Raw genomic sequence first — 144,179 nt, 5'->3', positions numbered from 1 at the left:
ACTAATTCCAATAAGTATATGACCAAATCAATTTCATCTCCATCCATCTTCTGATCTAATAGAAAATCCCTGACCCATTCACATCCTATGTCCTGTGGTATATGTAAAGGTCACATACATCGATGGTAAGAAAGTTTAAATCACCATCAAAAGAAAAACCACTTAAAGAATCCAAAAAAGCCCAAGAATCCTTGCAAATTTGTTTCTGATTTTTTAATAAATCTTTTAGTTTACAATCAATGAATCTGGCACAACCATAAGTGATGGACTGCCTACCATCAATAATGGGACATATAACCTCGAACCAACAAGAACCTCACCAAGCGTTTAGTTTCCCTAAGGAACTAAATGCTTGGTGAGGTTCTTGTTGGTTCGAGGTTATATTTCATTGGTTTGTCGTCCTCACACTTGGTATCAATAATGGGACGAAAAGGGGGTTTGTTCAAGTTTTTATGCACTTTGGGCAGCCCAGATAGTGTAGGAATAATTGGATGTGTCATATTAAGAAAATTAAATAAATCAATGTCTATACGGCCTTCAATAAATAAGTCATTAATAAAACCCTTTACTTTACGATAGGCCCCATTGATTTCATTGAGGGAAACCCTCAAATAGGCTGCACTATTCAATAAAGCTAACATATCAGTAATATAATCAGCTTTGTTCATAAAAAACAATCCACCCCCTTTTATCTGGTTTACAGATTCGGATGTTAGCAAACTTTAAAGCATTTAAAGCATCTTTCTCACTGATAGTAAGATTCTCATCCATAGAATTAGATGGATGCCGTGTATTTAACAGACTTCATAAGTCATTCTCACATATTCTTTCAAATAGTGAAATAGAGGGATGTAAAGGTGGATTAAAAATACTAGCCACTTTAAAATCCCTCATAAGGCTGGAAGTATTGCCAAGCATCACATTCAAGTTCAGTTTTCTAGTAAAGAACTTTAAATCAATCAAAGATCTAGCAATATCGCTCCTAAAGGCAGGAACAAAAGAGAGTCCTTTTGCAAGGATATCAACAAGTAGTGGGTCAGGTTCAAAAGAAGAATAATTAAAGATTTTAAAGTCCTTAGTGGTATTTGTTATAATAGTCACACAATCTACTACGTTAGCAGTTCCAATGAAAGGGTCGGAACCAACAACCAGAGGGGTTATCTCTTTCTCCTGTTCTGAAATTTCTTTTTCTTTTGATTCTGAAAACGAGGGGCACGTTGTTGCCCTGTGTTGTTCACATTCCTCTGGTTCTGAAAACCCTGCTGTTGATTTGAATTAGAGCTAGAATTACTGTTGCCATTCCTATTAGCAAGCCTTTCACTTCTTCTGACCGGAGAAACAACATTTCTATTAATAGTGGCAACACCATTATGATCAACACAGTTATTGTCCGGTTCAGGATGAAAATCATCCCCAGAGGCATCAATAATCACACTCAAGTTGTTATTCTCATTTACTACAGGGTTAGAAGGAGGTAAGGGATAAGCCAGCCCCTTGTCATGCGCTAGTGAATCCCTGTTCAATTTCTTTATTTTATTCTCTCTAATTTTATTTAATGCACTATCGATGCTAGAGAAAATACGTAGAAAATCAAATTTATATCTTTGAAAGTCTCTATCAGACCTGATTGCATTGTCCAAAAATGTCAATTCATTTTGTAGGCAGTCTATCTGCTTAGAATAGTTCTTAATCAAGCATTCAATGAATTCAAGACCCTGCTGGTCAAAAAGGTTCAAAAGTTCTTTGTGAAAAGTAGAATTCAAAATAATACCAGTGGGAAAACGCCACTGCCGAAGTCCTTTCGGAACTTGCTTCCTTTTCGTACATTCAGTCAGGTACTGGATAGGATTCTTTATGATATAAGCATCCTGGCATGAACAATGGAGAGGATATTTACAAGGGCAGTATATACAATAGGGTTTAGGTGCATGCTGTGAAGATGTGCAAAATGAATTGCCTGAATATGAATGTAATGTCAGCATAGGTCTCAACCAAGTGAGATATACATGGCAACAGGCTCGTGGACAACAGTAAACAGAAGCACACACAATCATGGAAAATGTCAGCAAACTAACATCATTAATCCATGTCAGTGATATAACATTTGTGATTGTGAGTGACTATAGATGGATCTGCAAGAGCACACTTTTACAACTATCATGTTTTGTCAGCGATCTATGACAGGAATCAAGCACACCTTCCTCAAAAATTAATATCTTTTAGAGGGATCTGGAGGGACACTTTTACACCTGTATTTCAAACTATGAGCATTCCTAGCTAGTTGACAGGTGGGCATGCCACATATATGCACAATCCACACTGTCACAAATTTAACCCATGCCATCAATGTTGTCAATCAGCTATGTATTTACTTTGTGCCTCATAGGAACACATATCACACATGTTCTTATATAACACTTAGAAGGGGGTTCTGCAACATCAACTCCTAATGGTTATGCACCAAAAATAATACTTAGGTATAGCCAATAAGATGTGTGGGAGCTCACTGTGGCAAATGTTGTACACTTGAGTAAGTCATCCCTGGATGATGTGTTGGGAGGTACATGAAAAAGGCTGCATTGCATTAAATTATTGGTGTCATGAGGGCTGAGAACTATGGAAGTATAATGCCCTTTGATGTGGATGTCCCTCACATACTCAGGAATTGTGCTACATACAAGGAGGTAGTCCCCACCATGGGCACATGCTGGTGGATGTCCTGCATACCATCTACCTGAGTACACAGGTCACATACCACTTGGTCCACACATAGGAATGTGCTGTCGATATTATTATTACTTTGTGTAGTTTTTTTTATAACAGAACTAATCCCATCATGAATTTTGCTCATCTATTGTGTCTCCATGGCTGTGACAGTAATCCTCTGTGTGTTGATACTGTCTGCATTATACTAATAGCACACATTGATACAATGATTATCCACACTTTGCAATCATCCACAAAGTTGGTTGGACAGAGGATGTGTAAGGGAGTCTTGATTTCTGGAACTTACAATATGAATAGGAAAGGGCATCGCACAGAGTCCTGTGGTACAGACCTGCTCACCAGATTCTACATATAGTTCACTTCAAACACTTCATCATGTTTTTCTCTCACATATGTGATCCAGTAATTTACCCACTTGGTGAAGTAGGTATTTATGACTACTTGAGACAGTTTCTCAGCAATACCTGAGCGTGGATTTGTGTCAAATAGCTTGGCCTGATCAAGTTATGCAGGATGATAGTGTTGTCATCGGGTTCTATATTGCATAGTCAAACAAGCAGAATGTCGACTAACCTTTAATTGAGAGATATGTGTCGCAGCTGCATGTCATCGAATGGCCAAATCATCGATTTCCAAGGGGAAGAAATTGATAGGCCAACCAAACACACCACATAAAAACAAACACTATAAAGTGGGAGGCTTCACCCCCCAACCCCAATGTGGGGGGGCTGTGCCCCCAACACCCCCTAACTAAATATACTAACTCCGAGATCACACTACATTCAGGAAAAGGGCAGATTTAAAAGAATGGCCAACTGATTTCTTTCCCTTGGAAAGAAGTCAATGATTTGGCCGTTCACTGAAATGCAGCTTCGACACATATGTGTGGATTAAAGGTTATGTAATATAGACCCTTGTCATCAAGCATGCCCTTGTTGACCATTTTCAGGACATTGGACAGATGTTACCGACATGATGTAGTTTGAACAAATCACACATGAGTTTTGCAGTCAGTTGGGATGTTACCTGTGTCCTTTTAGAGACGGTCCATGATGACTCATTGGTCTACTTCACAGATGAGAAGAGGCAGGATGGGTATATACCTTCATGCATCAGGTGATTGTCACCCCCAGTCATAAGGATACATGTTGATGTACACCATTCTACAAGAACAAAGACTGTCTGGAGGCTGTATCAAAGTACGGATTCACCTCTGTGTGGTAGGTCATGTTTTGAGTCACGCTATAGACAACCTGTGATGTTGTCAGGGCCCACTGATTCTGCATTATTATCTGTAGAGACTGTATATATAAGCTGCCCTCCTTAGAATAAAAATGAGTAATGTTTGCATCTATAGTTTGGCTGATGGCCACTGGTGACATGTGAGACAAACTGTCATCTAGTGGATTGTCTATTTCCTCCAGGTGGATATGTCTGTTGGCATCCACATACATATATGTGCTTAGCTGTGTATTCTCTTTAACATTTCACATTTATTGGAAAAAATGATTTGTGAAAATACCTGTAAATACAACCTTGGTCATTCATCACATTCCACACACTGGTACCATGCACACAGTCATACAAATATATCAATGTCATGTACTTACATCAGTTGCACAACATATGCCTATATGTGTTTCATGGGCAAGCTGTGTGTTTGATCAGGCTGTTGCCATACCAGAACACATTAGAGATCAGCTGTTTGTGGTTCATGCATAACATTTCCTGGTACAAATGATAACAGTCACACAATAGTGCTGCTGACCACCTCAATAATCTTTAGGTATAGCAACACAACTGCACATACAACAAATTCCTCACTGTTACAATTGAATCCAAACATGTGATAAATTGCTTGAGTATATCACAGCATAACAATATGTATATGAAACAAGACTTATGTGACCATGTAATCAATATATGAATTTATATTGGTGTGTATCACAGAACATTCAGTGATGGTATGTAGACACATATACACCTGTGCCATACACTGTGGTGGCAGAATGTGAACTGGGTAGAAGGTTGAATTGCTCCACTTGTAGATGTCCTAATAAGCCAACAATATACATAAAAGTGTATTTTGGTGCTGGCTGAAATCTGAGTACTTCCAAGGTTTGAATTTTAAATAAAAAGTAAATAAAGTTTTTAAAAGGAGATTTTAAGAACGTTTCCATCGCATCTGTCCCAGGTCATATATTTTCTTAGTTTCTGGTTGCTTTTCTCGCTGATACATAAAAGAGCATCATACCATGTCAATAGTTTTCAGGAGGCATAGTTCCATAGATGTTATAGAAGGAGCATGTACTGCAATGGCAGCAATAGCCATCAATACATTAGCTCACATTACAGATTCTAATACCGTCTTGTATCCATACTGCACATCTACACCTCAATAAAGCATATGTCAATGACAGCAACATTGACATGTCAACTGTTCATAGGGTCATAGAACATTACTAGGCTGACTGCCAACATCACATGAAATCCTTGCCATTCTTAGACCATTTAAAAAAATGTTCATATATCTATATTATCCGGTTACGAGGCAAAACTCAAAAAAATGTCACCAAAATGTTCCCTTGTTCACAGAGGTACTAAGATCTAGCTAAAAGAACTACTGTCACAAAGATTGGTTTCACTAGTCAAAAATGAATTATCAAAACCAGGGAGAAAAGTTGTAGTCCAAATGAAAGGACAAAAAACAAGCAATCTTTGCTAGGTTTGATACGAAAACAAGCTTAGCATTCTCCCAGTATAGTTAGTATTTCTCCAAATGAACTTCTCCAAATGAATCAGACTGCGATTGTATATAATACTAGGCTTTTATTGGGCAGATGACCAGTGCTCAGTGCTCATCTGCCTAATAGAAGCATGGTATTATATACAATCGCAGTCTGATTCATTTGGAGAAGTTATTTTAGAGGAATACTAACTATACTGGGTGAATGCTAAGCTAGTTTTTGTATGAAACCTAGCAAGGATTGCTTGTTTTTGTCCTTTCATTTGGGCTACAAATTTCCTCCCTGGTTTTGATAATATTATCTATATTATGGAAGATAGCAAGACTATTCTGCATATGTGTATATTTGTTGGATTGCATTACATCCTGACACCTTCTATATGGGCCATGTGTACCACACCATGACATGACATGACAGAATTAGCAATCACACATGCAGTGGTCTGAAGATGGCTTGCAGAGGCTCATGGAAGGACTCTGCTTCATGATGTGTGTATACTTATTTGACATGAGGACATCCACCACTCCTCTGCAATAATGATATCATAGGGCCAGAGAAAAAAGGAGGATGGTAGATGCATGGGCCTATGTGAAAGGTTCCTCAAGAGGTAGTGAAATGAAGAGCGATTCCAAAGATCATACAATGACAATAATGTACCACCAACCAAGCACACAGCAGCAGATTGGGCCTGATTTGAACATTACACTTGTGCAGATATAGAATATGAATGGTATGCAATTTGACAGCAGCAATACCACATATGCCTGACTGTAACACTGCTACATTGCACTTTATGGAGTAAGGTAGCATCATTGCATGCTAAGGAGAACATGTCAGGAGGAGTATAGGGAATGGATGTGGAGTCACATCCCTGTGGAAATTCATCTCAAAAGTGATATTTGTATGTATAGACACTCAAGTTGCCTGCTGTCAGATTGAAACCCCTATGTGTGTAGGTAAGGTAGCTTGCAAACACATTAGGTAATGGTACTGCCACAGCACATGTTTGTCTAGGATACTGTCACAGTGCATGTTATACAGGTTGACATCAGAGTGTAAGCTACAATAATGTTTGGTGGAAGGTCTGACATTGCAAACTCCCATATTGTTCTAAAATTGTTACTCTAGTGATTGCTGAATGCACACACAGTTAACTGCAGTGAGAATAAAACCCCTACTTATTAACAAAACACAGCCCTTATTGCAAGCACCACAGCACAAGTTTGAATTTCATTATGTCCAGCAACATTTTATAGCTGATGACATCAGCAGTCTGGAGAGAAGATGGTAATACTCTTATTCACATGCTGATGTAAAATGCTCTCTCAAATGTCAACCATGTGAACACACACACACACACACACACACACACACACACACACACACACACACATACACACACACACACACACACACACACACACACACACACACACACACACACACCAATTGCCCACAGCGAGAAAAAAAACTCTACCTATTTACAAAGTGCAGTACTTAAAACAAGCACCACAACACAAATCTGCCTTTTACAGTGTCTGACAACACTTTATACCTGATGACATCAGCACTGCCTGGTGAAAACAAGCTGGTAATAGCATTGTCTCACATGCTTGTGTAAAATGCTCTCTTGAATGTCAACCAAGTCAACTCACATACATACCAACTGACTGTAGTGAGAAAAGAACTCCCACCTACCTATTTCCAAAGCACAGTACTTAACACACACACCACGCCACAAGTCTGTCTTTTACAGCAATTTATAGCTGATGACATCAGCAGTGTCTGGTGAGAAGATGGTAGTAGCAGCATCTGACTTCCTGTTGTAACATGTTCTCTCAAATGTCAACCAAGCAAAAAGACACACAATGTACCAATTAACAGCACTCAGAACAGAACCTCTACTTAACTATTTCCACAGCACAGTACTTAACGCAAGCACCACAGCACAAGTCTGGCTTTTATAGTATCTGCCAACAGTTTATAGCGGATGACAGCAGTGTCTGGTGAGAAGATGGTAATAGCAGTGTCTCACATGCTGGTGCAAAATGCTCTCTTGAATGTCAGCCAAGTGAACACACACACACACACACACACACACACACACACACACACACACACACACACACACTAATTGACCTCACTGAGAGGAGAACTCCTACTTAACTATTTCTAAAGCACAATACTGGCTTTTATAGTGTCCAACACTTTATAGCTGATGACATCAGCAGTGTCCAGAGAGAAAAAGATGATAATAGCACTGTCTCACATGCTGGTGTAAAATGCTCTCTTGAATGTCTACCAAGTCAAGACAGACAGACAGACACACACACACCAATTGAGCACAGTGAGAATAGAAACCCAATTTATTTCCAAACCACAGCACTTAATGCATGTGCCATAGCACAAATCTGGCTTTTAGAGTGTCCAACAACACTTTATGGCTGATAGTATCAGCAGTGTCTGGTGAGAAGAAGATGATACTCTCAAATATCAATTAAGTGAACAAACACACCAATTGTCCACAGTGAGAATAGTATTCCAACCTAATTTCAAAGCACAGTATTAAAAACATGAGCCATGGCACAAGTCTGACTTTTACAATGTTGCTGGGCAATTTATAGTGAATGGCACCATCACTGGCCGTTGGAGAGAAGATGCTGGGAGGTCTGAATGAATGGATGTGTAGGCATGTACAACTGTCAAAATATTTGTACTCCATGGGACAGTAATGCTGACTGTAGGAAATAGTTATGCTCTTCAGAGTACACACACACACATGAACACACATGCACACACATGCACACACACACACACACACACACACACACACACACACACACACACACACACACACACACACACACAAGCAGACACACACACAAGTTAAAAACAGTTAGATTAGAAAGTTTACATAACTAAGCACACCAGCTAAAAAAATCAGCCTTTAATGTAAGGACTGCAGCACAAGTTTGACTTTTACACTGCCACTGGACAATTTATAGTGGATGGCATTATTAATGGATGTTGGAGAGAAGATGCTGGGAGGCCTGTAGGAAATGGATGTGTAGGCATGTACAGCTTTCAAAATATTTGTACACCATGGGACTGCAACACAGTTATATTCTTCTGAATACACGCACAAGTTGACTGCAGTGAGATTAGACTCCCTACATAACTAAATATGTGAACTGGTGAATTCAGTATTTAATGCAAGCACCATGCCACAAGACTAAGTTTTGTTTGCTGCGGGATAATTTATAGTGGATGACATCATCATTGGAAGTCTGGGAGAAGATGTTAGGAGGCCTGTATGAAATGGATGGGTAGTCATATATGACTGTCAAGATATTAAAGTTCTGCATGGTACCAGATTGATGATAGCAGGATACAGACTGATTTTCCTCTGACTATGCACACACACTTACACATACACAGAGACACACACATAATGTGGATACTGTAGTAATCTATCACACATGTAATTATTTTGTTCACATCTGCAAAACACAGCATGTGATGATTGTAACACCAGTGAAGTATGTATTTGCTTTGTCAGAGTTGTCTTTATAGATGATGCTATTATCATTATATGATCTGGTCAATATATCTTGTTACGAGAGTGGTGTGCAAAGTTTGGATGTAGTATCTCTTGTTGTGTTTCTAATGTGCACGTTCACTTTAACAGACAGCTTTACAAGCTATATGCAAACATCTGTCAAGAATGCATGTAGCAGTAATGAGACATTTTTTTTTACTTTTTTTCCCAGTATGTTGTGTACATTACACATTTAAATTGTCACATACAGATACACACATTTTTGTAATCATATTTGTGAATAATTGCTGTCCACATTAGTACAAGTATTAGATGATCGAAATGTGTATTGTCAGTATAAAAATATACATGGTATACTTGAGAACAAGTACTGAGATATCAGGTTTCAAGTGTATGGGTGCAGGTAACACATGACTATAGTGTAAATATGTATTTAATCATTAAAAAGTGCCTTCCTTTGGTTCTGTCTTTACATGGACTCTAATGGGATGAAGACTAATTATGCAGTAAATATTAGTAATATATAATAATGAGCATGTTCCATAGCTCATCCCAGAGCAGCTGGTTTGTGTGACTGGTGGCAAAATGTTACGCATATGAGCTACACATTTAAGGACTCCTATTTGAACTTCAGAAGTACTTATCCATATTGGCTGTGGTAGACACAACTAACAGATACTATGGTGCTCATAACTAGTTCAATATTGGAAATGTGTCATAAATTGTATAACCTGTTAATTTATGAATGGGTAAACTGTATGAAATGAAGAGTGAAAAATAGTGGTTGTACTCTTGTAGATTGGTCTATTTAACTCGGTATTTCCTGGATCGGCAACTGCATAGGACTGAGTTATTTTAATAATACAAGGACTCAGCTTGCTGGAAGCTGTTATCACAGATTGTAGTGTAAGCCATCCTGCTTTACTTAATCTAGAGCATAAGGTTATTATGCTATTGCTATAAGACACTGCACTGCATACATTTGCAAGTATATTCCAACTGTTATATTGCTAGAAAATAAGGAGCACTGATGAGCAATGTATTAGTAGAACTGCTGCATTACTTGCTACTGCATAAGAACTGATTGTGCATGAAACAGCTGCAGTTGGTCCCACTTTATAATTATACACTTCATAGAGCTTATATTAGTTCTCTATTGTAATTCTATTTAACTCTAAAGCTGTTTGATAGTCTCTAATATTAATCTGTGTTGTGCAAGTTATTGAATACTTTCATATTTTTGTCTTATCCTAACAACCTCTTCAGTCCTCAAGTCATTGTATATTCCTCCTGTATTACTCCCTTTAGACCATAATCTTTCTCTGTCTTTTTTTCTACAGTCCCCTAACTAGTAGCCACACGATCCAACATGCCCTGCAATAGCCCTGAACTAAATACTCAAACCTGTTAACAGAACAGAGAACCGCACCAGTACTAGAACCCTGTCCAGATTAAGCTGTAAAGTTCAAATAAAAAGGAACTGCAACAAGTGTAGGTTTCCGATTTTTGAAGCACATTCACAGTTACAATTTACCTTTTGTGATTAAATATTAAGGTGTGCACACTACCGGATGTGTTTTTCCTCCCACTCCCTTTAGGTGCTAGATTAAAGATATTCTAAAAGGGCAGCTGTACATATCTCAACCCTTTCCCTTGGGCTTACTTTGAGAAAAAACAGTGTTTGTAGACCCAATTCTAAGTGTGGGTAGTGGAAACCTCTGATTGTGGCAGTAATATGGCTTGCAATTACTGACCTGGCTTAGTTTCTTCTTCACTGATTGCTTTTCCAAAGCTCATTGGCTGGCCTGTGTCATGACTTAACCCTCTCCATTCCCCCTTGCTGTACTCGGGCTCATTCTGCTCCACTACCCAACCCCATTCCTACCCACCCCCACACTCATTTAATTTATACACTATCATTTACTATTCTCCACCCCTTTCACTTCCAACTTCCAATTAGATTATACCACTTCATTACATACCACACCCACCTCAGTACCACAAACTTTTATTTACTCTCCAGCTAGCTTTTAATCATAGTTCCCCTCCCATCGCACTCCTAACATCATGTCTCACTTTTACCAAAGTATCCAAATTTTTATCTTACTTACTCAGCTCACTATATACCACTACACATTACACTATTTAAACCCATCCCCTACTCTTTCCTAGTCCCTTAACCACTGTAATACTACCTACTCCTTTTACAGCTTCCCATCACTCTTTACCACCTCCCATTTCCATCTGTACAAGATCAAAACTCTCACCTGTATCTCCCCCACTAACAAACTTAAACTAGTATTCTACTGCCTCAACCCATTTTGTCCACATCCTACATTACTTAAAATGACTCTTCTCCTAGCTGGTGACAAATACCCCAACCCCAGTCTTACATCCCCTTCACTCAACCCCATCCTGCACCCATCCCCATCCTTACCTCCACCTAACAAATCCCTGCCTCCTCCCTACTGCTCCACCCCTAAAAACCTAGACCTTTTCTCAATTAACTTGCATAGCCTTCTCAATAAAACCACAGAACTACACTCTTGGATAGCCCAACATACTCCTCATATCTTAACCATAACTGAAACCTAGTTAAAACCCCACATAGCAAGTAACAAAATCCTAACCCCCGGTTACAACATATGTTGGTTATATAGAGAGACAAAAAAGGGGGTGGTGTTGCAGTTCTCTGCTCTGATATACCCCCCTACAAACACCATTACCACATTTTCAACCTACTGAACTAATTGTGCTAAACTGTCACTTGAACTCCCACAAAAAGTTTGCTGTAGCCTCAATTTATATCCCACCAGGAAAAAAACATTCCAATACTAGAAAATATACTTTCATGGCTGTCTGATAACATAGCCTATGAAATTACTATTCTGGGAGATGTAAACATAAACTGGTCAAAGCTTATGACTGACTCTCCAAATATGAGTATAAACCTGCATGGCTTTAAACAACTCATCAAGTCCCCCACTCATATTAATAAAAACTCTGGCTCCACTTCTATCCTTGATTGGATACTCACTACAGACCCTAATCTTTATCACAACCCCCACACCCTAACCAACTCCCTTAGTAACCACCTACCTATTCACATCCAAAGACTCTCTATCCAATTACCAAGAACCCACATATACAGAGACTGCCATAAATTATCCTGCTTTGGTACAGAATCATTTAACTCTAAGCTAGCATCCATCAACTAGTCTTCCCTCTACCACCCTCCGCGTAATGAACCCACATATACAGAGACTGCCATAAATTATCCTGCTTTGATATAGAATCATTTAACTCTAAACTGGCATCCATCAACTAGTCCTTCCTCTACCACCATCCCCTTAATGAAGCTGTTGAAAAATTTGATTTTCCTCAACATCTTAGACTCACTAGCTCCCCAGAGAAAAATTAGGATACAATCTACCTATGCACCTTGGCTATCAAAAAAAACCCCGCTTCCTCATGCACAAAAGGGATAGTATCTGGAAAACCTGGCAGAAAACCAAATCCCCTACCCTACTACAAAATTACAAGGAAATCAGAAATCTTACAGAAAACACATTTACCAGGATAAGAAAAACTGTTATAGTACTGAACAAAACAACCACCTCTCCAACCCTAAAAAAATCTGGTCCAATATCAATGATATCCTTCACCCTGGTAATCCCTCAACCCCAAATCCCTTTCCTAATAACTCACTACTTGAGACAGCTAATCTGCTTAATAACTACTTCATCGATGAAAATGTACTCACTCAGACCATAACTCCAATCCCCCAAACTCTTACACTTCTCCTTCTCATAATAACAAAAACCCTTTCTCTCTTAAACCTGTCCCCACCTCCTATATTAAATCCCTTCTTCAGAAACGTAAACCTGCTCACCATTTACTGATAAACTGCCCCCCACTTTCTGAACTTGCTGCAGAATCCATAGCCTTCCCTATCTCTATACTAATAAATATACCTATTCAAGAAAGCACAATTCCAAACATCTGGAAATCTTTCTACACAATACCACTGCACAAAGGATATAACTCCACAGATCCCTCTAACTTTAGACCTGTTGCCATCCTATCACCAATTTCTAAAATCCTTGAAAAGTGCATCCACTCTTTACTGCTTAAATTCCTAATCCATGAAAACTTCTTAACTCCTACCCATCAAGCTTTTGGCCACACCTTAGTACTGCCACTGCCCTCTTGTCTTTTGCTCATACAGTTGCAGAGGCCAGAGGTAGTAATCAACTTGTGTCTTGTCTCTTCCTTCACCTATATAAAGTGTTTGATACTGTGTCTCACTCTAAACTACTAACAAAACTAACTGACCTTAACTTCTATCCTCCCACTGTACAGTGGTTCTCCAGCTACCTTACTAATAGACTACAATCTGTCCAATGGGTCACTTCCTGCTCTCCCTTCTTGCCTGTAAAAACAGGAGTCCACCATGGTTCTATCCTAGGTCCCCTTCTATTCAATATCTTTACCAACCACCTCCACTCTATTTGCAGTCATTCAACTCTTATCCAATACGCAGATGGCTCGACACTCATAACCACATCTGACAATATGGCATATCTCCATTCAGATACAAAGAATACATTCATCACTGTAGAAAAATGGCTCAGTGAAAACCAGCTTATCCTAAACCCTAAAAAAACTAAACTCTTACTCCTCCTACCAAGATGACTCTTACACCACAAATCCACCTTTTCCATTTCTTCTCTAAACAACACAATTATCAAAATTGATCTGCATACTAAACTCCTGGGCACATTTATCACTGTATCAAAAAAATCACACCAAAAAACTTGATTTACTGTATCATAAAAAAATTCCTTACACCAGATTCCAAACTATCTCTAGCTAGGGCTTTCCTCCTGCATGCCTCTTAATGCCTCTCCCATACTCACAAACTTACAATCAACATTAATCTCACAATTTGAACAAACATATAATAAAATTGCCAGATTTGCAACAAACCAACCTTATAAATCACACCATTGCATTGAATTAAAAAAAATAAAATGGCCAGAATTCCCCCATCAACTTCTTATCTCACAGGTATAAATCACACACTCCATCTTGCACAAACCTACTAACCTCCTTCTCCTCCCTCGTTTCCTTCTACACCCCTCTCTAGATCTCTTAGAAGCTCTGACCAACAACTCCTTGACATACGTAAACCCAACAAAAACATTGGTAAGCTTCTTTACATTTACAATGTGGTTTTAGCCTGGAACAAACTTCCTAACACTATTAGAGACATCTGAAATACAAATCAATTTAAAAAGCAGTTAAAACATTGCCTTTTAAGCACATGGACCTGTCATTGCCAGGAGCCCACATGAACCCTCCCATCTCTCCAACCTTTTCTCTCATCCTTTACTCACTTCTCTTCCACTCTAATAACCTTATGGCTACTTCTCTTGGAATCCCCTCTCTCTCTCACAATCTTAAGAATCTATACAAGTAATAATGTAAATATGTATGTTGCCCATCTTTTTGTAGTTATTGATACTCATAGTATCAACTGACTTCATTCTGCCTTTTATTATCATTTCATCCATTCCATGCCTCATCTGTAAATACATATTGTGCATATTTGCAGTTGCCAGTTTCTGATAAATTAATCTCTATTTTGTTTATTGTAACTGAATTTTTGCTTAACTATTTGTGTATTTTCCATGTTTTACTTTTTATCTTTTGCTATACTGTATAACTTAAAATATATTTTATATGCATATTGTATGTAATTTCCAGGAGCTTTTCTCCTCAGGTCTCCATTGGACTAACCCGATTAATACAAGCCAAATAAATAAATAAAACCTTAAAAAAATTTATAATACTTTTCTCATTTGTGCATAGTTAAGAGAATAGCAAACACGGGCCTCTGATTCATTGAGAAACTTATGAGAGTTCATAGATTAGTACTAGGCTACTTGCAAGCCATTTTAAGCCTAGCCAATTATCCCTTATGAGACTCAAACCATGCACTTTGTCTTTGTAAGGCAAACGCCTTAACCATTAGACCACCATCCCAATGTTACATCCAGTTCCATGGATCACTTTCCTCCACTCAAACACACTAAATGGAGAGACATGGCATTCAGCACTTTGGACAGTACTGTATGGAAGAAACACACCTTTGACCTAGATGACTCTGTGGCAGCAGGTATAAGAACACTGAGTTCTTGCTTTGAGCCCATATGATATATGGTGCAAATCCAGCTCTAATTAATATTTTTAAATATGTATTCATGATATAATTAAATAATTACATGTGATAATTACTTGAAATGTGAGAGCGAATGGTTGCAGTGAAGTACTGTATAAAAACAAACAGTACTCAAGTGATTTATGTAGACAGTACACACATGGAATTACCTATTAATACAGTCATCAGACTAATTAACTGAGCAGGTCTGACAAACAAGGTCTCAGTTGCAATGAGCACTTTGCACAGTAATGATTGTAAAAATACTTATGTAGCCCAACCTTCCCTCTGACAACCGGTATAGATTAATGCTTACAATACAGGTGATCCAGGATTCTAATCTAGCACATTACCAATTTTATTAATGCTTATCCACTCAATTTTAAATTTTTTAGACTAATTATTTTCTTTTTTTGTCTCTTACCCCACCCTCATCTCTCTTTTTTATTGTTATCGTGTAGTCACAATGTTACTGGGTTTTCTAGATTAGTGTGTATTACCACAAAACTGCACTGGGTTTTAAAATGTTACTTAACACATTTAGTGTTACGTCTCCAATTTGATAAGCACAGCAGTGTTTAATATTGTTTAATGGAATTGTTTCAAATTCAAACACAAGCAGGTTAACACACACAGTAACAACTGCTTTCTTGTTGATAAGCTCTCAAATATGCATACTCAGAGTGTTATCTAGCTATTTCAAGCACTACAATATGTGACATTTTTTCATTAGAAATAAACAAGGATTAGACTACTCTTTTTTTAAAGAAAGAGGCTAACATCTTTCAAATTGATAGGACTGTACAATAAAAAAACTTCTGAGACTTTCAGAGATTGTTGACCAAGTACATTAATGCTGTCCAAGGTACATATTATAAGGAAATAATGGATCTTCTTGGAGTGGGGAACTCCCTTTATCTTTTGTGAGGAACCTGACAACATCCTTGTGCAGTCTGTTATGTCCCTATAATTCTTTCAAGCATTATTGTTAATATTTGTGAGTAAGGTCGGTACTGTGGCACAGTTCTTAATATATTGGAATTACCTGTAGGAAGATATGTGCCCAGCCAGCCCACATCCCAAAGCTCTGTAGACACAAACACAGATTCCTCTTCATGTGAATATGCATACCTAAATCCTTGATAAGAAGGCAGTCAGCCCTCATCATCTTTTTTCTTTTTTATCAGTGAAGATGAAAGCTGTGTTCTGTGGATGGAGACCGTACATCATAATTAAACATTTTTCAAGCATTCATACTCTGGTGCTCTGCCTTAGAAGCTGTGGATTGAGGCAGATACAGATGAGGATAAGGGCACTCTCTATTCCTGATTTATGCTCCTTCTTCCTCCTAAAATGTCACAGGACTAAAACTACTAAAGGTGTGGAAGCTTAAACTACAAAAGTGATCATACTCAAACAGCTACAGCTTTAGTGAATTGCTCACATATCTGTAATATCTGTATCATGTGATACTGATCACTGCTGATGTAAAATTATTGACACTAGTTAGACTGCCAAATTTATATCACGAAAGAGAGGAGGAAAAAGCAGTATTTCATCCTTTTGGGTTTTAAGCAAGACTGGGTGAACATAGAGAGGATTTGTTATAAAATTGTGGTTACATATAGCTACTTGACAGGGAATGAACAATACTGTAGTAGGCAGTACTTTAACCAAAGGGAAGTGATTGGGGAGACAACAGAGACCAAACTGTGAAGCATGTATCTGAGATTACCTAAAACTATGAATGCCTGAAGTTAGATGTGAGGTAGACTGTTTTTTTGGAGGGAAGAGTAAACTGGGAAGAAAGGTGAGAAGGGGCCATATGTCCGTTTTACAGAATTGTAAAGCAGCACTTAAGTTTGTGATTTAGGCTACCTGATAAAAAAGACCAGCTGATTGAAAGAGCACCCAACATCACAGCTCTCACATAAAAACTCAAACCACACAGCCACCTTCGCGGAGGTTCTCAATAGAAATCTACCCAAGCAGCAGAGACCTTCAAGGCAGAAATACACTCGACCACCACAACACAAACCACAAGATACATAGCTCACCTACACAGTGTGCCCCTCAACCTAAGGCAAAGTAGCTTGCCCAATACACTAATCATAGCTCACCTACACAGTCTGCCCCTCAACCTAAGCCCCTAAGGCAAAACAGCTTGCCCAATACATTAATCGTAGGTGACTCGTGAGGCATACTGATGCCTGACTCACTAGGTTGAATAAGGAGAAGGTAGCAGTCAGCTGTCTATCAGGTGCCAGAATCTGACGCATAACACATGCTCTCAGGTCACTCCATAACAAGTATAAGTATGACTCTGTCACTGTTCATGTGGGTGTGAATGACCTGGGATGCACCTCCCTTGACTACATGAAAAGAGACATGGAGGAGCTCTCGGATTATGTGGCCCAGGTAGGTATGACCCTAGCTCTGAGCAGCATACTACCATCACCCAGAATTATACCACAGAACAAGCAGAAAATGATTGACTTCAACAATTGGCTAAGTTTCTGGTGTCATTCTAAGGGGATCCAGTATCTGTCTGCTTGGGATGACATGATTGACAGACCTCAATGCTTTGCCAGAGATAGCCTGCCTCTGTCACCTCTGGGTTTCTGGATACTGGTTAAAGCTCTTGCCATCCCTATAGTGCCTTTTTTAGGCGATGTTTCAAAGACCAAATTACCACTGTAACAGCTATAAATAAATGTAATCTGAAGGTCATGCTGCTTAACGCTAGAAGTCTAAATCTCAAGATGCACTTGCTCAAAGCACTTTTCAAAATGGAGAACATCAACATTTGTGCTGTAACAGAGACCTGGTTTAAAGCAGCAGAAAGCACCCCTGCGCTACCTGGTTACAATTCATTCCACAACTTTTGGCCCCAGAACATGGAACGAAGCTCCAAAGGTGGTGGTGTCTCCATATTCATAAAGGATATGCACACCTCTGGACTAGTAGCCCAGAGTAACGCATCTGAGATACTTCAGGTACAACTAACACTGGATAAGACGGCAATTCAGGTCATAGCCTGCTATAGGTCCCCAACCATGTCCCAAGACTCTTACTCCACATTCCTAAGCACCCTGGAAGCTATTAGGGTCCAACCCAGCACTCTCAAACTAGGTGACTTCAACTACCCCTCCATCAGCTGGGAAAACTACTCATGCACCAATACACCGGCCCAATGCTTCTTGGAATTCACCAGTTCCAATGCCTTGGACCAGCTCATTCTTACCCCCACTAGAGGAAGCAACATTCTTGACCTGGTTATTACAAACATGGGCAACTGCTGCTCTACACCAATAGTCAATTCCTCCCTGGTTAGATCTGATCACAAACTAATCACCATGGAAATCCACATCTCACCCACACTGTCCACAAAGGTAACCGCCATGAAAAGCTTCTCCAAACCTGACTTTGGGCTCTTAAAAACAGAGGTGGCTAACTTCACAGCACCCAAGTCAATGGAAAATAGATGCATGACTGCCGAATCATACACCAATGCACTGTACGAACACATACATAAATGCATGGAACTAGCCATACCCAACAGAACCAAGATGCTTTCCTCCAAAAAAGGAAGCCAATCTGGTGGTCCCCTGCCATTAATAAACTCTACATCAGAAGGAAGAAACTGTTGCAGAAAAAGGTGAAGTCCCAAGACTGGAAAAACTTCCTTGTTAGCCTCAACAAAAAGTTGAGATACCTCATCAAAACCTCTAAATTCAGCTATGAAGGCAGAATTGTGGCAGACACTAAAAAAAACCCCACAAAGCCTTCTATAGTTATATCAAGAATCTCCATGGCAATACCAAGGTTTGCTCTGAGTTATTGCACAATGGTACCCCCTATACTGAGCCAGTAGATATTGCCAACATATTGGCTGACAGATTCAGTGCCAACTTTACACCCCCCCCCAAAGGACCAATCACAATACCGGAGGAATGCCAGGCACCCAGCATTACTGCAGCACAGGTTAAAGCTGCGTTGTCCAAGGCCAAGAATACAGCTTCCATGGAACCTGACAATATCCCTGGATGTGTCCTACATGAACTACTAAGTGAACTGGCACCACATCTGTGTGTCGTGTTCAATCACAGCCTCACCTCAGACTTTGCCCCTACTGAATGGTGCACTTCTACAGTAATCCTCTCCATAAAGGAGGAGTGACTACAGACCCTGGGAATTATTGCCCCATTAGCCTGACGAGTCTGATATGTAAGGCTATGGAGCGCATCATCATGGACCTAATTAACAAGGATATAGGGAATCTCCAAACTCTAGATCCCATGCAGTTTGGTTTTGTGAAATGTAGATCATGCCTGCCCAACCTGGTTGACTTCTCTGAGTCAGTCACAAGAGCTGTGGATGAGGGCAAGACAGTTCATACAGCCTACCTGAATTTGCCCAAGGCCTTTGATACCATTCCCCACTCAGGAATTATTGATAAACTCACCAAACTAGGCATGAACCCCTATATCACTAGGTGGGTTCCAAATTGGCTCACAGATAGAACCCACAGTGTGAAAGTAGCAGACTCCAAGTCAGACTACTGACCAGTCACAAGTGGAGTCCCACAGGGATCATTTCTGGGTCCTCTCCTGTTTGGCATCTACTTATCAGAAGTCCAGGACAACATGGAGGGACTCTGGCTGACCAAGTTCACAGACTGCAAGCTGGGAGCCATTAACTCCCCAAGTGATACAGACATCCTGCAGAAAGGCTTCACTGAGACCAATGACTGGTGTTGAAACCATGGCCTTAAGCTTAATGCCAAAAAATGCATAGTCATCCCCCTTTGGGAAAAACTCAGTTCTCGCTAATTACCACATTGATGGGAGCCCACTGAGCACTGAAGGCTTTATAAAAGATCTGGGGACACAGGTTGACAGCAACCTCTCCTTCGACCATCACACTGCCACTGTGGTCAAAGTCCTTCTGTGTGGCATGTCTCATTGCCAAGGGTTTTGCATTCAGGAAGAAAGAGGTCATCATCTCTCTCTACTCTTCCCTCATTAGGCCAGTCATCGAGTATAATTCCCCATTTGGCATGTACCTCACTAGACACATGAAACAGCTGGAAAGGCCACAAAAGTACCTCACAAAGAGGATCCTAGGCCTTAAACACATGTCCTACATGGACAGACTCAAAACTCCAGCTCTTCTGTCGCATATCATTTACTAAGAGGCAATCTCTGCTTGACTTGCAAAGCCATGTTAGACCCAGCTCAGTTAGAAATGCTACATCAAAAAAATCCCAATCCCTCCACACCACATGCTCCAGAGACCTCAACCTCATTATCACAATCAAGAGAACATGCTGGAGGGACAGGTTCATAACCCAGAGACTGCCCATGCTCTGGAATAGACTTCCCATACATGTCAAGCAAGGGCTTCATAGCACTGCCATGGAGCTGGGGGTTAGACCAAAAATAATGCCCTCCCTGGACATGGATCATTTTTTGCCACTACCTATGAAGACGCAAGCGAGGTCACCGGCGAGGTCGAACAGTCAGGGCCGTCGGAAGAGGATGCACTCTGGAGAAGGCAGTAATGTGGGCCGACATGCCAGGCATTGAATGAGCTTGTTTTTAACTTATCTAACCATACTCTCACCCTGGTGGAATCCTCACTATTGAATAAAGGTCTTTCCTTTATTACTTCTACAGGTACTGATTTAACTGCTCTGCTTATTGACCTTAGATTGTTTGGGCGCAACATTGCCTTGAAGTTGCTATACAGGAGCAATGATTCTAGAGATCTTGAACATTGTTATGTGTTAAAAAGGAATAGCTTGTTTACTCCTGTTTTACCGGCTCATGTTGACTGTTTTGTAAAATCCTGTGAACATGATTTTTACAGTTTGTTTTTTGATAAGGGCGCAAGAAAATGTTCTTACTTTAATCTGGATACCAGTCACCGTGAGGCTTTACGTTCCTTACGGAATAATAAGGAATTGGTTATCCGACCCACGGATAAGGGTGGGGGTATTGTTCTTTTGAATCATGCAGAGTATGTGAATGCTATGTCTGACATGTTGCAAGATGCCGATACTTATAGAGTGGTTGATACGAGAACCATTAGAAGTGTCTGAGACAACCTGTATGATCTTTTAATTTGTAAACAGATTGATCATGATTTGTATTGCTACCTGTGTGTTGAACACCCTTTTGTCCCATCCATAAAAGGCTTACCTAAAGTGCACAAGTCTATACATTCACCTCCAATGAGGCCTGTTGTGTCTGGAGGGGGATGGGTAACTGAAACCATATCTACGTTTATTGAACGTAAGCTAGGTCCAATAGTGAAAGGTATACCTACAGTACTGAAGGATACTATTCAATTGTTGAATGATATTGATGCTTATATTACAGGATCCTTACCCCCTGGCTGCATTTTAGTGACGCTTGATGTGAAAAATTTTTCACCTCAATACCGAATGAATTTGGGCTAGAAGCCATCAGGGAGATCCCAAATGAGTTAAAGGTATTGGTGAAAGACGATGTCATGCTGGTTACTATACTTCTAGATATAGTGCTTAATAACAACATCTTTATGTTTGATGGCCATTTCTATTTACAGCAATGGGGTGTCGCCATGGGCACCCCATGCGCAAATTCATATGCTAACCTTGTCATGTATTATTGGGAGAGAAAGCATCTATTTAATTGCACAAATAATCAGCAAATGAAAGATGAAACTCAGTAAATAGCGTAACCAGTAGTTTAATACCCGCTTTCGTAAAAACTTCTTCAGAATACAAAAAAGACCATGATTCAATGCATTTAAATACCCAAACAGTTAACAACCAATTACTTAATTAAAATAAATCAAACTGATTATTTAAAAAAACACATTCTATTTTTTAAAAAAACCAAAAGGAATCCATTCCCTTATTCACTTGTAATTTCCTATGTTTTAAAAAACATTTGATGTTAATATAATCGTTGAGACCAGGGAACTTGTCCGATTTGAGTTTTATCTGCCACACAGTTTCACGCTGTTCTAAAAAATTCTTATAATCTCCTGCCCTAAGATCAGCATGCACAACTTCCAAAACTGAAAATAAAAATTTCTTGTATCCATTACAAGTTTTGGTGTGTTTATACAAGGCATTGTTTTCATCACACGTTTTAATACTATAAATGTGCTCTCTAATTCTAACATTTAAACTACGAGTGGTCATACCTATGTAGTATGCAGAGCAACCAGAACATTGACCAATGTAAACCACCCCCTTTGTTTTACAATCAACATAACAGGGTACTTTAAAGGTCCTATCGAATGTGTCTATTTTGATGTAAGGTCCCTCTGAAATAAATCGACACATGTTGCAACTATGGCAAACATGCATACCAGTCTTATTGGTATTAATAGTAGATGGCACTAAGGTGCTGTTTTCCAAAATTCCCTTTAAGTTGTGACTATTCCTAAAGACAAATTTAGGACCTTCCCCTAAAATCCTTTTGATGTCCTCATTACCATTAATGATCTTCCAGTTGTCAACAACAATCTGGCTGATCAAGAATCCATCGGAACTGGTATCAAAGGAACACAAGGCATCGATGTTATAGCGATTCCCTTGTCCATTCTGATGCTGACTGTTGTTGATGGAACTAGGAAAATCAATGATAGGTTTAAAAATACTGTCACGTTTACTAAAAATCTCCTCACTAACTAGTGTTAACTCCTGAAAATCATACCCTCGGTGTATAAATAAAGACAAAACTGTATGAAATTCTTCTATCAAGTCACCCAGTTTAGATGTCATCCTGCTCACTCGTATAAACTGCCCTCGAGGAATGTTCCTGATGGTATGTTTGGGGTGGTTACTGGAGTGGTGCAAATACCCATTGGTGAATGTCTCCTTACGGTGAATCCTACTATGCATACGCTTTTCATCTATATCCCAATATAAACATACATCTAAAAAATTCACTCTAATACCAACATTTCCCAAGGAGAACTTCACATAGTCTGAGATAGAATTCATGACATTAAAAAACTCATCAACTACAGTGGAATCACCTTCAATGATGAAAAATAAATCGTCAATGTAACGACAAAAAAACTGGATGTTAAATTCATGTTTCAAAATGGGTAACGCCTCACACTCCCAAAAGGCCATTACTATGTTCGCAAAAGCGGGGGCTGCTGGGGACCCCATCGCTACCCCCTTCTTCTGTCTATAATAGCTGTTACCAAAAAGAAAAATGTTATTTTCTAAAATTAACTCTAAAAATAACCTAATGGTTGAAATAGCTCCAGCGGTAAATCTACCACCTTTTCTTGCTAGAAATTCACAAACTGCATCAATTCCTTCCAGGTGGGGAATACAAGTATATAAAGAAATAACATCAACTGTAAAAATGACATACTTAGAAGGATCAAAAACATGGTCCTGTAAAAAAACACCAACTTTGCTCAAAAAGTGCCAAGAATCTTTCACATAAGATGGTTCACTCACTAAAATGGGACCCAAAATCAAGTCAATCACTAAGGAAATACCTTCAGTGATAGAATGTGGGCATGAAACTATCGGCCTAAGGGGTGGATTATTTACATCTTTATGTGTTTTTGGAATTCCAAAAATCACCCCTATACGTGGCTCTGCCACAACACAAAAATCATACACCTCACTTGTTATGTCTCCTGTCATAAACAAACTATACAACTCAGAGTGTATTAAACGCACTCTACGTTTATAGTCAAAAAGAGTGATACTTTCATATTCCTCTGAATTGTTGATAATTTCTAACATTTTTGTCTGGTAAATGCTCTGATCCATAATCACAATGTTGCCACCTTTATCGCTTTTCATGAATCTGAAGCGATGACATAAAGACTTCAGATTCGCGAGGGCAACCCTTTCATTCGTAGTTAAATTATCTGTGACATGCCTTTTTGCACTCAAAACTTTGTTAACATCTGCAATACATTGTTCCTCAAATACTCTAATTGTGTTGTGCAAATGAGGGGTAAATGTAGAAGGTTTCACCAAAGACTTTTGAGGTTGTCCCTTCTTAGTTAAAAAATGCAAAGTGTATTGTACATTCAATTTCCTAGAAAACTTTTTGATGTCAATAATAGTGTTAGTTAAGTTAGCCCTAAAAGTGGGGATAAAATTCAAACCATGCTTCAAAACATTAAGCTCGCTTTCAGAAAAACAATGCTTTGTCAAATTAATAATGTTAAACTGGTCAAAGTCCTTTCTAGGTTTCGTCCGCTGAAGAACTGGACCCCAAGAAGGTCCGGCTGCGAGTCAGAACAGTGTTCCTTTGATGTTGACCTCCCCTTTTGTTTAAAAAAGTGGAGTGAGAATTAGAACCAGAGTTGGTGTTACCCACTACGTTATTACTAGCTTTGACTTTAGGTCGAACTGACCCTTCAACATTGACATCTTGTCCGTTAGCTTCAATGTCCGTTACTTCAGTGTCAATAACTGCATCGTCAGTTGAAAAATTCTTGACGTTAAAAGAGTCAACGCCTGACTCTTTGGTCAGTCGTCTGTCAGAATCATTTCTGATTAGATTGCTCTCAAAATGCATTGCACTATGTCCCACACCATCACTGTTAACCCCAACTGAATCAGATGCTCTAGAAGTAAACGTAGAACGCCCAAAGGCATACGAGGTCTGCTGCTTTGAGGTGAAACGATTGTTTGTTTCACCTCTTGAAGCTTTTAGGTAGTCTTTATTGGCAAAGTTGTCATATGCTGTACCACTATCATAAGCGATAGTGTCATGGGTTATTTTAACCCGTTTGCGGTTGATGACCTCCGCTGTATGTTGTTCCAATTCTTTATATAATACAGCTAAAAGTTCTCCAGCCTTAATGTCACCCACCAATTCCTTAAGTTCATTTTCTAATTGGATAATTTCAATTTTTAGATCAGCCATTTTAGTAACATTATTATCAACTAGCAAATTTAAAAAATTCATGCCAGCAGTGTTGAAAAAACAAGTCAAAGTCTTAAAGAAAGGCGAAGCTTTAGTGACTCCGTTAGGGCATTTGAAAAATCTGAGGCCCTTGGGAACCATCCCCAAATCAATGCAGTGTTTAAAATAACTATTTTCTATGTCCAAAGAACGATGTCTTTTTAACAAACTCATAAGCAAGTTTCGTTTGTTACTAATGTCAATATGATTAAAACCACGTTTATCTTTACCTGGGTTGCCGAACGGATTCTGAATTCCGTTAAGAAAACCTTCTATTGTTTTGTGACCGGCATAATTATCCAAAGAAGACTTCTCTCGTGGATGAGACGCCACAGCCTGGCAATAATCCCTCTCACGCTTGTCTTCGGTCTCCACTACGGTGTTCAATTCAAAAAAAGAAGCGTTCGGACTCGGTTGTTCTTCAGTACGTAGTTTAGTCATAGGAGAACGTTCGTTCTCATTGGACCTCTGCATTAAAATCTTCAAGGAACTTTTAATATCCAATAAAGTGGCCATGAATAACTCACTTAAAGTGTTGGTAGCGGAGTTTGGCGTACCATGCACTGTCAAATCCAAAAGTTCATCATCTCTCACGTCAGCCATGGCGAAAAAAACCAAGAAAAAAGAACGCCAAAAATTAACTAACACAAATAATCAGCAAATGAAAGATGAAACTCAGTAAATAGGGTAACCAGTAGTTTAATACCCGCTTTCGTAAAAACTTCTTCAGAATACAAAAAAGACCATGATTCAATGCATTTAAATACCCAAACAGTTAACAACCAATTACTTAATTAAAATCAATCAAACTGATTATTTAAAAAAACACATTCTATTTTTTAAAAAAAACAAAAGGAATCCATTCCCTTATTCACTTGTAATTTCCTATGTTTTAAAAAACATTTGATGTTAATATAATCGTTGAGACCAGGGAACTTGTCCGATTTGAGTTTTATCTGCCACACAGTTTCACGCTGTTCTAAAAAATTCTTATAATCTCCTGCCCTAAGATCAGCATGCACAACTTCCAAAACTGTAAATAAAAATTTCTTGTATCCATTACAAGTTTTGGTGTGTTTATACAAGGCATTGTTTTCATCACACAATTGCGTTGATTTTCCACATGTTCACCTTTATAGGCGTTTTGTGGACAACATTCTATTTATATTGACTGGCACCCTTCCTGACTTGCAAGATTTTATTACCTACCTAAATTCCACTACAAGTTTTTTGGAGTTTACTATGACTTTGTCTAACTTTAGTGTTGATTTTCTAGATATTACGATTCACCAGGATCCTTCTGGTGCTTTAATGCTTTAATCACGGGCTTATATCGTAAACCTTGTTTGAAAAATGCCCTATTGGATTTTGGCAGCATGCATCCTAGAGCTATTTTTCCTAATATAGTGAAAGGACAATACTGTAGGTTAAGAAGGATTGGTAAGTGACCTAAGTTATCAAACTGTGCCAACAAATCACTTGATCACCTGTTCCTGGATGGGGGTATAATGAATCCATACTAGCTGAGGTTAGAAATGAGGTGTTGGGCTTAGATACAGCCATGAGGAAAGGAAAAGGATCTTATAATAAGGGTGATAAGGTTTGTTTTATGACAGCTTATGCAAATGATTTTGCTTGCATAAGGGAAATCATGAAACGAAATTGGCACATACTCACGATAGATCCTGCCACTGTTGAGTTGGTTGGGAAGATACTCCTTTTTGTTTTTAGGAACAGCTTGAACCTGAAACGGCTTCTATGTAAAGATACAGTTTGAGGTGTTAGTAATAATCTAAATACTACGCTTAGAGGTTTGAATTTTGGGACCTTTCCATGTGGCCACTGTAGTATGTGTCCAGCTAATACAACTATCCAGTCTTTTCAACATCCCCGTTTAGACTACAAGTTTATTCCTAGGTTTACTGCCACTTGTAACAGTGAGCCTGGTGGTCCTGCCTTATTCTTTGTTTTGATTATTTTTTGCTTTCTGGGCTTGGACCTTTGGGCAGCAGCATACACCTGCTCATTTATATATGTCAAGCAGAGCAGCTCACTGGCCCTCTTCAAGAGAAATCTTGATGAGTAGATAGGAAATAGAAAGTTCACCCCAGGCATCACTCCAGCTGGCTGTACTTGATAGAGGCACTGGGAACTAATGTCTGGTGGCATGATGCCAGGGAACTTTTATGGGCTAGGCTTGTAAAGGCTCCAGGGCCATTAGCCTAGTACACATCTATGAACATATGAACCTATGTCATCTATTTTTGGCAACTCAAAAAATGACTTACAACACATGGAGGATGGCCAACCAGTGTGGCTCAGCCTGCCACCCCACTCAATGGCTGCTGAACCAAAGGCCAGCACATCTGGGGCAAATGCTGACAGTGCTGCCTCTGCACTACCAGGGCCCCTCACATCAGGTAGCATTACACTGGCAGCTGCAGTGGTACCCTCTGGGAGTATTGGCAGAGTTGGTGATTTTGTCACTGACCAGGAGATGCCAGGCATGGTGTGTGAGGTCATGGAAAGTACCACTGGTGCATGCCTCAGCTAGAGGGAGAAGATGTTTGCCGGAATGCTAGGCAAAAGAAAACATCAAGCACTCCAACAGCAAGTTGAGGAGGGGAACCATGCTGACAGTTCTGAGGGTGAGGACTAGATTCTCACTGTCCCCATATTTGACAGGCATGGGCAAGTGATGTCATCTCCCTATCCACAATCATGGTGTCCCTCAACCTGTTGTATCCCTCACCATCCCTGTCTCTTGCCTTGTTTGTCCTTTTTGTCTACAGCTGCTTCCTCACGTACTCTACTTACTTGACCCTGACATACCTACATCCCTTATTCAACGTTCCTCTTGTACTGAAATAAAAACTCAGAAATGGGCACCTGACCCCCCCCCAAAAAAAAAAAATAAATAAATAAATAATATATATATATATATACTTTGCACATGTCTTCTTGACACATGTGATTTGCTCCAATTGGCTAAACAACATGATTGTGTTTTGTCACCCATATTTGTTGAGGTAAGAGTCCAAATTCATCCAATATTCTATCCATGTTTATTTTACACCACTGAAAAAGTGAATAGCTATGGTTCTTTCCTAATTCCCTGCTTCATATTGATATGTTGCTTTCCCTTTGTTCTTCCTCTTGCTTGCCCACCATTTCACCACTTTATCTACCCCATTTTCATACCTTTAATCTGGTTAAAAAATATAATCACCCACCACACACACAACGAATCCCCAATGAAGCCTTTTACGTTTTGTCTTCTGTGTTTGCATGGAGTCTGGCATCGCACACTGATACTGGTGAATGGCTCTTCACATCTTATGGCATGGTGCTGTTACCTCTGCGCAATGTTGCTTAAACCTGTGGCACTAAGGAAACACACAGTTAAAGTAGAATAAAGGCACTCATATTAAAAATTTCATATAAAATATTGATTTAGACAGGTGTCAGTATAAATATGTGACTCCATATGTGTATTATTGGCATAAATCATTTGAATGCTGTTTGTTTTTATACAATGCTTCACTAAAATAATTCCACCTCACATTTCCAATAGTCATCACATATAATTATTTAATTACACCATGAATACATATGCAAAAAAATTGACAGAGCTAGATTCAAACCCTGTATAATCTGTGCTTAAAATAAGAGCTCACTGCTGTTGCACCTGCTGTCACAGGGACAGCTAGGCATCAGGTGGTTTGCTTCCACTTAGTACTGTCCAAAGTGCTGACTGCCATACCTCTCTGCTTAGCGTGTTTGTGTGGAAGAAAACAAACCAATAGAACTCTTACTATAAATGTTTGCTCATTGCTTAACTACGTGCAAATGGGGAAAAGCAGTATAAATACTTTTTTAAAGTTATACAATGTATGATGCAATATTTCCAATGTGAACTAGTTATGAACACTATATTATCTGTTAGCTGTGTTTACCATAGACAGTATGGAGAAGTATTTCTCAAGTACAAGTAGAAATCTTTAAATGTGTATCTTGCATGTGCAAACACTGTGCCATCGATTCTAAAAACCAGCTGCTTGGAGGTGAGCTGTGGAAAGTATTTATTAGCATGTATTACTTATGTTTACTGCCCAGTCTTCATCCCATTGAAATCCAGGTAAAAAACAACCAAAGGGAAGGCACTTTTAATGACTGAACATATTACTTACACTCATTTATGTCTTACCTTCACCTATGCACTTGAAATTTGGTATGTCAGTACTTGTTCCCAAATGTCAACTACACTATAGAAATAAATAGCAAATCTGCATTGTAACATACCATATACACCTTTATAATGACAATAGGCATTCAGATTGCCTTATACATGTGTTAATGTGGACAGTAATTCTTCACAAGTATAAGCACGCAGGTCTTCTTCTTTCGGCTGCTCCCATTAGAAGTTGCCACAGCGGATCAGCTGTTTCCATTTCTTCCTGTCCTCTGCATCGTGGTCTGTCACACCAACCACCTGCATGTCTTCTCTCACCACATCCATAAACCTTATCTTAGGCTTTTCTCTTTTCCTGCTACCTGGCAGCTTCATCCTTAGCATCTTTTTCCCAATATACTCTGCATCCCAACTCAGCACATTTCCAAACCAACGTAATCTTGCCTCTCTGGCTTTGCCTCCAAACCTTGCAACCTGGGCTGACCCTCTAATATACTTATTCCTAATCCTGTCCATCCTCGTCACACCCACTGCAAATCTTAGCATCTTTAACTCTGCCACGTCCAGCTCTGACTCCTGCCTTTTTGTCAATGCAACTGTCTCCAACCCATATAACATAGCTGGTCTCACTACCCACTTGCAGACCTTCCCTTTCATTCTTACTGGTACTCGTCTGTCTCAAATCACTCCTGACACTCTTCTCCACCCACTCCATCCTGCCTATACTCTCTTCTTCATCTCTCTTCCACACTCACCATTACTCTGAACTGTTGATCCCAAGTCCTTAAAATCATCCACCTTCGCCACCTCTACTCCATGCATCCTCACCATTCCTCTATCCTCCCTCTCATTCACACACATATATTCTGTCTTAGTCCTGCTGACCTTCATTCCTCTTCTCTCTAGAGCATATCTCCACCTCTCCAGGGTCTCCTCCACCTGTTCCCTACTCCCACTACAGATCACAACATCATCTGCAAACATCATAGTCCATGGGACTCCTGTCTGATCTCATCTGTCAACCTGTCCATCACCATTGCAAATAAGAAAAGGCTCAGAGCTGATCCTTGATGTAATTCCACCTCCACCTTAAACACATCCGTCACTCCCACCGTAGAACTCACTGCTGTCACACTATCCTCGTACATATCCTGTACCACTCTTACATACTTCTCTGACACTCCTGACTTCCTCATACAATACCACAACTCCTCTCTAGGCACCCTGTCATATGCTTTCTCTAAGTTCAAAAAGACACAATGCAACTCATTCTGACCTTCTCTGTACTTCTCCATCAACACTCTCAAAGCAAACATCGCATCTGTAATGCTCTTTCCTGGCATGAAACCATACTGCTGATCACTAATCATCACCTCCCTTCTTAACCTAGCTTCCACTACTCTTTCCCATAACTTCATGCTGTGACTGATCAATTTAATCCCTCTGTAGTTACTACAGCTCTGCACATCACCCTTATTCTTAAAAATCAGTACAAAAACACTTTTTCTCCATTCCTCAGACATCCTCTCACTTTCCAAGATTTCATTAAACAATCTAGTTAAAAACTCCACTGCCATTTCACCTAAACACCTCCTGCATATCATATAAGTATAAGCATGCAAATATGAACACAAAAAAATGTGTGTGTCTGTACGCAACATACTGGGAAACAGCTCCTTATGTCTCATTTCTGCTACATGCATTCCTTACAGCTTTTTGCATCTAGTTTGACAAGCTCTTAAACTATAACTGCACATTGGAAATACAACAGGAAATAGTACATACACACATTGCACACCACTCTCATTACAGGATATGTTGACTACATCATATAATAATGCTGTCATCATTTATAAAGACCACTATGACAAGGCAAATAATACTCAGGGGTTTTGCAATCATCAAATTCTGTGCTTTGCAGATGGGATAAAAATACTTACATCTGAGTTAAATTAGCACAGCAGCCACATTATGTATGAGTCTCTATGTCTCTGTGTGTTGAATTAGCACAGCAGTCACATTATGTCTGTGTCTCTATGTATCTGCAAGTGTGTGCATAGAGTAATATCAGTCTGTATCTTGCTATCATCAGTCCAGTCCCATGCAGAACTAATATCTTGACAGTTGTACATGGCTACCTATCCATTTTGTACAGGCCTCTCAACATTGTCACTCAAATATGCAATGATGATGTCATCCACTATAAAGTGTCCAGCAGCATTGCAAAAGTCAGACCTTGTGATGTGGTGCTTGTGCTAATTACTGAGTTCTCTAGGTGGTTTACTTAGGTAGGGGGTTCTAATCTCAATGCAGTCAATCTGTGTGCAGTAAGAAGACCATAACTGTGCATCCTACTGTCGGCAATACAGTCCCATGAAGTACAAATATTTGTACAGTTGTACATGCCTACGCATCCATTTCATACAGACCTCTCAACATCTTCTCTCAAACATCCTCTGATGATGCTATCCACTATAAACTGTCCAGAAGCAATGTAAAAGTTAGGCTTGTGCCATGGAGCTTGTATTAAGTAGTGAGTTCTCAAACTGGTGTACTTAGAGAGGGGTTCTCATCACACTGCAGCCATCTGATGGGGGGGGGGTGTATTTGTGTTCACTTAGTTGACATTCAAGATACCATTTTAGACCAGCATGTGAGACACTCCTACTACCATCTTCATGTCATCAGAAACTGCTAATGTCATCAGTTATAAAGTTTTGTCCAACACTATAAAAGTCAGACTTGGGCTGTGGCACTTGTGCTAAGTACTGTGCTCTATAAGGAATTAGGTAGGGGGTTCTACTTTTACTGCATTTAACTGTGTGTGTCTATATTTGTGTACACTTGGTTGACATTCAAGAGCTCATTTTAGACTAACATGTAAGACACTCCTACTACCATCTTCTTCTCACCAGACACTGCTGACATCGTCAGCTATAAAGTGTTGCCTGACACTATAAAAGTAAGACTTGTGCTGTGATGCTTGCATTATGTACTGTGCTTTGTATAAAATCAGGTAGTTCTGCTCTCACCATGGTCAACTGTTTTTTGTGTACATTCAACAATCAGTATGGTGACAATTTTAAAACAATATGCGAGTCCGCATCTATGTCAGACCCCTCCTCTGAACATCTTCTTGTTAAGATACACAGATGATATCCTCATGTACAACATGCCCTCCAACAGTATTCGAGAAAAAACTGTGCTGTGGCACTAACATTAACTACTAAGTTTTCAAGCTGCTTTAACTAGACTAGTATAAGTTTCCTCTCCTTTTTTCTTCTGGTGCTATGAAAAGACAGATTTCTGAAAAAGTTTTCAAGTCTGAAGGTCAAAAACTGAGTCTGATTACACAAAGTAAGCAGTTGTGTCTCACTCAAGCTGTAACATCACAAATTATATGTCTGATATCAGTTAAGCGCCTCATACATACTTTGTATGTAAATGTCTGGAGTCAGATTACAGAAGAAGCATTTTTTTCAGTTCATCATAGAACATTTTATTTGTATTACTCTGATAAAGATGCAAGTAGACATCTGTTTCTTGTCAAAACAATGAAAGAAGAAGTAAGGGGACAACTGTTTTTTTTTGTTAAAACCATGTCAGACTATAACTAATTTCTCTCATGATTCAAGTTTAAAAGCCATTCAATTCTCTGATTTTGTAAGATGACATCAAAACAATGAAGAAAAATGTTTTTTTGTAGTGCCTGGACTCATTCTTAATGGAATATACACCAGACAACAAAAACGAATCACTTCAGTTGTGTTTTTCAGCACAGTTTATTAATTCATCAGATTAAAAATATATTTGATGTATATGGGGTTTCTTTCAATGATATTTCATGTGTTTGTGCTTTAAGAAAATGTAATTGAAGGTTAATTGATTGTGTCAAACTAATTAATGTGACTATATATGGAAAGGATGTAAGATATTTGAAATTGTTCCACTGAAGGCGAATTGCCAAGGTACCAGAACATATGGATTATTAAATTAATTTTCATACATCCTGAAATTGATGTTTTCCTTCCTTTTGCTTTTCTATTTTGGATGTTTTTGGAACTCATTCTTAATGCTCAGGTCCATAACTATAGTCATAGACAATCATGCATTTGAGTATCCACTACGTGGAGCTGTGTTGTGCAAACATTTTCTTTCAGAGACACCACGATTTTCCAAGAAAAGATACTCAGCATCACTAATTTTTAATGTTTTTGTCATTCAGCCTGTCACTGTATAAATTAAATTAAAACTATATTTTACTGAGATTTTCTGTCTTTTAGTATACCCTTATGGAAAGTGTACAAACACAATTCATATATTTTGTCTCATTCCTTCATGAGAATTTCCTGTAGCTGAAGAATAAGAACTGTAAAATTGCCAAAACAGGTAGGCACTTGTACATGTACTTCCACTATATTTAATTAACTCATGTGTAGATTTGAATAATGCTTGATTTCATGGGTATAGCTCATTTTGTTGGTGCTTCATTGTACTAAAGAATTAGGCATGTTATCTTAATTTACCATATGTCTTACTTCAGTCATTATATACAGAATATTGTTAACAAGTTACAGGGGCATATAAATCTCATTAACTTTACATTCACTTGCAGCACAGATGCTTTAAAAATGTAACCTTTTGTAACAGGTAAAAAAATAGTGGATCTGTCAATACAGACATTTTTGGTAAATTGTTTTTCATGTCACTGTTTAGTTTTACTTCATTCACAGAATCATGCCATGCAGATAAATGGCTCATTTACTGATATATAATAGCTAGTATGACTTACTTTCATTATGGTGAGTCTGCCTATGTCCTATTGGGCTATTTAGATCTTGATATTACCACTGTCTCCCAAAACCTGGAACTCTCTAAATAGAGATCTAATCTACTTGTCACCTTGGTGGAAGTACTTCAGTAGTAAATATAATCCAGCCTCTCCAGATGTTATACCTATCACACATCCATGTACTGAGAATTCTCTGTCAAATAAGAAAAGTATCTAAACACTTTAGGAAGCTTCACTTTTTCTATCATAACTATGGCATTGGCTGTGTTTTGAAGTCACCACCCATTAACACCTGATTGGGGACTCTAGCATTTTCTGTAGGGGCTGTACATCTGCTCCATTACAGCTATAGAAGATACTTAACAGAATTTCTTATTCTGAGTGTTCACACTGACTATAAGCCACTTATCTTGCTTATCCGTGAAAGAGCATTGCAGCCATCAGCCAGGTTCCAGATCAATTAAATTGACGTATTCCATTATGGCAGACACTGCACAGCTTGCTGCTCCCCAGCATTCCAATTTTTCCAGAAAGGGTCACAACGTTTTTCCTCAACTTTATTCCCTGAGTATAGCTGTCTGTATTGTCTCATCTCAAGTAGCCTATAACAAAGTGCTGTAACCTAAAATTACAGAATGGCAATGCCAAAGTGATTTTTTGCTGATAAATGATTATCATTTAAGAATTATTTATGTATCGTATTTGTATATATTTGATCTTATATTTTACTGTCACTAATTACTTGATTATTATTTTCTAAGGTTTGCATTTTGTTGCAGTTTTTGACAATTTCACTCTACTCTAAAGTGTTTTTAATTGCTGCATTGGCACTTGGTCTGGACTGTTGCTGAAAATGGCCATGTACCAGTCCACCAAGACAACTAACAAATTGAGAGACTCAAACTGGTCCTATTACAAAGCAATCTGAATGCAAAGCTAGAGAAAAAAGAACATGAATGGCAGATTCAACATAAAGTTTATTGGAAGCCTGGACTTAATCAGACATGCACCATTAAGTGCATTCTCAAGTTAAAGAAACTGGACCATAGTAACTTTTACTAAAACACAACACTAGTTTGTTTTTTTGTGGTTTTTTTTTTAAATAAAGCTCTAGTATTTCATGTCTATGTGTGAGTGTAAAATGTCTTTTTTTAATTTAGTACTAGATGTTTAAATCTATTTTTTTTATTCTTACATAGTTTAGGTTAGACTTTTGATTTTTACTTTTATTTCACTGTATTTCTAACTTATATTTGGTATCTCAGGATTAATTTAATGTCAGTTTGAACTGGTCATATTTTGATGTGTCTGATCAGTAGTATAAACTACCGTGTTAGTAAATGCTATCAAGCACTTCAATTCATTAGCAGAAATGGGTGAAATACTTTAAAATTTTTTTTTTTGGTGAGCACAAGTTGAGGCATATGAATTTACTTAACTCAACTACATGTATGAATTATTTTGAAATTCAGCCCTTTTTATGTAGATATTTGTGTATGTGTATATGTTTGTGCCTGTGTGCATACATACAAATATGCATACATACATACATATATGGGTCACCTTCAGATTGTTGAATGGCTAAAACATTGAACTGTGGATCAGCAAGATGAAAACATCATTTTTTTACAACACCGAACTGTTTGCATGGAGATCACCGTAGGGAATAATTCCCATTCACTTCAATGTAAGTGCGATCTTGGAGTTGCTATATTTAGGAATCAGGGGGTTTGGAGGGTACATAGGGCATAGCCCCTCTACTGCAGACAAAAAAAAGTTTTTTTTTTAATTTAAATTTCGATGTTCCAAGGTTTCTGGCATATGGTCTCGGCTATATGCAGTTCAATGTTCCAGCAGTTCAACAATCTGAAGTAGACCCACATATTTACATATGTGTGTATGTATTATATATAGATTAGATATAGATATAGATAGAAATATGCGCGTGTTTGTGTGTGTGTGTGTGTGTGTGTGTGTGTGTGTGTGTGTGTGTGTGTGTGCATATATGTATGCATACAGATTACATATTCTTTTGGCTTGGCAAGACTCTGTCTTTATGTGTGACCCATCTCTGACCTCTTCTCTTTCCCCTCACTTATTTACACATACACACACATGAGTGCACTCACACTCACACACACACACACACACACACACACACACACACACACACACACACACACACACACACACACACACACACAAAGACACACACACACACACACACACACACACACACACTTGTTTTTCCTTTTAGCTTGTCTTACTACTAACTCTGAGTGCAATTTGTTCTCATCTCTTTTCTCAAATACTTTCTAGACTCACACTTATTTGTTAAGTCCTAGTACACCTCTGCCTTTGGTGGCAGTGTTTTTTGGGGATTCTGCTAATCACCATGCTCTTCCCTTGTCCCATCATAGCATTTCGCAATGAGTTTAGTCTCACAAGACAAATTTAGGACTAGGGAGCCTACGCTGTTATCTGACATGTTAAGTGTACTGATCAACAGCCAGATACGCAGTCATTTTGTGCTTACTTTGATAAAGAGTAAACAGCACCAATCACAACAAAAATGCAAACTATGTTTCAATCACTTCAGTCTTTGAATGTGATTTGTTTAAAAGCTCTTGGATTAATGCCTTCAGTGTAACTTGCATAGCTTTTTATATGGAAAATAGAAAGTATATATTACTTGTTAGTTATAGCTCTGACAAGGGTAAAAATGCTCATCTCTTGGTTTAAACAATATCAGCATTTTTCATTAGAATATTTTACTCTTTCACTTGCATAAATTCATTCAAGGCTGTCACTCATAAGTGCAACTGGCTTCTATGAATTACACCAAGAATGAACATAGGTGCAAACAGTCCAGATTGACATTACTCTTAAGCGTAATGGCTATGAATATCACCCAATGTCTACAAGCACTTTTTAAATAGGGAATACCATTTTCATTATAAAATTTTGCTGCACCAAACTGGAAGCTACAAACCTATGCAGCCATCTTGATGTCCCACCTTCTAGCAAATCCACATGTACAATTTCATTTTGAAAAAATATATAGTGTTTTTGTATTTAGGTATCACGGTGGACACTCTGATCTGGTCACACATTACAGTTGCTCATGGCACATGTGGATTTATATTATACAATCCTACCCCATTCTCATCCCATGCATATCCCTGCCATACTTTATGTCTACACACATTTCAGTCTCCTTTGGTTCGCCAGTTGTATGTTCACATTTATAGCTCATTCACATTATAACGAAAAAGACTTTAGGTAGATGATTTTCAAAAGTCCGGTATATGATACATGCTTCTGCTATGCACATGTATTACTTTTCCTGTGCTCTGACTTCTTAGATTGATATCTTGTACTTATAGGCATGATAGTGTTCCCTTGTGCTTTATGCAACTGGTCATACACAGTAACTCCACAATAATTCTGTTGCTGTAGCACATAAACATTCAGGTAGTGGTGTATCTTTGTACTTCTACACGCAATGCAATCCTCTTTGTGCACATGCACAAGTGTTACCTCTCTACAGAACTGGAATCACATAGCCATAGCTGCACAGAGAGGTGCTGCTTAAGTCTTATGAATCTTATGAACAGGCATGCCATAACTAATGGATTGTCTTACTTTTTAGTCAGCTACTTACCTTCTTGTGTTGAACTTATTTTAGATTATTTCCTCAAATGCCCTGAGCAGTCAATACAATTACTTAAATTTGCTTATATTACTAGCTCTAACATTGACTCACATTAGCTGCAACAGCAGCAAAATGGTTCATGTTTACAAAAGTGCAGTCAGCTCAAAGCCAAAACATCTTTCACAACAGTGACACCTTTTTCGTTTATTTTTCAGTGTTTTATTTGTGAAAATAACAGATAACAAATACAAATTAAAATGATAAAAACAAACAATGGGAAAGCACAACTTCACTGATACATAACCAACTGTTACCAGAAAGATTTCCATTAACACACTATGTGGACACTTTCTGGAAGCTCTATATTGTAAGTATTTAAGCAAAAACTGTTTTAGTTTCAAAATACCAAAATGAGTCTTTTGGTGGGAAAAATATTTTCCTCTACCTGTATACAATTAGTATGGTCTGCACCATTTAACAGATGTGGGTAAAAACATCTCACTCTGTGGCGTATGACTTGGGCTTGGACATGAGGCCTGAATTTTGACCAGCTCACCCAAGGAATTGGAGGAGTCTTAAAAGAACTCTACATGGGAGAAGACCAAAGACTGCAGCTCTCATTCTGTGGATATGGAGGAGGGGCTGAGCCTGTTAAGCACTGAATGCACTCTGTCCAAAGCATCCAACACAAAAGGCTCAGCACAGCAGAGATTTCATCATGTCTTAAAGCCAAGATAGTTAATGACATTCAGAAAAATCCCCTCAGCCCTGATGGAAGATATTCATGATCCTATCTCTTGCCTCTGTATCTCAGCGTCCTGGAGGTCAGTCAACTATGACCCATGACTGAATGTAGGGATTAATGGTCAGTGGGAGAACAGAAGTCAGAATTATATTAAAAAGAGATTTCAGTTTGAAAATAATTTACAATTTTATAATCCATGGCTTGAGCAATCAATTATTTGAGGTCACTCAAATAAGCAACGTGACCATGATGCTCTTTATCTGCAGCCATGCAATAAAGATCAGAGATTCTAACATCACTTTTTATACGAAAACAGGGTAACTATAAGCTTTGAGATAAAACAGCATCTTTTATGCTGAAATGAGAAGTTCCCAGTTGATTGGAATAAAGCTTTTTAATTTCTGCAAATAATACTCGAAGTGTGTAGACGAATGAAAATCAAACTCATTTTTTCATTTGTTCATAAAAGATAAATCAGGAAAAAAAAAACAGTAAAAGCTGAGCATAAATGTTTAACAAATATTGACAGGTTTAAAAAGGAACACTGTCTGCCCACTGTGTATGAGGTTATATGAAATAATTTGTTTTTGGAATCTAATTATATGACTATTGGCCTTAAAATATTCTCCTTAAAATAATTTGTGAGGTTCTAAGTCTTGATGCTCTAACTGTACAAATGTCATTGTCATTGAGGTTCTAAGACCTGATGATCTCAGTACAGATGTCATTGACAGAATACACATCTACAATTAACCAGTTATATTCATTAGTAGTATTAACAATGTGAAGCTGCATCATTTTCCTGAAAAACAAGTAACTTTTATTTGAAAGAGCACGGTAGCATACTTGAAATTATGTACTTCTAAAGCAGTACATTATGCTATATTCTTAAAAGGCAACCCCATACATTAGTCTTAAAATGACAATGGCTATATGTGTGTATGTATGTGTCTGATTGTGCAATTGAACTGCTGTAAATGTTGAGTGAAGGGTCTTGTAGATGATTTCTGGTTGGTTGACAAAGATGAGTGGTAAGGGTGTGAGTTTGTGTGCAAGTCTGTGTGTTTAGGGTTAGGGTAAGATTAGGCAAGGGGACAGGTTTCATATGCACACGTGGTATGTGTATATGGTGAGTGTCCAATCTGTCTTGTGTAGTGGTATTGTTGTAGAAAGGGCTTTTGCAAGGTGAGCTGCACATTAGGATTAGGGTTAGGGTTAGGGGTAGGAGCAGGGTTAGAGTTAGCAGGTATTACTGACATGAAGCAGGGTGCTGAAAAGTCTCAACACATTCACCCTTTGCTTTTACTCATTCATGAAAGCATGCTCTGTTTATGTATTATATTTCTTTATTGCACAAAATGCTCATTAAGTTTAGTAATCACAGAATCAAATGTAACATTCTGGCCATCTGCACATAAAAAAAGAGCTACATATGGTTTTCAACTTATAACCTATAGAGTAGATAATCATATTTACCAGGATTTCATTTTTTAATCTAATTTGGTTGCCACACAAAACAGTGCAAACCTCTGTCTCTAGGGAGAGACGAAAAAAGGTGTGAGAAGTCAAACAGCTCTGATAGGTTAAACTTTGCTATTGTTTATGACATTTTTGGGTCTTTTTGAGCTTGAGGTTTATATTTGGTATAAATAATAACTTTTTTGAGGGAAAATGACACTGAGTTTTGGGATTCACTCAATACAGTGTGGTATAGTTTTGTAAATGGTGAGACTTTGCTGATTTTCATTCATCAAAAAGATCCTATTACTGCCCCCCATGTCAAAATGTGTATCTATGGTTGCCCAGTTATTTTCACTTTAGTCTTAAACATTTTAGGATACACCCCATTCATCTGAACAAACAAGAAATGTTAATTTGAAAGAACATGGTAGCACAGCATAAACAATGCTAGCATCTCATACCCAATAGACTCAAGCTTGGCAATGCAGTATATTATTGTATATGTACATTTTTAAATTTGCACTATAGGGCATTCGTCTTCAAATAGCAATGGCTATATAATATATGCTACCACCTTAACAGTTTTATTTTACTTAGTCTCATAATCATTCTTTTAAAGTAATGAATATCCAGTTAACTTTGAAGGTCGCATAACAGTTTTACTTAAATTGAGTGTTGAATTATCTGTAAAATGGCCATTGTAGTATATAACACTGAGCTATATCATAGATTTTCTAAATGGCTTAAAATAATGTTGTTTAGATGTAATAACATAAGTTACTCATGCTCTTCTTGGTGTGCCAGTGGGCCACTGAATCATGGATCGGTAGCTTTACATTTCAGTACTATTGGTAAGAAGGTAGAAGTAAAACATTCACTATTACAAACAAAAACCTGGGTAACATGGACATTTATGTAATTTGTTCCTAAAGGATGAGGCATTCACTACCAATAAATATGTAAAAATAAAAACAACCAGTTCAACAAAACAGCTTAATTTATTATGAGCTCTTTCATTCTATCACAAATAAAATTTCTTCAGATAGAATAAAACTACCAAAAAGAACACAGTTATATAATAGTCTAGGAAGCATAAAAATCACCCAGTCCAGTACTACACAATAATACGTATAAATGTAAAGTAAATATATTAAAATACACGAAAAAAATATATTTAAAAACAATATCAATACACTTGTATCTCACAGCATATGTTTTTATATTGTCATTCCATTCCTCACAAAATGCATCAACTGTAGATGGAATCAGCATTTTTTCATAAAAATATATTACTAAAATATTTTTATTAAAACTTGAATATAGCCTTTCTACCTAACCTATCTGATAAGAGCCTTTAATTTTAAAAGAGGGGCAATGGATAAACTGTCATTAAGACCTGGCCAAGAAGTAGCATTTAAAAACAACCAGCAGATCATTTCTCGTTTCTCCAGTACAGTAACCCATGGTCCCCCTCCCCCGTGGGTTCCTTTCAACCTTATCTATTATAAATTTAAAATAATGTGCTGGATGTTCCTTAACATGCCTAAACAGTGCAATGTTTTTTTTTTCCTTTCTAATTTCGTATACATTTTCATATATTCGATCACGTAAGTGATGTTTCATTTTCCTCACATAAAAATCATCACATACTTGACATATTGCACTGTAGACTACCCCAGCCATGTCAAATTGCATCTATATTTAAGGAAAACTTTGTCACCATTAATAATTGTTCCAGCACAGACCAATTTGTGTTGACATAACTTGCATCTACCACATTTGCTCATCATAGGATTGGTACAAGTCATCCTGTTCTTGATCTCTAACCAATTTTTTTAATTAAAACCCTTTTTATAGACTATAATGAGTGCCTCTCCCAGTTTTTCATATACTCCATTATCATCATGTAATAATTTCCAGTTCTTATTCAGGAATACATCTAATGGTGGCATTCTCCTGACTGAAAGTTGTGACAAGGGTATTAGTATAAGCGCACTGGACATTCTTCCGTTTGATTTCTTCAGTTGTGGCTACTAGTATCACTCATGTTACCAATTTTTAAAATGGGGCTGAAATGTCCAGTCCCTCTTTTAAAGGTGACCTTACTAGTAACCTCTTCTACCATCCATTTAGTGTACCCCCTCTTACAAAAAATGTCTAAAAGTATGTAACACTCCTGTTGAAATTCTTGGTCAAGGGTGGTCATATGGGCAACCCATACCAGCTTTCCTTTGACCATAACCTTCTTTTGCAGGTAAGGATGAGCACTAGTGAAATGTAAAAACATATCTGAGTACGTTGGTTTCCTGTAAATTCAGGTAGTGTAACTTCCTAAATAGAAATCCTTATAAATCATCATGTCTAAATAGGCCATTCTTCCCATGTGACTGCTGTATGTGAAAGACAAAGAGCTAGTACTTTTATATAATCAATAAATACTTGCAGGCTCTCCTCACTATCGTTCCAGATAATAAAACTGTCATCCAGATAGTGCAAATATGCAAATATAATCTGATAGAATCAAAGAACTTTCTATTAAATACATATAGATGTTCCCACTACAGCATCACAATATTGTCGAAAAGGGACCCCATTGGGTACCTTAACGCAATGCCTTCTTTCTGAATATAAATTCTTCCTTCAAAAAATAGAAAATGATTTTTTTTAATCATTTCAAGCAAATCCTCAAATGTGCTTAATTTATCTTTTGCTATCCACCTTCTACCCAAATAATCAACAAATCAGTTTAAACCTACAGTGTAGAGGATAACCATATATAGATCTTTAACATCAATGGTTACAAATATATCAGTCGTACAAAAGTTTAAATCAAATCATTTACTTTTTGAAGAAAATGCCAGGAGTCCCTACATAAGTGGTATTCATTCTTAAGTAAATATTTAACAGACTGGTCCAAAAACTGAGCACTTGCTAAAGTTATAGAACCCCTCCCAGCCACTATAGGTCTCATGGGGGGGATTCTAACAACTTGTGAATTTTTGGGACTCCAAACATTGTAGGTATAAATGGGGAACTACCTTTCATATAAGTATATTCATCTGATGACAACCTTCCTTCAATAAACATGTCTCTTAACTGCTCATTAATTTTGTGATAAGCCATGTTTAGCTCATTTTTACTTGATATTCCATTTGCCCTTAAGTCTAAAATATCAAAGATACATTCATTATATTCATCCATATGCATGATCACCATCCCTCCCCCTTTATCAGATTTCCTGGTCCTAAGCCTCTGCCTTTAATGAACAGAATCTTGTCCACCTCACTTTCACAGACATTATATGTGAAATCCTTATTATACTTCCCCAGACATGAACAAAAATCTAATTCACAATTTTTTTTCATACATTGCTAACACTGGGTGTAGGGGTGGGGGGTGGGTTATACATGCTAGTGGTTTCAAATATGGAAACTGTACAAAAAAATGATATAAGTAACCTGGGTAACACCAATGGGAGAAGTACCCAATATTAAAAATTAATATAAAAATTGTGAATCAGATTTTTGTTCATGCTTGGGAAAGTACAGTAAGGATTTCACACATAATATCAGTGAAGTGAGGTGGACAAGATTATGTTCATTAAAAGTCAGAGGCTTAGGACCATGAAACCTGATAAAGGGGAAGGGATGGTGATCATGCATATGGATGAATATAATGAATGTATCTTTGATATTTTAGAGGGAAGGGCTTATGGAATATCAAGTAAAAATGAGCTGTACATGGCTTATCACAAAATTAATGATCAGTTAAGAGACATTATTGAAGGAAGGTTGACATTAGATGAATATAATTATATGAAAGTTAGTATCCTGTTTATATCTACAATGTTTGGAGTCCCAAAAATTCACAAGTCTTTAGAACCCCCCCCCACCCCATGAGACCTATAGTGGATGGGAGAGGTTCTATAACTTAAGCAAGTGCTCAGTTTTTGGGCCAGTCTCTTAAATATTTAATTAATGATGAAAAACATTTGTGTAGGGACTCCTGGTATTTTCTTTAAAAAGTAAATGATTTTAAACTTTTTTACTACAGATATATTTGTAACCATAAAAGTCAAAGATTTGTATATGGTTATCTTTCACACTGTAGGTATGAACTGGTTTGTTGATTATTTTGATAGAAGGAGGATAACACAATATAAATTAAAGATATTTGAGGAGTTGCTTGAAATCATTTAAAGAAATAATTTTCTATTTTTTGAAGGAAGAATTTATATTTGGAAAGAAGGCATGGCAATGAGGTCCCCAGTGGGGCCTTTTCTGACAATATTGTGATGCTGTAGTGCGAACAGCTCTATGTTTTTAATACTAGGTTCTTTGAGTCTATCAGATTATATTTGCGGTATATGGATGATATTTTTATTATCGGGAAGGATAGCGAGGAGAGTCTGCAACTATTTATTGATTATATCAAAGTACTAACTCTTTGTCTTTCACATAAAGCAGTCACATGGAAAGAATGGCATATTTTGACATGATGATTTGTAAGGACTTCTATTTGGTAAGTTATACTTCCCGAATTTAGAGGAAACCAACATACTTCAATACGTTATTACATTTTAACAGTGCTCATCCTTACCTGCAAAAGAAGGCGGTGGTCAAAGGACAGCTGGTTAGGGATGCCCATATGACCACATTTAACTATGAATTTCAACTGGAGTATTACATACCCTTAGACATGTTTTAAGAGGGGATACACTAAATGGATAGTAGAAGATCTTATTAGTGAGGTCACCTTTAAAAGAGAGACCAGACATTCCGCCCCATTTTAAAAAGTGGTAATATGAATGATACTAGTAGGGTGGACACAATTGAAGAAATTGAAAGAAAGAATGTCCATTGTGCTTATACTAATACCCTTGTCACATCTTTCAATTTGTAGAGTGCCACCAATAGATGGATCCTGAATAAGAACTGGAGATTATTACATGAGGATATTGGAGTATATGAAAAACTAGGTGTGGCGCCCATTATAGTGCATAAAAAGTGTTTTAACTTAAAAACATGGTTAGAGGTCAAGGACAGGATGACTTGTACCAATCCTATGATGAGCAACTGTGGTAAGCACATATTGGTCTGTGCTGGAACAATTATTAATGGCAACAAAGTTTTCGTTAATGATAGATACAACTGAAATATGATTGGGGTGGCCTACAGTGCAATATGTCAAGTATGTGATCATTTTTATGTGGGGAAAATGGAGCATTGGTTACATGATTGAATATATAAACGTGTATGATATTGGAGAGAAACAAAACTAGGCATGTTAAGTAATATCTGGCACATTATGTTAAATTTATAATATTAGATAAGGTTGAAAGGAATCCACGGACAGGACCATGGAATACTATACTGGAGAAAAAAGAAATAATCTGGCAGTTGTTTGAAAATGCTAATTCTTACCAGGTCTTAATGATAGTTTATCGATTGCACCCCCTTTAAAAATTACAGGCTTTTAGCAGATAGGTTAGGTAGAAAGGCTATACTCAGTTTTTAATAAAAGTATTTTAGAAGAATATTTTTATGAGAAAATACTGATTCCATCTACAGTTTATGTATGTGATAAGGAATGGAATGAAAATGTACTGATATTGTTTTAAATATATTTTTTCATGTATTTTAATATATTTACTTTACATTTATATGTATTGTTATTGCACAGTATTGGATTGGGTGATTTTCATGCTTTCTAGACACATTTTTTTTTATTTTCTGAGCTGACGTTACTGGAAAATGACTTAAGAGAAGGAGAAGGTTCTGAATTTGATTATGGGAGTCATATGACTTCTCAATTAATAGATCAAATGGCTTGCTATTGTTATATAAATGTTTTTTTTTTTTGGTGGTTTTATTGTATCTGAAAATGTTTTGTCTGTAAGAGAATGAAAGCACTCATAGTAAATTAAAGTGTTTTATCAAATTAGTTGTTGTTTTATTTTTATGTATTTATTGGTAGTGAATGCATCATCCTTTGGTAGCCTAGTGATTTGTGTGGATTGCAAGTTTGTTCTCTGTGGATATTGTGTTTGTGTTATTTGTTCCTGTTAACAAAATATACTTCATCAAATCTTGCATGGTCTCATCTAACATGACCCACACATGTAAGATTAGTATTAATCACTTCTGCATATGATACCCAAATAAAACTTTTAGTGTTGTTTATTTAAAATCAGGGCCCTTGCATAATGAATTTTTAAAGCTAAAATGTGTATTTGCTTTTCTTATTCTGATATCTTACACTACATTTCATTTCTGCAACAAGAGTAATAAAATAATGAACTCAATTGTTAATTTGAGATACTGCTACAAACTAAGTTGCAAAAAAATGTATTAGAGCCATCTGGACTTAGTACCTAAATATATGGATACTCAGTTGTAATCTCTCAAAATTGTTATAGTGCTATAATGAAAAATATAGGAATCAGTGGGTAGCCTTGACTTCTACCATTCCCTTGTTTAGACTGCACTGAAATAACACCTTTATTTACAACCATGCTCTTGTATCTCTGTATAAGAATTAGATTAGATTAACTCTGTAATCTTGAGATCTGATAGCATATAACTCAAAAAATTCTACTGAGAAAGTTGCATATCTTTCATGTCCTTACAGCCTTAACAGCTGACCGTAATGCACTCTCAATTTCTTTACAGTGTAGTCCTTAAAGCTTTAGTTAAAATAATCATAAAACTACAAGAAGCAAAGCCAAATTGTAAAGGAGAAACTATATCACAAATATATGGAACAACTGTGTGTGTTTTGACCACTTCAGCAACAATTTTGCAATTGCCTTTAAGTAATGAAATATGTCTGTAACTACTGATGCTATCCTTAGGTTTAATCTCATTTTGGAAATCTATTAACTTAGCCAAACTAAATAAATCACCAGACAATAACTTTGAGATTGCAGCAAAATATAAAAGTTTATATGGTGCAAAATGTTTTTGACTTGCTTACAAAACTAATGTCAGTGTTAGTTGTTTCTTAATATCTATGTTTCTGCAGTTGTGCTAGGGAAAAAAAAATGTGTATATATATATATATATATATATATATATATATATATATATATATATATTAATATATACTGTATATATATGGGTATAGGGCACTGCATGGAATGGACAGTGCCCCGACACCCCATAGATTGGCATCATAACATCAAAGTCACCAATATCAACACATTGTGCACATGCTCCAGGGATTACCCCAGAATGGACTAAACATTGGCAAGTGTTTTTGCAGGCAGGCGAGCCCCCAATACCCCCTGATAATTATATATACTAACTCCAGGATCACACAATCCCCAAGGAAGGAAATATTCCCCCACTCAAGGACTATCGATCTCGCACATCTATTGACCATCTATCTGTGTCGACCAAATGGCTTCACTCTATTGGGTGTCGGGACACTGTTTTGTGCATCTCTTTATGTTATATTTTATCTTTATTAAATCCAATGAGTGCTTTATTATCACTTGTTATTCATTTGCTGGTTTCAGCACTACAGTATTTCATTTTATTTACACTGCATTCTGGTTAATTTCATTCCTTTATTTACTTTAGGCCCCCTGCCATTCTGAAGTAATAAGTTGAATTAATGTGCAACAACTATATGTTTGTAGTTTTCAGACTCAGTAGAATTACATTACATCATTCCACGCTTAATACAGTATAACAATCCTTAAATGTTTCCAGTTTAACAGAATGAATAGTTGATTATTTTTGTCATTACTGCAGTCTAAAAGATTCCCTATTGAAATGTGAGTGCCGACAAGCAGAAAAAAAAGACAGAAAACACAGGAGAAGAATGAATCCTTTAACTTCTTTTTGCAGGGAGGGTAAGCATCCCACACCCCTTGAAATTACATATACCAATTCCGAGATTGTAATATCTCAAAGAAAAGGGAATATTCCTAGAAATGGCATCTTGCACTAGTTCATTGTGTCATCTATTCAGTCTTCATAATTGTTATTGTCTCAAGCTTCCCTTCCCTTCCTTCTAGTATCTTATTATTTATTTATTTATTTATTTATTTATTTTTATTTTACATTTGTTAACCTGGAAGTTCAGACTGGACCAGGTCCATTTACAGCGGAGCCCCTGGGAGAAAAGCTCCGGCATTTAGTTTAACAAAAGATATAACATATTAAGGAAACAAAATAAAAGATACAACATCTTAAGGAAACAAAATAAATCTTAAACAATAAAGAAAAAATAATAAAAAGAAACCATAAAACAGAATAATAGTAACAGTTATACAGTGCTGTACAGTCATCATGAGAAGAAATATGTCATGCATATCCAGCAGACAACAGGTGGACATTCATATTACAATTAACATGCAGGTGTATACTGTTGTGCCTAAGGAGAGGAGCAGATGCCCTGCAGGTGTAGCAGAGGAACTGGCTGAGTTTTTGACTATAGAGGATTAAGCTAAGTTGGAAAGTGAGAGGGGGAGATGAAAGCAGTGAGGGTAAGATTAGGTGATGCAAGGGTATAACCAGGTACTGAGGAGATGTGATTTGAGGGAGTTTTTGAATTGTGAGGCGGTAGGGGCAGTGGACAAAGAATGGGGAAGAGGGTTCCAGTTTCTAGCATGGTGTGAGTATAGAGTGCTTTCCCTGCAGTATTATTTGCCCTGGAGACGCAAAGGAGATATTTTTCGCTAGATCGAAGATGCCGGTTTGCAGTATAATGAGTAAGGAGATTGGATATTGAAGGTTTTTTTCAGGGTGTTTGAGAATGTTGCAGGCAGTAACTAGCTGGTGATAGTTAAGAAGTTGTGGTAACTCAAGCCATTTTAGTTCTTTTAGTGCAGTACAGTGATATGTTCTGTAAGTGGAGTTTGTAGCAAACTTGGCTATTTTATTGTAACAAGATTCTAATTTATCTAGGTCTGACTTTCTAATTTGGGTGAAAATGCGCGCTGCATACAATGGAGTGGAGAGGAGGTGACTTTGGGCAAGGGTGCCTCTTGCTTGATGTGAAAGAAAGTTTTTGTGCCTATATAGCGAGCCCATTTTTTGTGAACTAATTTTATTTTATGAGAGATGTGAATATCAAAGTGAAGATTATTATCAATTTCAATGCCAAGAAGTTTGGTGTGGTTAGAAGGGGAGATGGTAGTGCCGCCCTTAGATGTGATGGATAAGGAGAGGGGAGGTTTTGATTTATTAGGCGAGAATAGTAGTAGCTTTGTCTTCTTGTCTTATTAAGAAAACATTCATTAAAAAGAAAGTAATGACTGACTCCTTCTACAATTTAGTCCACTTTCAGTAAGTGCAAAATCCATTGTTATCAAAAGATAATATTATGAACTTTGAGGTAAAATAGAAATCTCAGATATTTTAGCCTTAAGAGAAATAGCACATAAAAAATATTAATGTAGGAAAACTTGTTTTGCTCAGGATCAAAATGTCTGTTAACTTATTAATTTTATATGTCCAAATATCCATCAAATTCAGACATTCCATAAAGTTCATCAGACGTTTCTTGCTCACTTTTAAATAGCAGGTAGGACTGTATCATATTTTGTCTATTTCTTAGTCCATTACAGTGATATGTTCACCTGCTAATTTTATTTTATTGGCTTTTAACACTCCACAATTAACACTATCCAGGAATTTAGTATATTGTATAAATGTTACACCTGTGATGTCAATTGTATAACTCAGACATAAGAATGGCATCCTTTCTAAAAAATAGTGTCCTTCAGTTTCATGAAAAAATGAGTAATCTGAACATTGTAAAAGGAAATTAAAATATCTGTTCCTAAATATTTGGTCTAGAAAGGGACAGAAATAATTGTCATTACCTCTATTTACTTTAGCAACATTTAGTGTAGTATGACTTTCCTGTAGATTATTATATGAATATTTTTGTATGAAAGGAAAAATGTTGGACCCCTTATGGTGAAAAATCAATTAAGAGATAGTAAAGACAATATAATCATACCTATTACTTGTGAAGCTAATGATGCTTACATCATAGTTAGCCCCCTGACAGAAAACACTGCAACAAAGTAACAATGTAATAATATCTTTTATTGCAACAACAAAGGTTTTGCAATACAGCTACTCAAGCCCTTATTTGCTGCTAATGATTTAGCCAATGCTGGATACACGGCTTTGATACTCACACTTAAAACACTAAGAGTGTGAGAAGAAATATGTAAGTGTGTACCTACAAATACACCAATACTCACTAACCTAATCACTCTCTATAATAATTTCAAAACCCTGCGCTCATCGAACAAACTACTGTTACAAATAGCTAAAACCAATAATTCAGCCAGTAACTCATTGTTCTCTAATACAGTGGGTAAAACCTGGAACACCCTCCCTATTTACCTAACCTCCCTATCCTCAACTAATCTATGTAAAATCAAACTAAAAACCTACCTTAAAACACACTAGTTATGCCGTGTGTTAACCCAGACTAACTGCTTAACCTGTCCCTAGTCACTAATCTTCTTACCTGTTGTTTCTTTTCTATTGACAATAATGTGTATGTTATTCTACAGTTGAATAGTGTGCTTGTATATATTTTGTATAAATATCCTCACCTGCTATAGACTAGGATTCTTGTGTGGCTTTTTGTGTGACTTTATAGTTAATAGTGTCATTGTACATATTTTGTATTAATATCTATAGCTGCTGTGCAATACATTTTTTTCTTGTTAATAAGCTAAATCCATTGATATGAAATGATTGCCAAAACTATGTAACGTACCACATTCTTTGTAAATATTCATCTCTATGTGGAACTTTTCTCCCCGGGCCTCCACTGAAAATGGACATATATCCAGTTGGACTAGCCCGGTCAACAAGTGTAAAATAAATAAATTGAATGACTAGCCCTGTGAAACAGACCACTTACAGAAGAATTCTCATGCCACAGGACCAGAACAGCATTTCCTCTCTCATTGTTCCACCAGAAGAACAAAATAAACCTATATAAAAATGCAACATTTATTACTGACATGTAAATTAATATCACTGTGTAATATAAACTGGACAGTATAATGAAAGTGACCTTTGATTTGGATGGCAAAGTTAGCATACAAAAAATACAGAGATTAATATAAACTTCAATAAGAAGAGATACAAAAATATGTACAGTGATACAGTTATTAAATTCTACTATAAAATAGTTTTCTTAAATTAAAGAAAATGCTTGTTTAATTTGACTTCCACTTTACTGTGATACTGCTGCTTCTTTACTAATTTATTTTTAATTTTGCCAAAATATAAGGAATACAGGAACTTATTTCAATTAGATAGTCTTTGTAATACCAACAGAAGCATTTTCTAGAAGAAAGATCTGCTGGGAAAATTTCAATTATTATGTTACATTTAAATTTTGCTATTTCTAACTTTGCAGATATTGTTTAGGAGTGTTGTATTTACCAGGCTAGAAATTTAGCTGTGACAACCCTCCAGTCAGTGACTGGCAAAGCATTAGACTGAACAACTCTGTGTGTGTGAAGAAATCTACATTCACCTGTGCAATTTTGTTCTTCAAAGGGATGTTACTGTTAAGCAAACTAGGTGACTGGTTGAATAAAAGGAATCTGTATTCTGAAATACCCCAAAATTGATCTTCTCTCGAATCAACCATCAGCCCTTATTCTCTCTTTTTTTTTTTTATATTTTTATTCATTTCCAAAAACAAGAAAACATGAATGCAGGTTATTTATGACAAAGAAGTATTTACAAATGATTTAAAAAGGTAGGCTAAAACCTCTAAACAGATATCAAACATTAAAACCAAAATAAAGTATTTACAAAGGTGTCTATTGTTGACATATAATTGACTTTCTATACAATTGTTTCCTGATTATAATCTGCTGCAGTCATTATTCTCCAGTATTTCAGTTACTTTTTGCCATGCTACGTATAATGATGCAGTTCTTTCAGTTCTTCCTTTAATAGTGTTCATTTCCAGTTGCAATACTGCTGACACCACATTCATGAATTGCTTAAAAGTTGGAGAAGCTTTGGATTTCCAGTTTGATGTAATGTTCTTCCTTGCAATAGCTAGGAGAGTTCATAAGATTACATATTTTGTTCTTGGCACACAGTTGGGTACAGGTGCATTAAACAAAATAATAGATTTGGAAATCTGGAATTTATCACTGAATACCATTTGCAGAAAATAATTTATTTTATCCCAATATGGTTTAATCAAATGGCATTCATAGAACATATGTTGCCAGTCTGATTTTATTGATAAATCACATCTCCAGCAGCCAATATTTTTCTTAAACATAAGTTCCATTTTATGAGGGGTTACATAAGATCTGTGTATGAATTGCCATGTAAAAAGTCTCCAATGTAATGAAAGTTATGTCTGCTTTGGAGAGAGAACAATTAGTTTTTTATCTCTGTCATTTGGCACATGTCCATTAACTGATCTATAATAATTCCATATTTTGTCATTATTACGCATTTTTATTTTTTTGTTTGTTTTATAAATAGATGATAAGTATCCTTTTCCAGTAATGGGTTGATTCGTTAGTAATATTATATGTAACTCTCTTGAAGGAGACTTGCACTTTCTATTTTCAGCTCTTCTTGCTCAAAGAGAAGTTACCTCACATCTACCCAAAAGTATCAATCTGAACAGAATACAGACAGAATATGACAACTAAATCTGCTTATATGTCTTGCATATACTGAAAACCTCTGGATATACTTGACAAACTGGAAAGCTAATTACTGAAAGTGCTCACATTGTTAAATGAGTTGGTGGCCTATGCCAGACATTGTTAAGCAGAAAGGACTCTGCTATACGATCTTCCTTTGTGTTACATTTTGGTTTTCTAATCATATTTTTCATCAGACACAGCAGCTTTACCAATAGATGTCATGTCTTCGGTTGTTGCTATGACCACCAATTTCATAAAGTTAACCAAGAAGCCATATCACTGGTCCAAAGTATGTACAACTTGTATAACAACTGAATTTTATATTTCTGCTGTACATGTTGCAGTTTCCCTCATGTTGTTTGTCATATAAGGTCTTCATATTATTATTCCATATTATAGTTTATGTCTAATTTGACATACATTGATTTCATTTCTGATTTAAGACTTTATAAATCTTTTTATGCAGCCTACAGATTAATAACTGTCATTAACCAATTAGTTGATATGATAAGAAAAACTTCTAAGTTGAATCTATCCAAATATCCAGGTCCTTAAATTAATACACAGTTTTAGAGTGCTGCATTAAATTTTCACCCTTCAATCTAACTCAACCAAATCTCATATGTTTATTTTTTGATATATGTATTAACATATTTTTCCTGTGTCTCACTTGTTAGTTTAATAACGTTATTTTGCAGACAGGCTCTCTTTAACAGATGTGATCAGTTTTCCCATATATGTTGTATAATATGAAATCCCTTTATAATTGATCGAGTTGCACCCTTTGGGTTTTAAATATTTCCAGTGCTCAGTATATATGAGGTGCCATATTAATCCCTTTTCTTGATTACTTCTTCCTTACATTTGAGTTTAAAATACTTCCAGCATATGTCCATTCTTTCCTTCTTATTAATTCCCCAGTTAGAGTAATCCCTAGTAGGATCATTTTTACTCTCTCTGCATATTATTTTGCTCTGATCCATTAAGGATATCAGTAACCCTGGACAGCTTTTAATTCATATTGGCATCACTGTTTAGAATTTAATAATTTACCAAAGATTTTGCATTGCTGATATTTTCATGACATTTGTGCAACTGTTGTGTACTTGTTTTTTTTTCTTTTTTTTTCCCCCTAGGACTTGTGCAACTGCTTGCATATTCACTGTTTTATCATTTTACATGACACAGTTTTACCTGTGGTATGCTTCAAGGCTTGAGGATTAACTCAGTTTCAGTAATTTTTGTCTTCCTTTTCACACGGATGTCATTTATCGATCAGTATCATAACCTTTAATGTGTGCCTTCTCACATTTTGAGATATTACTTTTAGTTGCAAATCTTTTATCATATTGCTACATTGATATGGCATCTATTCAATTTCTCCAGATTTTTAGGGTTTCTAATACCATGACATGGATGGACCTCATTTTCAAGTGATGCTGCAAATTATAGCTCATTAACTTAGTGTTGCTTCAGTCTTCGATGTTTGCCAAGAGTGTGTTTTTTACCTAAAGTTTTGGAAGGCTACTTTTCAATACAGAACTCTTGTAGGAAGTGTCTCACTTGTATGTTTTTCTCATTTTCACTCCCTTTTTTAATCTCACCAAATGCTTAGGACTTCTATCACCATGACAGGAGCAGACCCTTAAGTAAGGATATGATTATAGTTCATGAAACCAGTATTGCTTCAATCTCTGAAATCTGCCAAGAACACTTTTCTCAGGAACAGCAATATATAGAGAATTGCCTCCTTCTGCAGTTTATATATTTAACTGTACTGGTAGCATATCTACGTATGTCTAAATATTCTTTTAATAGCCCTGTTGCTTCTACATCTACTGAAACTGAGTATATTTATTCCACATTGTTCTAGTTTTAGCTTACATATACAAGTATTTTTATGTTTTCCCTTCCTCCGTTCATAGGATACTATATTTGCAATAATTAAGCTACTTTTGTCATTTTTTTTCTTCATCTACAACGGTTGGCCTTATTGATTTGAATTTCCTGACTGTTACTATTGAATGAACACGTGATCAGAACTTCTAATTTTCAGTAATACCTTGTAGTCCAGGTTTCCAATGCTTCTCAGCTACCTCAGCGTTGTACTGCTTGCAAAGTTCCCTATGTAACAGTCTTGCCACATTTTTGTGCCTTTCAGTCATGACAAAGTTCCAGCAGCAAGAGCGCACACAGCTGTTTCTGCTACTTTACATAGAATCTACATTTATCTGCATTTCCTATTTTTTTCTGATGAATTTTGTAAAATAGCATGAACACAGCCCACTTTCTTCAGCTCCCAATATTAATCTTTCACTGTCTGGTTTAAATTCACCCTCTCCTTAGTTATTTATGCATAAATGTTTATCAATATGTGGTTGTACCAGCAGTTCTATATGCTTGCCACTGTCATAAACATTTTTAGTTTTTCTTTCATTTTCTTTATATTCTTTCTTTTGCTTTCTGGCACTTTTTGTTGGCACTTTTTTCCATATGTGCTCCATTATGAAATGCTTCTTATAATCTACACTTATTTAGATCTGATAATGTCAGTGAATGTGTATGCATTCCCACAATTGTAGACTTATTCATCCAGTCAATTTTGGGGAAGAAATACTTCCTTCAGACCAAGAAATACATAATCATGCCATGCACTGTTTTTATATACCATTTGATAAAGCATGGCACAGTTATAGTGTTTTCCTGTCTAATCCAACACTTTTTGTGGCCAGTCATTCACACAAAAGCTGTAAATTAGAACCAGTAGATCAAGCTGATTTATAACTTCAGCTTTACTCCTACATGTCAAAGAAGTTTCAATATTATTTTAGTTTTCTAAAATACTCCTTACAAAGCTTTGTTCTCACTTGCTCACGCTGTCTAGCTGGCCCTTCATTTATTCCCGGATAGTTATACACATTGTTCATAGGTTCATAGGTTCATAGGGTGGTACTAGGCTATCGGCCCTAGGGTCTATACAAGCCTAGCCATAACAATTCCCTGGCTATTTCTTCCCACATTGTTTACTTCCCTGGACCCCTGTCTAGCAGGGCAACTGACGTGATACCCAGGGTGAATTTCCTTTCTCCCATCCAATTGTCAAGGTTCCTTTTGAAGAGGGCCAAAGAGGCACTCTGCTTGACATGTATGGGCAATCTATTCCAGAGTCTGGGGAGTCTCTGGGTCAGGAACCTATCCCTCCAGCATGTTTTGTTCATTGTGATGACAAGGTTTAGATCCCTGGAGCGTGCGGCTCTGAGGGATTGGGATTTCTTTAAGTGTAGCATGTTCAACAGCTCTGGGTTTGACATGGCTTTGTATGTTAAGCAGAGATCGCCTCTGAGTAGACGATATGCCACAGAGTATCGCTAGTGTTTTTTAAGGCGGTCAGCGTAGGGCATCTACATTAGGTCTGTGATTCTTTTAGTGAGGTAATTATATCACATTCTCCCCCCTTAATAACATTTCCCTGTTGCTTAAGTTTTCTTGCTCTGAGTATTGCTTTTCCACATTCATCAAGACCATATGTCATTCTTACATCATTTGAAATAGGTTTTGACCATTTGTAATTCTGATTTCTGTTGCTTGTCTGACAAGTTATATAGTTTGAAATCATCCAGAAAAAGCAGATGAGATATCATTGTGCAAGGCTGCTTTCTGGAAGTCAAGCTGTAACTGTAGCATGATTTGTTAAATAAACAGTGTAATGGGTTAATTGGAAGGCAAAAACAGCAGTAGTGACAAAGACTCATCCTAGAATGTCACTTTATAGATTTTTGTCCCTGGGACAGTAATTTGCCCTTAATCATGACTCAGTTGTAAAGCATTATACCACTGTTTCATAGTGGCTGTTATATTTATCAGTGTAAGTTATATTTGATGCATCCCATAAATCCATTACTGTGGAATGATGTCAAATGCTTTTTTTTGTAATCTATCTATGCCATAACTGGGGTCTGTTTCTTTTTTACACTGTCAGTTATGGTTTTGTTTAATAATAGATGATCACATGTTCTTTTACCTTTCTGTTCTATTATCATGATTCATTTTTTTCTAAGTGACTAAAAACTTCAGTTGCACAGTTCCAGTATACAGCTTACGTACTGCTGGAGAGCCCAAGTTATTGGTCAACAGTTCTTAAGTTGGTTTGCTAGATCGCTTTTAACAAGGAGTATATTGTTTCCTGTTAGCCATGTTAGTGTTAATTCAGGATGTGAATATAAGTCATTTCTGCTCAAGGCTAAATCACTGTGCAAATATGTTACTACCTTTAGTAAGGAGTTGGGTATTTCATACAGACCTGGGGTTTCTTGTTAGGAGACTTTAAGTTTGTCTCAATTTCTGTTGCAGTTACTTCATTACATTTCATATCTTCTATTTAAGCATTTATTACATTTTTTGTATGTCTTCCATCCATTCAGCCTCTGATATTTTCAGCAGGATCTCCAATTTTCTCCATAAATACTACCAAAGTATGGATTGATTTCTTCTTTTTTATGTGGTACCACTATTATTATTGTTTCTCTTTCCAGATTCAATAAATTGGTTACTTTGTGTTTTTCTTTTGTATTTTTCTATATAATTTCTCAGTTTTTCTGAGTCTGCTAATATTTTTAATTTATTACTGTAGATGGTATAAGACAAATCAGTTATATTTTTGTGTTATATGTTGCTCTAATAGCTGTTAATGACCTATTTCCTTTTCTACATTATTATAGTACTGACACTTCTCAACTCAATTCTTTCATTTTCTCTCTGATGCTTTGTTGATGGCATTCTACTTGTTTCAATTTTTCCATTTCTTATTCTGCATGTTTGCGGTACCACTTTATCTGCAACTAGTTTCGATGTATAGTGCTATATTCTGTTTACTTCTGTTACATCATTTCACAGCATCTGCATTTCTTTTTGTTTTCACAATTCTACAGATACATCTTCTTCCAGATGAGCTAACATGTTCTGCTTGTATTTCCTGGTATTTTATAACTTTCTCCATAAGCAAAACATTATAATCACCGTACAGTATAGTTATTTCAATGATCAATGTTACTTTTTTTTACTTTTTTCTTTGTCTTTTTTCTTGTTTCTGCCTTCTTTACTTTTGGTATTGGACAAATTTTCTTATCGGTGTGTATTTTGTCATGTGCTGTGAGGTTAGCCTTCCATATAAAACTCTTGCTACATGCGGTACATTTATATGGCCGCTCTCCAGAGTGCATTTTCTCATGTGTAGTGAGGATAGCCTTCAATATAAAATTCTTGTTTCATGTGGCATACTTATATAGCTTTTCACCAGTGTGCATTTTATGGGATGAAAGATATGTTTTCGTTGAAAAACTCTTGTCTCATGTGGCACATTTGTATGGGTTCTCTCCGGTGTGCATTTTTTCATGTGCTGCAAGCATATCTTTCCGTACACACTTCTTGTTACATGTACCACACTTATATGGCTTTTCTTCATTGTGTATTTTCTCATGGACTATGAGGCTAGTCTTCCACACAAAACTCTTGTTACATATGGCACATTTGTATGGCCTCTCTCCACTATGTATTTTCTCGTGTGTTGTGAGGACAGACTTCAGTATAAAACTCTTGTGACATGTGGCACATTTATACAACTTTTCCCCACTGTGAATTTTCTCATGGGATGAAAGATATGTCTTCTGTGAAAAACTTTTGTCACATGTGGAACATTTATATGACTTCACTCCAGTGTGTATTTTTTCATGTGTTGCAAGTACACCCTTCCATATAAAGCTTTTGTTACATGTTACACACATATGGCTTTATTCCGGTATGTATTTTTTCATGTTTAGTGAGGGCATCCTTCCATGTAAAACACTTGCTACATGTGGCACATTTATATGGTTTCTCTCCAACATGTACCTTTTCATGGGTTGAAAGGCTAATCTTCAACTTAAAAGTCTTGTCACACGTGGAGCACTTAAACGGTTTCTCCTCACTGCGTGACTTTGTGTGTGATAAAAGATTACTCTCACTTGTAAAACATTTATTACCAGTAGTACACATATATGCCCTCTCCATTTCTTTACTTTCTGGAAATCTCCTCTCCCCCGTGTGTATATTCTCATGTTTTATGAGGCAACTCCTCCAAGTAAAGCTCTTGCCACATGTCAAACATTTATATGGCTTCTCTCCTGTGTGTATCTTCTCGTGAAAAAAAGGGAAATCTTCTGTGTAACTCTCTTCTGACATACATCACATTTAAATGGCTTCTCTCCACTGTGTAACTTTGTGTGTACTAAAAGATTACTCCTCTGTGTAAAACACTTGTCACATGTAGTATATTTATATGTTTTCTCTCCAGTGTGTACTCTCTTGTGAGCTGCAAAACTCCTTCTTTGTGTAAAGCTCTTATCACAAACAGCACATTTATACAACTTTTTTTCTAGTGTATTCTCTTTCATCCACACTGAGGTTACTCCTCGTTACAAATTTCCTGTCACGTACGACACAATTATAAGACTTCTTTCCAGTCTGCATTTATTGCCATTTTGAAAGGGTTTTTGTCTGTGTAAAAACCTTGCTACATGCAGGATATTAAATCTGATTATCTACAATATGCATTTTCTCATTTGTTGACGTGTTACTCTTCTGTGTGTCTCTTCTTATAAGCAGAACAAGTGTAGAACTTCTCTCCACAGGGGTGTCTCTGCTGTATTTTAGGGACCGATTTAAACACAGACGTACTATCACATAGGTCACCATTATCCAGCTTCTCTTCTGTGTATATTTGTTTCTTATCTGCAGAGTCCAAATCATATATCGAAGTCAGATAAGTCTGAACTGATGATTGCTGTCCATGAGTCTCAAGGTGATTCTGCCAACTGTTGACTAAACATGCAATAGATTAGAAGATTGAAAGTAACTACACATTTTGTTTGTTTTTTTTTTGTTTTTTTTTTGAAAGGTTGCTGCAAACATTTTTGTTAGCACAGATTAAAAATAAAAAAAAAAAAAACATTTTTTTCTCTTAGTAAACAACAAATTTTACATTAGTCTGACTTAGATAAACAGCATTTTATAGAAACACAGACATCATAATAACCAACCGCCTTGTCCTCATACTGTGCCTTGCTCACACTGGCTGGAATTCATAAAAATGGAAAATGGCACAGAACAAGGTTAATGTTATATCGAAAGTTGTGCTCTACAGTCTTGTAATGCAGATACACAAAGATGAGGGTGGCAGGCAGCATCTTTAGAGCAGGCAAAGCACAAGATGAAATAATGGAGAAAAGATGGCAGGGAGTAATAACTGGAGATATTCAAAATATATGTGCACTACAGCACTGTTCTATTACCAGTATCATGCCATGCCACAATACAAGTCAGTGAATAACAAGGTGGAAAAAGTGCCAACAACCCTGAATCTGAGTCATGGGGGCTGTTAAAAGATATTGCGCTACCTTTGTAAGAGTTTACTAGTGATTCAGAGAGGTACCTCCATGGTTAAAAGAGAGTTTTTAAAGACATGTAAACACTTTTGTGGAAAACCAATGGTTTAAGAAAAAAACTATGTCCTTTATCTTTAAGGCTAAGAGCTGCTAACAAGCTTTAACCTGTAGCCCTTGGTTTGAGTCCATGTTTCTACTTGCAAACTGTTTGACTTTAAGCGAGTCAGTTGGGTCACCACTTCTGCTGAGGGGCTTATCTACTTCATAAATAAACAAAAAAATGCCACAAGACCAAGAACCATAAGTTAACACTCATCCAAAATTGAGAGAGGAGGCTTAATCGCTAGTCATGGGTCTGAGGGAGAACCACCGCCATTAGATTTAGATTCCTCACAAATTTGCCACTGACCCATGCAATGCTCCTTATTGGACTTTCAGGAGGAAAGTTATTTCCTTGCTGCAGAAAACCAATTTAAGGAACCTGCTATACAGTGACATCACCCTGAGAAGTATGGAGCACATCCACTGAACAGAAGAAAGTCTGTAACAGGAAAGTGAGCAGAGCAAGTACCTCTATTACAAGTTCAAGGACCATCAAAGATTGCCCACCACCCTCAATTACCTTGGGGGAGCTGTCTGTTCATATTGCATCATGCTTGCCCTCAAGCCATACTGGTGACACACTTTTCATTTGTGTACAGTCTCATGAAATTCACCCCCAGCCAAAGGCCTGCAGGATTGCTCTCACCCCAACTTTTTCAGAAAGGATACAACGTCTGTTGACAGTTCCAGTACTTCAAATTGGAATTTTTCACTACCACACCACTACTACTACTACTACTATACAGGCTGTAAATCTCAAACAGCAACTACTGAATGCAGTCATGTCCCCATGTGGAATTCTAGGATTGAGGTCCTCCCTCATAAGTTTAAAGGTTTGATTGCCAAGGTTGTAACCTACTGACTTTCAAGAAGCTGTAACCCAATTAAAATACATATATAATATATAAATGTAACTCTAAAAATTCGAAAAAAGTTCTTGCTAAACTTTTAACTGGGAACTCCGAACCCTGATCAAATCAACCACAGACAGATACAAGGTAAAAATAGTCACCAGGTAAAGGGCAACCATAAAGCCTTCTTTAACTATGTTAGAAACAATGTCCCGCACTGCACAAAGCTAATAGTAAATAATGTCATATACATGGACCAATAGTACATAAACAGTCTACTAGGGAATAAACTTAGCTTCAAACTCACCCCTTCTCCCTTCCTACATTCCCTGATGTCCTTCCTGCATCTACACTCTACCCTCAAATCGCCCATAAACAAGTCCTATAGGCACCATCCAAGGCCAAAAACACAGCTTCTATGTGGCCAGATAACATATCAAGGCTGCTTACTGGCCAGCATGAAACAGGACCTGTCAGAACCCCTACAGAGGTGATTCACTGTCAGCCTGCAAACACACTTTGTGCCAGACAAGTGCAGGGCAGCAAATGTAATCCCCTTACACAAAGGTGGGGTGACAACAGGCCCAGTAAATTATAAATCCATAAGACTAACCTGCTTCATCTGTAAGGCTATGGAAAGAATCATTATGGAATTAATAAATAAGGACATAGATAACCTACAAACTATTGACCCAAGCCAGCGTAAACTTGGAAAGGGCCATTTTACTTCTTCAACAAGATACTGAAACAATGGATAACAGCAAATCAGTACACACCTCACATTTAGGCTTCAAAAAGGGCTTACACATTATCCCACACTCTGGTATCATTCAAAAACAATTCCAGTTGAATGTTAATCCCCAAGTAATTAATTTGATAGCAATTTGACTTACAAAAAGAACCCAAGAAATGAGGGTAAGCTGACCTACCTCCTCCAAAAGACGTGTCACTAGTGGTGTACCTCACGGTTCAGTCCTTGGACCACTACTCTTTGGCATCCACTTCTCGGAGGTTAAAGCTACTGGTAACGATTTATGTTTGATCACATTTGCAAATGACTGCAAACATGGCACCACCATTAATTCAAAAGGGTACACCAAGATCATCCAAGAAGGCCTTTCCCAAACAAATAGCTGGTGTCAAATCCATGGACTAAAACCAAATGCCAAGAGATGTATAATAGTATCCTTTGGCAAGCAAGAACCCACTTATAACTATCAACTAATACATACCCTGAAAATGTGTCCAGTAGTTAGGGAGCTGGGAACCTATGTAGACAATGAATGGTCCTTTGATACCACATATCCACTATTGCAAGAAAGTCCTTTTTCATTGGACAACTTATTACTAAAGGTAGGCATGGCATCCAGGTCCAGGAATGGGATCATTCCATTGTATTCTGTACTCAGTCTGATTATTGAGTATAATTCTCCCTTCACTATATACTTGTCGAAACAGCTGACACAAACTGAATATCCACAATCTTCCCAACTAAGAAAATCAAGGCTTTAAATCATAAAAATTAGTGAGACTATCGCGAAGCGTTGTCCTTCTCATTGTCATTCAGTCTACTGAGAGGCAATCTCTACCTAGCATACAGATCCTATCCTGTTAGGTCTAGTGTATATTTGCAAGTCCAACAGGGGGGAATAAACATACACTCAAGAAATCTAAATCTCTTCTGTAACATAACTAGAACATGATGGATGGCTAGATATGTATCACACAGAATACCATTTCTCTGGAATCACTTTCCTTTCCACATAAGGCAAAGTACTTCTCTTACACTGTTTAAATGTGATATGGATGAATGGATGGGTAACTACAAATTTACCCCTGGTTTGACACCCTTGTACCTCATGGATAAGGGCAACATGTAAATGTTCTCCTCATCTTTATATTTTAGGGATGAATAATCCAAAGGCTAAGAGCTTCATGGGAAGGTATGGCTTGGCTTTTAAAGGTCCCCATGGATTAATAGCTTAGTAAGTACCAATAAACCTGTAAATATATATATATATATATATATATATATATATATAGAGAGAGAGAGAGAGAGAAATAGATATTCAGAAGATATTCTAATCTAAAATATACTGACATTCAAAACACTGACAAAAAAAAGGTCAGTGCAATATTGGAAAAGCAATGTGACACCTACATTCACTGCTAGTTAAATATACCAAATGTCAAGATTGCCCAATACCAGGGGAAACAGCATACTCCCCAACCTCTGTATTACATTGATCTTACTGCAAAGTTGATCAGCTTTCCGGTTGACCAAACAAAGAAAGCAGGGAAGCTGTTGACTACACTGAAAACCAAACAATATAACTTAACATGCACATATTCAAGCTGCTGTTTAAGGAACCATGGGTTGAAGAAATCCAGTTCTTCAACTCCTCACCCACAGAAGGTCAGGAACAGGTTTTAACAAGGGTCCTGCAAGGGGGCACTTTGCTGTTCACAGTCTCTCTAGATTTGGAGTTGATCAGTTAGTTTCAATAACCCTTCAGTTAGCTGAAGAGTGGCTCAGTGAAATAAAGAGTATGTACAAATCAAAACTATTTTTTGAAAGATGTTAATGGCCAATTCTTTCTAATTGTAAACATCAAAAAACAGTAATGATGATAGATTTACCAGAGGAAACTATGCTGCCTTTCTTATCATTGAAGGTAATGTTATGACTGACACATTTGTTTAGTTGGGCCCTTTCTGGAGAAGTTAAGTATCAGAATGAGATTTGATAACCACCACCAGTTTGCAGTCATCAACCGTTTGTTACCTATAGTCCATTAAAATTAGCCTTCATGCTGGAGAAGTATATACCAAGCAGTAGGGGAGACTAAAACACAGCCCTGCTGGACACCTCTGTCTGTTCCTGTACATTACTGATGCTTTTTGTCTAGATTAAATACCTCCAAACATAACAGAATAGGTTCTGTCACAGCCAATTACCTATTCAGCAAACTATGCACGAGTTACAATTCACGTGACAGAGTTTATCAATAATCCCATCATGGGAATAGTGCCGAAACCCTGACAAGGTCCAAATTGGCAGCATGGACTCTATGGCTATTATACATGGTCTCAGTAAGCAATGTCTTTTGGCTTTTTCCAGTTAGGGTTCACCACAGTGGAATACCTGTCCACAGATTGACTGGCATTGGATTTTTATGGTGCCGAGTTGCCAGCCTGATGCCCAACCTTCACAGAAGGCGCACCCATACACACACACACACACACACACACACACACACACACACACACACACACACACACACACACACACACACACACACACACACACACACCCACACATAACACACACACATAACACACACACACACACACACACGATCCTGCCTGCATGACTTTAAAGCTCACTCAGCTGTTGGGAGGACATGCAGATTCTGCACAAAAGGAACTCCAGCTGAGAATCGAAGCGAAAAACGTCTTGCTGTTAGGTGACAATGCTAACCGCTGCACTACTGTGGCCTCTATTATACATGGTCTCAGTAACCCTTTCAAAGAACTCAACCAGGTTGATCAGCCATGACTTTTACAAACCAAACTCATGTGTAAACAGGGGTACAAGGTGACTTGTATTAATAGTTTGCTAGTTCAGCTATAGTATGTTCACAGTCTTGCAAATAATACTAGAGGGATTAACAGACCTGTATTTCCACAGTCAGTAGAGAGACCATCCTCCTGCAATGGCACTACAACCACTGTTTTCCACACCCTGGGGATGTAACCAGTGGACAGAATAAAGCTGAAGAGATGATGAACAGGTTCGGCATAAATATGACTTAGTGTTTCTACAGGAATATTGTCAGGACCCACGGAACTGGCATTTTTAATTCTGGAAAGTCTTAAAAGAACTTGGTCCCAAATCAGTTTTTGACTACCATCGGGGAACTAATGCTGGCTTCAGACTGGCAGATTTTTTCTCATACATGCTTCCACATTCCTGACTTTACCACTTTAGGGTAGCCTGACGGGATTTTGGGATTTCTTTTCCATATGCCCAGACTACCATTTCCATGTCAATTTTTCACCATCCCTGTCAACCATCTTTCTGACAGGGACCATAGCAGAGAAGAGACACAAAGTAGGCACAAAATGTTATGAATGGGGACTCTCTGATGGTCCCCACAATCCCTACTTCTAAAGAGTTTATCTGGGTCATGCTCCACATAAAGGACTCCTGAAACCAACCCTCCATTTCTGGATGATCTCATGGAACTTATTTCAAATTGTGAACTAAAAGCAATCTCCTTCTGTCTTCCAGAGCTCTTATCCAAGTGTTCCTGAGCAACAATCAGAAGATGGCAAACGTTGCTGCCTTTCATGTAGTCTTTAGGACACCTAAAATTAAAGAACTGGTTCTACTACACTATATAACCTCCTGCAGATAACTAGCACTTAAAGAGTCCAATGGTGGTACCCACTGCCATGGAGAAAGACCAGCTGAAGGTTTCCACAACTTTTCATTATCTTCAGGGGGTATGCATGCATATAAGATCATGCATGGCAGACGGCCTCCTGGGGGCTAATCTCCACTTTTAGCTAATAGCATGGAAGATAATTTCACCTGAAGAATAACAAATTTGCCCTCATCTAAACCTAAGCAGGGGGAAGGTTAGTTTATGGTTAAGGATCCAAAGCACTAAAGAGGAAGCCCTATGGTTGGAACTCTCCTTCCCAGGCCTGAGTCCATACAGGCTGTTTGTGTGGCCACAGACATGCTTCCAGCTGAGCTTCCAGGAAGGAGATCATCCACAATACAGGAAGCCCAGGGAAGCATATCAAGCACTGCTTGATTCAGAAAGGAGGACCAAGAAAGTGGACCCTGCAACCTTATGTTCTCTGGGAGGCTACCTAATCATGGTGGCTCTTAAATGTGCTGAAGTCATTAAAGAATTGATGTTTCATTTTCAGTTTCATGGTGCTCTCACAGGCATGAGACCACAGGTTCACTTTCATCCTAACTTCAAGACAGAAGAATAGTGATGGTCTAGGACTATTGAGATAAAACCTCCACTGGTAGCTTCCTTCTACACAGGCTGCAACCTTCATAAGCTGACCAGTGATCTTAGCCATGCTTTTGTATGACCTTTCAGAAAGGGATCCTCTTTAATGCTGGAATGTGGGAGGAGGCAAGAAATTCCCCACAGAAATAGTTCTGAGATCAGCAGGGCACTCCCAATGGAAAGAAACATATTAGGGAGGAGAACCAGTGGCAGCAACTTCCGCTATAGGCAGAAGCTGGTAAAGGTTCTACCACTTTTCACTCTCCTGTTGGCTGTACACTCATATCTGATCACACGTGTGACTCAGCCATCCCCAGAAGTAAATCTCCACTCATAGCTTTGTGGAGCTCCCTGTAGCCCACAGACCGCATATTTGGTCTTGGTTGGAGTTCAATAAAGGGGATTTAGTCTGTGAGAGTAGGACAGGGGCCTACAAAAGGAGGCCCACAATGCCAGTCTCCTCATTCCCAGACTGAATCCACCACAATTTCAGAGGCTGCAGCCATCTCTCTGTCTGGACTTCCAATAGGTTGCTTTTTCTTATTTCTCTAGATCGAGGACAGGCACACTTATCTTCAAAGGGGCATGATCCTATCAGCCATGCAGTACTCCCACAGCAGGAAACACATCTAGAAGAGGAAGGTCTCTTCTGGTTGACTTTGTGGAACTGCCTTTGAGCCAAAATCAAGTATTTACTCTAATCAGGGTTTCCAGCCTACAGACAAGCTGTGTGTTAATTGTCTGACACATCTGAAAGACAGCTCCCACTACTTGACCCCCAACCCAGACCACACCTTTTAAGGCCCACCTCTCATCTTTGCTAAGCTCCCCTACAGTCTTCTAGGACAGCTCCCTTCTTTTTTTAGCAGACCAGGGGGCACTCCTCAAGCCCCTTTGGGGCACAGTCTTGAAACCCAGGTGCACTTACTAGATAGACTCACACCATGAACAGGGAGGACTCAGACACTTTCCATTTTCCTAGAGATTGTCTTCTAATATGTTGGTCGGCTGTGCCCTTGAGATATCCCATGGACTGATGTTCTAATTCTGCCATTGTAGTGGCACTCCTCTCTTCCCAGGAACTCCAAGTTTGAATTCACCTAGACTTCCATAGAGGGGACATCATCAATAGAACTGAGTCTTTCACCTCTGGGAGGATAGCTGTATCTCATTCCCGTCTTGCAACCAGAAACCAGAAAAAGGACAGCTCAGTGTTGTGTAACAATAACATCTTGAGACAGTTTCAAGTATTGTGGGGTATAACATTAATGAAGATAAAACAAAGGCTATAGCTGTAGCTGTAAACTGCGTACCCACACATAAATCAGCCCAGCAATACCTATATTGCTATTTTTATGGGGACACCATATAATTAAGTATTTAGGAGTATGGATTAAAAAGGAATCTATTATAGCAACTAAGAATAAGAGCAAAGAGATCAACCAAAAGATAGCACAAAAACTGAGAAACTGGAAGCTCCTGTTTATGGATATGGATTGCAAGATGCAAGCAGTGAAAATGCTTTTAGTCCATTGAGATTTACATACAGGTCAGATATATTTTTATCAACCAGTGGAGACGTTATGCACAGAAATTAATAAAAGTTGAAGGATTTCATCTGGCAGGGGAAAAGGGCAAGCAGAATAAGTTAATCCTTCCAATAAAATGAGATGGATTAGGTTTACTTGATTTGAAGGGGTATTTTAGAGCTCAAAGCTAAGGTTCATATATACAGCACAAGCAGAAAGCTATAATTCAAAGTGGAAAGGAATGATGATGAATCAGGGGGTAAATTCAAGAAATAAGGAGATTTTGGATGCAGATCCCTAAGGAGAATATCAGGAGCCACATAGAATATTATATTCATAAAGTAGCAGAAAGTATTCTAAGAACTAAGCTAACATGAGAATGTGAGAATGGAGAAAGGAGATTTTGCTGATAGAGATGTCTTTAATTAGGGGTACAGAGAATAGACAAGAGGGGTCTGGAATTTACAGGAGAAAACTAGCAAAGGAACCAAGGTACTACAAGCAAATATCTTGAGAGGAAAATGTAACAGAACAGGAAGAAGCCAAGACGACATTTGGACTGCAGGCTAGAGACTGCTTCCCTATTAGGGATTGCTATCATGATTATAAGCCAAGAGAAAGAGATAGGGAAATCCTATTGAAAGACCTGCTCTGGTAGAGTTTTTAACTGAATCTACAACAGAAGATGCTGTTAAAAAAGGGATAATTGTTAGGGCATATAAAACAATGCACGAGAACTATAGGAATCAATCAAAGGAGCTTAGAAAGGATTGGGAAGAGAGATAGGATAAGCAGCTCACAAGGATACAATGGAAGGACATAGGGCTCACAAACATGCAGATTTAGGATTTTTGCTGGGAAGTGTTTGCACAGGTATTTTTATATCCCAAGCAGACTACAATAAGTTTTTCCTCTTGTAGATGGCAAATGTTGTAGGTATGGTTGAGGAAGAAGGTAACTGGGAAAATATTTGTGGGAGTATAATGAGTTGGCAGACTTTAAAATTTCCCTAAAGAGTACTCTGTCAAAATACTGAGTGAGCAAATGGGTGCAACTAAGGAAATGATTTGTTTAAGCTGAGGCACAGTATCTGAACTGCCTAAGCATAGTAAGGCCTTGTTAAAGTTTAGTTCTGGTGGATAACACAAAAACAATTACTAGAAAATGGAAATCAAAGTCTAAACAAACTGTATTTGAAGTACTAAATATTGTAACAGAGATGAAAGAACTGGAATTGGAATCTTTAGAAAAGGGTAAAATCAAATTACATAGTCAAAAAATAGAAACTGTGGGAACAATACATGTAGGATAATGTTTGGGAGGAGGAGTGAGGTTTAAGGGAAGGCAGGAATTTATGCAATGTCGAATTGATGATAAATATACAAAAGAATATATGTGATGTATATTTGCAGCGGGAATATGTTAATATGTGTTGTTTTCTTTTATATAAATGCATGTTTACCGATGTCTTAAGTAATAATTCAATAAAGGTGTTAATGCAGAATATTTCAGAACCACTTTTTTCAGAATCATTTCTACAGACAGACTTCCAATAACCCCACTGGGGTAAGATTACCAAGATGACATCACTATACATAAATTTAAAAGTATGTTTGTAAAGCTTTTAGCTGGATTATAATTGTCACGGGTATTAAATCTATAAGCTATATCTAAAAGCACTACCATTATGTTACAAACAACTGCAGTTAATATTATGGTTGTTACAGGATTTTGGCATTTATAGGTTGGGAGTCAAATGATTAACTATACTTCATTTCACTATGTTTAATAGATGCAATAGCAGTACTCTACCAGCTTCTGGAAAGTAACTCAGTAGGTGGCGCAAAGAAATTATATCAGGTTGCAACGCAATGATGGAAGGTAAAGAAGACAGTTTGACACTCTTCGTATAGCAGCATCCTGCTCACCAGTCCACAGGGCAAAGGCACATGGAAGGAGTACTTCTAGCAGCGTCTGAATGAAAAAAAAACACAGAAGCTGTACTGCCCCAGACACAGCCCATGATGATGGAAAAAGAGGAGCCCACCCTAGAAGAAGTAAAAACTAAGGAAAATGAAGTCAGAGAAAGCAGCAGGCTCATATGAGGTCACAGCAGCTATGATAATGATGGTGGGTGAGATGGGGAAAATGATAATGCAAAACGGAAGGCAAATGGGATGAAACTAAGTACAGATAAGACGGTGGTAATGGCAGCAAACTGGGGGAAGAGGGGCTGGAGCCAATGGGAATAGAATGTCAAGTGTAGTGTATGACAGAACAATGCCAAAGAAGCTGAAAAGTAAGGTGTACAAAACAGTGGTGTGACCTGTGTAGTAAACGCAGAGCAGATGAGGAAGCTAGAGGTGATGGAAATGAAGGGCCTGAGATGGGTAGTAGGATGCACACTGTAGAACAGAAGAAGAAATGAGGACATAAGAGCAGAAGCCAAAGTAATTCCAATGGCAGAAAATATCAAAGAGAACAGATTATAGTGGCTTGGGCACATGTGCAGAAAAACAGAAGACAGTCTGGTGAAGAAGATTTAGGATAAGGATAGACAGGAAGAAGGTAAGAGGAAATGAGGATCCAATAAACAGGTGGATGGATTGTGTGAGGGAACATCTGCTACAGTCAGGCATGAGTGTTGAAGAAAGCAGGAATGTGGCATTGAATCGAGAGAGATGGCAACAGATACCACTTTTCATCATATGCCTACAAATACCAGTTCTACTCTGGACTGGATCCTAGACTCCCACCCCAACCTTTACTATAACCCTGAATCCCTGCCAGATGCAATCAATGACCACTCACCAATCCGTGTCCATAGATTCTCTCCCCATATCACTAGACCACACAAATTAAAGGAGTGCCATAAATTAGCAAACTTTAACCCTACTATTTTCAATCGCTATCTCTCTGCTATTAACTGGTCCTTTCTCTCTGACCTCCCTCTAGATGATTCCATTGATCACTTTATCTCCATCTTCTTAAACTCTCTTAACTCCCTTGCCTCTCCCAGAACAATCAGAGTTAAATTACGTTGCTCACCCTGGCTCACCAAGAGAACTCGACTACACATTCAAAATAAAGATTCTGCATGGAAACTCTGGCAAAAAAACAAATGCCCTATTCATTATCAAAAATATAGGGAACTCCGCAACCTACCCAAAAAGCATATTAATATTGACAAAAGAAAACTCGAATTTCAAGTTCCTCTAACCACTCAAACTAAAAACCCTAAAAAAATGTTGGCATTCTGTTAACCATATTCTCCACCCTGGCAAACCCTCAACACCCAATCCTTGCCCTAATAACACACCCCATGAAACTGCTTCTGTTCTTAATTCTAACTTTATTGATATCATAAGTAAATTTATACCTTCTCCCAACACTAGAAATCCCCCACTTCCCAGCATATACCAACAACAAAACTCTCCATTCTCACTGAGTCCCATCCCCACTAGCTATATTAAAAAGCTTCTTAAACTGAAACCATGTTCTGTATCTGCACACAACCTACCTTCACATTTTCTAAAGTTAGCAGCTGACTCCATTGCCTACCCGGTATCTATTCTTACCAAACATTCTATCCAAGAATACTCTGTCCCAACTCTATGGAAAAAATTATATACTATTCCAATCCACAAGGCAGACAACTTAGTAGAACCCTCTAATTACCGTCCAATCGCCATTCTGCCACCTCTCTCCAAAATTCTTGAGCACTGTGTTTATAAACAAATCCTGTCTTTTCTTTTGCTTAAAAACCTCATTACCCCTACTCAGTATGGTTTTCCCCCTTACCAAAGTACCACTACTGCTCTTGTCTACTTTGTTAACTTAATCCCCCTTGCTACAGACAATAATGAACTTGTTTCCTGCCTCATCTTAGACCTTTCCAAATCCTTCGACTCTGTTTCCACTCTATCCTCCTCTCTAAACTATCTCAACTAAACCTTTCCTCTTCCACTATTTCCTGGTTTACTATCTACCTTACCAACAGACAACAATCATTCAAATGGCTCACAGCCCTATCCCCCTTTCTCCCAGTAAAAATGGGTGTCCCTCAAGGTTCCATCTTGGGTCCTCTTCTTTTTAACATATTTACTAACCAACTTAATAAATCCTGTCCTCAGTCTTCCCTTATACAGTATGCAGATGATTCTACCATCATTACCACAGCTGACAATCTCTCTGATCTGCTTTCCCTCACTCAAAGCTTCTTTAACTTTACTCAGACTTGGCTTTTAAACAACCATCTCATTCTTAATCCCAAAAATACTAAACTCCTTCTATTTCTACCCAAAACTCTACATGATTTAAAATCCTCTTTCACAATCGCTTCTCTTAATAATACCATTATTTCAACTGAACCCCACACTAAACTGCTTGGTGTAATCATTGATGACCAACTTAAATTCACCCACCATGTAACAGTACTGTATAAAGAAAACCCACCAAAAGCTTGGCCTACTTTATAGAAATAAAAAGTTCCTTACCCCTAACTCTAGACTCTCACTTGCCCAGGCCTTTTTGCTTCCCAACCTCCTATATTGCTCCCAAGTCCTAACTAACTTACAGTCCTCTCTTCTATTGAAATTAGAAACTACATATAACAAAGTTGCCAGATTTGCTGCTAACATGCCACCTAAAACTCATCACTGTCTTGCTCTCCAGAATCTTAACTGGTTAGAATTTCCTAACTGACCCAGCCACTCTCTACTTATTATAATCTACAACATCCTTAATAAGCTCTTTTCTTGCCCCAGTCTATCTTCTCTTGTCTCTATAATGCACCTCACCCCCTTAGAAGTGCTGACCAATGTCTTTTACAGATTCACAAGCCAAAAAAATCTTATGGACAAAACCTTTAATGCTACCTTCTAGCTCTTTCATGGAATAAGCTTGCTTTGGGCCTCAGAAATATCACTCAAGTCAAAGTTTTTAAAACAGCTCTCCAACAATACCTACTTAGCTCTGGGAAATGTCCATGTAACCACCCCACCTAAATATTCCCTCCTTCCCCAATCTACCCTTTCCCCCTTTTCCTACCTGTCTTTCCTCCCCTCCCTCACTTTTCTTTCCACTTCCTTCCCTCCCTACTTGCATCCAACCTCCTCATCCTTTCTGTGTTTTATTAAACATTTTCTACTTCTCTCTTCCTCACTCCTCCTATTCCTGATCACTCATCTTTTTCTTATTCTTCCTGTTCCTCCTTAATCTCTCTGTCTCTCCTTCCTTAGACATACTCTCTGTTAACTAATTATTAACTCTCCTACTTATTCACTCTGCTCTATCCCAATTCTCCATTACACCTTCTTCTTATTTAATTCTCTTCCTTACTAATATTTCTCCTCTATCCATAATTGGCTTCCATACTTCCTCTGAAATAATTTCTGTATCACTAAATACTAACTTAATCATCTATATTTAGAATATCTTCCCTTGCTCCATCTGTACTTGAAACCCCTTTGTTTTTTGCTTTATTACTTGTCAGCTGGAGCACTATTTGACTTTGGTTTTACTAATGTTAAACTTGCATTATTTGTTGCTCTGATATCTACCTATTGTTTAATTGCTGTTTTATGTTATCTCTGGAGAGTTTCTCCCCAGGCCTCCACTGAAAAAGGGCTCATGTCCAGTCAGACATATTTGGTCAACATATGTCAAATAAATAAATACATTTTATTTATTTATTTATTTTACATTTGTTAACCGGGAGAGTCCGACTGGATACATGTCCATTTTCAGTGGAGGCCCGGGGAGAAAAGCTCCAAGTACATAACAGACATATGAACATTGTTAATGCAAAAAAAGGAAGATAGTTGAGTTCTAAATACAATATAAAGATACATCACATCTTGGGAAAAAAATAACAGCAGCATATAAAAAAAAACATAGGTCAGTTACAAAGGCGAGGCACCTTGTTAAAAAGCGGTTAAGGATAGTGAGGTAAGAGAAGGGTAAATGATAGTGGTTAATCAGGTTTGGAACAGGGACATTGCCAGAGAGTATTGAGATGGGGTTTAAGCTTTTTTTTGAATTGCAGGAGTGAGGGTTCTGAGGTGAGCATGGTCTGTAGGGAGTTCCACATTTTACCTACAAAGTTTGAGAATAGAGAATCCCCAGCAGAATTATTGGCTTTGGTAGTTTGAGCTAAGATCTTATTGGAGGAGCGTAAAGATTGCAGGTTAATATAGGGGTGAATGATGTTTTTCAAAGCTGGTGTTTTCTCTGGGTGATACAGTATCTGGTGAGCCGTTTTGAGTTGGTTGAAATGGAGTTGGCTGGAAAACTCTAACCACCCTAGTTGCTTCAAGTTAGTGCAGTGGTGCGTTCTAAAGGTGGAATTTGTGGCAAATCTAGCTATGTGATTGTAACAAGAAGCAAGTTTGTTAAGGGTTGTCTTGTTTAGGTTTGTAAAGAGGGGGGAGGCATAGAAAAGAGTTGATAGTAGGTGTGTGCTGGCAATTGTAATTTTAGCGTGAGGAGTGAGAAAGTGTTTTACTTTATAGAGAGAGCCAAGCTTTTTATTGACGGTTTTGATGGTAAGATTGAAATGGGTGTCAAATTTAAGGGAGTTATCAATGGTAACACCTAATAGCTTTGTGTGAGCTTCTGGTGATATAGTGATTCCATTGGAGGATGTAATAGAGAAGGTGGGGGAAGAGTCTTGTTAGTGGATGAGAAAGTAAGCAGTTTTGTTTTGTTGGGGTTGAGAACTAGTTGTCGACTTGAGAACCATTTTTCTATTAGGCTGAAGGTGTCTTGGGTTGAAGCAGTCAGGTCTGCCAGGTTGCAGGCAGTGCTGATGATAGTTGAATCATCTGCATATTGAATGCATGTGGCATGGGGGGTGATTGTGGGCAGGTCATTAACAAAGATGGTGAAGAGAAGAGGGCCAAGAATAGATCCTTGGGGAACTCCAAGTGTAACAGGTAGGCATGTAGATAATTTGTCCTGCCATAGAACAGCCTGTTGCCTATTGGACAGGTAGGATTGGAGCCATTTCAGCGTGGAATTGCTGAGTGATAGTTTTTTTAATGTATGGAGGAGTTGAATGTGGTTCACCATATCAAAGGCCTTGGAGAGGTCTAAGAAAAGAGCAGATGATAGTTTATTATTGTTTCTGAAGTTATTGATGGTATTAGAAAAGGATAGTAGGGCTGATGTGGTACTGTGATTTGGCCTGAAGCCATGTTGGGAGTTAGCTAGAATTTTATTTTTGGTGAGGTGTTCCATCAGTTGTTTGTGGACACACTTTTCCATAATTTTGGCCAGGGGTGAGAGTATAGCTATAGGTCTGTAGTTGGTTAGCTCTAGTGAGCTACCACCTTTATGGAGAGGAATAATGTGGGACATTTTCCATATGGAGGGGATGAAGGCTTCTGACAAGGTACGGTTTACGATTATGGAGACAGGATAGGAAATGGCCTCAGCTGCTTTTTGCAGAAACTCAGCTGGGAGAAGGTCAGCTGCTAGCTGCTATATAAGATAACACAACACCCTGACCCCATGCAGAAAATGTGAAAATAGGGAGTTGATGATGATAATAACAGATAGTCGTGTTTTGTTTTAATTCAATATGCTTTTGTGTTACTTTATGTGAAATCTGGTTATAATTCGATGATTTTTACTTTTTCAGTCATTTGATGAAATCTTATTTTTAATACACTAAAAAAGGATTTCCCCACAGCACCTTTCATTCTTACATCAGCTTTATACCTTCTCAGGCTTTCAAAGTCCTGGGTATCTGTTCCTAGTACACATCTCTGCTTTCTTGTGAAATACTAGCAGCGACATTATAACCTCATTATTTTATCATACTGTCAAAGTCCATTATGTCTGTGTGAAGATAGGAGAAGTCTGCCAGCCTAGCCAGACAGAATTTTGTAGATAATTCTGTCATTTGTAAATATTAATATAAGCCATGGGCATGTTCTCTTAAATGGGAAAAAAATGGTGTTAAATGTGGAACTGCAAAAATGTAACAACAGTGCACTCTGCTGTAACAAAGCTGATAAGTCAATTCTTTGATGTCAAAACTCGGAGCCAAGATGTCTAGATAGAGGCATTCTGCCAATTGTTTTGAGGCCAGAGTTAATGGCTAGAATTTGCATGTAAAATTTCTTGATTGCTCTGGTTCCTGACCAACTGCAAGATCAAAAGGGCTATTAACCTCTGAGAGTCTCTTAGCCTGAGAACCAGAAAGAAATAATGTAATCTGAAATGAACCAGTGGTACTGTGTTATCAGTTTAAGGACAGAAAGAATGACAGCATTTGAGCATTTGTCTTGAGAACATCCAACTCGCCACTCTGCCTGTGTCTATATGTAAGTAGGATTTTAGAAAGTACAGTTGTGTACACCTACCATAAATGTAGATGTCCGAGTGTCTTCACTGTTGCAGTCATGACTGTAGGGTTCTGCCCTGCCGGCAGGCAGCCCTCGGTCGGCCAGAATCCCAAAGTCTGGGTCCGGCATTGGCTGTTTAACCATGCTCCCTGACGTCAGAGCGCCAGGAGTACAAAGCTGACAGCTGACGCCATCTTCTCCAGTTTTTGTTGCCCCAGATGTCAGGAGTCCCAAAATGAGAAAGGTCCCAAATCCCTTGCAAATACACCTCAGAAGAATGGTGAAAAAAGGAACCACACAAAAGTAGAAATAAGAGGGGACAGGAGGGAGGGAAACCCAGACTGCAACAGTGAAGACACTCGAACATCTACATTTATGGTAGGTGTACACAGCTGTACTATGTTCATCGTGTTTCACTGTTGCAGTCATGACTGTAGGGTAGAATCCCAAAGCTGAAAGAAGGGGAGATGGTCATAAAGAAGAAGGAGTGGCTAAAAGGCCCTACAAGACTGCAGAGGCAAAGCCTGCCCTAGACTTAGAGTAGAGAGGTAGATTGTAGTGCTTAGAAAAAGTATGCACTGAACTGCAAGTTGCAGCTTCAAGCTGCAAGTTTAGTAGGAACTTCCCTGAGGAAGGCCGCAGAAGTGGCAGCATCTCTGGTGGAATGAGTCTGTATACTCCCTGGGATTTGCTTTCCCTGGTGTGAATAACAAATTCTGATTCCATGAGCAATCCATTTAGAAATGGTCTGTTTTGAAATGGCTTTACCTTGGGAACTTGAAGCATAAGAAACAAACAATTGTTCTGATTTTCTGATGTCCTTGGTTCTGTCCAGGTAAAAACGTAGTTGTCTGTGTGCATCCAAGGAATGTAAGATCCTTTCCCCTTTATTTTGAGGAGTGGGGAAAAAAGTTGGCAAGTGGATAGTTTGATTTAAAGCCACTTTGGAAACCACCTTAGGCATGAAGGTGGATTAGTCCTCAAAGACACCCTGTCTTGATGAAAAATAATATAAGGTTCCACAGCCATAAGAGCTTGTAACTCTGAAACTCTCCTGGCAGACGTTAGGGCTAACAGGATAGCTGTCTTCCAAGATAAAAACTTGATGTCAGAAGAGGCAGCAGGCTCAAAAGGAGGCAAGGTTAGTTTTTCCAAAACATAGTTAAGATCCCAAGCAGGAATGGGAGGAGATTTAGGAGGTCTTACGTTCTTAGCTCCTCTGAGAAACTGTCTCATGAGCTGGAGGGAAAAGATTGGAGGGTCTGTATTATAATGAGCGGAAATAGCAGAGGCATGTATCTTAATGGAAGAAAAAGAGAGACCCTTATGTAAGAGATCTGTCAAGTAAAGTAAAGGAATGTTCAGAAGAAGAGGACCAGAATCCTGAGCCTGCATCCAGGAACAAAATCTTTTCCATTTTCCTGCATAAGATTTTCTAGTGCTAGGACATCTGGCTTCTAAAATGACATCCATAACCTGCTTGGGTAGGAAAGAAGAAATCAAAGGCCCTGGATTAACCAGGCCACCAGGTTGAGAGTTCTGACATGAGAGTGTAGAACCTGACCCTGAAGTTGGACAGAAGGTTCGGAGATTGAGGTAAAAGCCAAGGGGGCTCCAGACATAGGTTTTTTAGAGTTGGGTACCAAAACTGTCGAGGCCAATTTGGGGCCAGCAAGACTATCATCTTGGGCTTGTCCTGTTTTATCTTTAATAATACCCGTGGAAGAAGAGGAAGAGGTGGAAAGGCATATCCCGAGAGGTTCCTCCAACTGAATGATAGGGCATCTACTTTCCAAGCTTCTTTGTGGAAAGTCCTGGTGCAAAAATTCTGTAGTTGATGATGCAAAGAGGTCTATGTGAGGACATCCCCAGACTGCTGTTATCATCCTGAATATTTTGGTGTCCAGCATCCACTCGTGTGGATCTGAAAGGTTTCTGCTCAGAGTCTGCCAGGAAGTTTAGCTTCCCTGGTAGAAACTGAGCTTGAAGATTGCAAGCTCAAGCTGTGTTCCATAGATCCATAGCTAGTCTGCAAAGGGGGTAGGAATGAGACCCTCCTTGCTTGTTTATGTACCACATAACTGTGGTGTTGTCTGTCCATATTAGTAGTTGTCCTGGTTGTAGAAGAATCCTGAAGGCAATTAGAGCTTTCTGAATGGCTAACATTTCCTTTAAATTGATATTCAGGTGCTTCTGATCCTTTGTCCAAAGTCCCTGCAGACAGCTGCCCTGAAAATGGGCTCCCCAAGCATAATCCGAGGCGTCCGTGGTTAGAATCTGAGTGGCAGGAGGCAGACAGAAGGGTTTCCATTTGTTTAGAGTACATGCCCTGGACCACCAAAGGAATTCCTTTTGAAGACAAGGCAGGATGGAGATCAGTATGTCTAAACTGTGGCAATGCTGAGACCATACACATTTTAGGTACCACTGTATTTTCCTCATGTGTAGTCTTGCATATGGTACGAGAAGGATGCAGGAGGCCATGTAACCCAAAGCCTGCAGGAATCTCCTTGCAGATAGCTGAGTTAAACTTGCCAAGGTTTTGAAAGTTGAAGCCAGCTGTCATTGTTTTTTGGATGTCAGAAATGCCATCTGGGTTGTGGTGTTTAGAAGAGCACCCAGAAAAGTTATCTTGTGAGGGTGTCAAATTTGACTTTTTTATGTTTACAGAGAATCCCAGGAACTTGAGGAGGTTCTGTACAAACTCTAGATGCTGGAGTAAGACATCTTTGTTGTCTGCCTGAATTAGACAATCGTCCTGATAAGGGTAAATTTGAATTCCCTTGAGTTGGCAGTAAGCTACTTCTGGAGCCAGGCATTTGGTGAAGACTCTGGGCGCAGTAGACAATCCAAAGGACAGCGCAGAGAATTGAAAGTGCCTCGATTCGGCTTTGAACCTGAGGTATTTTCTGCATTCCTGCCTGATGGGAATGTGTAAATATACCTCCTTTAAATCCAAAGTTACCATCCATGTATCTTTGGATAGCATTGGAAGTAGTTGCTGTAGAGTAAGCATCTTGAATTTTGGAATCTCTAGAAAGGTGTTCAAGACTGACAGATCCAGAATGGGTCTCCATGAGTTTTGCTTCCTGGGGACTAGAAAGAGCTTTGAGTAAAAACCTTGTCCCATCTCTGAAAGTGGAACCGGTTCTATGGCTTTCAAAGCCAAAAGAGCTTCCACCTGGTTTAAGGCCTCTGTCCATTGATGTTTTGGAAGGTCTGGCCATCCGCTTGGCCTTGGCAGGGTATGAAAATGGAATTTATAACCTCTTAAAACCACATCCAGAACCCACTTGTCTTGGGTTATATGAGTCCAATTTTGATAAAAAAGAGAGAGTTTTCCTCCGAGGGGGGCTTCCAGGCAAGAAGTTCCTGCAGCCCAACAGAGGAAGTCATTGAGTTTGTTTCCTATGAGTTTGTGACCTATCCTCTCCTCCCCTAGGGGTGGAAGCAGTCCACTGTCTTGGTCTATAAGAAGCTTGTGTTTGAGGCCTTCCTTTGGAGCGTCTATATCTACCCCTCTGAGGCCTGTCTGAAGTGGGAAAGGAGCAATTTTTTGAAGGCCAATTCCTGCTAAATCTTGGTGGCTGTACTTGTAAGAAATCTTTGACTGTTTGCATGGATTTTGCCTTATCCTCCATCTTTTTAATCACCTCTTCAGCTTTTGATCCAAACAAAACATTATGCTGAACAGGAGCATCCAATAATTTAGCTTTTACTTGTTCTGGCAAATTTTGTTCCTTTAGCCATGCATGCCTTCTAATGACTGTGCCGGAGGCAGCAGCCCTACAAGAAGCCTCCAAGGCATCAAATCCACAGTGTAAACCATGCTTCCCAACTTGTTTAGTGGCATGCAATAAGTCATGTAATTGCTTATCATCTGCACAGGCAGAAATGGAAGTAAGCTTTTGTTTTAAAACAGACAAGAGAAATTGCTGGTATTTCAGCATATGAAACTGACAGTTTAAAGCCCTAATGGAAAAAGTAGCAGAAGTGTACACTTTTTTGCCCCATCTTTCTAAAGATCTAGAATCCTTTTCAGTGGGAATGGGATTTTTGGCAGAAGTGGCCTTAACTCCCTTAGGACCCTGAGAAATGGTTTCAGGGTCAGCAGAAGGGTTCTTGTATAAAAACTGGTGGGAATCAGGAACCCAGTAATATCTATCAGGCTTAACAGGAGCAGGAGGAAAAGAGTCAGGGGTTAAGTTAGCCTCCGAAAAAGCATCATCCACAATATCCAAAACAGGAGGGATAGCCAGGGGTCTATGTTGGGGGAGAAAAAGAAAATCCCTTAGTCTTTTCTTAGATTCTGAATACTCCTGTCCTTCCCAGTGGAAATGTTCCCTCATTTCATGCAAAGTTTCACCAAAAGAGAAATCCTCAGGGGGAGAAGCTGAAGGAATGGATTCCTCAGCATCAGAATCCTCATAAGGAGGGAAAGAATATTCCTGATCAGAAGAAGAAACTGAAGAAACAGAAGCCTGCTCAGAGGAATCATAATAAACATCCTGCCTTGGCCTTTTATCTAGAGGGGGATGAGAACCCCTAATCATAGTGAGTAAATCCTCCACCATTTTGAGTAACTGTTTCTGTGACTTGGGAGCCGGTTCAGAAGAGTCCTGTGTTGCAGTCTTTGATTTAGAAGGAGTCTTTGCCTTTGTCTTTGGCTTTGCCTTTGTTAGAAGCTGAGTAGGCCTGAAAACCCCTTCGGAAGCCGGTACCTGCACATGGGCTCCGGACCCATCCGAAGGAGCATTGTCCGAAGGTTCTGCAATAGAAATATTCAAAGGCCTGGTTGGCTCCTCATGAGAGTTCATTTCGGCCATCGGTTCTGAAATGGCCGACGACAGGGGCTGCAAAAGCATCTCACTGACGACAGCCAAATCTGAAGCTGGCTCTGCTTGTGCGCTATCATCAGATTTGGACCTCGGAGGCCTGTCTTTATCCTTGCGACGTTTGTGAACTCCGGTAGCCGGAACCGTATCCGACGACATTTTGTAGTTAAAGCACCTACCGAAGTAATGAAAAGCAAAATCGTACCTTTGTTTAATTGTACGTTGATTGAATCTAGCACAAAACCGACAACAAGCTACGTCGTGGTCAGGGCCTAAGCAAGGAATACAGTAAGAATGAAAATCCTTATGAGGTATTTGCTTCCCATATGAAATACAATTATTAACTTTTTCTGACATCGGACTGGAGCAAGAAAAAGTTTCCCCAACGGGGTACTTAGCTTTGAGTGGAGAAGAAAGTCTTCGGACTGAAGTTTATCAGAAAAAATTGTCAGGAGTCAGCCGAGTGGCACTTGCGAACTGCTATCACCACACGGCAAGAAAGACTGGAGAAGATAGCGTCGGCTGTCAGCTTTGTACTCCTGGCGCTCTGACGTCAGGGAGCATGGTTGAACAGCCGATGCCGGACCCAGACGTTGGGATTCTGGCCGACCGAGGGCTGCCTGCTGGCAGGGGAGAACCCTACAGTCATGACTGCAACAGTGAAATACGACGAACATCTGTGTTTTCTCTTAGAAATAGCTAGGAATTAGGAAGATTAGACTAAGTGTTTTTCTGTGTTGATGTCAGAACTTTTCTACTGTAGTATTATTTTAAGTATTTCTCTGTGATCTCTGAACTCTTGACTGGCACTGTGTAGTAAGAAGTATTGTCTTGTGTTTTTTTATTTATTATTAAATATTTTAAGACCTTTCAGCTGTGGCTGTTTTGTGTACAGATAATTTAAGCTCTAAGAGTACATTGCATGTATATAGTGATACTGTACCAAGTCACTCCAAATAAGTTTTGACTGTTTGGGTGCAATTATCATTTGGATAATAATATTGCACAGTATAATTGGACACCCTTTCATAAGGGCCTTTGAGTAGCTGATAAATATTACTTGCGTGGTGGCAGTGATTTCTACTGTATAGTTTGGGTAAAACGGGCACAGCTGGAGAAACTGTGCCACCTTCCCCAGGAGTATCTGTGTGGTTGTATAAACTCTTATCTCAAAGTGTGTGTGTGTGTGTGTGTGTGTGTGTGTGTGTGTGTGTGTGTGTGTGTGAGCTACTTGGGTAGGGAGACAAAGCACTGGATGGACAGAGATGGTGCTGGAGGTTTTACCTTGTCCACTAGGCTGAGATCTGGACCCTATAGCTGTGCCAGTGGATAGTCTTATTCGGGACCTGGAGAGAAAGGAAGAAACCAGCCCCAGACTGACTGTGATCTCTGTGTGCTCTTAATGGAAATTGTACTTTACTGTGTGTGTATTTATTATCCTTTCCCTATATTGACGCCTCTCACTGGTGTTAGTGGTGAGGATTGAGGACCTTGATTGCTGGGCCAGTGCACGGGCATCACAGTCTGCACCTTCACAAAATACTGGAAAGAACACTATAACTTCAATATTTTATCACACTGGCCTACTCTAGATTAATATAGCAATAACCCATGCCTGGGTGTGGGTAATACGGGATTTACCCACGGTTGGCGTGGTTTGGTCCCGAGGGCGAAGCCCGAGGGACCAAACAAAGACAAACGTGGGTAAATCCCGCATTACCCACACCCAGAAGTGGGTTATTGCTATTATACTATGACATTATTTAAGAAAAGAAATAATTACTTTTCTTAAATAATGGCATTGTATAATGCCTCTTTGCTGCCCTTCCGCAGCTGTCTGGTATCCGCGGCAGTTCTGATGTACTGCGCATGCCTACACAGTACATCAGAGCTGTGGCCAAAAGCAACAGAGAAAGCAAGATCTCCGTTGCTTTTTACTGTTTCTCTATGTTAAATGGGTTTAACATAGCGAGACAGCTTTAAAATAAGCAACGGAGATGTCTGTTGCTTATTTTAAAGCTGTCTCGCTATGTTAAACCCATTTAACATAGCGAAACAGTAAAAAGCAACAGAGATTTTGCTTTCTCCATTGCTTTTTTTTTAAAACCTGTCTTGCTATGTTAAATGGGTTTAACATAGCGAGACAACTTTAAAATAAGCAACGGAGATCTCTGTTGCTTATTTTAAAGCTGTCTCGCTATGTTAAACCCATTTAACATAGCGAGACAGGTTTAAAAAAAAAGCAACAGAGAAAGCAAGATCTCCGTTGCTTTTTACACACTGTGTTGCTATGTTAAAGGAGTTTAACATAGCGAGACAGCTTTAAAAAAAGCAACGGAGATCTCCGTTGCTTTTTTAAACCTGTGTCGCTATGTTAAACTCTTTTAACATAGCGAGACAGTGTTTTAAAAGAAACTTATACTAATGGAAAAAGTCCGGGCGACCGGACCTTTTTTCATTAGTATAAGTCAATTTACAACATGCACGCTGGCCAATCAGCGTGCATGTTTTGGAATATTAATGGGGGGTCATGGTATAATCAAGAATTTTTCTTACACTTCTCATGTTCACAAGCACTCATCATTTTTATTTGTTAACCTCTGGAAAGAAGGGATCATTCATTACCTCTCAAACTCTTGTCTTTCAACAATTATTTAACTCTTTTTCTAAATATAAAGTGAAAACCCATGTCAATTCTTTACCTAAACATTTACTTACTGATGGAAAAGACATCAGGAAGATCCATTTCAAGCTTTATCACATCTTCTTTTGTTATACCAGGATTTGTAACCAACAGCAACAGCTGCTTCACTGGGATGTTATACCCTAAATGAAAAATGCATGGTTAAAACATACTCCAAGACGTGCCCTCTGTTACATTTCTGATTATTGGATAGTGATAAAAATGTTGCAGCTGCACAGCAGCAAGGCTGAAATATGAACTAGTTTAGGTAAAACCTATCCATTGTACAATGGCAGCATACAATAAAAGTAACAAGAACTACTAAACCACTCCAGAGGCCTAAATGGATAAAGCCCTAAGTATAGCCCAGGCAACTCGAGTTTGAACAGCGCCTCGGATGTCTGGGGTTCAGTCGGTGTCTCCTGCAATGATCTCTTGTGGAAGCTGGGGACGTCACACTAGGAGGAGTCACCAAAGGGGGAACATGATAGAGACAAGGCTGAGTTGCTGTGGAGGTGGGATGATAAGTCACACATTACCACTGTATGCTTGCCCCTCAGAAGTACCACAAGGAACCAAAGTAAAGCGAGAAAGCAACAGAAGTATGTAATAAAAACAGACACCCCCAGTGGATGTGAACAGCCAGACCTCCCCCCAGGATACAATCAAGTTCCACATTGGCCTCAGCCCTATCAGAGATGGTTAAGAGACTAAGGATGCAACTAGAAGAACAGCAATGGACATGGGCACTGGGTAGGCAGCTGAAGGGAGAAAAGAAAAAACACCAAAAATGTGGCAAGAATTGCAAAATCTATTATTGCAGACAATAATCACAAGCACAAAGAAAACTGATAAACAGCAATGATGTTTATCTAAGTCACTTGTGCAGAGACTTAATATTATAGGCAGAACTTACATAAAAGCAAGTGAGTTATGTAATTCAAAATCTGAGATGAGATACATCTCTTCCACACTGCTCATCCTACATTCAAGTTTTCAAATTTGAGAACAAACGGGTCACCTGACCAGAGAGAAGCAAGCCTAAAACTGGCTTCTCCTTTGTTCAATGAATAGATATTATGAAAACAGTTAATTTCTTTTGAAGATAAAAAGGTATGCCCATTGCATTTGTATTAAAAGTCGTGGAGTGATGCAACAACCGGCATAGCCACACTTCGGACAGGCTGGGAGCTGCTTCATAGACAACACATACCAGTCCCCTACATGCCAATTCACACTGCATAGTGGATATCCTTTTACTTGTCAGGCAATGCCATTCATTAATGACAATACAATACAGTTTTATAAGGCTGTAGCGGACACAGCTCCCTCTTTGCGATTCTTCCAAATGGAGGATTTTTTATTACCAGGCATATCTATGTTATCCAGTTTGCTGTTATCCATACAGAATCACTATACTGACATCTTGGATTTCATATTTTAACATTTACAGATATTCTGTTTGATGATGATCTTCAATTTGAAAATGATTGTCTTGCATTACTACATCTACATGTTGATTAAAGATGTTGTTACCAATCCCATTTTATATTATTTCCTTTTATTAAATTCACCCTGCATTTTTGCTGTTGGTTGGGGTTTCTGATTTTTGACAGCTTTGTAAACAGCTGCTCTTATAATAAAATGCTATCTTCATGTATAGTTCTACAGTATGGGTAGCAGTTTAAGGTGACTACAGATTAAAATGAGCTCATATGACCACAAGATCAAAGGAATTACAAGCCAAGTAAGTCATGAGACCATATTCTCCTTAATGTACATCTGCCTTTTAGAAAGACAAAGAAAGTCAGGCTGGAAAAGAATTTATGGATGACCATCCAAGCAAGGTCGATCTTGAAGGATGCATGGACTGTGTTTTATATGCAAGTGTAGTTTGTACTAGAGAGGTATATATGTTTGGCAATATACCTGCCCTTCGATGTGCTTTACTCATATGTTGGTAGACATTTAAATCTTTAGTGAGACTTTATAATCCATTTACTCATTTTTTAGTAAGACCCACTGGGTTCTTCTAGCTGGATGATGTGCCTGAATATTTACATAACAAAGAGGGTATTATATTCTATAACCGATTGGATCAGCATGGAGTTCATTGGATGGAGACTTCCTTAGACTTGGAAGTGATACCTCTAGAGATCAGGTGTGTTCAACAGAACTTCCTGTTCACTGAAGCTACATGGTGCTTAACAGTAGAAGGAGATGGCAACCATGGTGCTAAGGTCCCTTGCAAGCATGCCTTTCAGCAGTGTAGTACAGGTTATGCTGTAAATTGTAAATGAGAGTCATCTGCCAAAAGTGACAGTATGGTACTTACTCGCATTCAATGTTAACCTATTTTCAGTACACCAATGGCGTGTAAGGATTTTAATTAAGTTATACACATTATATATTATATTATATTATATTATATTATATTATATTATATTATATTATATTATATTATATTATATTATATTATATTATAGTGTATTGTATTGTATCGTATTACATTATATTTACTAACCTTTAAAGCATTTACTGTTTGTTACTGTATCCTTTTGTCTGTTTGAAACAAAAAAACAAAAAAACAAAAAAGTATCCTTGTTTTCCTGCCTTTACTGAACTAGAATAGTCTAGTCTTCAGATTTTGCTGATCCCTGGGCTGTGTCATAGTTCCTGTGCTGTCCATATCCTTATTTGGATAAGAGGAAGCTTCTTTGTTCACCAGTGGGAGTGGGGAGCACTGAGCAGCCTATTTTTCCCAAAAGGAGTGGTTCCAGCCCAGCAACTTGTAGTTTATTGGCCATTTTGGGACATTTCCTAGCTCTTTTTAACCCCCTGCTATAAAGCCCGCTTTAGCGAGCTTTTGCGCTTGTATACGACTCAGCACAGCTCCTTGTGGTGTCCTGCAGAGTTCTACAAGCAGCAGAGAGTGAGAGTGACTTTACTTTGATTTATAAGTATTTCTCTGGCTTCTTTTTTGACTGCTGTATTTTGACTGTATTTCGCCTAAAAGCATTTTCATATTACTAAACTAGCTCTGCAAGTTGATCTACTGTATTTGTGTTTGCTTCTGAACTGTTTGCACTTTAAAAAGTTTGTTTTTTGCTTAATTTAACTGTTAGGCTAACACACTCAAGTGCGCTAGCCGATTTAAAGCATTTACTGTTTGTTACTGTATCTTTTTGTCTGTTTGAAACAAAAAAAACAAAAAAATATCCTTGTTTTCCTGCCTTTACTGAACTAGAATAGTCCAGTCTTCAGATTTTGCTGATCCCTGGGCTGTGTCATAGTTCCTGTGTTGTCCATATCCTTATTTGGATGAGAGGAAGCTTCTTTGTTCACCAGTGGGAGTGGGGAGCACTGAGCAGCCTATTTGTCCCTAAAGGAGTGGTTCCAGCCCAGCAACTTGTAGTTTATTGGCCGTTTTGGGCCATTTCCTAACTCTTTTCATCCCCCTGTTATAAAGCCCGCGTGAAGTTGCTCATAGAGCAGCATCGGCAGCGCTGGTTAATCAAGTTTAAACTATTTCTGGCTCCGCAAAGTCTGCTCTTCAAATTTTCCCTTAGAACTGCTCTACTTGCAATCTAAACAGTCTATTCTCTATCTGAAAAGCCCAGCACTTGCTCCTAAAGCATTTTTATACAGATAAAGCACTCAAACAAAAAGAAAGTACTTCATTCACCTAAATCCCCTTGAGTACCCATTTCCCTATAGGTCCTTTCTGACTCAGTTACACAGCAATCCTTTACACTATTCTAGTGTCGAAGGGTCAGTTGCTGGCATCCTCTCCTGTTCAGCTGGTGAATCTGGGAATCTTGAGGCAATGTTACAATTGCCTCATGTACACAGACAGCCCTCCCCTCCTCCCAACAAATACAAATATATGTGAGAGATGCAACTGGCCAAACTGGAGGCTGAGCTCTCTCAACTCAGTACTGGCAAAACCAGTCAGGAGGAGACGGTAACCACGCACACCACAAACCCAGTCTCACATAGACCTATCACAACAGCAAACCAAACACATAAACACACAAAAACATACTCAGAAGCTCTTATTAAAAATCTACCAAAACAACAGAGGCCTCCAAAGCAGACACCCAAACGGCCACTACCTCAAGACATAGCACATGCAACACATAGTTCACAAAGTCAGTGTGCTAAACAGTCACAGCCCTTAAGGCCAAACAACATGCCAGATGCACTTGTAATAGGTGACTCCATAGTCAGACACACTGACGTCCCGCTCACCAGACTGAACAAGGAAAAGGTTACAGTAAGCTGCCTGTCAGGCGCTAGAATCCACCACATAACACAAGCACTCAGGTCACTCCAAAGCAAGTACAAATATGACTCAGTCATTGTCCATGCTGGTGTGAATGACCTGAGACGTACCTCCCTGGACTACATGAAAAGAGACATAGAGGAGCTCTCTGATTATGTAGCCCAGGCCGGTATGATCCTGACCCAGAGCAGCATCTTACCCTCACCAAGAATGATGCCACAGTACAAAGACAAAATGATCAGCTTTAACAATTGGCTTAATTACTGGTGTCATTCTAAGGGGATCCAATGTCTGTCTGCTTGGGATGACATGCTTGACAAGCTACGCTGCTTCCCAAGGGATGGCTTGCACCTGTCACCCCTGGGCTTCCGGATATTGGCCAAGGCTCTTGCCACCCCCATAGTGCCTTTTTTAGGCAAGGCTCAAAAGACAAACCCACCTCCCTAGAAAACACAAGTGAAAAAAAACTAAGGGTAATGCTGCTCAATGCCAGAAGTCTAAACCTCAAGATGCATGCTCTCGAAGCCCTCCTCAGTATGGAGAACATCAATGTCTGTGCGGTGACTGAAACCTGGTTCAAGGCTCCTGAGAGCACCCCAGCACTACCAGGTTTTACCTCATATCATGCTTTCCGGCCCCAAAACTTGGACCGAACCACAAAAGGAGGGGGAGTATCCATATTCATCAAAGATACCCACACCTCCAGGTTAGTGGCAATGCACGAAGCATCGGAGACCATCCAGGTGCAACTAACCATAGGCAAAACTGCCCTACAGTTTGTAGCATGCTACAGACCACCCTCTCAAACTCAGGAACCCCACTCAGCCTTCCTGAATATGCTGGAGAGTATGAATGTCTCTCCAAATACCATCATATTGGGAGACTTCAACTACCCAAACATAGACTGGGAACATTACTCAAGCCCCAACACCCTAGCCCAAAGGTTCCTAGAATTCATAAACTCAAATGCGATGGAACAACTAGTCACCACTCCCACAAGAGGAGAAAATATACTAGACCTGATCATCACAAACATGGGGACAAAATGCTCCACACTGGAAGTATACCCCTCATTGGTGAGATCAGACCATAAATTAATCTCACTGGAAATCCACATCCCGCCCCCACCCCCTGCACAAAAGACTACAGTGAAGAACTTCTCAAAAGCCGACTTCACACTTCTTAAGACTGAAGTGGTATCCTTCAAGGCCCCTGGGCCAGTGGAAACCACAACCCACACCGCTGAATCCTTTATAAATGTCTTCTATGGGCACCTTCAAGAATGCATGGATCATGCAATCCCTAATAAAACCAAGACCCATTCCTCCAAAGGCAGGTGCCCTGTCTGGTGGACCCCAGCCATTAACAAACTTTACAACAGGAGGAGGAAGCTACTACATGACAGAGCAAAATCCCTAAAAGGGAAGGCATCTCTGATCAGTACTAACAAAAAACTACGATCACTCATAAAATCATCCAAGGCCAACTTTGAGAGAAAAATCGCAAAAGACACAAAAGACAATCACAAGGCCTTCTTTAGCTATGTTAGAAACCTGGGTGGAAACTCCCAGATATGCTCAGAGTTAGTCCAAAATGACACAAAATACACTGAACTCACAGACATTGCCAACATTCTGGCAGACAGGTTCAGTGCAAATTTCTCTGCCCCCTCCCCCCCAAAAGAAGAAATATCTATCCCAGCAGAGTGTAGCCTCCCTAACATCTCAGATGCCCAGGTGAGAGCCGCCCTCTCCAAAGCTAAAAACACAGCAACAATGGGACCGGACGGTGTCCCAGGCTGCATGCTACATGAACTCCAAGAGGAACTAAACCTGCACATAAGGCTGCTGTTTAATCTTAGCCTTACTACAGGATACGTACCCAAAGAGTGGCGTACAGCAAAAGTGGTCCCACTCCACAAAGGCGGTGCTTCTACGGACCCTGGAAATTACCGCCCCATAAGCTTGATGAGCCTGGTCTGCAAAGCTATGGAAAGGATCATTATGGAACTCATAAACAAAGACATTGGGGGCCTACAGACATTGGATCCTACCCAATTTGGCTTTGTCAAGGGCAGATCCTGCCTTTTGAACTTGGTCGACTTTTTTGAAACAGTCACTAAGGCCATTGATGAGGGTAAGGCAGTTCACACAGCCTACCTTGGCCTTGCAAAAGCCTTTGACACAATACCCCACTTGGGCATCATAGACAAACTCACCAGCTTAAATGTAAACCCATATGTCACAAGATGGGTTGCAAACTGGCTCAAGGACAGAATCCACAAGGTCAGAATTGCTGGAGCCATGTCAGACTCTAAGCCAGTCACAAGCGGTGTCCCACAGGGCTCAGTCCTGGGACCCCTCTTGTTCGGCATTTATTTTTCTGAGGTGCAAGCAAACATAGGAAGATTGTGGCTGACAAAGTTCGCAGATGACTGCAAAGTGGGTGCCATAATTGATACTCCAGCGAACACAAGCATCCTTCAGAGAGGCCTCATAGAAACGGATAATTGGTGCCAGAGCCATGGCCTTAAACTGAACGCCAAAAAATGTATAGTCATACCCTTTGGGAAAAACAAGGTACCCACAAATTACCACATAGGTGGTAATCCATTAAGTATGGAAGAGGTAATCAGGGGCCTAGGGACCCAAGTTGACAGTAACCATTCATTTGACACTCACATTGCCAAGGTGGTTAGGAAGACCTTCTATATTGCCCACCTTATCATGAAGGGATTCACATCTAGATCAAGAGAGGTCATTGTGACCCTGTACTCTTCTCTTATCAGGCCCATGATTGAGTACAATGCCCCATTTGGAATGTATCTTACCCGACACCTGCAGCAGTTGGAAAGACCCCAAAAGTTCCTCACCAAGAGGATAAAGGGTCTCAAACATATGTCATATGCTGCCCGGCTGAAGAAACTCCAGCTCTATTCAGTTGCATACTGCCTACTCAGAGGTGATCTATGCCTGACGTACAAGGCCATGTCCAATCTGGAATTAATGGATATGCTCCACCTCAGAAAATCCAAATCCATTAGAGCCATGAGAGCAAGAGATTTGAACCTCAACATAGAAATAAATAGGACATGCTGGAGGGGCAGATTCATAACCCAGAGGCTCCCTACACTCTGGAACAGAATCCCAGTCCATGTTAGGCAGAGCCCCTCACTAACTCTCTTCAAGAGAAATCTTGACGAGTGGATGGGAGATCGTAGGTTTACCCCGGGGGTCATCTCTGTGTCACTACTAGATAGAGGCACAGTAAACTAAATCCTAAATGGGCATAGTATTCTCATCCCAAGGGGTGGCAAAAGCCACACACTCTGGCTAGGCTTATAAATGCCCTAGGGCAGATAGCCTAGTACGAACCTATGAACCTATGGTATATGGGCAGGTCCAAAGACCCTTTATGGCCATGATCTGGGTACAAAGACAAGAATACAGAGCATAAACTGAAATATATTAAAGCAAGTAAGAAAAATAAAAGGCGTGGCAGAACAGTAAACTGAAACATACATCTAAGATGCAAGCAGAGTTATTACGTTAAGCAAAACTGCATGGCATACAGAGAATCAATTAGTGAGTAATGCAAGAATTAAAATTAATGTACAGTATATACATTATATCACTGGTATAATAGCAATATAAATTGACTGCTTGAAGAGTAAAAGGAAACAGATTAGTTATTGTTGTAGCGATTCCAAGCATTAGGGGTAAAGACTGGACAGTGATGCCCAGCTTATAATCATCAGCAAATTCAGTTAGCCATAAGTTTGGGTTTGTGGTTTGGAGGTCCCAGAAGTTTATACCAAAGGGAGGGATCCTAGCACTGAGTGCTGTGGTATGCCACTAGTTATTTCTTTGCTTTCTCAGTTGGCATCTGAGGTGGCTTCTGCCACCTTGACTATATAGATTCTACCTTTCAAGCTGTTTGCTATCCACCTTGCCACATAGGGGTCTACAATTTGGTCTCTCAGTTTAAATCAAGCATGGGGGATGGTATTGAATATCCTGGCCAGATCCATATACATTATGTGGACAGAATGACCACTATCCACCGCTGCTATGACCTTCTAAATGATGTTAAATAAATTAAGTAAACACAACCTCCCTTTGGCAAAACCAAACTGTTGAGGATCTAGTTTAATGAGGACTTTAATATAGTAGTTAATGAAGACAGGCCATGTGGCATCACTTTCCAAATTAGACCAGTTAGGCTGATGTGACTATAATTCATAGGTTCTGTGACAGAGACACCTCCCCCCCTTTAAAAGCAGCAACATTGCAGTCCTTTTCCATATTTCTAGGGCATACCCTGTGGATAAACTTAAGTTAAACAAGTTCAGGAGGGGCTCTATGACATCATGTTTGATGCCATTTATTAATCAACCAGGGAAATTGCCTGAACCAATGGAAATGGCATTTTTATATTTTGTTTTTGAGAGTACAGATAAGACAACATGCATCCTGATGATCTTTGGGGGAATACGGGACTCAGTCCTTTGCATTTCGGTGACTGTTTCAGGGTGAAGCTGGCATTAAATTTGTTTGCAGGTATACTACCGACATCTTTAGAGTCAGAGTGGGTGACACCAGTTCAGAACAAGTCATTTGTAGGTGGACTGAATGAAGAGATGACAAAACCAGCAAGAAAAGGAGAGTAGTATTGCTAGAACTGAATTCATCCTGAAGTTTTGGTGAGTACTTTCATATGGTGGACCCAGTTTTTACAAAATCTCACCAAGAAGACACTGATAGAGAGACTGCATTTTATACAGCATCCATCATGGAGAGAGGTAGGTTAAAAATAAAAATGCAGCTGGGTGCACAAGTTCCAGGATAAAAAGGATCCCATTCCTGCTATGCACACTGGTGCAAGGAAAAAATGACAGTGTAGAATCCTCAAGTTAAAGAAACATTCCTACAATGGGGCTAGGTCAGGCCCAGGGGGAGGATGGCTTCTCTGTTATAGAAGAGGTAGTAGTCCACAAAAAACACAAAAACTGACAAGCCAAAAAAGAGCCATAAAGATGATAACTATTGAGAATAAGGAAGAAATTATGTATGGCTACTATTACGCAAGAAGTCCAAAATTTACAAATAGAAGATATTCAAAAAGATTGAGAGAGAAATTAGAGGAAAGAAAAATACTTGCCAAAAAACTGTCAAAGGTTATGCAAATGTGTGTTCAATAATACAACAGATCCATGAAAAACATTATACAGACCAAGAAAATTTGGGCCATTAGGAAAAAGAAGTGACAGAGGAAATACGAAAAATCAAGAAAAAATCTAGACATGGGAAAGAAAGAGAGAGCTGATATGGTGCAATATTTATGCAAAGGAGAAAGCCAAACTAATCAATACAAAATAGCAGCTCCAAAGATATTTGAAGAGTAATACAGGCAGAGGCACCCAAATACAGAAAATTTCACAATATAAAAAATATGATCACAAAGTGGGAACACAGACTAGAGAATTAGTAAAACAGAAGTTAAACAAATAGAAGCTGAAGTTATGGAATACCTGCAAAGTGAAGGATTTAGTGAAGAAAGGCTAACACAGGTTATGTCAGAGCATGGTGAACAGTGAGTCTCCAAAGTAAGGAGAAACAGGTGGAGTTGGAGATATCTGAAGAAGAAATAGGGACATGGGAAAGAAAAAGAGATTTACACAAATGAGAAAGCAAAACAAACCAATTAAAAAAGCAGCATCAAGGATATTTGAAGAGAAATACAGGCAAAAGCATCTGGATGTGGAACATTTCACAATACAAAAAATAAAAAAGGGGGAAGTAGAAAAGAGGATAAGCAATGGAGAAGTTAAAGAAATAGAAATGGAAGTTATGGAGTACCTGAGAAGTGAACAATTTGGTGCCGATCCAGGTCTGGTAACATCACAGTATGATGGAACAATGAATCCCCAAATTAAGGAGAAACAGGTGGAACGGGAAACATCTGATCACTTGCCAGATGAAGATACTCTGGAGCCTTCACTAGGAAGCCAATACAAAGGTTCAGCTGGAGTTGCATAGGAAGGAGCAGGAAACAGTGGCAACTCTGACACAGTCAAAGCTGACTTCCCATATGAAAGAGCAATGGATGACACACAGGATGCAGCTGAAGAGATTATGTCACATTAAGAGGTTTGGAAACTTTCTGTAGAATGCCTGCAGGAAACAGAGAGCAAAAAATGTGCCTTCAGTTTATAAGAAAATTATCTAAAGGAAGAGCTGCTTCATTTAATAAAGATAGATCGACATATTAAGATCAGTGAAAGAAATACATTACAGAAAGTCAATAAGACTCAAAATGTGAAAAATCTGATAGAATACATAAATACAGTAATCAAGATTATTAACAGAAATTCATGTTATATAACAGAAGTATATAGGACGTATTACTGTGACAAAGTATTACCACAAAAACACAGAGCCAGAAGGAGAAAAATCAAATGCCATCATGGAAGTATCAAATAGAGAAAACTATAAAGCAACTAAGACAAGAAGTGTCACTGTTAGAAGAGTACAGAAGAGGGAACAGATCAACAAAAATACTTAGAAACTAGACATGATAAAATCAATGCACAGTACCAGGATCTATTGTATGCTATTGCAAATAATAAACTAAGTACAGGCAGAAAAATTGTATTAGATATGCAGATAACTAGATATGCAGATAAATATAAAGGAAAAGTACAAAATAAGCAATTCACTGAGGACCCAAAACGTTTTTATAAAGAACTGGGAAACAAAGCAAAAGGAATAGAAAAACCACCACAAAAAAGAAGAAATAGACACATTTTGAAGAAATATTGACGAAGACCCTGTGGAATGTAAAGATACTGAATGGCTAGAAGTAAAGAACGAATAAAAAGTTTAAATGTACAGGATATGAAATGGGATGAAGTAATTGCCAGAGAAACTGAAACAAATTTAACAAAACCTGTTAAATGGAGAACCCCTGGCCCAGATACAGAACCTAACCTCTGGCTTAAAGTATTAATATTTGTACACATCGATTTTTGACCTGAGTAAGCACTACTTATATGTGCGTCCCAAACAGACACCAACCTGCTTAACAACAGGAAAAATGAAACTCCTCCTGAAGAGTGAACCTGCAAGCTATCCTAAAAACGACATACAAATAACTTGCCTTCCGACAATGCACAAGCTATATACTGAAATTAATGTTGACAAAGTATATAGTCATTTAGGAGAAAACTCAATCATGGCAATAGAACAAAAGGGAAACAAAAGAAAACCATATGGAACAAAGGACCATTTGTTGTTAATTAAAGTTATAGTGGAGAACTGTAAAAAGGAGAATAATCTAAGTATGGCATTGATTAACTACAAAAAAGCATTTGACAGTATCTCACATTCATGGATAAAAGAGTGCTTACAGATGTATAAGATAAGATACACTCTACACTATTGATTACATTACAGTGATCATTGGGGGTTGTGCAAGCATTACAATATTGAAGTAGCTAAGAAGTGCTGGATACATGAGCCACAAAGCATTATAGAGAATGATGAAGGTTACATCACATTTTATCACCCATTACTAACAGTTCAAAAAACAGATATGAGAAAAACAGATATAGTAGGCCATGAAAAGAAGACAAAAGTAGCATTGATCACTGAAATTGCTACACCCAGTGATAACAGTGTTTTACTTACAGTGGGACACAAAGTAATAAAATGCCACAATTTGCAGGCAGAAATAAATGAGGGCAATGTGTAAGAAGGATACCCAGACAGTTCAAATAGTAGTAGGAGCAATGGGTGTCTAGAAAAGGAATCATATTTAGATATGCTATCAATACATGTATCTCCATATGAATTACAAAAGGATTCAGTTTTGGGATCATTGCAGGAGCTGCGAAGAGTGCTTTTGGCTAACATATGACTGAAACAACACTCATTTCATAAACTTTAACAATACTTTGACTTAGATATGGGGTCAGTTCCAGTCATGGTACTAGAAACCCAAAAGACTTGGAGAAATTAAACTATCAGAGTGGGTAATTTATTTATTTTATTTATTTATTGCATTTGTTTACCAGGGCAACAAACACAAACTCTAAAAGAGCCCATTTGCAGTGGAGACCCAGTGAGAAAAGCTCCAACAAAAACATAGATACCGAAAATATTAAACATTAATTGGTACAAAAGTAGACTGATACCTGTTCAGAACATTACTGGGGGTCATTTGTTAGTTTTCTTACGCAATTAAGGAAGGAGTTCCATAGCCTCAGATACCAGTTTCAGTTTATGCTTTGCTTTCAACTTATTAATAGTTGTAGCTCTTTGTTGTTCCTCCTTATAGACTACAGAGTCTTTAATGAAGAAAGATTTTGTTTTATAAAAGGACTTTGAAAGTTTTTTTTAGTTGTACTGCTGCTGGCGGACCGCTAAGGTGTTACTTTTTTTGTACAGTTCCCAGTATAGTTCATTAAACTAGCAATGTTTGACCTATGCACTTTTGTAGATGGACACAGAACTCCCATGTATAAGTATCAGCTAAGACTGCAAGGGGATTGGAGATACTACAAGTAAATGTTGACAGCTCATCAACAAAGCATGTGTAGATTTGTCCATTTGAAATCACAAATTACAACTTATTCACTGCAGGGGGTATTTGTGACTTTAAAGGAGAAGGTCAATCATTTTTATGATCAGATTTAACAAGGAACAGAGATATGAGTTATATATGTGGGGTGGGGCAATGTTGTTGAGGAGAAGATGTAGGATGCCCTGCTCCAGTGGGCTATTTTAGTATTTGTTCTAGGGAAAATTTAAAATGACTCATCATGAAGGTATTGTGCATGTACTGAAAGTTTATATGTATACATGTTTTACAATTTTATAGTTATTTCATATATCTACCCAAGAGCAAATGCTTTTGTAGGTTATCTATCACTTAATCTGAGAACCAGTTAATCATTTTACACACTACATTCCATGGCGTGCTGGAATACTCTCAATTTAAATAGTTCAAGTGGGGAGTCAGGGAAATTCATACACAGCATATGAAATATGTGTAAAGGAGTCATAGCCATTGCAAAAAAAAATAGGGTGGCTTGCTATATGTCAAAGTAGTACTTCTGAACTCATTTCAGAATTTCATGAACTTGAGTAATGCTAAAGTTTATTGAACTCAGACAGGATTACTAATTATTACTAAATAATAGAGTTTGTGTTTGTTGCCTAATTCTTATTACTTTATTTGTATTAAATCCCTGTTCCTACCAAGAAAATGACTACAGAACTAACCAGCATTTGTTCTAAATACATGGCATATAGCAAGAAAAGTCAGTAGCAATACTGCACAGTATCTCCTAGTTTGCCCGATTCTCTAACTTGGTTACTGCAAATCCTATTAACAATCTTGTCTTGCTGAGACACTTCTGCCTATTTTTGCTCTTTGCCATAGTTGGCTTTTAACACATCTGCCTCTTTCAACAATTTGGTTGTTAAGGATTTTTTTTTTTGTGGGAGATAATTAGTTCCAGTTTACACTTCTAATATCAATTAGCTTATATGTTTTAACTTCTGGTGAACCTTAAACTGAAAGAATGTTTTGATACATGTTGAGAATTAACTTCTACTGTTTGAGCAGCTTAACTCTTCAACGTGATCATAAAGTTCTAAAACTAGGCACTAGGAGTGTTTTCTTCCCATAGGTCAGTAAAGAAAAAATAAGTACAGCATGCACTATAACATTGTTTTCTTTAGCATCTGCTGTGACAAAAATCCATACCGTTCTATTGTTCTTCTTACCTTTTTCTCCTTTTTGCCTGACAAACATAATCCTTTCCATGACCTAAAAGACCCACTAGTTCCTTGCTTGGTGAGAATTAGTTATAGGAGGCTATCATCTAGGCAGCCATCATGGTTAATGCTGGACCTATCCCCCTCATTCTACCATAGCAGCCTGCCACATGTGAAACCAAAAATATTAGCATGTCTTGTGAACATAATTGAAACTGCAAGTCACTGTGCTAATGCACAGCTTAGTCGGTGCTCATGTCTGATCCCATCTGTTCCATGACAGAACACCCACATCTGCTGGGTATTGATTATGTAATGGTTTTGGCTCTGTTTCTTCCTTAAAGATGGGGGAGCTTCTTCCAACAACTGTGTCATTAATTGATCCAAGGTCATCTAGACTACAGTGAATGATCCATTCCTCTTTTGCTAAATAGTCAACCCAAAGTATTCTTATCAAACCATGCTGAATTTGCACAAGTATTTTGACTATATCAGGATGCTAGAACTTACCATCGTTCCCACAATATGCATCTAATAAACCAAAGTTAAGAAATTATTGACAGCAGAAAGATTCATTAATTAAGTCGCTCCTGTGCTAATGAGGTACTTGGTACATCTGTCCTTGCAGGCTACAGACTATTCACCTGAAATATGCACAGAACAGCATTTAAATGTAAAATAAAGGAATTTAAATAGCATTTTACTTAACTTGTTCAGTTTAATTCACTTGTTTCACATCTGAGCAGCTTAAATTTGCTACTGAATGCTATGGACTAAGACGTACAGTTTTAAGTTAAACAATGCTGACTGTGGTTTGCTTTTAAGAAACTCCAGCAAGGAACTGTAAATGCTATATTTTCAACTGTTCTGCATGCATGGAGCTAGGAACCGAGCCAGACAAGCAAGCTCGTCTTTTTACATGTTAATAAAGCTGGACAGATTTTTCACACCTACAAACATTATTTCAGACAGACAAAATATTTAAAATAAACTCAGCATCAAGTGTAGGCATTTTACTACTACTGTAACAGATCTGATCACTTTACATCAACAAAAAACTAAAAAGCAATAACAATCCCAAAGACTTGGAGAGAATTAATAATTACTAATTAACATTTTAAATTGACAACAGTGAATAATGGAAACAAATGAACAAATAAGTCAGGATAATTTAGATCTGCAGTTAAGCATTACAATGCAAGTGTATGTGACAAGGGAGATACTGCTATCACAGCTATCTGGAATTTTGCAAATAAGTATATCATTTGTTAATATCAGCATGATTTGTATAGGATGCTTGTGTTGCAAATGTATTGGAACTGTATATTATGTGTATATCAAACTAGGTTTGTACAGACATGCTGTTGAAAAGATATTTTATAAAGTCCTAGTGCTTAAAATGTAACTAAAGTGTGCCCTACTGGAAAAGAACAGAAATGTACATGCACTATCATAACTGTATGTATTTTAACAGTGGCAACTGGAATATAGGAGGTTAACTTCAGTCCAGCAAAGCTTCAGAAAAAATTGCTGAAATTAAATTACTTTATGGCAGCAAGACACATAGGTCTGTGATGAGAAGCTTTCTTTATTGTCTTCAGAGTGAACTAAATACTAATTTTTTTATGACTTCCAGCATCTGCCAAAGATTTGAGGTATATTTATTTTCACAGGTAGATTCTAAATACTGCTAGCTTCCAGCAGTGGGGTTTACCTGGGATAGAGTCAGATGACAAGAAATTATGTCATTCTGCAAACTATCCCAGCAGTAATATTTGAGATATTAATTTAAGAAGTCATAGAGAGATGCAGTATTCTGTACTCTATCTTTGACCTGACAACAACTAGAAGATCTATCCACCACTTCTGCCTTGCTCTGAGTAAGTAAGTTACTAGGGAATAGTATAAGTCTCTTAGATATAATCAGGAATATAGCAAAGCTTAGTTTAGATATTTTTCTTTATTTATTTGAGTCTGTCCTGCAATGCTGTTTAAAATATTTCCTGTGATTTTGAACTCTGATGTCACTGTAAGTATATAGCTAGTTTTGTCTTGATCTTTTATTATTTATTATTAAATATATTTAAATCTTTCATTATGGCTGATCTTTGTAGAGATATTTAAGTTTTGAGAGTACTTGCATATTTATTTGGTGACACTGTGGGCCATTCCTAATAGCCTTGCTCTTGGTCAAACTACCATTTGTATTAACAGTAACATTACACAGTAAGATTGGACACCCTTTGTTAAGGGCCTTAAAGTAGCTGATAAGGAGTTGGCTGGTGACAGTAATAACTACATTATAGCCTGGGCAAATGGGGGCATAGCTAGTAAACATGTGCCAGCCTTTCTCAGGTGTGTGTGTGTGTGTGTGTGTGTGTGTGTGTGTGTGTGTGTGTGTGTGTGTGTGTGCGTGTGTATGTGTGTGTGTGTGTGTGTGTGTGTGTGTGTGTGTGTGTGTGTGTGTGTGTGTGTGTGTGTGTGTGTGTGTGTATAAATCAAACCTCAAAGAGTATGTGTGTGTGTGTGTGTGTGTGTGTGTGTGTGTGTGTGTGTGTGTGTGTGTGTGTGTGTGTGTGTGTGTGTGTGTGTGTGTGTGTGTGTGAGCTACTTGGGCAGGGACATGAAGCATTGGTTGGACAGAGAGGGTGCTGGAGGTCTTGGCTTGGCCACTCAGCTGAGATCTCAACACTATAGCTGTGCCAGTGGGGAGTCTAACTGGGGATTTGGAAAAAGAGGGAGAAACCAGTCCCAGACTGACTGTGGTCTCTATGTGCTCTTAAGGGAAATTACACTTGATGCAGAGAGCTGCATCTGGTAATACTGTATGTGTACCCTGTCATCCTCATAGTGAATGTCCCCACTGGTGCCAGTGGTGAGGATTAATGCTCCTTGATTACTGTTCCAGTGGTAGGGTTTCACAATGTAGATTTAAGAGCTGTTTTTAGGAGATATACAATCATACCTGTAATTTGGAGTACTGTTCCTGAAGGAGTTGACGTTGCACCCTTGCTGGAATCAAGGAACACAACAGTTGGATCAGCCAAAGGATTTTTGCAAAGAAACTTGTGGTAATCTCTGACCATATAAATTGGTCAGGTTTCCTTGAAGCAGGAGGTGAGAGGAGTCTAAGTCCATGGATGCATTCCCTTGGACATCTAGCACTGGAGGGACAGCTAGTGCTCTAGGTTTAGTTAGGCCCATGTGAACTTGTTTTTGAGATGGCATTGAAAAACTTCATTTTATGAAGGGTATCACCACAGGAGGCCTCTGGTGAAGAATCAGAGAAAAGGGTGACCTCAGTCCCTGATTCATAAGTTTCAGCAAAAGGGATCTGAAACACATATGCTAGTTCATCTGCCTCTGAATCATAAGCATCAGAATCCTCATGTGGAGCTTATACCCCTCTCTTTTTAGAAGAGGTTCTAGACTTAAAAACCTTCAGCCAGTACAACGGGCGAATCAGAGAAAGCCTGGGAAGAGGAGGGGCTAAGCCACTCCCTCACCAAGTTTAAGGCAAGGTGGCAAGCACTGCTTGGTTTGCAGAGTCTTATGTCTCATACCATTTAGAACAGCCACCTTGGAGACCTTGGTTTGTGGATGGGGGACCATAACCTCAACCAAGTCAGTGCGAATTTTTTCCAGAAATAAAACCCTGGAGATTCCACCTTCCTCTTCAGTAATGAGGATACAAGCCTCCAAAAATTAAGGATCTTCAATCTCAGGAGGTACAGGGGAAATGACAGTCTGGGAGGACATGCAAGACACCAATGGCTTGGTGGCCTACAAACTGATCGTACCATAGGCCTCAAACAAGACTGACTATGAGTAGAGGGCTATAAAAGAGCTTCTCTACACCCAAAGACACCAGTCACAGAAAAGATGGCATCATCCAATGGAATGTCCTTGGTCAATAGACACGCTTCCCTGTGTCTCATATCAGAGTGTTTCTTTTTTTTTGGTGGAAGGTTCCTGGAGGCCTTAGCCAATGCCATGGCACTGGAGAACCAGACAGGCTCCTCTCTTGTTTTAGTTATGAACTCCTTGAAAGACTGACACCTTTTTAGGATTGTCCTTGAGATGAAATGCAGGTAGAATCCATGTCATGCTCTCATCCAAGGTAAACTGTGCACAGACTGTTTAAATCTTTGTGGGGAATCTGCTTTCTGCACATAATACATTTATTCATCTTTACATACATTTCTGAATCAGAAACAAAATCACTGTCAGATATATGAGTAGCAACAAAAAGATAACATAAATTCCCCTAGCTCCTGGAAGTAGGCTAACCAATAAACTGAAAGTGCTGCAGAACATACGGCTATGCAATACTAAAAAAAATAGCTGTAGATGGCATCACCTGATGCACCTCTTATACCACTGACATCCTTGCATCCTAGTGGAAGGGCCTTAGTGGAAGCCCTGGAAGTCAGGGAGGCCATCTGGGTTTCCTGAAAGCAGGATATCCCAAAAATGAGGACTGCACCAAGGAGTACTGTGACAAATATCTAGACAGTTACAAATTCTGACTGAAAATCAATACTAAAAGAATGATGCACTAAGTCAAATTTTGAATATCAGGTTTAACAGTGTGTGTGTGTGTGTGTGTGTGTGTGTGTGTGTGTGTGTGTGTGTGTGTGTGTGTGTGTGTGTGTGTGTGTGTGTGTGTGTGTGCGCGTGATGCTGACTCACACCAGCGTGAGTGTGCATGTTTGTGTATGTGCATGTGTGTGCACTCCTGAGTGTGCTGTAAACTGGCTGAGACATTAAGCCTGATTTGGTGATAACTCAGGTGGATATAAAATATTTCATGGCACTTACTGAAAAGAGTAGGGTAAGTTCCCCAGTCGCATAGCTCTCAACTGTCCAAATGTCTGCAGAATGTTCTGTTTTTTGCCTCATATTTTGGTCTGTTCCTCAAAAGAATTGTAGTTTTATGTCAAATCAGTGAGGACTGAATTCATTAAATAATGGCAGACATTTATGTTTCTGACTTTATATCCTTCAGAAAATGCATAGTAACACAAAACCTTTTATACTAGCAACCTTTCAGCTTTATACATGCAATATTTAAAATATGTCCCTGTTTGTGGGCCTTTTTTCTCTATTATTTTTGGCTTTGTCCAGATTTCTTGTGCTAAGAGACTGTGAGGTATGCCCCATTGTCCTAGCCAAATTTCTCCTAATCAGTATGAATACTATATCAGTTCTCCCCTTAAGAAAGGTCATTAGCTTACTTGCACTAACCCAGTCAACAAAGTGTAAGTAAGAAATCGATAAATAGATAGTGAAACTCCTTCTCTTTTTGAATGTAGCACAGAACATTGTAGCTATCCCCCCCCACCCCCCAATAAAATGTTACTAAATCTCCTGATGATATTAAATGTCTTTAAGTGGGACAAAAAAGGAAAACACAGCCTCTGTAACAAGCAGTCTACATAGCCAATGAACAATCAATAAAACGTGCAACTAGCTCAGCTGTAAACAGTACTATATTATACAAATCCGGTATACGTAGAAAGCAGAATTAGAGCCATTCAAAAGAGGTAAAGGAGATTCTTTTTATTTTGGAATAACATTAGCAATGCCCAACAACCCCAATCTCCTTCTGGTCCACAAGTTCATCTTGCACTCTGGACTGAGGCCAGCAATGTGTACAATATGAGACTTGAAGACAAACAGCTTGCATTCTGTGGGTGGACAGAGCAGTCACAGGGAGATATCATCCCTGATGAAGGGGAGGACTTTGGTACACTGGATGTGCAACCCTCTCCAATTTGCCTTCAGAGGGACATTTGCAGTGCCCACTATGTTGAGTGAAACATTTCCATACATTCACATTCTTCAACTGGACCTCAAGCATTTCTTGGATGAGTGCTTTCTCTTGAATTCCATTGCATATGGAGTACACTTCCATGTCTTCCCTCAGCTGGTGCTCTTGGTGTGGGGTGTAGCCAGATTCCTCCACCCAGGACAGGTGAGCTAGCACCAGCGACTCAGTTCTTTTCCCTCCCCAGTTCATTCTTTCTGAACTATAATCATGTGGGCTCCAGTCACACCCTTAAAACTCTATGCCACATGGCCAGCAGCCTAAAGAGAATTGTAACTGCATACTGAACTCAAAAAGAAAACAAACACAAGACTATGAATATTTGTTATATACACAGAAAATATCTTAAAGGTACCCTTACACTCTAAAAACAAGAAGTTAAATTGTGGAATTCCATCATTCCAGCTATTAAATTAACATGAATTCAAATCATAGAAGATGGACCCTGATGTACAGGAATTATGATAACAGTGGTGATAAAAAAAACTTAATTGCATTTAATAAACTCCAGATGAAATCAATTTAAGCTTCACAATAAACTTTGGTTTAATTACATACATTTAAAAGCAAATTCAATACCCAGATAAAGGATTTATAAAAAAAAAAAAACAATTCCAAAACCACAAATGAGAGATCATATTAAGCTACAGGTGAAGAGAAATTCTAGAAGGCCAATCTCTACATTTCAGGAGACTTTAACAGTCATGTAGTACTGTGCAAAGAAAATGCTTCCATGATGTGGGACAAAATATAACAAAACAAGTTGCCAACAGCTCTTTACAAAAGATCAAACAAGTTACATGCTCCACACAGTAGAGATATTTACCCCATTTGGGCTGCCTGAGATGTTTCTTCATTCTGCATTTTAATGCCAGAGTTTAACAGCAGCTTCTGGGTGCATATCTTTTGAACATGTAAGAAGCTATGTGAGTACAACAATGGTTTAGAGGAATTGTTTGACATGCTAGCCAAGCAAGTCAATTTTTTTACCCCCAGCAGAACTGACCAATAGCTCTACTACCATATCGCAAATGGCACATTTGTTCCATTGAAGGTGACAGCCACACATTTCCTTGCAAGGCTGCAAAGTGGTTCTGTCTTCAGATGAGGGAAGCTGAAACAGTAGACAGAATAAACTGGACACATTGGTCTGTAAAATACTCAGTGACAGATGAGATGGACAAACTACAGCATCAAAATCTTCAGCATCAAAGGAGGAATTAAAAAGGAAAATGAGGGGGGGGGGGGGCTTCTGCTATTTACATATGCCAAGCCAAATATGACCTCCTGCCAACGCAGATTGCTAGCTTGGCTTCTTGACACCATTGAAAGCAAGTCCTAGTAATAGTGATATATAGGTTTTAAGACTATATTCCTGGGAGAAGGACATCCTTAATCTCAGAAATGGAAACCCACAAATTGTACGTAGATCTTAAAAGGATGATACAGACAGTACATTTGAGAATTCATGCCTGTATTAATGAAGAAGGCAGGAAAATAGCAGCTCATAAGGAATGAGAAAGTGCTTTTCTTTTTTGGAAAACATAAACAGCACAGCATAAGCTTAAAATATGCGGTCTTAAAATACATCTATCATTTCTAAGTTCATAATCTTTATTGGTGGATGCCATTTGTTCAGAATTCCTCACAATCACCATAATGTGCAGTTCTGGGACATTCTGTTTACCCAGTGAAACCAAGTTACCCATAATTCTGTAACACTGCCTCTTCATGTAACTCTGGCATCATCATCCTTGCTTAAACAAACCATTTGCCCCTTGTTCTGCCACATGACATCTGTAGATCTAAGATAATCCTCCATACTTTCTAAAACTATATGCCCATTGTTCTACCTATCAGATCTTAGTGTTGCTCTAATACCATCTTCAACCCACTAAAAATACTGCTCGGACTTCTGAACCCCTTTTTCACTTCCACTAAGATACCCTCCTTACCTAGTGAAACCATGTGTTTGTAGTTTTCCACCATCACCTCTCTGTGCAATGTTTTGTCCTCTTTGCCCAGCATCTTCCATTCTTCTTCTGAAAAGCCAACAGCAACATCTTCAAAGGTTTTTGGTGCCTAAAAGAAAACAAGACTTTTTTTTTTTATCTTCCATCTGTATGACTGTAAAGACAGATCAGGAACTTTAGTGAGAACAAAGCAGGAAGAAGTAATATTTGCTGACCAACTTATAAAAATCATGTATCCAACTCTGTGAGAGTGAAGGGCTAAACCGCCAATTTGGCACCCTGTCCATTACCACTTTGCCTTTTTTACTACATGGCCCCCCAAAGCTACACTCCATTACTCCATGTCTGGTCAATCCTAGGATCTGTATAATGGCAGCATCACCTCCATCTTTGTATCAATACCCCAGTGTTGCAACCAGTATTCTGTTTGTTTTAAGTCCCTGCCCTCTCACTTTCCTCCAGAGGGAGCATCCTGAAATAAAGAATACCCTAAAGGACATTTTTCATGCCCCTCCATTTCCAGTCTAATCCTACAATTCACATTCAAGCCAAGATGGATACTCCCAAAGTAAAGCACCATGAAGAGGGGCATTCATGACAGCACAGCTATGAGGATGAAGATCCAGCATTTCAGAAGGGACTTTCTTCCTGAAGGCTTTTACTTTATCTTTTTTTTTTTTTTTTTTGAGCAAAACAAGTAATTTACATTAATGAAAATAGACTGTAATGGCAGCATGTTGCAGCATGTACCCAGCCTGTATTTGGGTGAGATTATCTGCATTAAGTATTTTTTGTATGAAAGTAGTGGTTTCCCACATTACAGGAAGCTTTCAAGATGCCAGTAATGTAGCCGAGCTTGTAGAATGACAGCCAAACTATGAATTCTTATTTGGAGTCTCTCACTGCCATGGTGCAATCTAGATGTGCATGTACAGTAAATTAAACTTACTGCATCAATCCATGAAAGAAAACTGAATGATTTGAATGAAAAACACACTCCAAAGCAACTGGAGCTGATGGCTAGGCTTGTTTTGGCTGTAATTCACTATCAGGAAATTAAAAACCTTCCGGCTCAATAACTGGAGAATGAATTAGATGATTAGGAAAACAGAGCACACAAGCTGAATCACATGGTTAGTGCGACAGTCTACCCAAGGCATTTTGTTTTGAAGGTGACAGAGATATTACTTTTGAAATAGCAAGCTTTTTAAGCAATCTACAAGCTTCAACAGTTGGATTGTAACAGGGTATTTTAAAGGTGCAGTTACATAGTCAGGGCATCCATAGGTTCATAGGTGTGTACTAGCCTAACAGCCCTGGAGCCTATATAAGCCTAGCCTAAGAAAATTCCCTGGCATCATCACACAAAAAGTTAGTTCCCAGTGCCCCTGTGAAGGAAGGCCACTGAAGTGATCCCTGGGGTGAACTTCCTATTGCCCACCCACTCGTCAATATTTTTCTTAAAAAGGGCCAGTGAAGTGCTCTGCTTGATGTGAATGGGAAGTTTGTTCCAGAGTATGCAAAGTCTCAGGGTTAGGAACTTGTCCCTCCAGCATGTTCTGTTTATTGTAGTAATGAGGTTAAGGTCCCTGGAGTGTGTGGCACGGAGGGATTGGGATTTCTTTAGGTGTAGCATATCTAGCAGCTCTGGGTCAGACATGGCTTTGTAGGTCAAGCAGAGATCGCCTCTATGTAGGCGATAAGAGACAGAGTATAGCTGAATTTTTTTGAGTGGGCATGTGTCTAAGGCCTAAGATCCTCTTAGTGAGTTTTTTTGTGGCCTTTCCAGTTGTTGTAGGTGTCTAGTGAGGTACATACCAAATGGGGCATTGTATTCTATAATAGGTCTAATGAGGGACGGGTAGAGAGGGATTATGACCTCTTTCTTCCTGGATGAGAAACCTTTTGTAATGAGATGTGCCACATAGAAGGACTTTCTGACTACAGTGGCAATGTGGTTATCAAAGGACAGGTTGCTGTCAACCTGTGTCCCAAGGTCTCTTATCACACCTTTGGTGTTTATTGGACTACTGCCTATGTGGTAGTTCATGGGCACCGAATTTTTCCCAAAGGGAATGACAATGCACTTTTTGGCATTGAGCTTAATGCTATGGTTCTGGCACCCATCACTGGTGTTAGTGAGGCCTTTTTGTAGAATGTCTACATCAGTTGGAGAATCAATAATGGCTCCCAGTTTGCAATTATCTGCGAACTTGGTCAGCCAGAGTCCTTTTGTGTTGGCTTGAACTTCAGAGAAGTAGATGCCAAACAGGAGAGGACCTAGGACTAATCCCTGTGGGACACCACTTGTAACTGGTCGGTAGTTAGATTTGGAGTCCGCTACTTTCACAGTGTGGGTTCTATCAGTGAGCCAGTTGGCAACCCATCTTATTACATAGGGGTTTATGCCTAGTTTAGTGAATCTAACTATGATTCCTGAGTGAGGGATGGTGTTGAAGGCCTTGGAAAGATCTAGGTAGGCTGTGTGAACTACCTTGCCCTCATCCACAGCTCTGGTTTCAGACTTGAAGAAGTCTATCAAGTTGAGCAAGCATGACCTACCTTTCACAAACCCATACTGCATGGGGTCCAGAGTTTGGAGATTCCCTGTGTCCTTATTTATAAGATCCATGATAATGCACTCCATAGCCTTACATATCAGACTTGTCAGACTAATGGGACAGTAGTTCCCAGGGTCTGTAGTCACTCCCCCTTTGTGAAGTGGGATGACCGTAGCAGTGTGCCATTCAGTAGGAACAAAGCCTGAAATGAGGCTGTGATTGAACAGGGTACTCAGGTGTGGTGTCAGTTTACTTTCTAATTTATGTAGAACACAGCCAGGGATATTATCGGTCCCATGGAAGCTGTATTTTTGGCTTTGGACAGTGCAATTTTTACCTGTGTAGCCACGATAACAGGGACGTGGCATTCCTCAGGTATTGTGATAGGCCCTTTAGGGGGGGTGAGAAGGGGTAAAGTTCACACTGAACCTGTCAGCTAATATGTTGGCAATATCAGTTGGTTCTGTATATGTATTGCCATTGTGCTGTAACTCAGAGCAGATCTGAGTATTGCCATGCAGATTCTTGACATAACTACAGAATGCCTTGTGGTTGTCTTTAGAATCTGCAGCAATTTTGTTTTCATAGCTATCTTTAGAGGATTTGATGATGGTTCTCAGTTTTGTTCTGAAGCTAACAAAGGAGTTTTTCCAGTCTTGGGACTTCAGCCTTTTCTGCAACAGTTTTTTCCTTCTGTTGTAGTTTGTTTATGGTGGGGGACCACCAAATTGGCTTCCTTTTTTTGGAGAAGAGTGTCTTGGTTCTGTTTGGTATGTCTCATTCCATGCACTTATATATGTGCTCATACAGTGCATTGGTGTATGATTCAGCAGTCATGCACCTATTTTCCATTTGCATGGGTGTCATGAAGTTAGCCACCTCTGTTTTTAGAAGGCCAAAATTGACTTTAGAGAAGTTTTTTACGGTGCTTTCCTTTAGGGGGGGATGAGGGTGGGATGTGGATAACCATGGTAATTAGCTTGTGGTTAGATCTGACCAGGGAGGAGTTGATTACTGGTGTAGAGCAACAGTCACCCATGTTAGTAATGACCAGGTCAAGGATGTTTCTACCCCTGGTGGGGGTAAGAATTAATTGGTCCAGGGCATTGGAATTAATGAATTCCAGAAAACATTGAGCAAGTGTGTTGGTACATGAGTAATTTTCCCAGTTAATAGAGGGGTAGTTAAAGTTTCCCAGTATAAGGGTATTGGGTTGTACCCTAATATTTTCCAGTGTGTTTCGGAATGTGGAGTGGGAGTCCTGGGACATGGTGGGGGATCTATAGCAGGCTACAACCTGGATTGCAGTTTTACCCAGTGTTAGTTGTACCTGAAGTATCCCTGATGTGTTACGTTGGGCTACTAGTCTAGAGGTGTGCATATCCTTTACGAATATGGAGACACCACTGCCTTTAGTGCTTCGGTCCAAGTCTAGGGGCCGAAAGGTGTGGTATGAATTATAGCCTGGTAGTGTCGGGGTGCTCTCCAGAGTCTTGAACCAGGTCTCGGTCACTGCACAGATGTCGATGTTCTCCATTTTAATTCATTCACTCCAGGACAACTGTTTTGAGTGTGTACCTTTAACTCCTAGTGGGTGTAGCCTTAGCCTTTAAAAATGAAGTTATCACCTTACAATTCTAACAAATACTCATTGACAGAGGTCAAATATCAATACACTTGTGTTTGCCATCATGTATGCTTCAAGAGAACATATTATGAAACCTTGTATGTAGCATGGTTTTGGAATTATTAATGCCAAGTATAAACAAGTAATATTTGATGCCTAGAGGAGCAGTAGGAGGTAACTGCAGATGCACCTGGAGGCATCACTCGGATGTAATGAGTTAAGGAGTGCTTCGAGCAAGTGCATTTTGAGATTTAGACTTTTAGCGTTGAGTAGCATAACCCTCAAATTTCATTTGGTTATAGCTGTTATGGTGGTAATTTTGTCTTCAAGACATTGCATAAAAAAGGCACTATAGTGGTGGCAAGAGCCTTGGCCAGTATCCAGAATCCCTGGGGTGACAGTTGCAGGCCATCTCTGGTGAAGCATCGAGGTCTGTCGATCATGTCATCCCAGGCAGACAGATACTGGATCCCCTTAGAATGACACCAGAAACTTAGTCAATTGTTGAAGTCAATCATTTTCTGCTTGTACTGTGGTATCATTCTGGGTGATGCAGGATGCTACTCAGAGCTAGGATCATACCTGCTTGGGCTACAAGATCAGAGAGCTCATCTATGTCTCTTTTCATGTAGTCTGGGGAGGTACGTCTCAGGTCATTCACACCAACATGGACAATGACAGAGTCATATTTATACCTGTTGTGAAGGGACCTAAGTGTGTGCGTTATGTGGCGGATCCTGGCACCCGACAGGCAGCTGACCATAACTTTCTTCTTATTCAGCCTAGTGAGTGGGACATCAGTGTGCCTTACTATTGAGTCATCTATGACTAGTGTATTGGGTAAGTTGTTTTGCCTTATGGGCTTTAGTTGAGTGGCGCACTTTTTATGTGAGCTATGTATCTCATGATTTGTGCTGGGATACGGTGGTTGTTTCTTCCTTGGAGGTCTCTGTTGTTTGGTCAGATTTTTATTGAGAGCCTCCGCAAAAGTAGGTGTGTGTTTTGTGTTACTATGTGAGGGTTGTGGTAGTGTATGTTCTGGAGGGCTATGTGTTGAATGTGGTGTGGTGCAGGTGTTATCCTTCTCTTGACTGGCTAATCCAGTCTTGGCTGGAGAGTGCTTGGCTTCCAATTTGGCTATAAATGTGCATCTCTCACAAATAATAGCGTTGGGAAGTAAGAGGAGAGGGTTGTCTGTGTACATGAGGCAGTTGCTACACTGCCTCAGGATGCCCAAGTTCACCAGGTTGACAGGAGAAAGCACAGGGAACTAACCTTTAGACATGCCTGGATACAACCTCAGTTTATTAAGTATTGAAGCCTTTTACAGGAAAAATGTCATTCAAAGTGTCTGAGTCTGTACAAAGCACTGCCAAACACTCAAGGGGAAACCAATACATAGACCCTGAAAATTTAAGGATGAAGCATTTAGGCAGATATTCTAAAGTTAGGAAGAAATCAAGCAGTATTTACTGAAAATAAAGAATTAGCTTGTCAAGAATGATAAAAAGAGAGGAGTCGCATGAGTGGCTACTGCCTGGCTACTACTAATGCTGGTCTCACCACAGCTTCACTCCATTGGGATACAATACTCCTTTGCTTCTTCTCTCACCAGAAGCAAAATGTTAGCACCAATCCCAAGAAGAGAAGCAGGCCACAGCCTGTTTGGTGATCCACAGTCTTGTCCCAGATGATGCAAGGGTCTACAGGCTTGTAGCCCTTTTCTGGTAGATGCCTCGAATAGCAACCAGACCAATCGGGTACGTTAACTACAGACACTCACTCTCCAACCAGAAACAGTCAGGAACCAATGCACTCTGCTCCTACTCTGATCAGGATCAGAATATAAGCACAGATTCCAAACTGTCACCTATAAAGCAGTTATTAAGCTTTCTGGTGATCAGCAGTCTCCAGGAAATAATGTAACAGCACTCCTTCTCTCACCAGGAGAAAACAGAAGCACTAATCCCAAGATGACTACTGAGAGGCAGAATGTGGGCTCTCCAATAACTTTTGGTCTTGCAATAGATGCTTAAATCCATTTCAAAGATACAAAAAAATATGAGTGGTCCTTATCATCAACATGTGTGAAGTTCCCAAACGGCACATAAATCAGAGGTAATTTTATTTCAAAGGCAAATTGTTTTGATCAAGGAAGATGTCTGAGGACAGAATCTTTTCAGCACACCAATAACAACTAATAAAAGGTTTGAATCATTCACTGACAATGGAAAACTGAAAGTACAGGAAGATCTAATAAGAAATTTACAATAACAAATCCTGTTCAGGACATAGGTTCATAGGTAAATATGAGGCTATCTGCCCTTATTTCAAACCTACCCAGTTTCCCTTTTTGCGCTCAAACTTACCTAAACCATTTGGTTAGAGATTGGCTTTACCCATTCCATGGTCGATAATCATGTATTCCCCTAATGAAAATATCTGGGATCGTACCATAAATAATGTGAGGGGACCCATCCATGGCACAAAGCATTTAGGAGCCGCCTCTGTCCATTAGTAGTATAGGGCAGCCCTAGGCTAAATGTTCAGTAGATCCAAGCTGTGCTTGAATATGGACAGGGTGAACTTTATTTTATGTGGATGGGTTTTCTGTACCAAAGCAGCAGTATCCTCTGCATACTACAGTTACAACTGCATGCAACATAGTTTTGTAAATCTCATAAGAAAGAAAAGACCTTTAAAGATGGCTGCAGCAGTCATAAATAGAAACTGCAACAAATCAACTGGATGGCTATATTATGTTTTAATCTACAGTCATCTAATTTTGCTTTATGAGGAATGCAGCCTTACTGCCAACTGTGGCTATAGGCATTAATCAATGTATAGTACCAGGCCTGTATGCTTCTGTGACTTGCCATACTTAATTTTTTGTAAAGTGTACTGTGCTCCATGTTATAATGGTGCTGTTTTGCAAGGTTTTTGTGGTTTTGGGAGATTAAATTTACGAGCCTCTGCATATGTGGATCTACATATCTTGTTTTTACTATGTGAGGTGAGTGTAGTGTATGTGTTACTGACAACCTGTTTGGTATTACAAGTTCGTGTATGCAACATCCTTGCTTCCAGTGACATACCATACTCATTTGTTGGAAAATTAGGTGGTTTAACTATACATGAAGCAATTGTTGCATTACCTCAGGACACCCATATCTACCCAGGCTAGCTACAGAGATAGCAGGGAAGTGTATGTTCATGTCTATGGATCCTTATTATGTGTTCTACTAGAGGAACTTGTTGGAGAGGTTTACAGCTGGATAGCTTGGTTTCTGTAGGAATAGAAATTTCTATCAAGATTGCCTAACTCCAAGATGGAGGGGATGGTGCTTCTCAATGTGCAAACTTGTTCTTTGCACAACTTAGTACTGAGGAATTTTTAGGGGTAGTTTTATAGCGAAAATTTCAATTTTAAGTGCCTGCGTCCACCCAGGTCACCACTAACTGCTGCATGATGGGGAACGTCATGCAAGTGTAAAGACTTTATACAGGGACAGAAAGCCTAAAAACAAAAGCATAGCCTCAGCCAATCACGGCAACACTCTTTGGGGTTTCAAACAGTGCATCCCACCTCAGAAGGGACTTTATTATCTTCTCCTGCCACAATAGGGCAGACCCAAGATTTTGTAATGTAAAAACACTATCTGGGTGCCTGAAAAGCTGAAATTAACATAGTTGCAACTGATAAACCAAGCAGAAGTACAGGAAAAATAGTAACAGGTAAAACACTAGAGTGGAACAAGAAACACAGCAAACAAGCACCGCTGTCAGAGCAGCACAAGTAATGAAGAACTTAAAGTGCAATTAAGAACTACAGTTTTAGATATTCAGATCCAAGTGGATCTGGATTCACACAAGAGTCCAACAAAATGATAGCACATAAACTTTAAAATATAGAGTTCAAATGCAGAAATAGATAAAATGCACAAATATCACAGCGACTTTAATATAAATCCTGATAAAGTGCAACTCTGTACTTAAAAAGTTCTTATCTAAACAGTAGATGCAAATAGATTCAGCAGAAAGTTTCTTCAAACAGAGGTATGGTAGCCAATGGAGTGGAAGCTCTGACACAATGAGCCAAGCTTTTACAGGCAGAGAAAGTCTCAAAACAAAGAGTCTAGCGCTCAGCCAATCAAAAGCACACTCACTGGGGTTTAAAACACTGACTGGGTGCCCAAAAAACTGAAACTAGCCTAACTGCAACTAGTAAATGAAACAGAAGTGCAAAAACAAACAGTAAAAGCACTAGAATGGAACAAGAAACAGTGCAAATAAGGACATAATAGAGCAGTACAAATAATAAACAACTTAAAGTGCAACTAAAAGCCATAGTTGTACATGCTTCCCTTATTTAATTTAATGTATTTATTTATTTTCAATGGAAATGCCGGCAATCTCTTTCCAAATAAACATGCCTGCAGTGTTAAAAATATCACACTACAGCTCCATTATTTTATCCTGGTTTGTAAATGACTGTCCTGTGGATGCATATTCCAGACTTGAACTTCCAGTATCTGTCAGAAAGAAGCCATCAGCTTTTCACATTATCTAGACTTTCTCTTAATGATGGCAAATCTCCCCCCTTTTTCCCTCAGAATAAAGCCTATGTCAAGATTTTGGAACATATCAACATCTGCCCCATTAGGCAACTACATCATTGCAGTTCTCCTAGAAATTCACAGCTCATAGCAGCTTGATCCCAACAAAGTCTGCCCATTACACTCAATATAGAGGAGCAGCTTGAGATAAGTTTATTTCTGGAGGAGGGCAAGCCAACCTGCACCCACAAACCTAGATACCAATTCCGTGGTTGAAAAACAGCACACGCCAGTCTTGAGTAAACCACCTGTTCTAGTATAACACAAGCAAGTAAGTTATTGCCATGCTGCAGTGCTCCATAAAAACATAGTGCTACCGATCGATGCACCTTATGAAGATTAAAATGTGCTATGGAGCAAAACAAAATAATAGTCTACAAAGGCGGTTGCGCTTATAAAGAATCTAGAGAATAAGCATAACAAACTGAATAAGGTAAAACTTGTTTTTCCTATAAAGCTTTCAGCTCAACAAAATTATGGGTCTCCCCAAAGCTTTTTATTGATTATTGCCACAAATAGTCTCCGCAGTGACTGAAGAAAACAGTTTTCCATTACCTGTGGAATGTATACCCAATTATATTAGCTAATTAAAAAAAATGATGTCACCTCTAGTGGTGGTGGTGGTGGTTGGGATTTGGGGTTCTGAATCTAACCTCTGTGCAAAATTTTAAAATAATGTGTCAAAACCTGGGCAAGGTAGATACTTGGGCAAAGAGTAGGCTGTAGGACACAGGAATAATTAAACTATCTTGAACCATTTAGTGCACAGATCTTTATTGTTCAACTGAACTGTGTATGTTATCGGTCTGTTTTTTTTTCTTTCTTTCTTTCTTTCTTTGCTTACCAGGGTATTTGCATTGATCAATACTGACCAATTTTAGGCTCAGCTCTGAAACACAAATTATACAATGACCGCTAATTACTACTCAAAAACGGGCACGCTGATTGGACAGCCTAACTAGCATGCCCATTGTAAATCGAGCATATACCAATAGAAAAGAAGTCAGGCCACTGAAGTACCACTGAACTGCCAGACTTTATACTGATATATGCTAAGGGATGGAACAAAATACAAGAAAAATCAGGTACGGTCTGCAAAACTAAACAAACAGAAAACCTACCTAATTGTCCTTGTACTTCTGCACTATCCCTCACAAAATAGTTTTCTGGCAAAATCACTGAGGATTGAAGTTATTAAATAATGACAGGCATTTCAGGTTCAGGTTTCATATCCTTTCAAAAATGCATGCAAACACATTTCTCATTTAGGCTTCACCCTCGTAATCAAACCACAACTATCGTGGGTAAATCCTGATATACCCAAGCACAGTCTTGGATTAAACATTCCTCAAACAAAACAGGTGAAAATGTAAGAAATAATGGAGTGGTTCAGATCAGTTAACTGAAAAACCTGTGTATGTGTAGTCTAGTAAACAAGCAGATTGTAACGCACAGTATTTATATTACTTTCAAAACTGGGTCAAACTTTAGTAATCCTGTGAAAGAAGCACACGTGGAAAAGAGAGAGACAGTGTGTTATGTGGTATGTCCTGTATTGAAACTGGAGCATTTGGCTTGTTTGAAGAGGTGCTTTCTGTTGCATTCTGAATTTGGAGCAAGTTTTGATTTCCTTTAGTTCAATGGGAAGAACTTGGCAAAGAATAGGAGCCTGAGAGGACAATGCATGTGCAGTGGTGTGGAGTGTGGTTCTAGGGGTAATGAGAGTTTCTGTGGCTAGTAAGTACTGTGTCTTGTTTTATAAGGAGTTTTTTGTTTGTGTTTGTTTGTTTGTTTTCATGAAGTTTAGCTGAAAGGAGATCTGGAGTAGTTTGTAGTTAGGATCCTAACAGTCGGTTAGATCTTTGTTTTAAAGGTAGCCATTTGTTTTGTTTTTTCCTTTGGGTGATACAGTGATGCTCATGGAGGGGAAGGTAATGAATGGGCATTTGCTGTTGAAGATTATCTGGAGTGTTGTATTTTTTTTCTTGGAAGCAGATTTGAAAATAGGTAGTTCATATTCTAGCTGAGAGAGAATTCCTTTGCCAATGACTAACCTGGCAAGTTGATATAGATAAAGGGATTTTTTTTTTTTTGCCCTGAAGAGGAGGGAGTTTATGTTTGCTCACGCTCTATCTATGTGGAAGTGGAAGTTCAGAGACTGATCAAAAACCATAATGCTAAGCATTGGATGGTGGAGGTTGTTTCTATTGTATAGTTATGCAAGTCAAAGATAGCTAAAGAATTAGGTGCTTGGCAAATTTTCTATGACATTCCAAAAAACATAGTTTTGGTGTTGGAGGGGCTGAGAAATACTTTACGGTTTATGAGCCATTGTTGGAGCTCATGTAAGTCTGACTAGGACTCAGACTGAATGTTGGTATGAGAGTAATGTAATCAGTAAATGATCATGTCAACTGCATAAACGATGAGTGAGAGATGGTGAAGGTCACAAGGAAGTTTGTTAATGGATATGAAGAAGAGATGGGTCAAGAATGGATCCTTGTGGTACACATTTTATAAATGCTATAGATTTTGTTTGGGAGGATCCTATTTTAACTCTGAGGTGTCTGTCAGAGATGAAGTTTTTAAACCAGGGAGTACTGTATGGGCTGATAATTTAAACTAGTTTGTTCAAGAGAAGATAGTGGTCAATGAGGTGAAATGTCTTTGTCAGGTCTATATACAATGCAACTGTAAGAAGGCCTTTATCAGTGTTTTGCATGATGTAATCAGTTAGGGACCAAACTGCTGTCATAGTACTTTGTCCAGGCCAGAATCAATGCAGTTTTGAGGAGAGTAAGTGGTACTTCTGGATATCCTGAGAGTTTGGTATTAACTATTTTTTCTGTTTGCCTAGAACTGGAAGGATGTATACTAGATGGAAGTGAAAGGCATCTTTTGGGCTGGCTTACTTTACGAGGAGGCTAATTAGAGCAGTTTTCCAAATCTGTAGCATGTTTTGTGTGAGACATAGATTAGACATATGGGTGAGATAAAGCCATGGGCGATCTTTGCAGTTGTGATATATAAACCAGGTCTTTATATTGTTAGATCCAGGAGGGGTGACGGTGGAAATATTTTCAAGCAGACTAGACACTTCTTTGGGATGTATGTGTTTGAAGTGGAAGAGAGGGACAACAGGTGACGGGGTGAGTAATTCATGATCTGTGGAAGCTATGGAGTTTTTATTTTGTTTGAGAGATTGCTAAATCCTTCAAGAAAATCTACCTTTATCTGTGATTTCACTTTTATTTCTTTAGTTTTTTTTTTTGTATTTGTTTACCAGGTCAGTGCACTGATCATGTATGACCATTTGCAGGCACAGCCCAGGTGAAAGTATTCATAGTTAGCACAGAAAGGTACAGATGAACTATACACATAAAACAATAAGTATTCACAAATGATACAAAGACATAACCATAACATACAAACTAAAATAAGGAGGAGGTTGTAAGAGATTGTGGGAGAGTTAGATTATGATATCAAGAAAGTAGTGGAGGAAGAAGGGGGGGGTAAAAAGAGTTTGATTTGTACTGGGTTGCTAAGACTGAAAGCTACTGAAATGTAGGGCATGGGTATGTGTTGTAGAAAGGCTGCAGAGTGTTAAGGTCAGAAGTACTGAGATGGAATGGGTTTTAGGTGACTGACCTGTTTGGAGGCAGGTGCATTTGATTTTATGGTGAATGCGGGGAGATGAGGACTTTCATGAGGTTAGAGACAGCAATGTTTTCTTTAATGTGAGAAAGATGACAGGGACTGCCAGCGTGAAGGGGCTTATATACAAAAGGCATAACTGGCATTTTTTTGAGATGTTCTGGGTATGGAAAGTGATGAGCCATTTTGCAAGACAGGGCATAAATTGTAAATGGAAAATTTCTTTCATGGCATTTCTCTGCTAACAGGTCAAAGAAATATGGAAGAGTAGCTTATAGAGTAGACAGTAGAGTAGCTTGTAGAGTAGACACTGACTTCCCGCTCACCAGGCTAAACAAGGAAAAGGTCACGGTGAGCTGCCTGTCGGGCGCTAGGATCCGCCACATAACACAAGCACTCAGGTCACTCCAAGGCAAGTACAAATATGACTCAGTCATTGTCCATGCTGATGTGAATGACCTGAGACGTACCTCCCTGGACTACATGAAAAGAGACATAGAGGAGCTCTCTGAGCATGTAGCCCAGGCCGATATGACCCTGACCTTGAGTAGCATCTTACCCTCACCAAGAATGACGCCACAATATGAAGACAAGATGATCAATTTCAACAATTGGCTTAAGTATTGGTGTCATTCAAAGGGGATCCAATGCCTGTCAGCCTGGGATGACATGCTCGACAAGCCACGATGCTTCACTAGGGACGGCTTGCACCTGTCACCCCTGGACTTTCGGATATTGGCAAAGGCTTTTGCTACCCCCATAGTGCCTTTTTAAAGCAAGGCTCAAAAGACAAACCCACCTCCATAGGTATCACAAGGGATAAGAAACTAAGAGTAATGCTACTCAACGCCAAAAGTCTAAACCTCAAGATGCACGCACTCGAAACTCTCCTCAGCATGGAGAACATCGATATCTGTGCAGTAACAGAAACCTGGTTCAAGGCTCCCAAGAGCACCCCAGCACTACCAGGTTATACCTCATACCATGCTTTTCGGCCCCAAAACTTGGACCGAACCACAAAAGGAGGGGGAGTATCAATATTCGTCAAGGATACCCACACCTCCAGGTTGGTGGCACAGCACGAGGCATCAGAGACTATCCATGTGCAACTAACAGTGGGTAAAACTGCCTTCCAGTTTATAGCCTGCTACAGACCACCCTCCCAAACCCAGGATCCCCACTCGGCCTTCCTGAGAACACTGGAAAATATGAAGGTCTCTCCAAACACCATTATATTGGGCGACTTCAATTACCCAAACATAGACTGGGAGCATTACTCTAGCTCCAACACCCTAGCCCAAAGGTTCCTAGAATTTACAAACTCAAATGCTATGGAACAACTTGTTACCACTCCCACAAGAGGGGAAAACATACTGGACCTGATCATCACCAACAAGGGGACTCTATACTCCAGACCAGAAGTGTATCCCTCACTGGTAAGATCAGACCATAAACTAATCTCACTGGATATTCACATCCCAACTCCACCCCCTGCCCTGAAAACCACAGTGAAAAACTTCTCTAAAGCAAATTTCACAATCCTCAAAACCGAGGTGGAATCCTTCAAAGCCCCCGGGCCTGTGGAAAATACGGCCCAGACCGCAGAATCCTTTATAAACACATTCTATGAACACCTTCAGGAATGCATGGATCATGCAATCCCAAATAAAACCAAGACCCAATCCTCCAAAGGCAGACGTCCTGTCTGGTGGACCCCAGCCATAAACAAACTATACAATAGAAGGAGGAAGCTACTACATGATAGAGCAAAATCCCAAAAAGGGAAGGCATCTCTGATCAATATTAGCAAAAAACTATGGGCACTCATAAAATCGTCTAAGGCCAGCTTCGAGAGAAAAATTGCACAGGACACTAAGGATAATCACAAGGCTTTCTTTAGTTATGTTAGGAACCTGGGTGGGAATTCCCAGATATGCTCAGAATTAGTCCAAAATGACAAAAAATACACAGAACCCACAGACATTGCCAACATCCTAGCTGACAAGTTCAGCGCAAACTTCTCCCCCCCCCACCAAAAGGGAAAATATCTATCCCAGCAGAGTGCTGCCCCCCTGCCATCTCAGATGCTCAGGTAAGAGCTGCCCACTCCAAAGCAAAAAACACAGCATCAATGGGACCAGACGGTGTCCCGGGCTGCGTCCTACATGAACTCCAAGAAGAGCTAAACTCAAACATAAAACTACTGTTCAATCTCAGCCTTACTACAGGATATGTACCCAAAGAGTGGCGTACAACAACAGTGGTCCCTCTCCACAAAGGTGGTGCCTCAACGGATCCTGGAAACTATCGCCCCATAAGCCTGACTAGCTTGGTCTGCAAAGCTATAGAAAGGATCATCATGGACCTCATAAATAAAGATATTGGGGACCTACAGACACTGGATCCTACCCAGTTCGGCTTTGTTAAGGGCAGATCCTGCCTCTTAAACCTGGTTGATTTCTTTGAAACAGTCACCAAGGCCATTGACGAGGGGAAGGTGGTCCACACAGCCTACCTGGACCTCGCAAAAGCCTTCGATACAATACCCCACTCGGGCATTATAGATAAGCTCACCAGCTAAATATAAACCCCGATATCACTAGATGGGTTGCAAACTGGCTCAAGGACAGAACCAACATGGTTAGAATTGCTGGCGCCATGTCAGACTCCAAACTAGTTACAAGTGGCGTCCCACAAGGCTCAGTCCTGGGACCTCTCTTGTTCGGTATATATTTCTCAGAGGTACAGGCCAACACGGAAGGACTGTGGCTGACCAAGTTCGCAGATGACTGCAAACTGGGCGCCATAATCAACTCTCCAGCTGACACAAGCATCCTCCAAAAGGGCCTCATAGAAACAGACAACTGGTGCCAGAGCCATGGCCTCAAGCTAAACACCAAAAAGTGTATAGTCATCCCCTTTGGCAAAAACAAAGTGCCCACAAATTACCACATAGGTGGTAATCCATTAAGTACAGAAGAAGTAATTAGGGACCTGGGGACCCAAGTTGATAGCAATCTCTCATTTGACAACCAGGCCAAAGTGGTTAGAAAAACATTTTATATAGCCTACCTTATCATGAAGGGATTCACATCTAGATCAGGGGAGGTCATCGTGCCTCTTTACTCATCCCTCATCAGGCCCATAATTGAGTACAATGCCCCTTTTGGGATGTACCTTACCAGACACCTGCAGCAACTGGAAAGACCCCAAAAGTACCTCACCAAGAGGATCAAAGGGCTCAAACAGATGCCATATGCTGCCCGGTTAAAGAAACTCCGGCTCTACTCAGTGGCATACCGCCTGCTCAGAGGCGATCTGTGCCTGATGCATAAAGCCATGTCCAACCCGGAATTAATGGACATGCTGCACCTCAGAAAATCCAAATCCCATCAAGCTAAGCGCTCAAGAGACTTAAACCTCAGCACTGAAATAAATAGGACATGCTGGAGGGACAGATTCATAACCCAGAGGCTCCCTTCACTCTGGAATAAAATCCCAGTCCAGGTTAGGCAGAGTCCCTCACTGACTCTCTTCAAGAGGAATCTTCATGAGTGGATGGAAGATCATAGGTTTACCCCGGGTATCACTTCTGTGTCACTGTTAGACAGAGGCACAGTATACTAACCTCGAAAAAGGGCATAGCAAAATTAATTTAAAATGGGTGGCGAAAGCCAAACACACTCTGGCTAGGCTTATAAATGCCCTAGGGCAGATAGCCTAGTATGAACCTATGAACCTATGAGTTGTGTCCCTAGAAAGAGGTTTGCTCCTTGTTGAAAAGGAAGCCAAATTATATCACCCAAGAAAAGGTCATGATGTTCCTTGGGTGGAAATTTGGTGATGAAACAACAAATGGAATTCAAGGTAGTTTGAAGCGTGTTTGGTGGCTGTGGCAAAAATCAGTAGGGCATATTTAGATGGTTGAGAAGTCTCCTTTACCAAGAGTTGCTCCATTTTTGAGTAGTGGAAAGGTGAGACTTACTAGGCCCAAAAGAGATAGGAGTTTATTTTGGCTTTTTTTTTTTTTTTGTGTAGTGGTGGAAGCTTAGAGATTGCTCCAGCCAAAGTCCTACATATCTGAAGGTGGTTGTGCTTTCAATTCAATACAGATTTTTGACAATGAGGTCCCTTGCGCTATGATTGCTATGAAACATCTTCCAAGAGGAATAATGGAAGATTCAATATGTAAGAACTTACCATAACAGGAGATGTTCAAATTCCATACCACTACAGTAGCCTTTAGCTGATTAGATTGTTTCCTGCCTAGGAAGCAACACTTGGCTTCAAAAGTTCTAGCTCCCTCCCGCATCTTCCCTTCCCTCTGGCTGCTAACAGGCCAGCACTAATCAGATAAACAGCAGACAGAATGAAGTGACTTTAGGAATTTCTTGCATGTAGAAAAACAGCAAGCAACCATATTCCGAAGACCTGAACCTCTGATCAGACATAAACACAAAGGCATTTTATATCCCCCAAAAAACAATTATGTAAAGGAAAGACAAGGTGTATGCAGTTACTGCTGCAGTGTGGAATTCAAACATCTAATGTTATGTAAGTTGTTACACAGCTGTACTATGTTCACCATTCCCTCTGATGTAGTAGTCGTTGGCTATTTGAGTTGATCATCAAAGCTTAGGGGGAAGGGGAAGCATCCAGGACACCCTGGAGAATGGCCCTTTCAAAACTGTCTCTTGATCTGGAGAAGGAAACCATTGTGTAATGCTTTGTAAATGTATGTACAGTGGACCAAATAGCTGTCTCTAGAATGCTTTCAGAATCTTCCCCTTTCCAGTACACCAACATAGACGATAAAACTCTTATAAAGTGTGCGTTGATACTGTCTGGAATCGATTTGCCATGATTAGAATAACGAAAAGCAATAGCTGAGGACAGCCGTTTAGAAAAAGATGCTGTTCTTGCAGATGCCAGAGTGATAAGAACAGTTTTCCATGTAATGAACTATAAATCTGGCACATGAAGTTCAGATAGAGATATGGTTAGTTTTTTCCGGCACAACGTTAATGCATAGAAACCACCTTCTTTCTAGGTGGCCTCATATGTAAACCATTTTCAAAGATTATTTAATAAGAAACAAATAGATCATTGACAGATTCATGGGCAGACATAATATAAACTATTATTGAGGAATAAGAAAGGCCACAGGACAGTAAGTCACACAAATATTTGGGAACCTATTAACTATACATAATCCCTATCAGAGTCCTGGTTACTGGTAAGGCACAGCAAGCCTTAACCCTCAAAATTAGCTGCCAGCCAGAGTTGAAAAAAAAAGTAAATATTCCTCTTAAGGAACAAGTGAATGGGGGACCAGACTGAACACATTATGGGAAAGACCCCCTGCTGAGTAGACCTTTGAGGTGTATTCTGCTGGGAAGGTAGCTGGTTTTGCTGTTGCTCTTGCTCCTTCTACTTCCAGGCCTGCTGCTTTATGCAAATGTGGCATCCAGGAGATGCTGTTAATGCTACCAAGAAATAACTGGATTCTGAAGTTATGCATGTCTATGCAAAAGAAGCACCTGAACTAGCAGCTGTAAAGCAGGCATCAAACCCACCAGAAGTACACTGTGTCAGCTGGCTGAAAAGAAGTAGCTTTGTCTAGTGGTTGAAAAACATGGATGACACATCTCTTTTCCCAGTGTTTTCCTAATAAACATGTCTGTAGAAGTATAAATCCTTTTACCAAATCTCTTTTCAGTTGTTATGCAATACTAAAATCTTAAGTTTTCTTAGCCCTTCTTTGAAGCAGCAAGTTCAGCCAGGGTAAGCTCAGTGACAGGATTGTTGTATAGGAATTTCCGCAGCTCATGAATCTTGTGAGATCTTGCTTTTTAAGAGCAGGTGTCTGTTAATCAGGATCTTGGGGCAGCTCAGTGTGCATCCTCAAAAGATGGAATGACAGGCACAGGCAATGTTTTAGGCGCATCAAGTTTCAGCAGTTCAGCCTATCTATTCTTGGGTAGGGGAAGCATGATCTGGTCAGTGTAGACCTGATACTCCTCATAGCTTTAACAAAGAGAACAGGATGTGGAGGTTTGGTGTTTGTTTATTTTTTATGACACATAGCTAGTGAATTTGAATTCTTGAAGGGATTCCAGAATCATGAGCTGCCTTTCATAAAACATTGTAATCTTTAACATTTTACTATGTAATCTACAATGACCACAGGAGAAACCCCAGAAACCCATAGAAGTGATGTTTAATTCCTGGATGTCCAGGCACTGGGAGACCATTACCATAGCTACTCCCACTGTATAATATCTGACTGATACAGCTACGTCCCCATTAATGAACAGTCTTAAAGTGTAACAGCCACGTCCCATTAAAGAAGCAGCTGATATATCGATTGTCTCCACAACAGAAATAAAAACACCTCTAGCTACAAGTCGTGGACATCTACAAGCAGATGTCCAGGTGGAAATTTCTTTCACAGTTTAGAAAGTTTTAGTAACAGCAGCCATTTTCAAGACCATCATAGAAAACAAAGCAGTCTGTCCCAGTATTAATTCCCTACCCTCTCCCATCCAGTGAGGTGGTAGAGAAAACGGAACATCAAAGGACTTCCACCTGTGCAGTTAGAGAACAAATTTTAACTGCAACAGCCAGAAAGGTAGCAATATAGCTTGGTACAGTTTACTATCATAATGTTGAAATGCATAACATTTTTAGCTAAAATATTGAAATCAATACCTTGAAAATGGCAATGTTGAACTGTCAACATGGCGAACGTAATAACCACAATGTTCGACATTCGAACTCCCCAACTTCTGGAATCAAAAGTCTGTGTTTGCATTTACATTTTGCAGTCGGCCAAGCAACCCCATGTGTGCGTCTGCTCACCCCACACCCTCTGCATATTATACACACCTTCTCCGAGATCGCATTACAGTGAGGAAAAAAGTACATTTCCCAATCTGCACTATACTGCAATCTCCATTCATAAGATGACCTCATATCAGTGAATGAACACTCACATTTGCCAAAGTCAATCTGAACACTTTCAGTTCGGCATTACAGAAACTGTGGATACACTCGTTCAAGCATCCCAGTTTTGTGTAAGTGCCATTCCACATTAGGATAGAAAAAACACTTGGACAATAGGCCTGGGCCCCTCTGCCCCTGACATTTGCTCCCGAAAGCATCTCATGTAACCTCTAATTTTAAGATTACACAGCACCAAAGGTTTACAATCGTACATCTATAGCTATATCTATCTATCCATATATGTACACAAATTTACATGCGCACATGCGCACGCACACGCACACGTACACACACACACACACACACACACACACACACACACACACACACACACACACACACACACACACACACACAAGTCAGTGATTGTTCCCTAGGTGCATGTACCTAGAAAAGGAACAGAAACAGATTTACTCATTTCTTCAGAACCCATGTTACAGTTTGTTCCCTTAGGGTTGCCGGAACGACTTACAATGATTTCTTTCATTGAATTACAACTCACTACATAAATATACACTCTAATATATATTTACCTTTGTCAGAAGGATTTTTTCTACTGCTTAAATTTCCTTACTACATCTATTGTTTTTCTCCAATGATAATTTTAACCGATTTTTCTTTTGGTGAACAGAAAAGAGGTACTACTATCTTGTGATCTAAGAAGGCTTGTAAATTTCATGCTTACCTTGCAAAATACTTTAGTATTTCTTCCCTGAATTCAACACAATATTTGTAGTTATCAGTCTTGTAATTCTTCTGTTAAACAGAAAATACACTACATTTGGAAGTCTTCTAAAGGACTGTAAGAGTTACAAGAGTTTTGGTTAAGTTTGGTATCATGTAGCTTGGCTGATAGCTAGTAATCTATTTATTTATTTATTTATTTATGTATTTCTTTCATGGCATTTCTCTGCTAATAGGTCAAAGAAATATGGAAGAGTAGCTTGTAGAGTTGTGTCCCTAGAAGGAGGTTTGCTCCTTGTTGAAAGGGAAGCCAAATTATATCACCCAAGAAAAGGTCATGATGTTCCTTTGGTGGAAATTTGGTGATGAAACAACAAATGGAATTCAAGGTAGTTTGAAGCGTGATTGGTGGCTGTGGTAAAAATCAGTAGGGCATATTTAATTTAGATGGGTGAGAAGTACTCCTTTACCAAGAGTTGCTCCATTTTTGAGTAGTGGAAAGGTGAGACTTACTAGGCCCAAAAGAGAAAGGAGTTTATTTTGGCTTTTTTTTTCTTGTGTAGTGGTGGAAGCTTAAGAGATTGCTCCAGCCAAAGGCCTACATATCTGAAGGTGGTTGTGCTTTCACTTCGATACAGATTTTTGACAATGAGGTCCCTTGCGCTATGATTGCTATGAAACATCTTCCAAGAGGAATAATGGATGGTTCAATATGTAAGAACTTACCATAACAGGAGATGTTCAAATTCCATACCACTACAGTAGCCTTTAGCTGATTAGATTGTTTCCTGCCTAGGAAGCAACACTTGGCTTCAAAAGTTCTAGCTCCCTCCCGCATCTTCCCTTCCCTCTGGCTGCTAACAGGCCAGCACTAATCAGATAAACAGCAAACAGAATGAAGTGACTTTAGGAATTTCTTGCATGTAGAAAAACAGCAAACAACCATATTCTGAAGACCTGAACCTCTGTTCAGACATAAACACAAAGGTATTTTATATCCCTCAAAAAAACAATTATGTAAAGGAAAGACAAGGTGTATGCAGTTACTGCAGCAGTGTGGAATTCAAACATCTAATGTTATGTAAGTTGTTACACAGCTGTACTATGGTCACCATTCCCTCTGATGTAGTAGTCTTTGGCTATTCGAGTTGATCATCAAAGCTTAGGGGGAAGGGGAAGCATCCAGGACACCCTGGAGAATGGCCCTTTCAAAACTGTCTCTTGATCTGGAGAAGGAAACCATTGTGTAATGCTTTGTAAATGTATGTACAGTGGACCAAATAGCTGTCTCTAGAATGCTTTCAGAATCTGCCCATTTCCAGTACACCATCATAGATGATAAAACTCTTATAAAGTGTGCGTTGATACTGTCTGGAATCGATTTGCCATGATGAGAATAACAAAAAGCAATAGCTGAGGACAGCCGTTTAGAAACAGATGCTGTTCTTGCAGATGCCAGAGTAATAAGAACAGTTTTCCATGTAATGAACTATAAATCTGCCACATAAAGTTCAGATAGAGATATGGTTAGTTTTTTTCCGGCACAAAGTTAATGCATACAAACCACCTTCTTTCTAGGTGGCCTCATATGTAAACCATTTTCAAAGATTATTTAATAAGAAACAAATAGGTCATTGACAGACTCATGGGCAGACGTGCTGAAGTAGTCACAATATAAACTATTATTGAGGAATAAGAAAGGCCACAGGACAGTAGGTCACACAAATATTTGGGAACCTAATCCCTATCAGAGTCCTGGTTACTGGTAAGGCACAGCAAGCCTTAACCCTCAAAATTAGCTGCCAGCCAGAGTTGAAAAAAAAAAGTAAATATTCCTCTTAAGGAACAAGTGAATGTGGGACCAGACTGAACACGTTATGGGAAAGACCTCCTGCTGAGTAGACCTTTGAAGTGTATTCTGCTGGGAAGGTAGCTGGTTTTGCTGTTGCTCTTGCTCCTTCTACTTCCAGGCCTGCTGCTTTATGCAAATGTGGCATCCAGGAGATGCTGATAATGCTACCAAGAAATAACTGGATTCTGAAGTTATGCATGTCTATGCAAAAGAAGCACCTGAACTAGCAGCTGTAAAGCAGGCATCAAACCCACCGGAAGTACACTATGTCAGCTGGCTGAAAAGAAGTAGCTTTGTCTAGTGGTTGAAAAACATGGATGACACATCTCTTTTCTCAGTGTTTTCCTAATAAACATGTCTGTAGAAGTATAAATCCTTTTACCAAATCTCTTTTCGGTTGTTATGCAATACTAAAATCTTAAGTTTTCTTAGCCCTTCTTTGAAGCAGCAAGTTCAGCCAGGGTAAGCTCAGTGACAGGATTGTTGTATAGGAATTTCCGCAGCTCATGAATCTTGTGAGATCTTGCTTTTTAGGAGCAGGTGTCTGTTAATCAGGATCTTGGGGCAGCTCAGTGTGCATCCTCAAAAGATGGAATGACAGGCACAGGCAATGTTTTAGGCGCATCAAGTTTCAGCAGTTCAGCCTATCTATTCTTGGGTAGGGGAAGCATGATCTGGTCAGTGTAGACCTGATACTCCTCATAGCTTTAACAAAGAGAACAGGGATGTGGAGGTTTTTTTTGTTTATTTTTTATGACACATAGCAAGTGAATTTGAATTCTTGAAGGGATTCCAGAATCATGAGCTGCCTTTCATAAAACATTGTAATCTTTAACATTTTACTATGTAATCTACAATGACTACAGGAGAAACCCTAGAAACCCATAGAAGTGATGTTTAATTCCTGGATGTCCAGGCACTGGGAGACCATTACCATAGCTACTCCCACTGTATAATATCTGACTGATACAGCTACGTCCCCATAAATGAACAGTCTTAAAGTGTAACAGCCACATCCCATTAAAGAAGCAGCTGATATATCGATTGTCTCCACAACAGAAATAAAAACACCTCTAGCTACAAGTCGTGGACATCTACAAGCAGAGGTCCAGGTGGAAATTTCTTTCACAGTTTAGAAAGTTTTAGTAACAGCAGCCATTTTCAAGACCATCACAGAAGTCAAAGCAGTCTGTCCCAGTATTAATTCCCTACCCCCTCACATCCAGTGAGGTGGTAGAGAAAATGAAACATCAAAGGACTTCCACCTTTGTAGTTAGAGAACAAATTTTAACTGCAACAGCCAGAAAGGTAGCAATATAGCTTGGTACAGTTTCACAAAATTTTTAGCTAAAATATTGAAATCAATACCTTGAAAATGGCAATGTTGAACTGTCAACATGTCGAACGTGATAACCACAATGTTCGACATTCGAACTCCCCAACTTCTGGAATCAAAAGTCTGTGTTTGCATTTACATTTTGCAGTGGGGCAAGCAACCCCATGTGTGCGGCTGCTCACCCCACACCCTCTGCATATTATACACACCAATTCCGAGATCGCATTACAGTGAGGAAAAATGTAAATTTCCCAATCCGCACTATACTGCAATCTCCATTCATAAGCTTGACTTCATATCAGTGAATGCACACCCACATTTGCCGAAGTAAATCTGAACACTTTCAGTTCGGCATTACAGAAACTGTGGATACACGTGTTCAAACATCCCAGTAAGTGCCATTCCACATTATGATAGAAAAAACACTTGGACAATAGGCCTGGGCCCCTCTGCCCCTGACATTTGCTCCTGAACAGCATCTCATGTAACCTCTAATTTTAAGATTACACAGCACCAAAGGTTTACAATCGTACATCTATAGCTATATCTATCTATCCATATATGTACACAAATTTACATGCGTGCATGCACACACGCACACACACACACACACACACACACACACACACACACACACACACACACACACACGTCAGTGATTGTTCCCTAGGTGCATGTACCTAGAAAAGGAACAGAAACAGATTTACTCATTTCTTCTGAACCCATGTTACACTTTGTTCCCTTAGGGTTGCCGAAACGACTTACAATGATTTTTTCATTGAATTAAAACTCTCTACATGAATATGCACTCTAATATATATTTACCTTTGTCCGAAGGATTTTTTTCTACTGCTTAATTTTCCTTACTACATATATTGTTTTTCTCCAATGATAATTTTAACCGATTTTTTTTTTGATGAACAGAAAACAGGTACTACTATCTTGCGATCTAAGAAGGCTTGTAAATTTCATGCTTACCTTGCTAAATACTTTAGTATTTCTTCCCTGAATTCAGCACAATATTTGTTGTTATCAATCTTGTAATTCTTCTGTTAAACAGAAAAGACACTACATTTGGAAGTCTTCTAAAGGACTGTAAGAGTTACAAGAGTTTTGGTTAAGTTTGGTATCATGTAGCTTGGCTGATAGCCGGTAATCTATTTTATTTATTTATTTGTTTATTTCTTTATTTATGTATGTATTTACATTTGTTTACTGGGTAATGTCTCTTGGACAAGTCCTTTTTCAGTGGACACCCGGGGAGAAAAGCTCAAATGAACATTGTAATACAATAGCATAAAGTTTCAAGTTACATAGACATACAGGTATTATAAAATAAGACATAAAACATAGTAAAATAGCCTAAAGACATAGTGAATAGCATACAATGAAATTACAAGTCAGGAAAAGTATATAAGCATTAACAGTTTACAAAAATATATATATATATTTTTAGCAATTATGTGGTGCGGGGGGCCTTCATCACAATATTTTTAAAGCTGTGGCCAGAGTAGTCGAGAAAAATTGGGAGGGGGGGTGTAAAGGTTAGTCTGGAGGAAGGCATGGGCATAACCAGTGTGATAATAGATATTGTTTTAGTTTCTGCTTAAAGTATCATGTTTGATCAATATTCGTTGAGGGAGTGAGTTCCAGACTTTTGCAATCTTCTGGCAGTATAAGGAGTCACCATGAGAGTTATGAGCTTTATTTACTTTGTCTGCTGACCTAAGAGAGTTAAGGTTTTTGTAGGGTTGGACAAGGTTAGTTAGGACTGGGCAGTGATTAGGTTTATAAATTACTGTGTGGGAAGTTAGTAAATGGTTTAGCATGAGTAAGTTTGGGAGTGCTAACCAATCTAGTTGTTTGAGGGCAGTAGAATGATGTGTTTTTTGGGGTTGGTTAGTTGCAAAATTTGGCAATCTTGTTATAGCAGGATTCAAGTTTGTTTAGTTCTGTTTTACAGAGGTTTGTGAAAATTTGAGAACAATACAGAAGTGAGGATAATAAGTGGGATATTGCTGTAGCCAGTCTAGTGTGGTCTGAAAGATAGGGTTTAGCTCTGTAGAGTGTGCAAAGTTTAATATGGGCTTTTTTAACAGTCTGGGCTATATGTCTGTCAAAATTTCAGTGCATTATCTATGGTAACCCCAAGAAGTTTAGTGTGTTCAACTGGTTCTATTTCAGTGCCATTGGAAGAGAAAATAGGGAGAGATTGGCTATTGGCTAGTGAGGAAGGATTTGAAAAGACCATACTCTTAGTTTTATTGGGATTTAGTATCAGTTGATGGGCTGCTAGGTATTTTTCAATGTTGGTAAAGGCAGTCTGGGTCTTCTCTTGAAGTGTCTCAATTGTAGGTGCTGAGCAAATGAGCGAGGAGACGTCTGCGTATTGAATAATATTGGCTGGACTAGCAGCTGTTATAAAGGTCATTGGTAAAGATTTTAAAGAGTAGTGGTACTAGAATTGATCCTTTGGGGGACTCCTACAGAGATAGGAAGGTGGGGGGAAAGTTTATTGTCCCATAGGGTAGCTTGCTGCCTGTTTGAGAGGTAGCTTTAGAACCAATTTAGTACCTCAGGGCAAAGGTTGTAGTTGGCAAGTTTGTTTAGGAGGATTTGATGTGATATGGTGTCAAAGGCCTTTGACATGTCAAGAGAGGTACCAGTGACAAGTTGGTTGTTATTTTTAAAGTGGTTTATAGAGTTGGTAAAGCTAATGAGGGCTGTACTAGTACTGTGTTTTGGTCAAAAACCATGTTGTGTAACAGATAGGAGGTTGTGTTTTTGGAAGTAATCAATTATTTGTTTGTGGACATACTTTTCTAGGATTTTTGCTAAGTATGAGAGTATGGCAGGTACATATTGTTCAGCAATAGAGCAGTTAATTAGGATTGATATGGGGTATGAAATAGATGGGGCAGCTAATTTTAGAAACTCACCTGGTAATTGGTCAGTGGCGAGAGTACATGGCTTTATTTTAGATAGTAAGTGTTGTATATAGCTTGTATGAATGGGTTCTAGTTTAAATAGGGTTTGTGGTGGATCGGATGGAGTGGGTACAGACAGAGGTGGGGTAGAAGTGTTATGTAGTAAGGAGGTTACTGAGTTAATAAAGTGGGAGTTGAACTGGGATTTGATAGGATCTATAGTACTACTGCTAGTTGGGACTTGGGTAGTGGGTTTTCCCGGTTTTAGTAGGTGGTTGATTGAGTGCCAAAAGTTTTGTGGATTTGTTTGATATTTTAGCTGGTAAGTTTGAAAGTATGTTTTTTGTTTAATTTGATTTGTTTCTTAACTTAATTTCTAAGTTGTTGGAAGGTGATGAGATTATCATGACTTATGTTAGAAAGATAGAGGGACCATGCTTTGTCCCTTAGTCTAAGTAGTTGCATTGTTTCTTTTGTTAACCATGGGAGTTTTTTGGTTTTAGAACAAATTTTTCTCGGTGGGGCAAGTTTATTTAAGATTTGTAGGAAAATGTCATTAAAGTATTGAACTGCATGACCTAGTTTGTAGGGTTTTAGGGGAGCCCAGTTTTGTTGCTTTAAGAGAGTCTGGAAGGTAGATAGTAAGAATTGTTTTTTTATTTTGGATGTAGCGGTAAGTGATATTACCAAAGTTGTTTGAGTTTTTTTCTTATTAGGTATACTGGGTAGTGATCACTTAAAGTGTCTGGTAGGCAGCTAGACTCATAGTTGATGCTAGTTTTATTTGTTAGAATCCAATAAAAGGTGGAATGCCAAGTCGTATGCTTATCTATGTGTGTAGGGAGTTGTATATTTTGTTGGACATTATATAGGTTTATAAAGTTTGTTGGTGTATTAGAGCAGCATGTGAGCCAGTCCAGGTTAAAGTCACCTAGTATTACTGTTTCCTGGTTAAAGCTAGTGGAAGCCCATTTCAGTGTATTTTCAATGTTTTGTAGACTGTTAGCAGGAGGGAGTTAGATAGCTATGATAATGATTGATTTGTGTTGATTTATATCAAGCCTGGCAGTTAGGATTTCAGAGTTAGGGAGGTTAGGTGGGCTAGTGCTGAGTTGAACTACTTTGAGGTTTTCTTTGTATAGGATGGCTATACCTCCACCACATTTACGTAATATGTCCTTTCTAATGATGCTATACCGATTAAGGAGTATTTCTTCAGGTATAATATGGGGTTTAAGCCAAGTTTCTGTTACAATAGCAATGCCTGGGGGATAAACATTAGCTTTAGGGAGGAGGCTTCTAAGGTTGACATTTATAAAGAGAAGATCTGACATATGTTTTTTTTTGTGGTAAGGTAGGTGTTGAGGGAATAGTACTCCCTGGGTTTGGACTAGTAGATTGGTTATGTGGAGTGGTAGTAAAAGGGCCTGGGTTGGGATGGATGTCAGATTGAAGTTTAATTTGGGTGAGTTCAGGATAAGAAATCTTATTTTGGAGATACGTTTGTTGTATAAATAAAGTTTATTAGTGGGGCTATGAACTTGGAAGTACCTTAGGGAGAAGAACTCTGTTTGAAAGTGGAGAAATAGATGAGGAGAGATGAGAATGGATGAGTTGCTCTGACCAAGGGCAGTATTAATGGGAGAAGATGGAGAGGAGTAATTGATAAGTTGGAGAGACTGGTATGATGACAAATGTGTGGCCAGGGATAGTAGGGCTAAAGTAGCTGAGTATAGGAAGAATAGCTTTAAGGAGGGCATGATTGAAAGTATTTCACTGGAAGAAGGGTTGGGAGAATAATTGGTACAGAAGCAAATAAAGTAGTAAAAGTATCTATTGTAGGAAGAATGTCAGTGGGGGTTTAGTATGTATGTTAAGAAATGGTAGGTGATAGGAGTTGGTGGTTATAGATAATATGGTGAAACAGAACAGGAAGTGATGGCAATACAGTAATGTAGCAAATAAGATAGGAGTAAAGATGGGAGGAAAGAGTTAATGTCTTGTAGTGTATGGTGAGAAAGGAAATGTGTGTTAACAGGTGTGAGTAATAAGCTGAGCTAGGTGGGAGGAGGGAAATATAATTGAGCAATTGATGGAGTTAGTGGACTGGCTATGAGATAGGAAGAGATTATGGATGGGAGTGGTTTGGCTAAGTATAAATTACAGGATATTGGGGTGGGTGGGAATGGGGGTCAGGTAGAGGAGTAGAGCGGGGCCTACACCCAGGTCAGGAAATCGCCCAAGAAGACAATCAGACAGCTAGGAAAGTTAGGAATAGTACGAGGAAGGAGTAGGTACAGTGGGGGGTGTTAACTAGAGAAGAAACTAGGGAAAAAGTGGCTGGAATGAGACAGTAAAAATTAAGAGTTGGGGGTTAAGAAAGTATGCCTCTCATGCTCAAAATATGTTGCACCTGCACTAGACATCAATTAGGAGTTAACAGGATGCAGACAAAAACAGAATGAAGATGGGGGTACTAGAAAGCAAGGTTTGGAGCAAGACAACAGGAGTGCAAAGTAAAAGGCTTAGGAAAAAGTACGGTAAGGTGGGGAGGGTATTAAGATTTAAAGTGGGAAAAACAGGAACACAGGATAGGTTTTTCTAGGCTGCTGGGTTCCCTGACTGCTACAGTAACAACCACCCAGTAAGTATTACCGATTATTACAAAACACCTTACCTGAGGGTGGGATAGCATGTAGTTAAAGTGGTTGCAGGAAACTTATATATGTCCGCAATATCCGGTGGACAGCAGGACTGAGATGGATTACAGTTGGCCCAGACTTTATTTATGGTAGTCAAATAGGAGAGACTGCAGTAGGATAAGGTTTGGGGCTATAAAGACAAAAATGGTGGGTTAGATAGTGAACAGCAGTAGATGGGAAAATAAAGCAAGTTTGGTTGAACAAAAAAAACTCTGCTGCTTGTAGGTACAACAATACTTATATCTATTAATAACTTCTACCAATTAGTTGTATAGGCATGTTTGAGTAGGACATTTAGAAAACATGGTTAACAATTTTAAAGTCCAATATTGCAGGTTGCAAACTTGCTGAAGACACTACTAGTAGCAATTACAACAGTATTTATGCTTACCTACAGCTGCTATCAGGGTAAGATATAAGCACAGTTTGGCAGTATACTTTGTGAAAGCTAACAAACTATTAATCACCAATATAGCCTGATTGCTAGAAAAATACTTTGCTAATATCAACTACACATACTTAAAGTGGTTGCTGGATACTTATAGATGTCTGCAATACCTGGTGGATGGCAGGACTGAGAAGGATTACAGTTGATCTAGACATTTTTTTACGGTGGCCAAATAGGCGAGCCTGCAGTAGGATAAGGTTTGGGGTTAAAATGGTTGCTGGATACTTATAGATGTCCACATTACCCAGTGGACGGTAAGACTGAGATGGATTACAGTTGGTCCAGACTTTTTTTACAGTGGCCAAATAGGAGACACTGCAATGGGATAAGTTTTGGGGATGGTGGATGGCAACACTAGAGGCAAGAAAACACACAACATCCCAGAAGGAAAGAAGTTTGAAAAAAAAATAATATGTTAAATGATGATGATAGTATGAATGTGGCTTTTATTACTGTAACAGTAGTAGTGGATGATAGTTTGCCAAAAAATGAATTGTGCAGTGTAGAAACACTGGTTATGTTGCTGTGTACATTCCTATGATTGACTGACCATGTGATTAGTATACATATGTAAGGAACATGTGGAAGGCAAACCACCACATGGACAATAAAGGAGGACACACATACCCCTTCTGAAAAGACCCCATTTGTGTTGATAAAAGAGGTGTGTTTTATGTAGTAATTCTGAAAATGAGTTGCACATAGTGCTGGTTGCATACTTAATTGCAACATGTATGGTAAAAGCTGCAGGATGAAATGAAAATAAGTGCTGTTGCACCACTGTTGCACTTCCATTTGATGTCAGTGATACTCTGAGGGAACCTATTAGAAGTTTTCATCGTTCTGATTTAAAAGAACTTGATGTAAATGGTGTTTATTAAAACCTGCAATGTAACGTGTACACTGTGCACTAACTAGTAAAACACTTTATCAGCTGCCATAGGCTGTTGTGTATTTTAAATATTGGAAATATTGCAGGCTGATTTTAGTGTGTGTTTTTGCTTAATACAGGGCAATGTTATGCCTCTCATTAAAACTCTGTGGTTATATTTTGCTGTAATCTTCATTGGATGTAGCTATTATACATATTATAGCAGAGTTAGCAAAGCACTATGCACCATATTTCTGATATGTGTCTTTCAAACTTGACTGCAAAAGGACAGTTTGGATGGCACCAACCTACAACCTACAGGTTGTAGATATGTCCTAGTCACCAGCATCCAAGACTGACTGAGTGCAGTTCTTGGTTGGATGTTGGGACATGTTGGTGAGTACACAGCATTTTATGATGATAACCCTCAGGAATGTCACATCACCATGCAAGTAATCCATAAGGTAGTATACCTAATGATCATAGAAAGTGAAGGTGCCCCAAACTGCACAAGACAATTTCCTGGCCACAGGGGATGGCATACACATCCAGGCAGGTCATCATTCTATCAGTTTGTAGCTCGTTTGCAGTGCAGATAGAATCATCCCTACAAACTGTATCTAGCATCCTGACAGGGTACATGATATGCCAATACTACAAATAAGCAGCTTCTACCAGGCCTTTGCCCAAGGGACACTATGATATGGATATTTCTGCTAAGTGGCTACAGATCCAGGCACATATTTTTGTTAACTGATGCAAACAAAAAAGTACATAGAACACAAATTAGATAAACTGCATGCTAAAAACTGTGGAAAGATTTAAACACAGGTACAAGATATTTCTGTTTCTTTTTAAATTCTGTAATTGTCACTGAGAATGGATTCTTTAAGTACGTTTGTCATTCTTAATTTATTGAAGCAGTAAATGCCTTATATACAAAAGTAACACAAGATAACATTGGAGACTTGTTTTCCTCCTGTCAAAAAGTTGGACAATATACTTACGGATATTGATAGCAAATCTCGACTTATTGAATACGGCTGTACTTGTGCAACTGCCACAGGTTGGAAAGCTGTTGTTACTTCTAATAATGACTGGGCTGACAAGGTGCAATGTACAAATAAAATTAATTTAGGATAGAAGATGCCCTTTGCTAGTAATGATTCCTCAACCCCTATTAAACTTGATACTACAGATGATATCTCTGGAATTCAGGATACAAGACTACAGCAATCTGAGGAGTCAGTCCATGTAGGAGAGAAAAATAAAGAGATGTTCAGAACAAATAATGAGGATAAAAAGAAGTGGACTGATGTATATATTGCTGACGTGATACGGTTTCACATTTTTAATTCACATCTGGTATTTGTAATTTTGTCTCAAGACCAAGGTACAACCCTAATTTTATGGGGTATTTTTTTGTTTTTTTATTTATAAGGCTATGGTAAAATATGCCCAAGGTATCTTGGGGCGGATTGGTTACAGAAACTCTGAACATCAGTCCACTTATTAACCCAGCCTACTAGCCTTTCAGGTCTGTAATCAGACCATATGCTCTGTTGCTCAAATTTGCCCCATAGTGCCATCCATTAAGAGTCCAGTCCTGTCCTTGATGCTCAGTGTTATATTCAATATGAACTCCTTGAGAAGTACATGCAATTCAGGGCTGATCACTAAAGTACACCAATGCTCAATACCTCTTTGTTTTTGAGAGTAGCTCCTCTAAAAGTTAACAGAGACCCCGGTTTCTAACCTCTTTTTCACCTGTCTGATCATTTTTCTGCCTCCTCAAACCATTTTAGCTTGCTAAGGTGTTTCCTGTGTGTTACAGTATTAAAGACTTTACTGAAGTCCCTACACATACATATAAAATCAACCTCTTCCTCCTACCACGCCAATTTCTCAAGCCACCCGGAAAAATAATTTTATTAAGTTTGCCTGATAAGACCTTCTGGTCTATGCTCATATGAGTGGGTCTCTGAGAAGTGTCTTCTTCCAAAAATCTGGTCAGCCTTTTCCTCAACACTTAGCTGGAGTAAGTAGCCCCCCATTAACAAAAAGTGCAGTTGTGGACTTTCCCCTTCTCATCCTGGTGCCCTTTAATGTCCAGTTGTTCAAAACCTTTGGGAGTGAGATGCATTTGGCAAGAATCACAGTGGCATAATCTGCATATATTATTAGATGTTAATTATCCCTAAAATGTTTAAGTCTTTCATCAAAGTGCATGCATTTCAAACCATTAAATCACAAAAATATAAGGGTAAAATAAAACAATAGTGGTAAATCTATACACATATTCTCCTTAATGTGTAACTGACTTTTAAACTTGAGTTGCAAGTAAAGCTTTAGCCTGACCGAATCCTCAATACTGAATGTAATATTCAAAGTTAGCATTCCTTTAACTTCAGCTCCACTGTTCTGAACAGCCTCAGACACCACAAGCTACTGTGCCGAAGGATACAGGTTACTACTGTTCAGATTGTTGTGTTAGAAACATACAGAAGACATTCCTGCAGAATACAGATTTCTCTCCAGCAGCAGTGTTGTGTTTGCTCAGTATCCTTCACATTCACTTTTATGGTTCTGATTAGGTGTCTGTCAAGAGTGTAGCAAGAATATGTCAAGTACATTTCAGTATATGCTCTTTAAGTTTTATGGTACCTTGGAAGAGTTATCATAGCCGCAGCTGTTCAGTCACGACAACTTCTATCAGCTCAGTTTTTAAGTTGCTGTACAAACTGTTTGAGGCAAAATGCATATCTGAAAAGAGCTCCAAAAGCATGTATGGAGTAAGGGCACTACACTTTGATAAGGGAAGCTACATTCTGGAAGATGACACACTCTAGTGTGTATAAGCTGGTGTACGTTTCCAAAACCCTGGTTATACCCCTAGGATTTAGTTGCTAATAGCAGATACTGTGTTCAGCAATACAAGTTGTCACTGTGCTGATTACAGGATCAGAATCCTAAGAAAACCTTGCCACAGACTACCATATACCCTGCCACAGTCCACCATGTACCCTACCACAGACTACCATATATCCTATCACAATCCACCAGCTCCATGACAGCAGCACTGTGAGAGTTTACAATCCCTTAATTCCAGTTTCAGTCTCATGCCCTGCATCAGTCAAAGCACCAACTAGTGTAGAGTTTTGCTGGTGCTCAGAATGCAGGGCTGAAAAGCACAAACATTATACAATGACCCCCCATTAATATTCAAAAAACTTGCATGCTGATTGGTCAGCGTGCACGTTGTAAATCAGAGTTATAGTAATGGAAAAAATTCCGGTCACCCGGACTTTTTCCATTACTATAACTCTTTTTTTTTTTTTTTTTTTTTTTTACAGCAATGGAGAACACAAGATCTCCATTGCTTCACACTGTCTCGCTATGTTAAACTTGTTAACATAGCGAGACAGCATTAAAAAAGCAACAGACATTCTTCGTTGCTTTTTTTAATGCTGTCTTGCTATGTTAAACAAGTTTAACATAGTGAGACAGTTTGTAAAAAGCAACGGAGATCTTGCTTTCTCCGTTGCTTTTTACAAAATGTTTCGCTATGTTAAATGGGTTTAACATAGCGAGACAGCTTTTAAAAAAGCAATGGCTCTGTTGCTTTTTTTAAAGCTGTCTCGCTATGTTAAACCCATTTAACATAGCGAAACAGTTTCTTTTTACAAACTGTTTCGCTATGTTAAATGGGTTTAACATAGCGAGACAGCTTTAAAAAAAGCAACGGCTCCGTTGCTTATTTTAAAGCTGTCTCTCTATGTTAAACCCATTTAACATAGTGAAACAGTTTGTAAAAAGCAACGGAGATCTTGCTTTCTTGCGGAAGGGCAGCAAGGAGGCATTATACAATGCCATTATTTAAGAAAATTAATTCTTTTTTTTCTTAAATAATGTCATTGTATAATAGCAATAACCCACTTCTGGGTGTGGGTAATGCTGGATTTATCCACAGTTGGCTTTGTTTGGTCCCTCGGGCTTCGCCCTCGTGACCAAACCATGCCAACTGTGGTAAATCCAGCATTACCCACACCCAGGCGTCGGTTATTGCTATAATATTTACCTACAGAGTGCTAGTTTTCTTTGCTAGGCTGCAAAAGTGCAATCAAGAGTGCACCCCAGGATTTTTGGAATTATGAAACAACTTGCAAATTGCTGCACGTCCCTCCGCCCCAACACACGCACACACTTTGAGACTGACTCATAACTGCACTTTTTGCTGTGCCATATTTCCTTTACTGATTTAGCACTGCAAAGTGAATACTAAAATAATGACATTAGTGGTGTTTAGTTAAACCAGTACTCATTTTTATAATCTGTTTGGGCAGTTATCTTTGTTCCTCACTGCTGACTTACTTGCATTTTTAAGTTTGTTTATGTGTTTGAGACTGGGACATTTGGTGCCCTTATATTGAGCAAAATGATGCCCCTATAAAAATGAGCTAGTATGTGGTGCAGTGATAAGGGATTAGCATGGCTTGTCTCTAACTTCAGGCTCTGTTTCATTCAGCAGCATAGACTGCTACATTTAGGAATACAAACTACAGACTGCTATTGATAAGAATGCAGCATCTGAATATCAAAAGCATGTTTTTTTTAAAGAACATTAACTCCCTTCTGCAGCAGCAAGGCTATACATGTACCAAGTATTCCTCACACCCAGCTTCAGAGATGATTTTCTTCATGCTTTACTCATTGACACATACTGCTGTGTCCAGGGATACAAACCACATACTGCTGTGTCCAGGGATACAGACCACATACTGCTGTGTCCAGGGATAGACACCACATACTGCTGTGTCCAGGGATACAGACCACATACTGCTGTGTCCAGGGATACAGACAACATACTGCTGTGTCCAGGGATACAGTCCACATACTGCTGTGTCCAGGGATAGAGACCACTGCTCTTCAGAATGCAGTGCTAAACATTAATAAACATCTTCCCACAAAACACTAGCTCGTCTACATATTTCTTACCTCAAGCTTCATTGTTCAGATTGTGTTACAGACACCAACACAGACTGTTCTTTTCTGAAATGCAAACATCTGGTACTTCTGCTACAGAGCAGTACAATCTCTGAGAATGTTTTTTTTTTTTTCTCTGGCAAATCTCAAACCATCCAGCAATATCGCAACCAGTGTAACATACATTTGTCCTGTCCTACAATAAAATGTGTCCTTACCTGAAACTAAAACTACTTATTAATATTTACAATCTAGGCCTACAAGGGAGGAGTAAGAGGAGGGGCTATCTAAATAATTAATAAGATGGTCTGGCATATATATAGTTTTCACCTCCCACTGCTAGGAGATACAAAGGTTTGCTTCATATTTGTTCATGTTACAGATCTGAACGGTTTACTCCTGTCTTACCTCTCTCTTTCTGTCTTTCTGTTTATTTTGCTCACTAAGTAATTGGGTCAATTAGATGGCAATCTCTTTAAAAATATTTAATTTCTGTATGAGCATCATTACTCCTTTATAAGGGTAAAGTCATTACTACTGAGAGTGTAATGATATGGTAGTAACACTGCATTGAAAAGATGCACTAATATAAAATAAATTGTTTTTTGTATGTGTGTGTTCATATATTCCAGGTTAGTGTGAAAGCTATGATCGATTAATTTTTTCTCTAATGATCTTTAAGAAAGATTTATGGTTATGATTAAAACATGTAATAAACAATAAACACATACTAGAACTGCTACTCATCCATACAAATACTAAAATAAAAGAATACCATACTATAACAGTAAGTGCATTAAACTTTATTGATAAGTACCGTACTAAATAACATTGAGGATTTAACTTGCTATAGCCTGATGCTGTAATCACACTGCCAAAGTTGCTACATTATGGGTGGTCACATGACCAAAGTGAAAGCCTCACAGAAGTGACATGCCCAGTGCTATTCATATTTACATGAGCAATGCAGTACATCATAACTGCAACACGGAGATGTAACAGCAGCTCATACAAGGCCACCACGGTAAACTGAAAAGTCATATTATTATATAAATGTGGAGCAAAGGGGCGATAGTGAAGTCTGAAATAGGAAAGAACAAGCAGAAAAATACATAGAAAGCAATGTAGTAGGAAAATAGCTAGGGAAAGAAGGGCTTTTTTGTTTTTCTTTTTCTTTTGTTGGGCAGCTGGTCATTTTTTTCTTTTTTTTTAATAAGAACAAAGGAGGAAGAGAGCAAGTAGCATGTGCAGGGAGGAAGGAGGGTACAGGGAAAGATGCAGAAGATAAACAAAAATCCATTGCAGACAAACTGACAGGGAAGGTACTGACACAAGGGGGTAGAGACATGGACACTTACAGTAGGTAGAAAACTACTCGTTGAGAATTAGACTACAAACAGGGTAGAGGAAGGGACATATAAGGAAGGGAAAAAGATGATGGGAAAGAGAGAGAGATATAAAGGCCTGCCTGAATGATGCAGAAGGGGATCCACATGGATGTAAGTCACCTCCATGGGTGTTATCATGGGAAAGTGCCTCATCTGATACCCCAATTTATGGTATTGGCTAACCATGCAACTCAATGAACTGGACAAGGATATGATCCAAGGTGCCAATGCAGGGTCTTGCTGCTAACACAACTCTGTCCTCATCAGCTGCCACACCTGTCAGTTGGTGACCCATGGGGTACTTCTCTTAGTTACTGTCAGAGGTGAGTCCTCCACTCCACCTCTTAAGAAATGACCGCTGAGGGGACCAATGAGCCCTTCAAGTCAACTTCTCCAGGGTGACATTTGTTCCCCTGCAGAAAGGCAAGCCTGGGGACTGCCTGTAACCAAGCAGCAGCAGGCACATTGGCCAGTATAGACCTTGATGGCTGCCGTTTTACCTTGTCCTGCACCACAGCTGACCTTGTATACAAGGAGAAAAAATAAAAGAGGCAAACATGCAGCAGATTAGTATTCAACAATTTATTCAAAGTTTACATTACATATAGCTGTAAACTACACTTTCTGAGCAGCCTAGAGAACCTGCCACATGCTCTTAGGCCATCAGATTTTAACACAGTTTCTTCAGCTTCTTTAAAACATAAATAGACGGTAAGTGCTCAACTTGACAAGTATTAGAAAACAAGGGAAGGACAATGTACTGTCCTACTGTTGAGGGTGGTACACACTGTATGATATGTACCCAGCCAGCAAGAAATACTGCAGAGAACACAAGGATTAGAAAACAAGGGAAGGACAATGTACTGTCCTACTGTTGAGGGTGGTACACACTGTATGATATGTACCCAGCCAGCAAGAAATACTGCAGAGAACACAAGGATTAGAAAACAAGGGTAGGACAATGTACTGTCCTACTGTTGAGGGTGGTACACACTGTATGATATGTACCCAGCCAGCAAGAAATACTGCAGAGAACACAAGGATTAGAAAACAAGGGTAGGACAATGTACTGTCCCACTGTTGAGGGTGGTACACACTGTATGATATGTACCCAGCCAGCAAGAAATACTGCAGAGAACATGTGAGCAAAATCTGCCTAACAACAGAAGGCAGTTACAACAAGAGGTGACAGCAGAATGTACAATACTAGACCATGCATAGAACACTTACAACAGAAAGTTGTCTCCCTCTTACTAACCTATGTCTTCCACTGGTGGAGTAGGTCAGGGTGACACCACCACAGATCACTTTACTAGTGCCTGCACTGCTCACTAGATCAAGTGATGCCAATGGCATCACACATTTGCTTGGCAAACTGGTGACAGGCATCAATTTTATACAGAGATCCATTATACTGTCCCAGCAGGCACTACCTATAGTCCCTGTGGAGCAGATAGATGAAGATTTTAGTCTCTTGGCTTCACAAGCTAGGAGTCCTGTTGAATTCAGCACCTAAACAGGAGACACCCACTTTACAGGACAACGTGAGCAGGACAATGGTATCCCCTTGCACACAGCAACATGGTTGTGCAATGCAAAGTATTACTAGTGTGGACAAGTGGCCTTAAACCTTCAAAGTATCTGTGTATGAGTGCACCATATATATGACCTCCCAAGCAGGGCTCAATCCAGCACTAGGCAACCTAGGCAGCTGCTTAGGGCCTGGTGCTGGCTTGGGGGGACCCAGTCATACTACATTAAATTAAAAAAATAAATAGATAGATAAAAGAAGAAGTTTTCCAATACTGCTTGATAGTCTGTCTGTGGAAGTGGACCAGGAAACCACTTTTTCATCATGCAAGGAGGAACACACACACTGAATTTTTTTTTCAGCATGTGAGCAGGACACCATATTTACAGGACAGGAAATGGCAGGTAGCTTTAGTATAACACACTTGCACTACCAAGTTGAACAGGTAGAGTGTGTGTGTGTGTGTGTGTGTGTGTGTGTGTGTGTGTGTGTGTGTGTGTGTGTGTGTGTGATAACTTAGTTACAGGGGTTGGCTACTTAAGTGATTTGTTCAGAATCAAACCCTGTATCTTACGTGCAGGAGACAACAGTCTTACCCCTT

The 144,179-nt window shown here is 39.0% G+C and overlaps 1 protein-coding gene across 1 annotated transcript; it reads right to left on the bottom strand.

Moving 5' to 3' along the window:
* Nucleotides 1–56,080: 56,080 nt before the first annotated feature.
* Nucleotides 56,081–140,822, bottom strand: LOC122813662 (zinc finger protein 181-like). Its single transcript, XM_044086104.1, has 4 exons — nucleotides 140,672–140,822; nucleotides 105,376–105,502; nucleotides 83,559–83,666; nucleotides 56,081–59,573 (listed from the first exon to the last, which is right to left on the bottom strand). Exons 1-4 carry the CDS (start codon nucleotides 140,681–140,683, stop codon nucleotides 59,326–59,328), a joined length of 495 nt encoding a protein of 164 aa, XP_043942039.1. The 5' UTR covers nucleotides 140,684–140,822; the 3' UTR covers nucleotides 56,081–59,325.
* Between the last annotated feature and the right edge of the window lie 3,357 nt (nucleotides 140,823–144,179).

The sequence above is a fragment of the Protopterus annectens genome, chromosome 10.part0, assembly GCF_019279795.1.
Source record: "Protopterus annectens isolate FY-2018-M chromosome 10.part0, PAN1.0, whole genome shotgun sequence".
Taxonomy (NCBI): domain Eukaryota; kingdom Metazoa; phylum Chordata; order Ceratodontiformes; family Protopteridae; genus Protopterus; species Protopterus annectens.
Note: the sequence above shows the minus strand (reverse complement) of the source record. Positions and strands in the feature narration are given on the sequence as shown.

Excerpts from the sequence above, each read along its gene's own strand:
- LOC122813662 (XM_044086104.1), bottom strand. Across the intron at positions 83,667-105,375 it reads CAAACACATGGTTTCACTAG|GGTATAACATCCCAGTGAAG; the intron begins GTAAGGAGGGTA and ends TTTTTCATTTAG. Across the intron at positions 59,574-83,558 it reads TCCTGATGTCTTTTCCATCA|TCAACAGTTGGCAGAATCAC; the intron begins GTAAGTAAATGT and ends TTGCATGTTTAG.